The 135449-nt window shown below is 33.2% G+C and overlaps 12 protein-coding genes, 2 non-coding genes and 1 pseudogene across 18 annotated transcripts; 8 read left to right on the top strand and 7 right to left on the bottom strand.

Annotated features, from left to right (window-relative positions):
• Nucleotides 1-10103: 10103 nt before the first annotated feature.
• Nucleotides 10104-16270, top strand: LOC123897235 (leucine-rich repeat receptor protein kinase HPCA1). The gene is made up of 19 exons (XM_045947789.1): nt 10104-10360; nt 10659-10782; nt 10872-10943; nt 11093-11167; nt 11261-11332; nt 11712-11873; nt 11964-12038; nt 12447-12518; nt 12604-12675; nt 12798-12866; nt 12986-13060; nt 13149-13220; nt 13323-13466; nt 13562-14052; nt 14143-14310; nt 14505-14641; nt 14774-14993; nt 15097-15332; nt 15608-16270. The coding sequence occupies exons 1-19, from the start codon at nt 10276-10278 to the stop codon at nt 16052-16054; spliced, it is 2868 nt and encodes a 955-aa protein (XP_045803745.1). The 5' UTR covers nt 10104-10275; the 3' UTR covers nt 16055-16270.
• Nucleotides 14504-22425, bottom strand: LOC123897236 (cinnamoyl-CoA reductase 1). Its single transcript, XM_045947790.1, has 3 exons — nt 21957-22425; nt 20886-21319; nt 14504-19362 (listed from the first exon to the last, which is right to left on the bottom strand). Exons 1-3 carry the CDS (start codon nt 22359-22361, stop codon nt 19194-19196), a joined length of 1008 nt encoding a protein of 335 aa, XP_045803746.1. The 5' UTR covers nt 22362-22425; the 3' UTR covers nt 14504-19193.
• Nucleotides 16593-17969, bottom strand: LOC123896258 (probable methyltransferase At1g29790). Its single transcript, XM_045946669.1, has one exon. The coding sequence runs from the start codon at nt 17967-17969 to the stop codon at nt 16593-16595; it is 1377 nt and encodes a 458-aa protein (XP_045802625.1).
• An 8760-nt stretch (nt 22426-31185) lies between the features above and the next one.
• On the top strand, nt 31186-37081 carry LOC123899175. Its single transcript, XM_045950245.1, has 7 exons — nt 31186-31602; nt 33615-33684; nt 33881-33936; nt 34087-34162; nt 34324-34360; nt 35768-35882; nt 36018-37081. The coding sequence occupies exons 1-7, from the start codon at nt 31307-31309 to the stop codon at nt 36256-36258; spliced, it is 891 nt and encodes a 296-aa protein (XP_045806201.1). The 5' UTR covers nt 31186-31306; the 3' UTR covers nt 36259-37081.
• A 9107-nt stretch (nt 37082-46188) lies between these two features.
• Nucleotides 46189-48246, top strand: LOC123898464 (actin-depolymerizing factor 3-like). The gene is made up of 3 exons (XM_045949428.1): nt 46189-46350; nt 47505-47770; nt 47860-48246. Exons 1-3 carry the CDS (start codon nt 46348-46350, stop codon nt 48008-48010), a joined length of 420 nt encoding a protein of 139 aa, XP_045805384.1. The 5' UTR covers nt 46189-46347; the 3' UTR covers nt 48011-48246.
• A 1765-nt stretch (nt 48247-50011) lies between these two features.
• On the top strand, nt 50012-55028 carry LOC123898703 (protein FAR1-RELATED SEQUENCE 8-like). The gene is made up of 3 exons (XM_045949718.1): nt 50012-50328; nt 50933-51009; nt 52493-55028. The coding sequence occupies exons 2-3, from the start codon at nt 50938-50940 to the stop codon at nt 54557-54559; spliced, it is 2139 nt and encodes a 712-aa protein (XP_045805674.1). The 5' UTR covers nt 50012-50328; nt 50933-50937; the 3' UTR covers nt 54560-55028.
• An 884-nt stretch (nt 55029-55912) lies between these two features.
• Nucleotides 55913-64894, top strand: LOC123896257. The gene is made up of 4 exons (XM_045946668.1): nt 55913-56067; nt 57027-59029; nt 60851-60965; nt 61993-64894. The coding sequence occupies exons 1-4, from the start codon at nt 55990-55992 to the stop codon at nt 63958-63960; spliced, it is 4164 nt and encodes a 1387-aa protein (XP_045802624.1). The 5' UTR covers nt 55913-55989; the 3' UTR covers nt 63961-64894.
• Nucleotides 64895-69844: 4950 nt separating this feature from the next.
• Nucleotides 69845-72069, bottom strand: LOC123899968 (multifunctional methyltransferase subunit TRM112 homolog A-like). 2 transcript variants are annotated; one of them, XM_045951244.1, is made up of 3 exons: nt 71922-72064; nt 71286-71323; nt 69845-70483 (listed from the first exon to the last, which is right to left on the bottom strand). In XM_045951244.1, the coding sequence occupies exon 3, from the start codon at nt 70429-70431 to the stop codon at nt 70063-70065; it is 369 nt and encodes a 122-aa protein (XP_045807200.1). In that variant the 5' UTR covers nt 70432-70483; nt 71286-71323; nt 71922-72064; the 3' UTR covers nt 69845-70062. The 2 variants fall into 2 exon arrangements, with proteins under 2 accessions (XP_045807200.1, XP_045807199.1); XM_045951243.1 differs by lacking the exon at nt 71286-71323 and having other exon boundaries at nt 71922-72069.
• Nucleotides 72070-73821: 1752 nt separating this feature from the next.
• LOC123897716 (coatomer subunit zeta-1-like) lies at nt 73822-77067 on the top strand. Its single transcript, XM_045948459.1, has 6 exons — nt 73822-73949; nt 75318-75477; nt 75596-75743; nt 75867-75944; nt 76640-76724; nt 76813-77067. Exons 1-6 carry the CDS (start codon nt 73932-73934, stop codon nt 76870-76872), a joined length of 549 nt encoding a protein of 182 aa, XP_045804415.1. The 5' UTR covers nt 73822-73931; the 3' UTR covers nt 76873-77067.
• Nucleotides 77068-83330: 6263 nt separating this feature from the next.
• LOC123896251 lies at nt 83331-90267 on the bottom strand (annotated as a pseudogene).
• LOC123900231 lies at nt 86278-86473 on the bottom strand. The gene has a single exon (XR_006805883.1). It is a non-coding gene; the product is annotated as a U2 spliceosomal RNA (small nuclear RNA).
• A 2-nt stretch (nt 90268-90269) lies between the features above and the next one.
• Nucleotides 90270-95692, bottom strand: LOC123897956 (zinc transport protein ZntB-like). Of its 4 annotated transcripts, none has more exons than XM_045948792.1 (8): nt 95303-95692; nt 93611-94276; nt 92548-92736; nt 92361-92452; nt 92187-92246; nt 92030-92099; nt 90993-91196; nt 90270-90888 (listed from the first exon to the last, which is right to left on the bottom strand). In XM_045948792.1, the coding sequence occupies exons 2-8, from the start codon at nt 94271-94273 to the stop codon at nt 90505-90507; spliced, it is 1662 nt and encodes a 553-aa protein (XP_045804748.1). In that variant the 5' UTR covers nt 94274-94276; nt 95303-95692; the 3' UTR covers nt 90270-90504. The 4 variants fall into 4 exon arrangements, with proteins under 4 accessions (XP_045804748.1, XP_045804749.1, XP_045804747.1 ...); XM_045948793.1 differs by having other exon boundaries at nt 93611-94283; nt 95303-95391; XM_045948791.1 differs by having other exon boundaries at nt 93611-94281; nt 95237-95341.
• A 2928-nt stretch (nt 95693-98620) lies between these two features.
• LOC123898978 (vesicle-associated membrane protein 721-like) lies at nt 98621-103305 on the top strand. Its single transcript, XM_045950032.1, has 5 exons — nt 98621-98964; nt 100845-100986; nt 101075-101195; nt 101632-101694; nt 102992-103305. The coding sequence occupies exons 1-5, from the start codon at nt 98760-98762 to the stop codon at nt 103127-103129; spliced, it is 669 nt and encodes a 222-aa protein (XP_045805988.1). The 5' UTR covers nt 98621-98759; the 3' UTR covers nt 103130-103305.
• Nucleotides 103306-105485: 2180 nt separating this feature from the next.
• On the bottom strand, nt 105486-105568 carry TRNAL-UAA. The gene has a single exon. It is a non-coding gene; the product is annotated as a tRNA-Leu (tRNA).
• Nucleotides 105569-125387: 19819 nt separating this feature from the next.
• Nucleotides 125388-128102, top strand: LOC123898734 (BOI-related E3 ubiquitin-protein ligase 1-like). Its single transcript, XM_045949748.1, has 3 exons — nt 125388-125658; nt 126207-126585; nt 127252-128102. The coding sequence occupies exons 1-3, from the start codon at nt 125600-125602 to the stop codon at nt 127810-127812; spliced, it is 999 nt and encodes a 332-aa protein (XP_045805704.1). The 5' UTR covers nt 125388-125599; the 3' UTR covers nt 127813-128102.
• Nucleotides 128103-135449: the final 7347 nt, after the last annotated feature.

Here is a 135449-nt window from a genome sequence, read left to right as displayed (position 1 = left end):
ACTGGTTCCTCTCACAAAACGAGAGTAGTCCAGTCCCCTTGCACTTCCAAGGGATTTCACTATAATCACACAAGATTACACCTGCTCAAGCACACAAGCAAGAGACTTCTCAACAATGCTCAAGCACACAAGCTTAAGACTTCACACTTAAGCACACAAGCTTAAGTTTCCTCAAGTAATAGTAAAGTATATGAAAATATACAACTGCTCTTAGATGAACCTAAAGAGAGCAAATACAAAGAGTACAGAGTATTTGACTAAAGTGCAAAAACACTTGATAAGAGGTTCAAAGCTTGTATACACAGAATTCAGAGTTTGTTCAGCGCACGTTCAATCCTTAATAATTGTTGTATTGTAGTTAATGCAGCTGATCCTTCTAGTATATATACCACCAGAAAAGAGTCGTTGCAAAAAGAACCGTTGGAGTTGATAAACTTTTGTCTTCAAGCAGCCTGTCTTGATGCAGTTTGGTTGTATCCAAAACTAAGAAAGAGTTTCAGGTACTTTGACTACTGCAGAGAAGACTTTCCTTATTCAGCTAACAAGTCTGAAGACCCACGTTCTCAAAAGAGGACAGACAAAACAAGAGTAGCTGAACTGATCAGGCTTGAAAGGTCCTTTTCTTCATTGGTAGAAGAGTTGACTTGCAAAGGGAATCTTCACAGATATCCAAAAGATCTTCAGAGGTTGATGAAGCTTTAGTCACTCAAGAAGTTCTGAAGACTTCATCATCTGAAGGTTGTAACTTCTGAAGTCCAACATCTTCTGAGCGCTTGTGAACTTCTGAATTCACATCCTCTGAGCTTCACTCAGAGCTTATCTGATGCTTATATCTGCGCACTTAAAATAAATTTTTAGTCCTTCCAATTGTTTATTAATACTTTGTTATCATCAAAACCTTTATAGATTTAGGGGCAAACATTTTTTAAATCAATTTTGTTCCAACAATCTCCCCCTTTTTGATGATGACAAACATAAGTATTAATTGACAATTGTTGTTAAATTAACTTATCATGTTTCTCTTAGGTTTATGAGGTTTGCAAGCTCCCCCTAAGATTGATACTCCTTAAAGCCAAAACTCTAAGTTTTATCCATGATATTTTAATTTAGTATAAGATTAGGATAATTTGAAATAAAACAAATTTCATATCTTTCTTCAGAGTGAGAGGTTTGCAAGCTCTCCCCCTAAGTCTCATAAGGCTAAGTTAAAATTGCACTCTTAACTTATCCTTACTTATGAAATTTATTTCAGTTTCAACTAACTTAGTCTCCACCTTGAAATACGTAAAACAACTTAAAAGTAACAACTTTTAACTTAACGGATAAAAGCGAGATAAAGGGCGTGGTTTCAGTTTTGAAACTTATCACTTATCAATTAATGCGTAACTACTCCCCCTTTTGTCATTATCAAAAAGTAAAAAAAATTTATATAACCAAGACAGTCAAAGAAGAAGAGTGGTTGTTACAAAGGTGAATTTATTTCAAAGACATAAAACAACGCGCTTAAAAGATTATAAAAAGGTGAACGAGTTAACATGCCTTCTTCACGTAAGAACAAGAATAAACGAGTAAATCAAGAAAGATTAGGAAGAATGAGAAGGTTTAGTTCACGCATTGCAGAGTTTCGGAGAAAGAAAGAAGACGAAAAACGCGAAGAAGATGAGAAAGATAAAGAAGACAACAAGAAACCACAAGAGGCTGAGATTATAATCATCTCATCAGATTCTGAAGCTGAAGAGAATGAAGATGATGCTGACTATGTTGAGTTCTTGGCTAGCTATGTTCCAGAAGAAGAACAAGAAGAAGAAGAAGAAGAGCAGAACCCAGATCCCATAGAGATTTCATCAGAGGATGCTGAGGAGAAATCTGAGATTTCTTCTGAGTATTATCCATCTGATTAGGATTAGGTTGTCTTTTTCTTTTTCTTTTTACCAATGTACTCAACATTGTTAGATCATTAATAAAAAATTTTCGTTGAAAAGCATCTTGTGTTCTTATGTTCTTATTTATCAAAGAAAGTTAGCACAGACAAAAAAATAAAACAATTCACAGAACGAGGTGAAAATCCAAAATAAGAAATTTTGCAGACAAAGTAAAGAAAACATAAACAAAACATCTTGAAACATAAACCAGACAAATAAAATTGTTCAGAAAAAAGAAAAAAAACAGAAACAGCTTAAAACAAGTGCATAGAGTCCTAGGGTTTCTTAAGGAAAGCTAAGAGTTGGTCAAATTTGTCATTCAGCGATCCCACATTGGAAACTAGACCATCCACTTTGGATTCCAGGTTGAGGTGAGCTGTCCTTTGCCTTTCTAAACCTTCTTGTTGCTCCCTCAGAGCTTCTTGAAAGATCTGCAACTGATCAACAACCACAGGAGCTTGATCTTCAATCAAAGGTGCTTTGCCTTTATCAGATGATTCACCTTCCTCTGGATAATCGATCATCAGAACATCATCCTGATTCAGTACATCCAGTACATCCTCTTCTGGGGCATCCTCTTGATGTAGCTCATTTGCCAACTGGGCAACTCTAGCAGCAGCTTCTTCCAGACGTTCCTTCTCAACCCTCTGAGCTTCAAGACTCTGAAATAACTTGGAATCAACCCAGCAGACCTTGAAAGCAGACAAACGCTGTTCAGCAGCAACAAGGGCTTCAAGCTTAGCACGCTCAGATTCTTCATGATTGAAAGACGTTAACCTCTTCAACTCAGCCCTAGCCAAACTGTTCTTCATGAAGCTTATAACATCCAGATCTCTTCTTCCAACAACAGCCTTAATCTCTTCAGCAGCATCATCCAAAGCATTGCAAATCCTTGCCTTAATGCTTGACACTTCTAGGTCCACATCAGAAGGACATACTAAAAACCTGTCCTTTAACAGAGATAATCTAACCAAGTCATCATGAAATTGAGTGAATAGATTACTAAAAGGGTTAGATGATGAGGGTGAAGGATTGGGAATGGTAGAGAGGTTTGGTGTTTCAGTAGCAGGGTTGTCAATAATAACAGCTTCTGCCTCTGAAGGCTTGGGGGCACAAGTATGAATACGCTCAGGAGAAGTATATTCAACACTTGGTTGAGGTTGAGGTTCAGGAATTGGTTCAGAAGTTGGTTCAGGGTTTGATTGATCAGGAGATTTAAGTTGAGATGATGGTTCAGCAGGTTTAATTGGAAATGGTTGTTTTGTGGTTGAAGCTTGTTCAGGGTTAGGAATAAGTGATTCAGGTTCAGATGGTGAGATGATAGGTGATTCTTTTTGGGGTTGAGGTTGAGGTGATTTAGGTTTAGGGGGTGATGAAGGTTTCTGGGTGAAGGTTTGATTATTTAGAGGATCTGGACTAAGATGTTTCTCTAGTTCAGATAGAGGGTTATCAGAGGTTGGAATATCAGAGGTTGGAAGTACAGTTCTGAGTGGTTTGGAATATCTGAATATTGATCCTCTGATACCTGAAATCTAGACAAACCTTCCACAAGCTCTGACACTTGGTCAGGCTCTTTGTCATCAAATTTGACATGCATAGTTTCTTCCACAGTGTGTGTTTCAGAAATATACAGTCTGTATGCTTTTGAGCGTTCAGAATATCCTATAAAGATACCCTTATAACCTCTAGCATCAAATTTCTTTAGATGGACTTTGTTATTTAAGATGTAACACGTACATCCAAACTGATGAAAATAAGAAATATCAGGTTTTCTTCCTTTGAACAATTCATAAGCAGTTTTGTTCAACTTAGATCTGATATAGATTCTATTTTGAACATAACATGCTGTGTTTACAGCTTCTGCCCATAAAAACTTTGCTACATTTGTTTCATGCATCATGGTTCTGGCCATTTCTTGCAGAGTTCTATTCTTCCTTTCTACAACCCCATTTTGTTGAGGAGTTCTAGGAGAAGAGAATTCATGCAGAATGCCATATTTTTCACAAAAGTTTTCAAAAGGTTCATTTTCAAATTCTCCACCATGATCACTTCTAACTTTTAAAAAAGTGTAGCCTTTTTCATTTTGAATTTGTTTGCAGAAGATGCTAAACTCATCATAAGCTTCATCTTTTGTTCTTAGGAATTTTACCCAAGTCCATCTACTGTAGTCATCAACAATCACTAATCCATACTTCTTTCCATTGATAGAGGCAGTGTGAACTGACCCAAAAAGATCAATGTGAAGAAGTTCCAATGGTCTTGAGGTAGAGACAATGTTCTTAGGTTTAAAAGAAGATTTTGTAATCTTTCCTTTTTGACATGAACCACAAAGTGTGTTTGAGTGATATTTGATTTTAGGTAAACCTCTGACAAGGTCAAGCTTGCTAAGCTTAGAGATTAATCTCCAGTTAGCATGGCCTAACCTCTTATGCCAGATCCATTTTTCTTCACTCAAGGTCAAAAGACACAACACTTTTTGTTCATTCAAGTCAGAAAGATTAATTTTATAAACATTATTCTTTCTCAGACCTTTGAATACCATGGAGTTATCAGATTGTTTAGACACAGTACATGATTCCTTATTAAAGACAACTACATAACCATTGTCGCAAAATTGACTTATGCTCAATAGGTTATGTTTGAGTCCATCAACTAACCAAACATCATTAATGGATAGGGAAGAATTACCTACTGTACCTGTACCTATTATCTTTCCTTTTTGATTTCCTCCAAAGCCAACAGATCCTCCTTCTTTCATAGTCAGCTTAGAAAATAGTTGTTTGTCACCAGTCATATGCCTTGAACATCCACTATCCAGATACCATGAGTGTTTCATGATACTTCTTTGAGTGGCAGGCTGTATGAGAAACAACTTTAATCATTGCGATAGAACTCTTCATCAAGGTTAATGATAAAGTCATCCCAGTATTCTTCCTCTTCATTTATCAAGTTCTGATTGTTAACTTGAGAACTTGTCAGCCATTGATCTAGGACATAAGCCCTTCTTCCTTTGCATAAGACTTGTTTCCATACTCTAGGTAGGACATATCCTTTCCTAGTTGGTAAATCTGAATGATACATTATTTCAGCTTTTGGTACCCATCTTCTGGGTCCACGCTTGTTAGTCCATACATGCTTACTATGTTGTCTAGTGTTAGAGAAAAATCTTGGTTTGGAATAATGACCTTTTTGAAACCTTTTATTTTGAAATCTGTTATTATTCCAGGATTTGGATTGTTTATGATTCCAGGGTTTGTATCTATCACCAATCCCATGTTCTGATTGATTACATCTACTGACTCTAGAATCATAAATAATCTGAGTCCTGTACTCCATCTGAGATTTAGAATTTTTTCTTTTAAAAACTTCTGATCTTTTAGATTGACTAGCCTCAGGTACTGAAGTTCCTTTGGATCCAGAATTTGAAGTCTCAGATGTTGAAGCTTTCAGAACTTCTGAACTGATGTTCTCAGGTTCTGAACAACTTCTATCTTCTGAACTTCTTTCTCCAGATCCTGAGGAACTGGGTTCCTCTGAGCTGTCAGCTTCTAAATCACTCAGATCATCTTTGTCATTTTCAACACTACCAGGATTCTTTCCCTCTTCACTTTGTGGAACAACATAATAAACCCAAGATTTTCCAACCTTTTTGGCAGAGGTCTTTAGCTTTGAATATGTTCTACCATATTCATAGCCAAGTCCTTCTCCTCTATGTCTCAAAACATTATAAATTCTACTAGCAGCTTTGCTCTTCCCAAGGTTGAGATGCACAAACTGTTGAAGAGCTATTTCCTGCTCATCAATAGGTTTGTGACAAACAGCACAACCCTTTTCAAAGTCATTTACTCTATTCAGAGTTTCTTGATATAGACCTTGAAAATGTTCTGCTTGTTCAGTCAGAGTGTTAAGCTTTTCTTGTAAAACTTTTTGTTTACTTAACACTCTGAGATGTTTCTCAATGACCTTGTTAAGTGCAGTTATAAGTTGAGATTTAGAACAGTCAGAAAATACCTCATCAGTTACTTCAGAATCTGATTCTGATTCTGATTCATCCTCTGAATCTGCATCTGAGTCAGTTGAAGCCATCAGGGCTAGATTTGCCTCTTCTTCTTCCTCAACTTCTTCCTCAGATGATAGCTCTTCAAAAGTAGCCATCAGACTCTTTTTCAATTTGCTCTTGAATTGTTGCTTCTTTGAGCTGTATCTTTTGCTTTTGTCTTTAGCAGACATTTCTGGACAATCAGCAATAAAGTGTCCTGGCTTCTTACAGTTGAAGCAGTTCTTCTGATCATCCTTTTTGCTGACAAAATTTCTGGAGCTGTTACCTCTGAAATTTCTTTTGTTAAATCTGTTCCATTGCTGAAACTTAGTGAATAAAGCAAACTCATCTTCACCCATTTCCTCCTCTTGACCATCTGCAGAAGATTCCTCCTCAATGTCAAGAAGCTGAGTCTTAAGAGCTTTAGAAGGAGTCCTAGTTGACTGTAAAGCTACAGACTTGGACTTCTTCTTAGCTTCTGAGTCAGCGTTCAGAACCATCTCATGGCTTCTGAGATTGCTTATCAGAGCCTCAAGACTCAGAGTCTTGAGATTTTGAGCTTCCTCTATTGCAGTGACCTTAGGTCTCCAAGCAATAGGAAGACTTCTCAGAATCTTCTGAACATGGTCATAGGTGGAATAACTTCTCTTAAGAGCTTTAAGACCAGATACAAGGATTTGAAACCTTGTAAACATAGTCTCAATGTTTTCATCTTGTTGCATAGTGAATAGTTCATATTGCCTTATCAAGAGACTAGCCTTAGCCTCTTGAACCTTTTCATTACCATCATAGGTAGCACACATAGAGTCAAAGATAGATTTAGCAGTAGACTTGTTCTCTATTCTGACATAATCCTCACGTCTAATAGCACCAACAACAATATCCTTTACTCTATGATGCTTAGTGTAGGTTTTTAAGTTAGCTGGTGTGAGTAACTTTCTATGCTCAATGGACAATCTTCCATGTTCATTTAAGTTTTCTAAAGTTACTCCCAGCTCAACCAAATCCCACAACTCATGATCAATAGCAGTAATATTGCTATACAGTCTTTCCTTCCACCACTCAAATAATGATGCATCACCATTGAATATAGGGGCTTTTCTATTGCCACTATGTTCATGTGATTCATTACTTAAGTAGTCAAAACCAAAGGCATTTCTTGGACCACCACCAGCACCACTGGCCTCACCGGCTTCACCGGTAGTTCTAGTACTACTATCGTCTCCTCCAGACATAGTGTTCTCACAAGATCTTTACTGTCTCACTGTTAAGTGAAAGTAACAGACCAAAGCTCTAGATACCAATTGAAGGTGTGAAAAACACAAGAAGGGGGGGTTGAATTGTGTTTTAGCCAAGTTTAAAACTTTTCAAGTTCTTAACTTAACTACAACAGCAGCGGATAAATAACACAATAAAACAAGTAAGAGAGAGAGAGAGATCACACAAGCAATTTATACTTGTTCCTCTCACAAAACGAGAGTAGTCCAGTCCCCTTGCACTTCCAAGGGATTTCACTATAATCACACAAGATTACACCTGCTCAAGCACACAAGCAAGAGACTTCTCAACAATGCTCAAGCACACAAGCTTAAGACTTCACACTTAAGCACACAAGCTTAAGTTTCCTCAAGTAATAGTAAAGTATATGAAAATATACAACTGCTCTTAGATGAACCTAAAGAGAGCAAATACAAAGAGTACAGAGTATTTGACTAAAGTGCAAAAACACTTGATAAGAGGTTCAGAGCTTGTATACACAGAATTCAGAGTTTGTTCAGCGCACGTTCAATCCTTAATAATTGTTGTATTGTAGTTAATGCAGCTGATCCTTCTAGTATATATACCACCAGAAAAGAGTCGTTGCAAAAAGAACCGTTGGAGTTGATAAACTTTTGTCTTCAAGCAGCCTGTCTTGATGCAGTTTGGTTGTATCCAAAACTAAGAAAGAGTTTCAGGTACTTTGACTACTGCAGAGAAGACTTTCCTTATTCAGCTAACAAGTCTGAAGACCCACGTTCTCAAAAGAGGACAGACAAAATAAGAGTAGCTGAACTGATCAGGCTTGAAAGGTCCTTTTCTTCATTGGTAGAAGAGTTGACTTGCAAAGGGAATCTTCACAGATATCCAAAAGATCTTCAGAGGTTGATGAAGCTTTAGTCACTCAAGAAGTTCTGAAGACTTCATCATCTGAAGGTTGTAACTTCTGAAGTCCAACATCTTCTGAGCGCTTGTGAACTTCTGAATTCACATCCTCTGAGCTTCACTCAGAGCTTATCTGATGCTTATATCTGCGCACTTAAAATAAATTTTTAGTCCTTCCAATTGTTTATTAATACTTTGTTATCATCAAAACCTTTATAGATTTAGGGGCAAACATTTTTTAAATCAATTTTGTTCCAACATGGTTGTGAGAAGAAAATGAAAAGAGGGAAATATGTGAGAGAGAGAGAGTTTGAGAAGAGAGAAAGAGATGAGAAATAAAGTAGATTCGTTGTATTGATTGGTACAAGAGAAAGAAGAGAGAAATAGAAGAGAGAGAAGTATATTTAATTTTTGAAAAGACAAAACTATCCTCATGCCAAAAATTAATTGATATTATTTTTTTGAATGTAATTATGCCTATTATTTTAGTTATAATTTAACTAAATTAATTTAATTATTTTCTAGTAATAAATAAATAAATTAAATTAAATAGCTTGTACTAGTCACCATGTAATTATTGTTGTTTAATTAACGTTAACACGTGTCAAAGAGATAGGGAAGAGAGAAATAGTGAAGAGTGAAATAAGAGAGAAGAGAGATAGAAGAGAAATTAGATAGCAATTTTATATGGTTTGGATGAATAGAAAAGTAAGAAGAGAAAAATTAATAAAAATGAGAAAATGATAAATTTACCCTCTTTTTACAAGAAAATAAACTAGTTGAATGAGGGTATTGTTGTAAAATTGTTTATTTCACTTCTTGTCACACAAATCTCTCCTAATATAGAGAAATTTATTTTTGCAAGTTATTAACCATTATATTTCCCTCTTTCCTTATTTATCTCCTCATCCAAATTTTAGAAATAACTAATTTTTTTGCTATCTCTCTTTCTTATTTTTCTCTTTTGTAAATTTACTTAAACAAACACACTGTAAAACAGAAAAACAGAAAGAAAAAAAATGGTAGTTGAAAGAAATGACAAAAAGGTAAAAGAAGCCACAATCATATTCCCTCTCCCATCTCTTCTCAGATTTTGGGAGATAAAAAATGTGGTGGTCCCATGCCAATTTTAATCTGTCGCATCATTTTCTCTTGTGCTCCAATCAAGAGAAATGCAAACTTTCTCACATACTTCTCTCGCCTCTTTCTTTCTCTCAGCTATTTCTCCTATTCCAAACACAGCCTAAGAGCACCTTCAGCCTCGACACTCGAAGGTTGTGTACGGCACCGTAAGGTCAGTACACCAAAGGTGCAGGCAGTATGTCCTAGGATGGTCTGCCCAAAGAAGAAGCCTTGATCCCCACAAAGCGAGTCTACATTAGCCAACTAGCAAAAACTGTTAGGCCGGATGTCATGACTGAGTTCAAACTCCGACTTTCTCACTTGTGTGTAATAAGTTTATAATTACTTTACCATTTTGTGTATCTGCCAAAAACAAAACCATATCAATATTTTCGTTTCTTAAGAACTAAATATGTCTCGATGTTTTTTTATTGCGGGCCAATTTAGTATCATGCACCATATCACTATGATTTTGTAAATTTCAAAATGCACATATTCACCGTAAAACATAAGGAAAGGGCAAGTCAATTATAAAGCAAGTAGACATTCTCCTTCGTACTTATAATATGCCAAAAAAAATGACAAATAAGGTTGTTTGCAGGTGTAAGCTAGTTATTATGTCAACGCTGAAACATTCAAAAACCAACTTGCATGCATTGATGCACCATTAACTATTGCTTATTACCATGGCCAACTAATTTCAACACTTGTTAAAATTTGCATAGTATTTATATTAATGTGATTGTTGACTTTATAGATTCTTAATCCTATTGCTTCATTATTTTATAATTCTGTTCAAATGTACTATCAGCATCATCATTGCTTGCTAGTTGTAATTCTCAATTATCATGTAATTGTTTATTTATTTGATCTTATACTAGGTCAAATAATCACCAGATAAATTTAAAAACTTTTAATTGTGTTGACTTTGTATCCAATTGATGGAATGAAGTGCTTCAATGAATTTAAATGAGGATTGTAATCTTTTTATTCAGCATTCTAAAGTTTTATTATGAGTAGACAAGTTTTGTGTCATATTTTTGGTTGATCATGGGTGAAAGAATTCTAGTGTTCCTACTCATTCTTTTCAGTTATTTGTTGGTTGCTGTGGTAACAAAAACATCATCTGATGATTGTATGTTTTGTTTCTTCAATGATATGTTCTATGTTCAATGTTTTTTTAATCATTCATTTGGTAAACAAATTGTTCTACCAATAGTTTACAGAAATATTCGACTTGTTTGTTGCGAAAAATAAGCATCACGTTATGGAAAGAGGCCTACAAATGTATGTTTGGTATCACTGTCGTGATTCTGGCATATCCACCGTGATACCAAACATAGGCTAACTCCTGTTCATATGTAACAACTTTTGTGTTTAAGATTTAGTGATTAAAATTTGGCTTTGATTGTTGTTTTTAATATTTTATGCAGACAATGCACTTACGCTTATAAAGTATGATTGGAAGAATACGCCACCAAGTTGGGATAACTCAGATGATCCTTGTGGCGGAAATTGGGACGGCATTGTGTGCATCAATTCACGTGTTACCGCCATGTACTTTCTCTTAGAAAAATTCTACTCGAAGTCGACTTTTTCCCGAGTTGTCTTATGTGAGAATTAACAATTGATTGTTAGTGTTTCAGATCATTGGTAAGCATGGATTTGTTTGGCCAGCTTTCATCAGAGATTGGATCACTATCTGAATTGCAGATTTTGTATGTGTTCTACTTTTCTTATTATTCAAGTCAATGATAAATGCATATCCGCGTCAACTATATTAGTTGTTATAGAATCTTCTCCTTCGCCCGAGTTTTAACTCTTATTTGAGTATTTGAAACCATTTTTCATGATTTTTCCTTTGCAGGGATTTGTCCTACAATAAGAATTTAACAGGACCGCTTCCGGCTGAAATTGGAAACTTGAAAAAGCTGACAAACTTGTAAGAAAGTATTGAATGTTATTAATATTATAATATCTGATCGAACTTGATCAAACAATTCTAACAATACTCTTTCTTACTTTTATCTTCCAGACAGCTTATTGATTGTGGTTTCTTCGGTCCTATCCCAGATACAATAGGAAATCTACCGCGGCTTGTATTCCTGTAAGGATTGTTTGCTTTATTTTTAAAATGTATATATAGGCGCGTGCGCACACACGCACATGTCCTCTTTATTTGTATTAATTAGTACTCCGCTAAATGATGATTACGTTTGAAGCAGTTTTGTCAATCGCAGATCACAGAAAATAGCAGTTTGTTCAAATTCTGCTACGCAATAGTGCCATAGCACCGATATAGCAACTATTAGACAACATTTTGCAGTAAATAGTGAAATGTAGAACATTAGTGATTCCGATAGGTTCAAATTCGGCTAGGCTATAGCATTACAGCGCGGCTATTTAACAACACTGATTTGAAGTTCTTTGTATTCATATATTGATCTTTATATTGAGTACAATATTTTCATTTCTTGTTTTTGCAGATCATTGAATTCTAATAGATTTAGTGGACAAATTCCAGCTACTATTGGTAATCTCTCAAATCTTTATTGGTTAGACTTAGCAGAAAACCAGCTTGACGGTTCCATCCCAATATCTAATGGAACGACTCCAGGTCTCGATATGCTGCACAAAACGAAACACTTGTATGCGACTTTTTCTTTTTGTTACTAATATTTACAGTAATTTTCTTTATATCTGCCAAACTCCTTGTAACATATTTCAATTTTCTACAGTCATTTTGGGAAGAATAAGCTTTCGGGGAACATTCCAGCTCAACTTTTTAGCTCTAATATGTCTTTGGTACATGTGTAAGATTCTTCCTAATTTTTTTCATGAAAAGTTTGTTTACATTATTGAACAAATTTTAGTAGGGTTTTTGCTAATTAACTAGTTTCTGAAATGCATTTCCACATCGGTTATGGAATAAAAAGTAAAACTTGTTCGGCCAATTGCGCCTATTCAAGCTTAGTGTTCACAGACTATAACTTGTGTTTAAATACTACGGTCTAGTTTACAAGATTATCCCATAACCGTACCGCAGGGGACTTTGCCCCCTCGCCTCGGTCGAGTGACCTGCCCACTTATCAGTAAACTATGAGCCTTACGCAACAGAAACTGAAAAATATTTAATGAAAAGTGAACAAGAGAGGATAGGATGAAAGAGATAATGGAAATCATGAATTTACATTTACAGTGTCAATATCTTTTTTTGGCAGGCTTTTTGAAAGCAACAAATTTGATGGCAGAATTCCATCTACACTTGGACTTGTACAGAAACTGGAAGTGGTGTGAGTTTCCATATTTAAAATTTTCAAATTAGTAACCAAAAGTTTTGTCACTCTTTTTGTTTGAAATATATATTTGCGGCTGCAGGCGCTTGGATAACAATTCATTAACCGGATCTTTGCCTCAAAACATCAACAATCTTACAAAAGTTAGAGAATTGTAAGTACAAAAAACACATGTTTTGCATAAAGAATTTCATTACTCCTTCAAGTGTAATTCCGGTATCCATCGCGATGAATTTCAAATATGTTAATCGAGGTCTTTGAAATTATGTCTGTCAGGTTCCTGTCACACAATCGCCTATCCGGATCCCTGCCAAACCTTACTGGAATGAATGTCCTCAGCTACCTGTAACTATCTAATCATTTATCTAAGAGATTTTTACTTTTTCTGCATAACCTTTTGTCATTTCAAAGTGCATATTAATTCTTTAATGAATGCTGAGTCGGTTAATTTAATTATTTCGAAGGGATTTGAGTAACAACTCTTTCGATCAATCAGACTTTCCACCATGGTTATCTACTCTACAGTCTCTAACAACAATGTATGCTTTTTCTTTCTATACTCTTTCAGCTATCAGTTTTCATTCTCTCCTGTTTCCTAAATTCTCATCATGTTCTTTTGTGACGCAGAATGATGGAGAATATACAACTTCAAGGACCTATTCCTGTTTCTTTGTTCAGCCTAGTACAGTTACAGACAGTGTAAGTACCATAACATTGCTTTTGACAGTCCAAGTACTTGTTCCTATTTCATCTTTTTTATATCGATACATAAGCTAATTTTTTACATTACATGACTCGTAGGATTCTGAAGAACAACGGGCTGAATGGCACTTTAGAAATTGGCTCTACATTTAGTGACCAACTAGGACTCATTGATTTGCAGTTTAATAATATTGAAGATGTTGAGTTTGATCCACAAATTAATGTCTCTAATGTGGACATAATGTAAGTCCTAATTATAAAAATTAATTTCAATATTTCAATCTTTTCTTTGTTTCTGATCATAAAAAGTGTATTATCGAATACCATTTTATTTGCAGACTAGTGAATAATCCAGTTTGCACCGAAACAGGAGTTGTAGAGAATTACTGCTCGATTACAAAACCGAATGACACATATACAACGCCGCTAGATAACTGTATTCCGGTTGAATGCAACTTGAATCAGATATTAAGTCCGAAATGCAAATGTGCATACCCATATACAGGAACTTTAACTCTTAGAGCTCCTTCTTTCTCTGACTTGGGAAACAAGTCTGTGTTTGTAATGCTAGAGAAGACTCTGATGGAGTCTCTAATAAGTCATGATAAACCTGTGGACTCAGTTTCGATAAGCAATCCAAGGAAGAGTACAGATCAGTATCTTGATTTGAGTTTACAAATATTTCCATCAGACAAAGAATCTTTCAATAGAACCGGTATTTCTGGCATAGGCTTTATGCTTAGCAACCAAACATACAAGCCTCCTGGTGATATTTTCGGACCATTTTATTTCATCGCTGATAAATACGAACACTATCTAGAAGATTCAGGTAATTATATCTGATTCTACGTGTAGTAATGAAATTGGTTATATTATAGTGAGTTCTTCATTTTAACACTATATTTTTCTTGTCATTTAGTACTACAAAATGGTCCTGTGAAATCTAGTAAATCGTCTAATATCGGCATCATAGCTGGAGCCGCTATTGGTGGTTGTGTCCTGGTTGTGCTATTACTCCTTGCAGTTGTTTACGGTTTCCGCCAAAAGAACAAGGCAAGAAGAGCAACTAACAAAAGCAATCTTTTTGGTAAGGTCACTTTATACTTCGTCCCTTCCATTTTATTTATTTATTTATTTATTTTTGGTGATAAAGTCCGTTCCATTTTAATTATCGCTTTTCTAGAATAATTGCTTTTTTTTTTGTACAAACCAATGGAATATTTGAATGAAAGTGAGTTTGCACTACATAGTTTATTACATATTCAATTTCATAAAATGCAGAACAATGGGGTCCTGATGAGAGCAATAGTAGCATCCCACAGTTAAAAGGTGCGAGGCGCTTCACTTTCGAAGAGATTCAAAACTGCACCAAAAAATTCTCACAACTCAATTATATAGGATCTGGGGGTTATGGCAAGGTATCGAATGGTTCCTTGCATGTTCACTTAATTTCTCTTCTGTAGTTAAGAAATAGTCCTATAACACTACTTAGTATTTTAATATCCAAATTTGCAAGTGTCTTACTCTTAAAGGTGTAATAATAATGACAGGTTTATAGGGGAACTCTTCACAATGGACAACTAGTTGCCGTAAAACGAGCCCAAAATGAATCAATGCAAGGAGGATTGGAATTCAAAACTGAGATTGAACTTCTATCAAGGGTCCACCATAAAAATCTTGTTAGTCTTATTGGTTTCTGCTTTGAGCAAGGAGAACAAATATTGGTTTATGAGTATGTTGTGAATGGTACTTTGACAGATGCTCTTTCAGGTATAGTTTTCATCGCTACTTCGTCTTATTAGTTTGAGTGGTAATAGTGCTCTACAAAATTTATACTCACAGAATTTAAGGGAAACTTGTGTGGAGTATGCAGGGAAGTCAGGAATTAGATTGGACTGGATTAGAAGGCTAAAAATAGCTCTTGGTACTGCTAGGGGGTTGGATTATCTTCATGAACAAGCCAATCCTCCTATCATTCATAGAGACGTCAAATCGACAAACATTTTACTTGACGAACGCTTGAACGCTAAAGTATCTGATTTTGGTCTCTCCAAGCCTTTGAGTGATGGCGCAAAAGGTTATATGACCACTCAAGTCAAAGGGACAATGGTTCGTATATGTATTTATATTCTTCTATATCTTTTCACACATTTCAATAATACACACATTTAAAAAATACACAAAAATCTAAAGACATCCACCGTTTGATGTCAAAAAATCATTTCTCATATGAAAAGTACTATCTTCTGCATATTAATAGTACCATATGAAGACATAGTAAGTTGTGATTTAGCATTAGTAACATCTAATATGAAAAGCACTTAATAGATCTTATCGAAATTAAGTGATGATGGTAGATTTTTGTTTTTGATATACCTATATAGGGCTACTTGGATCCGGAGTATTACATGACTCAACAATTGACTGAGAAGAGTGATGTTTATAGCTTTGGAGTGCTAATGTTAGAGTTAATAACTGCAAGAAGGCCAATAGAAAGAGGGAAATATATTGTGAAAGTGGTTCGGAATTCTCTTGACAAGACAAAAGAATTATATGGTCTTAAGGAAATCCTCGATCCTATCATTGATTTCAAGGAATCATTGAACAGCTTTGAAAAATTTATCGATATTACAATGAAATGTGTTGAAGATTCAAGTTCAAATAGGCCTTCAATGAATTATGCATTTAAAGAAATTGAAAACATGTTGCTGTTGGCTGGCACAAACCCGAATGCTGCATCAGCATCATCTAGTTATAATGCAAGTGGAAGTTCTATGCATCCTTATGATAATGAGTACTTTGATTCAAGTATAGTACTTCCACGTGCGTAAATTGTACCTATGTAGGATTTTTTTTTCATGCTTGTTGAAGTGATATGTAAAGTGACGACGTCGTTAATCTTGTGTGTATTATATTGTTAGCTTAAGATTGAACATGATTGAAGGTGAAGTTTGGTGTTAGTTTCTTGTTTACTTTCAGGTTTTTTGTTACATGAATTTTGTAACATATATTACTTTTGAACATATTATTGAAATGGATTCTAGTCATGTTGGTTGGTTTGTGTTGGAATGAATTATTACAGTTAGGTTAGAGTTTGTTAGAACTTAGCTAGTTGGTAAGAAACAGCCGGAAGGGTTGACAGACGCGCCTCCACGCACGGGGGAGGCAACAACTGGAATTTCAAGTTTCCGGCAATTGAGAAGGTGTTTGAGGGCACATGAGTAAAGTACTATGTATCTTGATTGAAGAGTTTAGAAGAAAATTATAACATTTGAATTAGTCAAGAACTCGAGATTTTTCCATTTTCTATGAAAAAAAAACAGACTTAATTTTTTCATTCAATATAGCATACACATTTATATGTCTACCTCAAATCATTGGTTTCTCCATCAGAGCTGAAATGTACCACACATTCTTTCGTACACCGGGATCAAGTTTCATTTCAACATGCCATCGCAGTTTATTGAATCCAACTCGATCTAACATCGGCACATAAGTTTTGTTGAGCTGTGAACCAAAGCAGAAGAAATGGTCAAGCCAGAATAGACCTCCTGGCCTCAAAACTCTGTATATATCATAAAACACAAACTCGAGCATAGTATCTGGCATCCAATTGCCAATGACATCCATAGAGTGTACAATATCCAATGTGTTTTCGAAGAACGGAAACCTTTGAGAGATGCTAATATACATTGGTATTAAACCCCTTGATGCAACCATGTTGTTGAATGGACCATCCAAATTCAGCGTGCTTGTAATGATTGTCACATTTCGTTCCTTCATTCTTGCAGCAAATGTTCCAGTTCCACCACCAATGTCAAGTCCAATCCGAATCGTTCCGGCCGCTTTTGTTGCAAGAACTTGGTCTATTCCAAAATCAAGTCCACCATCATCAAAGATCCACTTGATCTTCTCTTCTTTCTCTAAGTCAAAGCAACCTTTGCAGTCATATGAATTACCTGGCTCATTCTTTCTATCAACAAGACAATGGTAACTTTTACAAGCATAGCTGTCCCAGATAATGCTTGTGTCTGGTGGAGTTGTCCAAAGACTATCCGGAAGAGGTGTTGGCTCAACGTAATTTATCGGAGACTTTGGGTGGCATCTTCGACGAGGTAACGGTTCACAGCCTTTGAGCATGAGTCCTTGTGCAAGTACATCATCCACAGGACATTCCCCACCAATCTCATATGTCATATATTGTTTTAACTCCTCATGAAACTTCAAGCAGGCTTCACCAACAGGCATGTGAATCTCACCTGCCCCGATCTTCGGTGAGTGCCCGAAAGGAAGCTTATGAGGGCCAAGTGAAATACTGAGCTCATCAGATATTGTAGAAGCAGCTGTAGTTGAATCATCGTTTCCAAGCTTTATAATCACAGGGTTCTCATCTACACGGTTAGATTGTTTTTCTTGTTCGCGAGTAAGATCAATAAGCAAAGCTTGGACAAGTAAGTTAGTCGAGTTGAGTCGTTGATGAAGCTCTGATAAGATTGTGTGGCTTGCAGCAAGTTGAGCTTTGGTGGAATTGAGTTCCTGCAAAATGGAGCTTGAGTCACTTGTACTCATAGAGGAGTACTTATACACGAAACTAAATGGACCTGTGAAGATGTAAATGGTAACAAGGTTGGTAAATATGATCAGCATTAAAGATTTCAGCTTGTGCTTCTGTGTTTGAGTGTGAATCTGTTGATTATAAGATGGAAGCTTTTTTGAGTATTGCTGGTCATGAGTTTCACTTCCCATGTTTCTCTTTCTCGATGATTTAAGAGGAAAGACTAGCATGTACAAGTGAACACAAAAGAGGACATGTTAATGTAATTTAAGGTTGCTATGGTAAGGGAATTTTTCTGATATATGTATAGATCCAAGAAAGTTAAAATAATACCATGTTCTATCTGTCATAATATAAGCATGCACATTGGTCATTGTGAAGCGCCGGTGTGGGCGTTTAAGGAATGTAATGCCTTATAATTTGGCTATATTATATTGTAGCACTTGCATGTTGCAAATTCCATTCATTCATGGCTTCTTGGTACTTGAGCACTATCTTCGGATCTTGCACACTAGTTAGTAAATTAGTCAACAATTATTCTTGGAATTTCATGTCAAGTTCACATTGTTTGACATTTATTATCAATAATACTTGATTCCATCTGAGATTTGATCAGTAATTCAGTTTTCTAGTGTTTTTTTTCCTTGAGTTCATTAAATATGAGCAAATTGCTTAAATTAAATAATGGTTGAAAAATTCTCCATCATACTTATGGTCATAATCAAATTAATGCTACAAAAACCTCAAGTAAGCATATTGGTTAAATTCAATTTCAACATGCTGGTAGATTTTTTAGCAGTTACAAGAATGAGGGTGATTTTCCACATCCATAAAATTAAATTAATGAAATCAATGCTGCACCGTGAAAACTTTAACAAGTGTGATACTGATACAGCAGAAAATGAAAGTTACTTTGAAATAAAAAATTAAGTGAGAGGATAAAGTGAGAGCATTGATTGTGTTTGCTTCAAAAAAAAAAAGTGAGAGGATAAAGAAATTTATTTACTAGATGAACAGTATAATATATAATTACATTCATTATTGCTTATACCTTATATCAAAGAAAAGAAATGAAGCAAGGACTATTTTGCTTCAAGGGAAGAAGCGTGTGTTTGGTTCTGCGCGGAGAGAATTGATTTTGGCAGAATTGATTCTGTAAAATTGATTCTGGCCAAAATTGATTTTAAGCTGAAGTGGTTTATGTTTGGATATATTCATGAAAAAGTGAGTTGAACAAAAAATTTGAGTGTAAAAATCAATTCTAGAATCAGAAGCTACGATTTCTAGCTTCAAGTAGAATCAATTCTGGAGGCAGAATCAATTCTACTTTTGAGAAACCAAACAAGTCAGAATCAATTCTACACGTCCAGAATCAATTCTGGATGCTCCAGAATTGAAACCAAACATACACTTAGTCATAAGGCTCTCTGTGAGGGGGTTCTCTGCAGGAAGCCTTTAGCCATAAGGCTCTCTGCTGCTTCTCTAATAGCATCTTGGATTGGTGTGAAGACTAATCCCAAGTCTATTAGCCTCCTTGCTGCATCTTTACATGGTGTCAAACCAGGTTGAGTTTCATCTGGGAACCTGCATGCATGCAATTCTTGTTCAGAGAAAAACTATAGCATACTATGTAGGAGACACTTGCAGAACAATAAAAATCTAAATATAATATAAGTTGCAATTTGCTAAATTAGAAAATCTATCTAGACTATTATAAATTCTTGGCAACCAGGTTTTCCTGTTTCCCTATATAACATACATAGCCAACTGTTCTTAATTGCCTAAATGGCAGAAACAAATAAGGTTTATAATTAAACATGGCATGGCATCACTTTTCTCTAAATTCCTTGCCCATATGTTAAATAACGAAGAGATATGGGGGAGGGGGGAAATAATTTGAACACAGAAGTTTACAAAAAAATAGTGGTAACAAGATGTATAATAAATTAATAATTTCAGCCAACGGGAAACAATATAATGCGGATCATTTTTCTGATCCAACTCATGTGTTTGAACCCAAATATGTTGAACAATTTGCAACAGCTTTAGGCAAAAAAAATAGACTTCAAAGTACACCCCATAAGTATCTGTAGAATAGTGTCTAGCATACAGATACTGGTTGGTAAAAATGATTAGCATTTTAGGCTGGTAGAACACGGTGAAAAGTTTAAGAGACGTCTAGCATACAGCATGTGCTCCAAAAAGCAATAGCAACCGGTATATGTGCTCAGTGCTAATCACGCTGCTCAGTGCTCATATAGATTATTGAGAAAGAAATATAAATGTCTGTTTATACTTGGGCCCTCACTACTCCATTCTATTGTTAGAGAACACATTTGGAGCTGGTAAACATGAGTTTGTGGTTCCAAACCTAGGTTTGAGAAATTGATGTTATTTGGTACATTCTTCATAACCATTATTCTCTTTCTAACTTGGGGCTCAAGTATAGCAAGAGTGTCTTAGTATGTTATTCTTAACTCTGTATTTGTTCTCAATTTACCCAAATGTCTCTTTTAAGTTCTTATTTACATAAGGCTGGTTGACACTATAACAAAGATGACTGCAATATTCCCCCCTTGTCAGAAGAATTTCAACAAAGAAAAAGTTTAAATACAAACTATGTCACATAAATGTATATGCTTCAAAGCCGTCTGCAGATAAACACACAATACAGAATTTGAATAAAGAAATGGTCCCAATTTTTTATGCTAACCCACTGGAACTAGGACCTCTAACCCCCACTAGGCGCACTAGGTTATCCCCCACACCTACAGGAAACGTTTGGTTTTTTCCACATGTTGGAAAGCATCCCAATTGAACAACTATAGGAATATGACAAGAACGGTATAGTTTCAGCACATTCGTTTGATTTAACTACTTTTTAAATCTTCCGAGTAAATTTTGCCACAATTAGTGTCATCATAGCTAATCTAAAAGTGATTTTAATCAAAACTAATCAAATACCACTCTTCTAAAATCAAACTAAATCTGAAATCCGAACCCAACAAAACAAATTTTGTTTCCATGATGAATGGTTTCAAACAAGAAGAAAACATAACATAACATGGTATGGCATTGGAATGAAACAAAGTAAGTAACAAACTAACCTGTGAATAGGAAAATCAGGATACAATTCAGAGACAACTTTAGCAAAACTAGAAAACTGATATATCCCATTAACACAGAGATATCTACCAGCAGCAGTTGGAGTTTCATAAACCAAAACATGAGCTTTAGCAACATCTTTAACATGAACAGCCCCCAACCAATAACACTCTTGAGTATCCTCACTCCCTTTCATCAACCTCTGCAACACCGCCGAACTTGCATTCATCTCCTTCTGTATCAACTCTCCCAAACAAGTCCCTGGATGAACTGCCACCACATCAATACCATCATTTTTCTCTCGAAATTCCCACGCCGCCTTCTCCGCCTCGGTCTTCGACACCGGATACCACTTCCCCCTCAATTTACAGTACTCAACATCCGTCCACGACGTCTCATCGATCGCCTTTTTCTCCGGCCAATTAGGGTTTGGTACCTGTAAAAGTTGTAGATCTGTGTGAATGAGCACACATTGTTTATATTTATAATAGAAATAGAATCAAGGTTTAAATATGATATTTGTCCCTACAACTATAACATTTTTGGTTTTAGACCTGCAAGTTTTTTGTTGGGATTCAGTCCCTTCAAATTCAAAAACTTGTTTTTAGTCCCTAAAGTCACCTTATTGGGACACATATAGGCTCTGTTTGGCAACACCACATTTTGAGGTTATGCCTTATAGTTTATAAGCTCATATGATAAAAAAGACCCGTTTGGTAAAGTTTTTTATCATGAGTTTTTAGCTTATTTTGATAAGCTAATTCAATTAGCTTATAGCTTATCATTTTTTCTTCCAATTTTACCCATGTCATGTTATTTGAGCTTTTTGTCATTTCATACTTATGCGTCGGTTCAACCATTAATTTTACTGAACAATATAAATTCAATCAGCTGGCTTATTCTGTTATTCGTTATACAGCTATCTACTATTTGTTAGAGGCATAATGTCATTGACTAAAGGCAACATTTTTTAACCTAGAATCAATTACAATTCATTCTAATCAAACACAATTATGCGACAACGATCAAATCATAACATTTGATTTCTAATTTCTAATTAATTTTAACAGTACCATTGCCGAAATCGAGGAAGTGAGAACGACACGCTTAACACCGGCGCGCTTGGATGCTTCTAGAACATTTAGGGTTCCTTGTACAGCAGGTTCTAGAAGCTCCTTTTGTGGATCGGTTGGATCTTCGAGGGTACATGGGGATGCGACATGAAAGACGCCGGAGCAGTTTTTGATGGCGGAGGAGACAGCGGTGGAGTCGAGAATGTTGACAGGGAAAATTGTGATGCGAGATTGGGCTTCCGGATGGAGTGTGAAGAGATGAGATGGATCGGAATTAGGGAAGATTGTGGCGTTGATTTTGTAGCGTGGGGTTTGTTTTTCTAGTAGGGTTTTTACTAGCCATGTTCCGATGAAACCGTTTGCTCCGGTTACGCAAACTACTTCTTCTCTGTTTTGGTTTGCCATTTTTCTTTCTCTGGTTCTAACTTAATCACAATCTTTGCATTGGAATGGAGTGAGAGTACTTGTCGTAGGTAGAGGTGGGAACAGGCCAGGCCGGCCTACATGGCCTTAAGGCCTAGCCTACATAGGCTCAGGCCAGGCCAACCTATTTCTTTGAATAGAGCAGGCCAATGCTTTTTTATAAGCCTATTTAGCTAAAAATGTCAGGCCGCAGACCATTAAAAAAGCCTTTGAGGCCTACTAGGCCGGCCTATTTAAGTTAACATGGATAATATTTTTATTACGATTATTATTTATATATTAAAATTTATACTTTGATTAAATTATAAATCTATTAACTTTTTAAGTAATTTAAGTTTATTAATCTACATTAGTTTTTAACATATATAAATGTATTATTATAAACTAGAATTGAAATATGATGACATATATAGTCAAATTCTCTAAAATATCAAATGGAACATTATTTTATTAGTTCATAAGTATATTTCAAAATAAATATAATTATTTATTTAAATATGTTCATATGAAATAGGTTTTTAAACAGGCTAACAGGCCACATCAGACTTTCAAAAGGCCAGGCTCAGGCCTAGAATTTAAGCCTATGATAGGCCACAGGCCAGGCTCAGACCTTCGATTTTTTGACAGGCCAGGCTCAGGCTTGGCAAAGCCTAGCTCGGCCTAGCCTATTCCCACCTCTAGTCGTAGGTTTGTTTCCTGTCGTTGTCCAAATATAAAGTACACTTTGATTTTTTTACTTAAAAAAAATAAAAGATATTCATTCCATTCAATAAGGACAAATTCAACATTGTTAAAAATAAAAAAGATGAATTTGCGAACAAAGAATGAATCTGCTAACAAACTCAGAACATCCAAGTTAATAGTCCCTCCGGTCCTATATATAAGGAACATTTTGGAAAAAAAAATTGGTCCTTTTTATAAGAAACAATCATTAAAGGCTTAATTAGTAAATTGGTCCCTTAAAAACATTTTTGGTTTCAAATTGGTCCTATAAAGAAAAAAAGTTTCGGTTTGATCCCTTAAAGATGCATTGTTTGCCACAATGGTCTCTCCCGTCCATTTTGTCCAAAAAATCGTTAACTATTGTCAGGACTGTGTAAGGTGAACCACTATAGATAGTGGTACATCGTAGACCTTAATAATATTTTAAATTTCAACCCTTCGATTTTTTTTGACAAAAACAAGACTCATTAGATCTTTGTTGGCCTATTATATTTAATAGTGAACCACCAACATATGATAATTTTTTCCTTCTATTCATATTCTTCCCCCATTCTTCATTTCTTCTTTATCCCCATGGATCTTCAATCAACCTTTATCAAACCTAGAAAAAAAATTATCAAAATTACAAAATCATAACAAAATTGAAACAAAACCAAAAAGGAACAAACAAAGTAAAATCCAGCATGTGTGTAATTGAAAGCGAAGTATCTTAACTGGGATAAAGCAAGAGTTGCTTTTTCTTTGTAATTTGAAGGTTTGGATCGAAAAGCAACGGTAGCAACCATGAAAACAAGGTTGATTACTTGATTTGATTGTTGGGTTGAAGAGAGAGATTAGAACATTGATTCGTGGATAAGTGGATCTAAGATTATGATGTTTGTGTTGTGCGTGGATAGATGGAATCCAAATTGTGTCTTTGAGGAAGAAGTGAATCTAAGATTATTTTGCAATTTTGAAATATTTTATTTGGATTTGTTTTGAATTCTGGAGGTTCTAATGGTGAAGTTATGAAGAATATGATGAAGGAATCGAGGGAGAAGATGAAGGAATGGAGGAAGAATTTGTTGGTGATGATGCGCTCTAAGGTTTAGTGGACATGTAAAATCTAATAGTTGTTTTGTTTTCAAAACAATTCAATGGTTAAGATTAAAAAATATATTGTGGTATATGGTGGACCACCTTCAATGTTGGTCCACCTAATACATTTGTGGTTGATAAATTAACGGAAGGGACCAATGTGACTAACGGAGATGTCTTTAAGGGACCAATCCAGACCTTTTTTTCTTTAAGAGACCATTATGAAACCTAAAAAGTCTTTAAGGGACCAATTAACTAATTAAGCCATCTTTAAATTTATTCTTTATTAAATAGATAATTTCTTGTATACCCTTATTAAATTGTATAAAATGCAACGTATTTCAATGTTATGCATTAATTACACAAACACATTACCAAGGTTAGTTTTGGAATAACACATAACATTTTAGAATTTTTAATAAAAAAATAAGCATCCTTGGTATGTGTGTTTTTCTCAATGTGTTCCTTATATATAAGACCGGAGGAGTAGTATATAACGGCAAAATGCCTACAAATAATATGATAAAATTAAAGTTACCAGAATGTCCATGCTTCCAGACCTACGACGTTGATGCACAAATCATTGATTGAATCTGCAATTGATTGAAGATAATCTTTCGATATGAACTAAACGAACACTGCAACAAAGACGGAAATCAAACAACACCGTACCAAAACGACCACCATAGGGTAATTTTAGGCCAAAATGACCTAAAATCACCCCCTTACCGATAGAGGAAGAAGAGAACTCAAAAGTAAAAAAATTTAGGGTCGACTGCTTGTTAAAGTACACTTTGATGTTCACTTATAATTTTATTTATTTTATTTTTGTGTTAAGTGTTAACATAAATAAATTCTGATAAAAAAAATTATTTCACATGAGAATTGAACTGAGTTTATTCCGAATGAATGAAATGATACGTTTTTTGGTGAAGTTGGTTAATCCATCACCAAAAAACAATTGGAGTCTGTTTGGCAAGTCAAAAAACCTAGCTTTTAGCTTTTGTCTTATGGCTTATAAGCTAAAAGACCTGTTTGGTAACAGTCTTTTCAGAAAGAGCTTTTACCTTATTTTACTGACTTATAGCTTCTTTTTCAGAAGCTATGTCAAGTAGCTTCTGAGCTTATAGCTTCTAGCTTTTCATTTTTTCTTCCTCTTTTACCCTTATTATTTTAACTAAAATTCATATTTACCCTTTATAATTTATTATCATTAGAATTTAAAATAAAATAAGTAAATGCATGTTTTAACGTTGCTTCTTTTAAAATCACATGTATATAGTATGTTTTAATGTTGCCTTAATATCTATTTTCAAATATGAAGGCTAAAGCATATATTTTTTTTATCAATACATAGGTACGTACCTTACTATAATTTTTTTTTTTGTTGAAAAAACGTACCTTACTATAATTAACCATTATACTATATTATGAATATATTTTGTTGTTATTTTTTCACAAAGTATATCAACTGAAAGGAAAATATTTTTTTTTTAAAAAAAAATCAGCATATAAAAATTAGTTTAATAATAATATTTGAAAGATATATTTATTGAATTAATAAACTTAAAATATCGTACAAAAAAAACTTAAAATATTAAATTTTAAGTATTTTTTTTGACGTAAATTAAATTCTAAGTATCTTAAATAGTATTAATTTGATAAAAAAAATTATTGAATTAAAGACGTCTTTTTATGTCATTTTATATTTATCAGTCAGTTGAACCGCTAATTTTACCAAACACTTCAATCAACTTATCAGCTAGAAGCTATCAGCTATCAGCCATAAGCTATCAGCTAGCTCATCGGCCATAAGCTATTTTTGCCAAAAAGAGCCTTGACCTCTCCAATTCATCATTTCTTAAAAAAGTATTAAACAGATTCTACCAATAACTCTATATTATTGAAAACAGGTCTCACAAAAATATATAGGTGCAAATGCTTATTGTATAAATGGTACCTATTAAATGCTCAATTTTATTTTTCTCAAACGAGGATATAATCTGTACCAATGCTTAAAAAATATAAGATTTCCCAATTTTGTTTTTCTCAAACGAGGATATTTTTTTATTTTTAATAGTTACTAGGATTAATCGTTTTGGACCTATGTGAACAACTCTTAGCTGAACTTTATTTATTTCGCGGCAAAACTCTGAATTATAATGCTTCCACCGATAACCAAATGATTAGCACAAAAAAAAAAATTTATAGTTAGATAAAAATAAAACTAGAAAATAGAAATATTCGGTTCATATCTTTGTAGCTCAACTGACAACCAGTAAAGAATATCACATTTTCCATTAAAGTTTAAATCCGGAATCTATTAAAGGTGGAATTCTACCGGTTAGAGTTACTTGATAAAAAAAATGTAATATTCTAAACCAAAAAATGAAATATTTTGTTCAAAGTCTTTTATTCAATTATTTAAAAATTAACAAAACATTAAAATAATATAAGATTAAAATATATGCATTTTCATTTTCATGGACAACATTTAACAAATAATTATGTAAGCGTCTTTTAAACTGATCTATTGTTGTTTAAGGTTGAAATTAATTTGCTTTGCTTAAAGTCCTTTTGTTTACATTATTAATTTTTTAAAAAGGGGATTGAAATCTATATTAGGATGTGATGGTAAGAGGTCATAGAGAATGGAAGAATTTTTTCTTTTTTTGGATTGTTAGTTTGTAAAACAAAGCCTTTTGGTTTGTAAGATTAAATTGCAAAAGCTTTTATCATGAAACTAAACACCTTTTGAGAACAACTTTGTGAGTTTAAAAGGCCTATTTAGAAACAATGCATTTGTTCTGTTAATATGGTTCTATTTTGAATTTTTAATTGCCAATTTCTCTTATGCTCATGTCTTGAAATGGCACTGTCACGAGTTTAATTCAAAAGTTGTTTGATAATGACAATGTGTGAGTGATTAGTTGAAACAAAGTTATGGTTCAAATTTTTTAATTTTGAATACCATATGCTTACACTTTGAAACAGTTTAGGTTTTTGATAATTAATGACACTGTCACGAGTTTAGGTTATTGATTAATTTTCAATTACATAATAAAAATTCAATTGTAGTAAATGCATCATCTAAGATTGAATTTGAGATATATTTGAATGTTAGCACGAAAATAAACATTTTATTTTTTAATTAAACTAAAAACATATAACTCATCAAAAGCGGTAATGAAGTACAAACACTCCTTAGATAAGTGTGTCTTTTGTCAGATGCGTCAATGACCTAGCGGTAATGAAGCACGATACTAATATTTATAATTATATTGAATTGTGTCATTTTCTCAATTTTTTATCGGTATCAACGTGTCAGTGTTTGTACCATGTATAGTGTTCGTGTCTGTGTTCGTGCTTCATAACCTACCAGCGAGTAGTGTGAACATCCATGTTTTACATATATTGAGCGTTCACAATTGCATATGATTGTTGATTTTGCATGATTCTTGCAATTACTTGATGTGTATGAAGCCATGAAAATGATCAAGGTAGTGTTTCTTCTTTCAGTGATAACTACCCAGATATAATTTATCTTGTGAGATCCTTTGTTAAACCATTTGTTTTAATATCAAATCACACGAGTCCGTGTGGATACGATAATTCAAAAAAAAAAAAAAATTGCAAAACATACTTATCACCAAAGGAGGGTGACATTTAGCATCAAAAGCCTTGAGAATTTGAAACTCATGTACCTGAATGCATGTTCTATTTAGAATGATTATTATATGATATAGATATAGATACATCACCTCTTATGATGTTAATCACTTGTTGCATGAGATTAACTTTCAAATATAATAAGATTCGTATACTTTCAAATTATCTAAAAAATGTTGGTGATAAAAGAAATTATAAGATATTTGATTTGTTTGCTCCAATTATGATTATCAATACTAAGAAGCTACATACAAAACATCAAGAGCAGTGCTATATGATTATCTTTGATTTGTTTGCTCCAATTATGCAAAACATTAACTAGTAAACTAATTTCTTAAAGTACCTACAAAGTAAAGGTCTGTCGTGTTGAAAAAATCTAAAACGCCATTTAGCCAACAAACTAAGGTTCACCTCTCTTGTATCGTGTTGAAGATTATCAAATTAATTTTTTTTTTCGTATGGTGAGTATCTAGAATGATAAAATGATTTTTTTTTTTTTTGGTTTAAGCTAGAGCAAGAATATGGTCTCTTTTTGAATTTGAAGTATTTTGAAGAAAAAATTGTTGCTGGAGAATGGGAGGAGTGTGAAAAGTACTACAATGACAATATCAAAATCAACGAAAATCAATACTCCATGAAGATGTTCTTTAAGATTTCCTCATCTCAAATAACATCTTCATGTAGTATCGATTTTCACTTATTTTGGTATCGCCATTGAGGTACTTTTCGCATTCCTCCCAATCTCCAACAAGGATTTTCTCTTCAAAACCCACTTGGGTTGGTCCGGTAGTATTGGCTTGGGACCTGAGAGTGTGCTCCTCATTGAGGTCTCAGGTTTGATTCTCTCTGGTGCCAATTTGAGTGAGCTAATTTAGCTTTTTCAAAAAAAAAAAGGATTTCCGCTTCAAAATACTTCAAATTGAAGAAGAGGCCATATTCTTGCTCCTGGCTAAAAAAAAAATACAAGAGTTGTCACAAGCACAAATGAAATCATTTAAATTGAAGAGAAAATCATTGCTGGAGAATGGGAGAAGTGTGAGAAGTACCTCATTGGTTTTACCAAAATCAACGAAAATCGATAGTCCATGAAGATGTTCTTTGAGATTTCCTCATCTCAAAAAACATCTTCATGTAGTATCGATTTTCACTTATTTTGGTAAAGCCATTGAGGTACTCTTCACATTCCTCCCAATCTCCAGCAAGGATTTTCTCCTCAAATTACTTCAAATTGAAGGAGACACCATATTCTTACTACAGGCTAAAAAAAAAAAAAAAAAAGTTGTCACTTTCTCATCTCTAAACACAAATGAGATCATTTAAATTGAACTGGAGAATGGGAGGAGTGCGAGAAGTACCTCATTGGTTTTACCAAAATCAATGAAAATCGATATTCCATGAAGATGTTCTATGAGATTTCCTCATCTCAAAGAACATCTTCATGTAGTATCGATTTTCACTTATTTTTGTAAAGCTATTGAGGTACTTTTCGCATTCCTCCTAATCTCCAACAAGGATTTTCTCTTCAAAATACTTCAAATTGAAGAAGAGACCATATTCTTGCTCCAAGCTAAAAAAAAAAAAAATCAAGAGTTGTCACTTTCTCGTCTTTAATTAAGCACAAATGAGATCGTTTAAATTGAAGAGAAAATCATTACTGGAGAATGAGAGGAGTGCCAAAAGTACCTCATTTGCTTTACCAAAATCAACGAAAATCGATACTCCATGAAGATGTTATTTGAAATTTCCTCATCTCAAAGAACATCTTCATGCAGTATCGATTTTTACTTATTTTGGAGGAGTGCCATTGAGATACTTTTCGCATTCCTCCCAATCTCCAACAAATATTTTCTCTTCAAAATACTTCAACTTGAAAAGAGAAAAAAATTGGTCACTTTCTCATCCCTGAGCACAAATGAGATCATTTGAACATTATTAAAACAAACAATCATGAATATCTAATACATTTACACAAATACTTAAATAAAATCAAGATATACCTATTGTTTAAGATACTAAAAGTAATTAAAAAAATAATTGTAACAAAAAAATTGTAATAATGATGATTATGATTAGGGTTTTAAATAGAGTTTTGCATTAGAGATCTGGGTCGTGAAATAATGGATTTTTATGTTGCAGAAACCACGTGACATCTATTGAAACTACATTTAATTGCGATTCTCCACGATATTTCAAAGATCCAGCAGGGGTACAAATCGAGTTTTGCACCTGCGATCTAGGCCACAAAACAACATTTTTTATGTTGTCAAAACCGCTATGAATCATCGATTAATATATACCACAATTGAATGTGATTCTCCAAAATATTACAAGGATCATAACTCGATTGAATTGTTAATATCACTGCTATTTAAAATTATGATGAGAATAATATTATGATCAAGATCAATACCTGTCCAAGACTTCGTAGTACTTTGTCTTAGGAGTGGACAAGCCCTCACGAACCGCCTGGATGGACAAAACCGGGTCTAATGGGTAAACATGTCAAAAGTATGGTCTCATACGGTTAATAACAGGCGGGTTCAGTTCTCCAATAAACCATCTTCAGTGATCAAATCACCCGAAGTTATAGAAGAATCACCCTAAAATTGTTACACATTGGTGAGTTGTTGCAGATCCAACGCCGTGAATTTAAGCGGAAGGGAAATGAAATTAGTCAAATGACTAGTCAAAGTTGAGAATACAATTTTTCTTTTGTAATAAATGTTGGTCGTTTGATTTAATTTGGTGAAGATTGATGACATGGATGACCAAGATAATAAGTTTTTTTTTTCTTTTTTTTGGTAAACCTGTAAACTAGATTTTTACTTTATTTTCCTAAAGTCCTCACATCCAAAAAAAAAAAAAAACTTGTGATCTTACAACCTTGGTTGTTCGATTAATGGTATATTTAAATTTTCAAAACTGAACCCGACCATGTTTAACTAATTTTACCCATTATTTGTCACTCATAGACCAAAAAATCAAAACTGTATAAACTCGCCGGATACATCAAATTTAATCTCGGTTAGTATGAATTTGGTCGGTTTGAATATTTTTATAAGTTAATAGGTGTTTTGCCCTTTGTAATTTGAGCGAGTTTTGTTTTTCCTCCTTTAACATTTATTTTTTTTGCATTTTCACCCGTGCAATGTAAAGATTATTTGTTTTTAGCGCCTCATCACACATGTTGGTATATGACTATATTATATTTTGTGATGGTGTGGCATGCTGACCTGTCAAATTAATTTATTTTTTATTTATTTTTAATTCCACCTAGATTAACACATATACACTTAATTTTTAACATGTATTTTTTTATAAAAAATCAAAATAAAGTAAAAAGAAAATTGGGATTACTCTCGCGTCTCTCTCTTCTTCAACCACCGTATCGGAAGATATTTCTCCACCGCCAGTTTCGATCTCTTTTCATTTCTCTTATATATCAATCGCTTTTCTCCATGGAAGAAATTGACAAGGTTGTAGAAGAAGTGGAAAAAGTGAAAAAAGAATGGAACGAAGCTTATAGTAAAACACAAGATCACATTAAGGCAATTGGAGAATACGGTAAATCAGGAAGATCTAAAGAAGATGAGAAAAATTCACTTGCTAGATTGAATGGTATTGCTCAAGATGGTTTATCGTTTCTTTCTTCTTTGGATTTCAATCTCGATCTTCTCGCTCCACAATTACCTACTCAACAAGAAGTTGATTCTGCTCGAAAATTGCTTCAATCATGGAAAACCCTAACTCAAAGGTTCTCTCTCTCTCTCTCTCTCTGGATTTTACTGTTTGATGATTTGTTTTAATTGAATTGAAATGAAGTGAATTGAATTGAATTCATCCACATTGTAGGGATTAAGCAATTTGAATTTTGTTTTTGATATTTATGAATTGGCAAATTAATCTTTGAAATTGAAGATTCTCGATTAAATTAAAGCATGTTTGAATTGGTTTATTTGAGTTTATCTAGTGACATAAATTTTGTGAGACTGTTTGGGACAACCTATGTAAATAACTTAATTTTCATTAGTTTTTTTTAGCTTATTTTCTTTAGTTTTTCAATATAGTTTATAAAAATAGCTTGTAGTATATATAAAAACTATTTATCTTTATTTTATCTTTTGTTATAAAAGTAGCTTGTGTAAGCTTATAAATAAATGCTTGTGCTATAAGTTGTTTATCCAAACAGGCTCTTAGTCTATCTGTAACACGATTAGAAATGCTGAATTGACATTGCATGTTCCGTTTGTGCATGTTTGTAGAAATTTGTTTAGAGCTTATTTGATATATTTTGATAAATAAGTTCAACGAAGTTGTTGTTTGAATTGATTGTTAGAGGGGGAGGGACTAAATTGATTGGTAGTCTTTAATTTGGAGGACTAATTTACCATTATGTATTTTCGAAGGAGGAAATTCTCATACACTTAGACTTTTGAGGATTAAAATGTTGATTCACTCGGTTCTAAAGAAAATAGATTTGAAATGAGTGAGTAAGTGATTTAGTCTTTGAATGTAGTATGCCGTCAATTTAGTCTCTGGAATTTTTAATATTTCAAAATAGTTCCTCCAATTGGAAATATCCATTTATATTTGAAATAGTGACTGTGATGGAGTTATAGCTACTGCAATTGACAGTAATGAACTATAGACTTGTAGTTACAATTCCACTTTTTGTGTGCAGAATATCGGTAGTTTTTTGGTACAGGCCAGTCATTGATTGTTCTGCTGACACCTAATATGTAACAATTTCAGCTACTAATTAATAGTTTAAATAACTTTCAGATAAAAAAATGTTGGAATTTGAAACCTCCAATAGCGAGAGTTTCACATTCATAAATACAAGTGGGCTGTGGGAACTTCATGTGCTGATAGTGTTCATGGCTTATACATTTTGCCTTCATTTGTTCTGTTTGACAATTTGCCATAGATAAAAAACAATTTAAAGAAATTCATTTATAGTTTTCTCACACACTCCCTATGTTGATTTGCACAAATATTTGGGATCACATCTTTAAGCGGTTAAACACAAAATCAATCAAGAGAAGGGAAGGGAAGGGAAGAAAAGTTTAGAACATAAAAACTCCATCACAACTGCAAATAAGTGAATAAAAGTCTTAGAAATTGTAGGGATTGAGCAACTTGGTCTTCCATATTTGCAAATTGGCAAATTGGCAAATTAGTCTCTGAAATTGAAGATTGCGATCAATTTAGATTCTTTGTCATCTAATAGGACCAGAAATGCTGAGTTGACACATTGCTTAAGCTATGCTCAACTCAGTTTGAGCATGTTTCTGGAAATTTGTTTAAAGCTTCTTTGATCTCTATTTTGATATCCACATACAACAAAATTGTTTGAATTGATTAACAGATGACTTAATTGATTGGCGGTCTTTAATTTTGAGGAATAACTTACCAACTTGTAATTTTGATTTTGAAAAAGGAAATTGTCCTACACTTACTTTTGAGGACCAAAATGGTGATTCACTCGATTCTAAAGAAAATAGATTTGACATGAGTAATACAGTAAGTGATTTAGTCTTTGAAAGTAGCATGCTGTCAATTTAGTTTTTGAAAATGTCTGACAGAGACTAATGTGATTGAAAATATTCAAATTGAGTGATTATTTTGAAATTTAGTTAATTTCAGTGAGCAGGTTGACATTGTTCTTCAATTCCATGACTAAATTGGTGATTCACCTGACTCAAAATATTTCTGTTTTAATCTTTTGCAATTTTTGCTGATAGTATATGCGTTTGTTTTGAACAGTTTGCGGCAAAGTTTGAGGAATGCTAATCTACAAGCGAAAGCTAACTTAAGGAAAGCTGCTCAGGAGGAGGCAATATGCTTACTTGAATACCTTTAACATTATCATTGCTTTGTTCATTTTGCTTAAATAATTTTGCATCATTAATGGGAACATATTGTACCCATTGACTGTGAACGTATTAGTTATATTGTGGCTGTGTTGTGGTTATGTGTGTTTTGTGTTTGTTTATATTGATGGATTGGTATTCTCTTTTTATATGATGCAGAGAGAACTACTTCTAGGAGGTGGAGAAGAGTCCACAGTCCGCAGACGCAATTTGCAGTATGTCATTTGTGCAATTTTCAGCTTGTGTTGACTTGGTTTGCTAGTATTATTTACAGTTTAGTGCTATTTCATTGGAAAATTCATTTGGCACTTTGCATGATTCTGGGATGAAGTATTTTAATTCTCAAATCTGTCATCTTTGTCCAGGACAAAAGCTGGAATGACATCTGCGGCAGAGAGCATCACAGAAAGCCTCCGACGTACTCGTCAATTGATGGTTCAGGTTAGTGGTTAGGTTAGATATCTTTATTTTTAAACTTCAGTTTGATCGTACTCCTGTGTTGTAATATTTTGCTCCACCGTTATTGCTTTTTCCTTTTTAAAACATGGCCTATTTGTGATGGATTAATTAACATACTCATTGGGGATCTGTGTGTTAATCAGGAGGTTGAAAGAAACACAAGCACACTTATGACTCTTGGTAGGTATATTTTTCTCCCTCTTCTGTCTGTATTAATGATGATGGTTGTTTCATTTTTCTACATCTAGTTTTTAATTTATACTGGTATACACTATGTTTTATTTTTCGTGTATGTGAAATTTATATATCAAGACAGACAAATTCATAAAATAATTTAAGCTAGCTATATAAGTTGGATTGGAAATATGAAGCTATGTAGGGAATGAGTTCGAGTAGCAGTTGTTACATTTATAGCTTCAGTTCAGGGTGCTCTCTGTCAAAATTTATAAAGAGGAATAGAGAAAAAGAAATAGAGAGATATAGAGATGTATACATATGTAGGGAATGAGTTCGAGTTAGCTAGCAGTTGTTACATTTATAGCTTCAGTTCAGAGTGCTCTCTGTCAAAATTTATAAAGAGGAATAGAGAAAAAGAAACAGAGAGATATAGAGATATATACATATGTAGGGAATGAGTTCGAGTTAGCTAGCAGTTGTTACATTTATAGCTTCAGTTCAGGGTGCTCTCTGTCAAAATTTATAAAGAGGAATAGAGAAAAAGAAATAGAGAGATATAGAGATATATACAGAACACTAGGAACCAGAAGGAAAGAAGAGACTTTGAAAATTTGGAAACACTGCAGAAAAGGAGAAATAAAAATTGAGGTTTAAGCTAGCTAGGCTACCAATTTTAAACACTGCAGTTGAGGTCAAGTTGCCAGTGAAAAGATATATTTGTGAAAACCGAGTTTGAATTAAAACCATGATGGTCAAGTTGAGGTTTAAGCTAGCTAGGCTACCAATTTTAAACATCAACATACAAACAGATCGAAATAAAAATTACCTTCTTTTGGCTTTGAACCTAGCAAAGAATTTTTTGTAGTTTAACTTTTGCAAATGATTACATTTTCAAACATATGACAATCACTTTTAATCCAAATGCCACAAGTACTGACTGAATTCTATTCCCATAAATCATAATCATGAAGTTGAGAGCAATTAAGTGAATGAAAGCAACTTTATAGTTGACAAAGGGATATAATCAAAAGGGGAGAGAGCCAGAGAGATGGCATTGGAATCTAATCTTGGTTGTGTGTGGTCCATCCTCTCAAATACTCACGAACTATTCTCCATCTGGTATCTTCTATCCTGTCCTAGTTCCGATACCCAATGTTATCAAAATTGCAATTAAACATGTAGGATCACACGATACACATTTAATGCAGTTAACCAATCCCATGACACCTATAATCTCCTTTGTGTGCAATGTAAAAATGTTTGTTGGTTACTGTTTCTGCTGGTTGAAATTTTAGTTGAATTATATTGCACTATTGACTTGATGAATGGAGGTATTTATATTGTTTTCATCAAAATGGTTATGAAGGGTATGAAATAATATTTTTCTCCGTAAATTTCTTGGATATATAGATGAATCAACAGGAGTGTTAAAAAAGGCTGAAAGTGAATATAAAGGACACCGCTCATTGTTGATGAGAACTAGAAATCTTCTCTCCACAATGCAACGTCAAGATATCATAGACAGGTATGGAAAAAAATTGATTCTTCCCTGAATCCCACCATAATTGGAGTTTGATAGTAGTACCGGGTTGTCTTTTTTTATCGTCCACTCACTTTGTTTGGTCTTTTTAAATTCTAACATCAACTCGTATATGAACAGGGTGATACTTGGGGTTGGCTTTTTGTTGTTCTCCCTTGCCGTTCTTTATGTTGTTTCCAAGCGGATTGGAATACTTACGTTGCAGAGAAAGGTTACCGGGGCTATAAAGGCTGGCATGGTAGGGCAGGCAGTGCAAAGACCACAAGCTGTTGCAGATGACATGAATCTTCATCAAGTCAGAGTTGATCATGTTCATAATATAGAGGCTCCTTTACAACAACAAATACATGATGAACTTTGATACATTACCAAGAATCTGTGTTTTGTTGTCACCATTTATTTATATTAAGAGAGATTATACACCTTCACACACAACTTTAGCATCTTCCTAATTGCTTAAAATGTAAAAGTATTTGTCATCTTGTGAGTCGAAAAGCCATACTTTTTTTACTTAGATGGTAATTAGCAGGCTTTATTAAGCTTGATTTATGAGGTCTATTTTGAACCCTTTTTTCTGTTAGTTATTTTAGTTTAGGCTATAGGTCTCAGAAGAGATATCATACTTGTTGGCATAGTGAAAATGTTTATACAAGAAGTGAAAGACACTTTTGAAAAGAACGTGTTGTTTCTGCTTGATGTTTCATCGAGTCTTTTTCATGCTCTAACGTGGGTGCATGAAGCCATGAATTGCAATTAGAAGGAGTGGATTTCATCTTTGATGCGGAAAAAAGTGGTGGATGATTTTCAAAGAGGGAGGGACGATATCACTGAGCATGGGGCTGTTATAGACAGATGTAAATGTATTTTTTGTTTGTATTTCACAAACTCTCATGTTCATTTGATGAATGAAATGCTATAAGCATCACTTTGTCAAAAACAAAAAAAACGAATGAAGATTTAGGGTTTTTCATGACAGGATTGTTTCCTCTCCGACATCTTCTCCATTTGTTAAGACTTCTCCCTGCTCTATAATGTCACTCTTAGATACATCATACATCAGATTATATGTTTAAAATTACCTTCTTATAACTAACATCAAACTTATCAAGAAAATCGTTTGATTCCTAGGTGAAACGATTTCTTAGGAACATGAGGGTTAACACTAGAAAAAAAAAAAAAACAAATTATTGAAATAAAATATATATTATTTAGGTATAATGAAATGAATTAACTTGATTTGAGTTAAATTTTCTTATTTTTACAACTACCAAATATTACTGTAAAAAAAAACCAAATATCTGATGCAATATTTTTTATGCTTATATATATTGAGACTAGAAGGAGTAATTTCCATTTCCCTTTTATTTGCTTAATAATAGTTAAAACATTTCTTCTAGAGTTCTTAAGTGTTATACTGATCACAGAAACTTTCAATCCACATTGGGATACTGATCAGGTATGTCATCTTTTCCTTCACATTCCTTGTTTCATATTCTTCTTTTTCTCTTCTGGTTTTCAAATATTGGCATGCAAGAAATACAATCTTGAGTATGGAAATATTCAAGAACTTCTTATTATGAAATGAAAATTACCACCCTATCTGTGAACAATATTAAAAGATAGTTTGCATAATTTTATTTCAAAGCCATAGTGCATGCAACTTGATTTACCAAGTTTTTCCTCATTGTGCTACTTGATTCCACTACTGCAGTAGAACTACTTGGAAAACTTATGATAGAATTAAGATCCATGGTTGAAACTCATCTGAACAGACCTATAAGAAATGTAGTGTTCACAGTTCCAGTTTCATTCAGTCGATTGCAGCTAAACTGGATACGTTGTGCTTGTGCGATGGCCGATCTTAAAGTTATCAGACTGATGCCTCAACCAACAGCAGTGGCTTTGTGGTATGTGGTTCATCAACTGAATTCTTCTGCTTCTTCTCATGAGGATATGGACAATGAAAGCATGAAAATTGCTCTCATTTTCAATATGGATGCAGGTTATTGTGATGTTTCTGTTATTGAAGCAGAAAAAGGAAAATTCAGAATAAAAGCCTTGACAGGAAGTTCTATTGGTGGAGAAGATTTTCTTGCAAATATGATGTGTCATCTTTTACCTGTTTTTGAAAAGATATTCAAGAGATAAGTTCACTGGAACTCGAAAATTATATCAATGGTTTTTCTTCGAAGTAGAATCCATGACGTGATTACTAAGCTTTCGTCTCAGACAAGTGTTGAGGTTGATTTAGATTTGGGATATAGTTTGAAGATATGCAAGGTTGTAACGCAGAAGGAGTTTGAGGAAGTTAACAAAAAGGTGTTTGAGAAGTGCGAAAAGTTAATCATCCAATGACTGCAAGATGCAAAGATAGAAGGGGTAAAATGTGAGGGAGCTGAGTAAGCGTAGAGAAAGTATGGTTCAGGAATCTAGACCGTAGTATTATATATACGGCATGTAACATTGTAAACCCCAATTCATTTAAGTAATAATATGGAACTACAACTACTTTGTAGTCACAGACTTATGCACGCTTTGCCGAACTGCATAATCAAACAATTGTGCACCATTGTTTGTGATTTGCGTTTCTTTATTCTTCTGTTACAAAGTCCATCACCTGAATGCACTGAATCCACAAACCTTTTAACAAGTGTTGGTGCAAAAAATCAAAGCTCTCTCAACATACATGCGGCAACATAATTGCGCCTACTAGAAACTCATCAAGACTCAACAGAACCAAAATGAGATAGACATTGGTTCCATAATTGAGAACAAAAACACACATTCACAATGAAGTCAATAACCAAATGAACAAAAGTATTAGACAAATCTCTGAACCGATGGGTCATTTACCACATTATCTGCATATTTGGCTTCTAAAACTCATAGCTGATTGTTCCTGCACTGTCTAATGCTGGTCGTATCTGTGGTGTAATGGTTGCTACAAGTGGATATAGCCCTTTGCAACCAACTCTGCAAGAGATAGAACAGAAACACATCTCCCAGCTGCATAAGCGATATAATCTGTTCTAAGATACGTATAAGGACGAACAAACCTAACAATGACAGGGTGGTCGCGCTGATCCACCACAGAGAGCTTCTTCCGCACAATCCCTTCAAGCTGTTTCTTTGAATCTAATAAATGCTCCCTCTGGATATGGACCTAATTGGAGCCGGAATCCTTGAACTGTGCGTCGATTTGTAGGAAAGTCTGGAAATACTTGACAGCGGACTCGTAGTCTTCTATGTCAAGTGTAGTGTGGACAGCATCGAGACAGTTGCACACTCAATGCGCGTGATAGCGCACAGACTAAAGAGAAGGGTAAACCCGTCATTTGGAGGGTTTATCAAAGATGAAACAAAAAAATTACAATAAATAAATAAATAATATAATATTAGTGTGTTAGTTTGAATTTTAAAAAGTTAGTTATTGGTTGTGGATTGTATTTAAGTTTGATGTTTGTTATTTTTTATTTTATGTTGGAAGTTATTAGGAAGTTATTTAGCCAGAAGAAGTTATCTTCTGAGAGAGCAAAACTGCTCTGATACATTTGCAGATTGTATTTTCCTTTGTAAATTAATGAAAATCGCAAGTTTACTTGCAAAAGCCTTTTCTCTATAATTCTGGTTGTTATCAATTTGGTCCGACCTGCCGGATGCCATCGAAAAAGATGGAGGCCAAAGTGGCTGCACTTGAAGAGAAAATCACTACTTTGGAGGTTTCTTTACATGAAATGCATAATCAAAATAAGGAGAACCAGGAGAAGATCATCTCTTTATTGAATTCGAATAAGGAGAAGAATGGGGAAGAATCATCGCACAATTATGAGTCAGTTGGTACCAAAAAGAAAAATCCTGAATTACACGATGAAGCCTGGGATGAATTTCGCCTATCTGTTAAAAAGGTTGAATTACCGATGTTTAATGGTGATGATCACGCTGGTTGGATTGCAAGGGCGGAAGTTTATTTCAATGTGCAGAATACTAGACCAGAAATCAAAGTGAATTTAGCACAATTATGTATGGACGGTCCTACAATTCATTTTTTTAAAGGACTGTTGGAGGAGAATGAAACATTGACATGGGAAAATTTGAAAGATGCACTTCTTGAAAGATATGGTGGTGTTAGTGATGGGAATGTATTCGAACAACTTTCCGCGCTTCAACAGGAAGGAACGATCGAAGAATACATTGAAGATTTTGAGAGGTTAGTAGCACAACTGCCCAAACTACCCAATGATCAATATTTGGGTTATTTCGTTCATGGTTTGAAGGACAAAATCCGAGGAAAGGTTCGCAACATGATCGCTATGGGGCCCATGTCAAGAGCGAAGTTAATGAACGTGGCAAGAGCAGTAGAACGTGAATTGGAGGAGGGACGAAGAGATTGGACATCGCGAAGGTCACATGGTTCACTGTCCAGACACGTTTTTGGTAACAAGGTTGTCACACAGAATGAAGGTAGACATGGTGATTGGGGTATGGCTCGTAATAACAAAGATAATCGCGATCTTCCTGGAGGAAACGTTGGAGGAAAATCCTTAGGTGGTCCGCGTGGAATGTTTAGTGTTGGACAAAATAAAACACACACTACCAACACTGGAAATTGGCGTGACAGAAATGTGAGGAATATGTCCTCACAGGAAATTGCCGATCGTCGTCAAAAAGGACTCTGTTTCAAATGCGGAGGTCCGTATCATCCTCGCCATCAATGTCCGGATAAAAATCTGCGTGTTATGGTACTTGAGAATGATTCCGAAGATGAAAATGAAGTAAGAGTGTTGAATGATGAGGATGTGGAAACAGGGGCAGAAGAATTGCAATTGAATGTGCTGACTTTTGAACATGTGTTGACTTTTGATAAACAAACTGAATATTATCAAGATATGCTTCAGTGCATCAGGTTGCAAGGGACAGTGGGGACAATACCGGTGCTGATGTTGGTTGACAGTGGAGCAAACAAAAATTTCATGTCAAGGCATCTAGCTTTGGCTTTGGGTTTGCGAATTACCGAAACTCCTGCGAGGGATATCAGATTGGGTGACGGACATGTGGCTCCGACTTTAGGAGAGTGCCACGGTGTTATTATTTTTGTTTAAGGGGTTAAGTGGGAGATAGATGTTGTGCTTTTTGATTTGGGCGGTTATGATCTAGTACTGGGGATGGCATGGCTGACACAAATTGGATGCACGTACATCGATTGGACCGAGAAAAAAATGCGTTTCGACTACCATGGTGAATGGATTGAGATCAGAGGGATTCGTACTAGGGAGTGCACTCCATTACAGAACTATGTTGATGAAAATCACTTTGATCAGTTGCATTGTGATGTTCAACAGGGTATGGTGACACCAAATCAACAGTCTGAAATGAAGTCAGTACTGGACAATTTTGATAATATTTTTAAAGAACCACATGGATTGCCTCCTGGTCGACAGCAAGAGCATGCTATACACTTGTTGAACGGTCAGGGACCAGTTAATGTTCGACCATATCGTTACCCTCATCACCACAAAACAGAAATCGAAAAACAAGTGAAAGAAATGTTGCTGTCCGGTGTGATCAGACCTAGCCAGAGTGCGTTTTCAAGTCCGGTTATTCTTGTCAAGAAGAAGGATGACTCTTGGCGGATGTGTGTAGATTACCGTGCTTTGAATAAGGTAACTATTCCAGATAAATTCCCTATTCCAGTCATTGATGAGTTATTGGATGAGTTACATGGTGCGCAATATTTTTCCAAAATTGATCTAAAGTCTGGTTACCATCAAGTACGAATGCGAGAAGAAGATATTCATAAAACAGCTTTTCGTACTCACGAGGGACATTATGAATTTTTGGTGATGCCTTTTGGTTTAACGAATGCTCCATCCACCTTTCAAGCATTAATGAATAAAGTCTTCAAACCAATGTTGCGGAGGTATGTTTTAGTATTTTTTGACGACATTTTGGTGTATAGTATGACTTGGCAAGACCATATTCTACATTTGAATTCAGTTTTAAGTGTGTTGGCTGAGCAACAGTTGGTGGCTAATAAAAAGAAATGTTCATTTGGCAAATTGTCGGTTGAGTATTTGGGTCACGTGATCTCTCATGAAGGGGTCTCAATGGATCCATCTAAAATCAGCAGTGTGTTAGAATGGCCTGTGCCAAAGAATGTCAAGGGTGTCCACGGATTTTTGGGTTTGACTGGGTATTACAGAAAGTTCATTCGTGACTATGGTAAGATTGCAAGACCGTTGACCGATTTGACTAAGAAAGAAGGTTTTAAGTGGGGAGTCAAGGAACAAGCAGCTTTCGAGGACCTTAAGCACAAGGTCACTTCAGCCCCTGTATTAGCATTGCCTGACTTCACCAAAGAATTTTTCATTGAGAGTGATGCATCTGGTAATGGGCTGGGTGCGATCTTAATACAAGATAAGAAGCCTATTGCGTTTTTCAGCAAGGGACTCAGTGATCGTAATTTGAACAAATCAGCATATGAAAAAGAATTGATGGTTGTGGTTCTTGCAATCCAACATTGGCGTCCATATCTAATAGGAAACAAATTCACGGTGTGCACCGATCAAAAGAGTTTGAAGCAATTAATGCAGCAACGTGTAACCACAATGGATCAACAAAATTGGGTGGCTAAGCTTTTGGGATATCAATTTGATGTAGTCTATAAACCTGGTCTTGAGAACAAGGGTGCAGATGCATTGTCGCGTCAGTTTGATGTTTCCCCGAACAATTCCATGGTTGTCCTTATGGATTCAGATGACAAGTTAGCACTTAATTCTATGATTTTCCGCCCCGAATGGCTAGATTTTAAGACTGTACATGCAGAAGTGCAGCAGGATCCAACATTACAGGGAATCATTTCAGCCTTAAAAAAGGGGGAAATAACAAAATCTGGGTTTATACTTCAAAATGAGGTTCTTTTGTATCAAGACAGATTAGTTATGTCCGCTTCATCTATTTTCATTCCTACCATTCCCAAGGAATTTCACAGTACTCCTCAAGGTGGGCATTCCGGGTTTTATCGCACTTATCGTCGTTTGGCTGCTAATTTGTATTGGAAGGGTATGAAAAAGGATATCCAAACCTTTGTGCAAAATTGTACTGTCTGTCAATGCAACAAGTATGCAACTTCAAGACCCGGTGGTCTGCTCCAGCCACTTCCAATACCAAATCAGGTATGGGCAGATATTTCCATGGATTTCATTACTGGCCTTCCAAAATCCAAAGGGTTCGAAGCTATTTTCGTAGTGGTAGACAGACTGTCAAAATATGCCCATTTTATCCTTCTTAAGCGTCCCTATTCTGCAAGATCTTTGGCTGAAACTTTCACCAAAGAAGTTGTTCGACTTCATGGAATTCCGGAATCTATTGTGAGTGACAGAGATCCCATCTTTGTTAGTAATTTATGGCAGGAACTCTTTAAACAGCAAGGTACATTCTTGAAGTTCAGCACTGCATACCATCCTCAGACTGATGGTCAGACAGAAGTAGTTAACCGTTGCTTAGAGACTTTTCTTCGTTGTTTTATTGTTGATCAGCCTAAGACTTGGGCCATGTGGCTTCCTTGGGCGGAATATTGGTACAATACTACTTTTCATGCTTCTACAGGTACAACTCCGTTTGAAGTGGTGTATGGTCGTTCCCCTCCGGTTATCACTAATTATTTACCGGGCGAAGTTAAAGTGGATGCTGTTCAACGTGACTTGGCTGATCGTGATGAATGCTTGCGACAACTGAAGCATCATCTATCCCGTGCTAGTGACCGAATGAAGACACAGGCAGATAGACATCGTAAAGAACGTTCTTTTGAAGTGGGTGATTTGGTTTTCTTGAAGTTGAGACCTCATGTACAACAATCTGTTGCGGCTAGAATTTGTCCCAAGCTGTCTCCGAGGTATTTTGGCCCGTTTAAGGTGATTGAACGTGTTGGGGCTGTTGCTTACAAGTTGGAGTTACCTCCTACATCTCGAATCCATCCTGTTTTCCATGTGTCCTTGCTTAAGAAAGCTGTTGGTGATGCTGTAGTTCCTTCAACTCTTCCTGCTAGTTTGGAGGCTAGTGAAGATTCTATATGGGAACCAGAGACAGCTTTAGAACAACGGACAGTGATCCGACATGGCATATCTATTTCTCAAGTTCTTATCCATTGGAAGAACAAGCCTATTGAGGAAGCTACCTGGGAAGATAAAGACTTCATCATTGGTCAATTTCCTTCCTTCAGCCTTGAGGACAAGGCTGTTTCTCTTGGCGGTGGCAATGATAGCGCACAGACTAAAGAGAAGGGTAAACCCGTCATTTGGAGGGTTTATCAAAGGAGAAACAAAAAAATTACAATAAATAAATAAATAATATAATATTAGTGTGTTAGTTTGAATTTTAAAAAGTTAGTTATTGGTTGTGGATTGTATTTAAGTTTGATGTTTGTTATTTTTTATTTTATGTTGGAAGTTATTAGGAAGTTATTTGGCCAGAAGAAGTTATCTTCTGAGAGAGCAAAACTTCTCTGATACATTTGCAGATTGTATTTTCCTTTGTAAATTAATGAAAATCGCAAGTTTACTTGCAAAAGCCTTTTCTCTATAATTCTGGTTGTTATCAGCGCGCCTCCTCAAATTCGTAATAATCAATATATAACTTGTCCAACTGATTCCTCAAATTCAGTTATGCCCGTCATTCTCCCCGGCCTTAATACCTTAATTTTAAGTTTTAACGTTATCTAACACTATTGACATAAATATAGAAGATGGTAACATTGTCTAACTAACTAGGCAACAATATATAACAAACTAGTTATGTTGGAGTATTATTCTCCTAGTTTTTATGATCAATCCAATATAACTAACTCAGGCAACAATATAATTATTCAATCAATTTATATAACTATGACATGATCAACAGAAGGAGAGAAAAACCAATAAAAAGATGAATTTTTTTAGGAGTTGTAAACAAACTAGGGAGTATAAAGAACACAAGGGCACATGAAACTTTGGTTTGTAATAATTTAAAGATTTAAAATAAAATTATCTTTTGAGTTTAAATTCAAACATAATTAAAAACTCAATGATTGTGGTTGTGGTAATGGTTACAGTCATTGGGGTAGCTACAACGCGCAAGCGGCTGTTGCAACGTGAAATCATTTGAAAATTTCCCAAACTATATAAAATGACACCACTATGACCCAAATTTCATTAGTTGAGAGATTGTTAAAAGTAAAAAATTTCATTAGATTTTACACAAATTAAAATTTGACACAGATTAAGATTTGATGTTGATAAATTTTACTTTTTGGTGAGAAAATTTCAACAACAAATCTTCTAATTCTGGTGTGATTACAATGCGGCCGGACACAAATGTGAGTTGGTCTGCACAAGAATTTATAAATAAGAGGCAATTTTCACCTTACAAAACAGTTTTGTAGAGTTGAATTACACACAACTCTCAATTCTAAAATGATAGTATCAACAAATTATGATGTAAAAGACAATAACATTTTGATTGTTGACCTACACTACTATTAGCCATCTAATCACTTAACCACTAAAAAGAGAATAATAAAAAAAGTATAGGCAATAAACAATAAAAATTAAAAACTAAGTATTTTATAGAATTGAAATGTTATATTAATTAACATATATATAAATGATTTTTTACATATGTTTAGTAAAATATTTTACATATTTATTCATGATATTTGAATTTACCGATATAATTACTTGTGAGACTTTTTGTCCATGAACTATTTTTATCTTATTTTCACAAGTAATAAAAACTATATAAAAAAAAAATACAGTTTGCTATTGCTAAGTAATCTTATAAAATCTAATAACTTTATCCCCACCTTTTCTTCACTCCTATAAAAATATTTTTACAAAATTCACCCATTAAAGTGCAAATTCAATTTGCAACGTAAGTAATAAACTCTGCTTTTCCGGATTTCATATCCTTCAACACTCAACTCAGAGGGCGCATGAGAAGCTCAAGAAATGCGAGAAAAAAAAACTCAAACATCTTTATTTGAATTCAAATCTAATATAAAATTTTAGGTGTGTGATTATTGTTTGTTGGTTTGAGGTGGAGGATATTTGTAACCTCACGAAAGGTACATCTGGTCGGATTACACTGTCAGTGTAGGACCCTTGAAGAGACAAAAATTGAATAAATTCCCACCGAAAGCAAACAACAAAAAAGAGAAATACAACTAATTTGGGCCACAAGCCCAAAAGAATTTGGACCACCAAAACCATCATTGGGCCATTTCGAACACACGCGCCGCGGATATTAATAAGACACTGTCACGCTCCACCACACACTTTTTTCCTTTCACATTTCTCATTTTCATTCTCTCTCTGAAACCCAACCCTCGATCGAAGAAATCAAATCAAACACCTTCTCCTATATCTTCTCCACCACCATCGCTCCCAATCATCAATTCTCCAACAACCACAACTAACTCATGGTTCGTTTTCTCTAATTTTTCTTCTTCTTTACTTATTTTCCGCTAACTAAGTTTTCTCAGCAATTTCCGCGAATTTCGATTTTTTTTTTAATTTTTTTTTTGTATGATTGAATTTAGTCTACTCGATTTCGTCTCCGATTTAAGCTCTTGTTGCTGAGTTCAGTATAATTCGAGCTGGATTTTTCTTTGATCCGATTGTTTCATTTCAGCTACGTCATTTTCAGATCTGATTCATATTAATCTCATCATTTCTACTTTAATTCAATTGTTTTCAGATTGATTCATATAATAAGATGATTTTAGTGGATTATTATGAATTTGATGTGTTTTTGTGATCTGACTTGTGTGATTTTTTTAATATTTTTTGTGGCGAAAATGTTGAATCGGTTTATTTTTTGTGTTAATTATTGTATTTGGAACAATTTTTAATTAGAGAATATTCCTTTTATTAGATTTATTTTGGTAAAGTTTCTTTTATTAGATTTATTATTAGCTTGAAGAAGACGCGTATTGAAACATATTGCGGCTTTTTGTTGTTGTTGTTTATGTATTTTGGCACTAATCACTATTTGTTTATATCCATTGATTTTGATTTGGACTATACCTTTAATTGCAAAAATACCTTCACCTTGTATCCAAAGATTTGTATATTTTCGATGTGATACAAAAAATATAGAAACTTGTTTTTTGATTAGTAGGAATCAAATTCGGTACTTGTTTACAACACTCACACACTTTGATTAGTAGGAATCGAATTCGGTACTTGTAACACACACACAATGTGCACCAACTACTCGCGATAGATCCTGTGATTTTTAGAAACTTAAGAAATAGGATGTAATGGGAAGTAAGGTGGTATTTTTGTAATTAATTAGAAGTAAGAAATGAAAATGATTTTTTTTTCGACACAAGAAATGAAAATGATAAACAACTAAAAACCTCTCATGGTTTAGTCTTTTAGTAGTATTTCTTTTAAATCATTTTATTCTTTGACAAATGCCAACATATGGGACGAAAAGTGCTTTTCCTTTGTTATCTTTTATTGAGTAATCTTAAACTGCAAAATTTACTTATTTGTGTACACACGGGATTGTTGATTTGCTGGTGTGTGAAAGATTGATGATTGTGATGTGTTTGTAACTGCAATTCTACAGGCAAATGCAGCATCAGGTATGGCAGTCCATGATGACTGCAAGTTAAGGTTTATGGAGCTCAAGGCAAAAAGGACACACCGCTTTATAGTTTATAAGATCGAGGAGGCTCAGAAGCAAGTTGTTGTGGAGACGCTTGGTGATCCAGCTAAAGGCTATGAAGATTTCACCAAGTGCCTTCCAGCTGATGAGTGCCGTTATGCTGTTTATGATTTTGAGTATCTGACAGAAGGGAATGTCCCCAAAAGCAGAATTTTTTTCATTGGGTGGTAATGTTTGCTTTTAGATATGCATGTACCTATATCTTTCCATACATAATTTTTTCTATCTGCATTAATTTTGTTGGTTTTATGTCTAGGTCGCCTGATACTGCAAGGGTGAGAAGCAAGATGATTTATGCAAGCTCCAAAGACAGGTTCAAGAGGGAGCTTGACGGAATTCAGATAGAGTTGCAGGCAACTGATCCTTCTGAAATGGATCTTGATGTGTTCAAAAGCCGTGCAAACTAAATAACGATTATGAATAGTAGAGGCTTTCTGGTGGGGGGAGCTCTCCGTAAGCCGTAGTTACTCATATTGAGATATATCCATAGTTTGTTGATCGGTGAACTTAACTAGGTTATTGTCTCAAACTCTCAATTTTCCAAGTTGTGGCATAAAGTGTATTGCACCTTTGACAGACTTCTCCCGTTCCTGTGTATTTTGTTATGATTTGTGATTTATACAATCTTTGCGATTGAGTGGCATTTTAGTTCCTGTATCCTTTACAGGTGGAATTTGTAACTGTTTTGTGTGATGATCAGACAACAAATGGGGTTCAATTTTTAAATATTGACACTCATAATTCTCTAACGGCTTATATGAATACAGTCGGCTCAAATTTGTGTTATTTTCGCGTTTGGAATCTTTGGATATTCAAAGGCCTCATGTAGTCCTTCTGTTCATATAAACTGTTTATTGGTTAGAGTCTACTCTATTTGTTGGGTGTTTTTGATAGAAACCAGAGTACCTCTTTATGGCATATAAGAGCCAAGGTTTGGTTTGGGTAAAGATTAGTTATTGGTAGTTTGCTGTGAATGATTGGTAAAAATGAATTAGGAAATGTGTGCTTGAACTGTGAGGATCGTATGACCCTGTAATTGAGGGCTGGTGTCAAGTTGCGATAAGATGATGGTCGGATTTTGTATTTGAACTGTGAAGAACTGAGGATCCATACTCTGGTGAGAGAATAACTATTGTCATACCATACTCTGCAAATCTTTTTTTTTTTTATATGAAAAAACATAATTTTAATTGCGACTCAAATTATGATTTTTTGTTGAAGTGGTCCCTTTGCATTGGAATATTAAAAAGGAAGATATTTGATTGTCAAAAAGTTGGATCGTGAGGTTCACAAGATTTCATTGTAATTTCATCACAAGATTTCATTGCATGAATAGTATATCGCAGCTTTTTGTTGTTGTTTATTTATTTTGGCACTTATCACTATTTGTTTATATCCATTGATTTTGATTTGGACTATACTATGCTTGTATTAGTGTTATTAATTTTGTTGGTTGGCTACATATTTCTATAACATTTTATGATTCACCATGTTGTGATTTGTTAGGATTTGTTTTGTTTGAGAAATTGTTTGTCTTTACCTTTCATTGCAAAAGTACCATCACCTACGAAGATTTGTATATTTTCAATGTGATACAAAACTTTTAGAATCCTGTTTTTTTATTAGTAGGAATCGAATTTGATACTTCTGGTTTACAACATTCACACACAATGTGCACCAACTACTTGCGATAGACCCTGTGATCTTTAGAAACTTTAAAAATAGGATGTAATGTGGAAATAAGGTGGTATTTTTGTAATTAATTAAAAGTAAGAAATGAAAATTATAAACAGCTTAAAACTTCTCACATGATTTAGTCTTTTAAATCAAAAAATGGGGTTCACTTTTTTAATATTGACACTCACTCGTCATTCTCTAATGCCTTATATGAATATATAGTCAGCACATTTTCGTCTTATTTTCGGGTATGGATATTCAAAAGCTCATGTTGTCCTCCTGTTTATGCAAACTCGGTTAGATCCTTTTCTGTTGTGTGTTTTTAATAGAAACCAGAGTACCTTTTTATGGCATATAAGAGCCAATATTTGGTTGTTGGTTAAAGATTAGGGTCTTGTTAACATGTGCATATAGGGCACATGATAAAGTATCTTAATATAGAAATTTAACATTTAATGATACAAGACATTTAATGCTTGAAAAGTTAAAATGCACAAATTCTAAGACATAATTTCTATTTTTACTACCTTAATATGTGCCATATATGCACATGTTAACATTCTCCTAAAGATTACTTACTGGTAGCTTGCTGTGAATGATTGGTAAAAATGAATTAGGGAATGTGTGCTTGAACTGTGGGGATCGTATCACAACAAACTTTTTTTTTTAATTCTCTTGGTTTATTCAAAAGATTTCTTTTTTATTTTATTTTTGGGTCAAGAGGTTTTTATGAACAAAGGTAGTAAATAAAGTAATTTTACTAATTTTTAATTTTGGATTATAGGAGTACCATTTTAAAAATAAAATAAAATTATAGTTTAAAAATAAACATTGACTTGTCAAAAATAATAAAAACACAATGATAGGGATGTGTTTGGTTGGGCCTTGGGCGTGTAGAAAGCAACATCGCTCCCTTCAACTTTCTTCTTCTTCTTCACAGCTCAGCTCAACTCAACTCAACTCAACTCGTTCTTTCTTTTCTTTGCAACAATCACACGATTCCGCCTTAAAACTCAAAATTTTCAACAATAAAGTTATTGTTCCTTCAGTGAGTTCCCTTTCACCCTCAATTTTCCGTTTATTTTTTTTCAATTTTAGTTTCTTGCATTTAAAATCCTAATTCTACTTTCTTCGGTATATATGCTTATTGTATTGTATGTATGTCAATTCAATAACATTGTGTAATGGATTTTTCAGTGCATTTTATTAACCTAATAATAATGGAAGAAAATAGAATAAGCACTGACAATGTAATAATAATAATAATAGTAATAATAATTTTACAGTCTAGTAAAATCGTGTCCCGTGAGCTTAACTCAATTGGCAGAGACATTGCATTGTATGTGCAGGGGGCGGAGTTCGAACCCCGGTCATCCCACTTATCCAACAAAAGAAAAACCGTGTATTCTGCCAAATCACCCTGCTACATTCCACTTTAATTGTATGACATGGAGAAATGTTTGTTTTCTATTGGATGTCAGTGTAAAATTAATCATTCCAGTTTCCGTTGTGTTTTGTATATATGAAAATTCATATGTGCTGAACAATTGTTCATTGTGGTGTATTATGTTATGATGTATTTGAGTTGAAATGTGATTACTTGAATTGTGAGATTATGGAAGGGAAGGTTAATGTCTTATTCTTTTTAACAGGGCTCATGTCAAGCGGTGATACCATGTGTTCTCTAAATGATAAGGACTTGTGTCTGAACCCTAATCTTGATATCACGGTAATTATTCATCTCAACGTTGGAATTATTATATTGTATAAAAGTGTTGTGAAATAGCGGCTAAAAATGGGTAATAGCAGTATAGCATAACGAAATTTGAATAAATCGATGTTTACTACTATCCACGATTGACATCACAGTTTTGCAAGTCATGTTGGAGTGGTCTGGAGTTTATTTGTCAGTTTGCCTATTGCCCAACTTCTTTCGTTATAATTGAACGACTCTTTGGTTGGGAAAAGAAAAAAAGATGCCAAACTTTGAATATTTCATCTTTTTTATTACATTGGACGCCATTTAGTTCGGCTAAATTTGATGACTTTCCAATTGTTGTGTCATGGCATTTCTTGAAGAACTTGACACTTGACTCTACTTGTATTGAGACTCTTTTATATTGACGAGTTTTCCATGTCCAAAGGGATTCTCCATGTTTTGAGAAAAAAATGGTGCAATGTTATTGGATTGATGAGTTTTTTGTTGGCGCTGAGTATTTTTCGTGAGGTCAACGTGAGAAGTACACTGGTTGTCTTGTTGTCACTGTTAAAATAAAAGAGAATGATGCTTTGATTTTAATTATGTTGACTATCACTTCAACTTTCTGTCACATTTTCAAAGGTGTAGGATATCATAGGTGCTTAATGACAATGATTAACTTCATAATTATTTTAGACTCTTTTATTGAGAAACTAACATACAATAATAGATGAATTATAAATCATTTTTCTGAGATGGGTGCCAATGCATTATGGATATAACTGGTATATTGTGTCAACTGTCAAGTGTTGTCAAATAGCCGCTGGGATTTGGGCAAAACGCTATGAAATTCGATACGCTACAACTGTTTTGCTACCACGCCAATAGCGGCTGCTGTTCCTGTAGCGTTGATAGCTTAAATAGCAAAGATAGCGGAGGAAACAATTTTTTATTTTTGTAATGATAACACTAAAAAAAAGCATGTGACCATTTTAATTTTTCTTTAAAAAGAATAACTGAAGAGTAAGTGAGGATTGACTTCGGTAATTACTTCCTTTCCATTCTCTTCCCCTATTTAGTTTATTTCTTCTGTTACTCTATAATTATTTCAGCCCTGTGTTTTTTGGATTCTTTCAGCCCTTTGAGTTTATATTAGTCACTTTTTTTAATGTTTATGCCGATTTTTAATTTGTATGTCGCATCACTTTATTTATATATGACTGATCTAATTTCAACCACTATGCGGCTTTCGCTATTTTCCCCGCAACACTGTCCACTATATGTCGTAGCAGATTTTTGGTTTTTCCCTATTTTTAACAAGCCGCTGTTGATAACACAGTCAAAAAATGAATGAAACTTACCACCGGTGAGTAATATAAAATGTCAATTTGGAATCTGGTGGTAATCTTTGAGCTCAGTTGTCAAGATGTTTCAGGTTCTGATGTCAAATTCAATGCATACTCGAATTTCGTAGATCTTGTTTTGACTTTGAATTTTTTTCCGCTAATTCCAGATAGATGAAGGATCTCCAAACACTGAACAACTACTTGAGGTTGTGGACGAGGGCAACGAGCTTGAGAATGGTTGTAGTCAATTGTTTGGGCTTGATGGAAGCGAACATGAAAATGGACGAGATGAAACAACTGTAGTTGACAGTCACAATGGAGAATCTCAAGGAAAAAAAGACTACACCCAACCTGTTGTGGGAATGGAGTTTGAAACTTACGATGATGCCTATAACTATTATAATAGCTATGCTAGGGAGATTGGATTTGCTATTCGGGTCAAATCTTCGTGGGCCAAACGTAACAGTAAAGAGAAGCGTGGTGCTGTCTTGTGCTGTAACTGTGAGGGTTTCAAAACAATTAAAGAAGCTAATAGTCATAGGAAAGAAACAAGAACAGGCTGTCTAGCAATGATTAGATTGAGATTAGTGGAATCTAACATGTGGAGGGTCGATGAAGTTAAGCTTGAGCATAACCATTCATTTGATCCTGAGAGAGCTCAAAACTCTAAATCGCATAAGAGGACGGACAGTGGAACCAAAAGAAAAGTTGAGCCAACTCTTGATGTTGAAGTACGGACAATCAAGTTATATCGCCCACCAACTGTAGATGCTTCCGGTTATGGGAGCTCAAATTCTAATGAAGGAGGAACTAGCAACAATGTTAAATTTTCCAGGAGTTTGAAACTTAAAAAAGGCGATGCAAAACTGATTTCAAATTACTTCTGCCACTGTCAACTCACGAGTCCTAACTTTTTCTATGTGATGGATCTAAATGATGATGGACAACTAAGGAACATATTTTGGATTGATTCTAGATCTAGGTCTGCATTTAATTATTTTGGTGATGTGGTTGCATTCGACTCAACATATTTGTCGAACAATTATGAGATTCCCCTTGTTGCATTTGTTGGTGTTAATCACCACGGTCAATCTGTTTTGCTAGGATGTGGTATGCTTGCAGATGAGACATTTGAAACATATATTTGGTTATTTAGGGCATGGCTTACTTCTATGTCTGGTCGCCCTCCACAAACTATTGTTACAAACCAATCTAAGACCGTGCGAAGTGCAATAGCAGAGGTTTTTCCGAGGGCTCACCATAGAATTTGCCTACTACAAGTAATGCAGAGTATCTGTGGATTTATGGTGCAGTTTCAAGAATATGAGGCGCTTCAGATGGCGCTAACAAAAGTCATATATGACCCTAAAACAATAGATGAATTTGAAAGGGATTGGGATGCCCTGATCCAGCATTTTGGAATAAGAAATCACGAAAAGCTCCAAACCTTGCATGAGGAACGAGAACACTGGGCTCCAGTTTACTCCAAGGACACATTTTTTGCTGGAATTTATGATTATGAAAAGGGTGAATCTGTGGTTCCGTATTTCAAGGGTCATGTGCATCAACAAACTTCTTTGAAAGATTTTTTTGAGATTTATGAATTAGTTCAACAACAGAAGCAAAAAACTGAAGCTCTTGATGATTTGGAGTCGCAAAATTCAAACCGGTTACTAAAAACAAGTTGCTACTATGAGCTGCAACTCTCTAAATTGTACACAAATGCAATATTCAGGAAGTTGCAAGATGAGGTGGTAATGATGTCTTCCTGTTTCTGCGTCTCACAAGTTCAAACAAACGAGTCTATAGTAACATACATGGTAAAAGAAGATCAAGGAAAAGATCAAGGAGAAGAACCAGTAAGAGATGATAGGCATTTTGAAGTGCTGTATGATAAAGCGGTAGCCGAAGTACGCTGCATTTGTAGTTGCTTTAACTTCAAAGGATACCCATGCAGGCATGCCTTGTATATCCTTAATTGCAATGGCGTGGAGGAAATTCCACGTCAATATATTTTGTCTAGATGGAGGAAAGATTTTAAGCGATTGTATGTACCACATCTCAACTCAGATGATGTTGATATTACCAACCCAGTTCAGTGTTTTGATCATTTGTACAAACGTGCTATGCAAGTAGTTGAAGAAGGCATGATTTCCGAAAATCATTATATAGTTTCTTGGCAGACATTTAAAGAGTCTTTGAATAAGATTCGCCGGACAAGTTTGAATATATAAATCAAGAATAATGCTAATATGCTGTGCATAATGTAACTATTCAGCTTTTTCATTTGCCTAGCTTTGGCACATAAATTGTTCTTCTATAGTTATGAAGTTTGCAAAATCATGTAAAAAGCATAGAATGTGAATTCACAGTTGTATAAACAACTATAGTGGTTGGTCATGGCGTCATGCAGCTGTTAAGGTCATCAAACCCTTACTGGAAATACATGTCTGTATGTTTGGTGAGCCTACATACATATTCTGATGAACATAGGAAGTAGTTTGGTTCTGAGACATGATATGCCAAGCTTTTATTGGCTCTTTCAATTGTTGTAACTTTCCATCTAAGTGAAGAACTATGTTCACAACTGTAAATTGTTTTCATGGTTTTCTAGATACTTAGTGTGGGATTTTCTATGCTAAACTACTCTCTCCGGTCTCTCATATATATATATATATATATATATATATATATATATATATATATATATATATATATATATATATATATATATATATATATATATATATATATATATATATATATATATATATACATATATATATATATTGAATTTTAAAAAGTTAATTTTTACTTATATATAAGATCGGAAAGAGTATTTGGCAAAAAAATTGTGAATAAGATAATTTAGATGAAGTTTTCTGGTTGAAAGTGAGGGTGAAAACTGAAGGTGTGAGAAATCAAATGGTAAAAGGGATAAATTTTAAATATTTGGTGGTTTGTATGGATTGGAGTATAATTATTTTATTGAGGTGTAAGGTAAAATTTTCCAATTATTCATGCATATGCTGGTGATTAAATTGTCTCATTTTAATTAATATCAAATACTACCAACTTATCTCTTTTAATTGTTGCTATACCTGCTTCGTAACCAAAAAAAATACTTGCTTCAAAAAAATTATTGTTATACATAATTATTAATTTCTTTTATTAAAAATAAATAAATAAAATATATCCATTTTTTTACTATGGTTGACCAAGTTATTCCTTTTACAGTTTTACTTTTTTTTTTTTACCAGAATGAATTGAGTCCCACAGTTTTATGATGTAGACTAAAATGGGTTTATACTCGAGAAAAAAGGGTTTATACTCATTTTATAATAAAATAAGAGTTTAATTGGTGTGCACCGTCGGTGTAAAGAATTTTTACACATACATCCAATAATATGTTGTCATATCATTTAATGAATGTGACGTATGTGTTTTTAAATATGATACATGATGTGTCGTTATATTATTAGACGCATGTGTAAAATAAATTTATATTGACGGTGCATATAAATTAAATTCATAAAATAAACAAGTAAAAATATTTTTGTCTTCTATGTAATAATGTAACTCACTTTCAATTAAATTTCTAACTCCTTCTATTGGAAAGTATCATTCATTGTGAAAATTGATACAAAGTTACAGTGATTTGATTATGTCGGAGTTCCACACCCAAAATCTTGTTACCGTCGATTCTCAACCTCCACCAGAACATGAACAACAACACTTTAAGGTAATTCATTCATTTTTCATATCTATGCTCCTTCCTTCTATCTCTTAATCTCAATTTAATTCTTAATTATGAAGATCTCAATGTAATTATTTGTTTCAGTTACTTCTCACACTCCAAAAATGAAAAATACAATCCAATAATCTCAATTACTAATATTTAGTTGTTGTGTTAAATGTTTATATTAGTTAGTCAACTATACTTAATCCATGAAGCATTTATACTGATATGGACACACTGATAATAATTTGAGAAAATCAGATACTTAAATGTAATCATGTGTCGGTGTAGAACACTGATGCGTGTCTGACACCGGGACACGCCTAATTCTAGGAATGTTTGTGCTTCATAGCAGTATATAATTTCATGCGACGATCTAAATGTCATTTCGGTGAATAATATATTGTGTGTGTAGCTTTTATGGAAATAGGTATGTACACTATCTTGTTGATATAAATATATAAGTATAATTGCTGACTCATGTGAATCGCGTTTTGCTATTAAGATTATGTTTTGTGGCTGAGGTTTACCATGTTTTGAATTCTTAATCGTATACAAACAATTGTAAGTGATTCTCGATCCTGCTACTTAGTTTTTCATTTTATATTTTGAAAGTCATTAGTATGATTTTGGCTTCGATTTCTCTTCTCCTTGCACGTGTTCAAACCGCCATTCTATAGTGTGCTAATTTGCCGTTAGCTCGTATCCTGTGATTTGTCGTTAGCTCATATGCTGTAAATGTCATATGAACAGTCTTTTAGGGTTCAATGATGCTTCAGTATACAGTTGCATATTAGTCCATTAAGAATCATGTTACCATTGGTGTCACACAAGTAAAATTGAAAAATCAATTACTTATTGTATTTAATTTACGTTTTCTGTCTTTATATATAAAAAAATCTAATGTTCATATATTATATGATTAAAGGTAGCTTATTGATATTTGTTTGACGATATGCTAGATGGACGATATTTCTCTGTGCTGTGATCAAATACCAGATGGAGAAGGCATTGATATTCTAAAAGATGAAGATGATGTAGTAATTGAATTAGATTGTCAAAATGATCTTTCTGAAGGAAGAAAAGAATTTCTCGCACCTGCTGTCGGAATGGAATTTGAGTCATATGATGATGCTTACAATTATTATATTTGTTATGCCAAGGAGGTGGGATTTTGTGTGAGGGTGAAGAATTCATGGTTCAAGAGAAATAGTAGAGAAAAATACGGTGCAGTGCTTTGCTGTAGCAGTCAAGGTTTCAAAAGAATAAAAGATGCTAGCAATTTGAGAAAAGAGACAAGAACTGGTTGTCCTGCGATGATAAGGATGAGATTAGTGGAGTCTCAGAGATGGAGGATACGTGAAGTTACCCTCGAACATAACCACATCTTAGGTGCTACGATACATAAATCAATTAAAAATATGGGAAGTGGAACTAAAAAGAAGCTGTTGCCAAGTTGTTTTAATGCTGAGGGGCAAACAGTTAAGTTATATCGTGCACTTGTGATAGATGCAGGAGGTAATGGTAATTCAAATTTCAATGCAAGAGACGATAAAACTTTCTCTGAATATTCTAATGAGATGAACCTAAAAAAAGGTGATGCACAAGCCATTTATAATTTCCTTTGCCGTATGCAACTGACTAATCCAAACTTCTTTTATTTAATGGATTTCAACGATGAAGGGCGTTTGAGGAATGTCTTATGGGTTGATGCCAGGTCCAGGGCTGCATGTGGTTATTTTAGTGATGTCGTTTATTTTGACAACACTTATTTGTCAAACAAATATGAAATTCCTCTTGTAGCTTTTGTTGGACTAAATCACCATGGTCAAACAGTGTTATTAGGTTGTGGGCTGCTTGCAGGTGAAATGCCCGAATCATATACATGGTTGTTTAGAACATGGGTTACATGTATGTCAGGATGTTCTCCTCAAACTATTATTACAGATAGGTGCAAGGCTTTACAGAGTGTAATTGCAGAAATTTTTCCGAAATCTCATCATTGTTTTGGCTTGTCATTAATTATGAAAAAAGTACCAGAAAAATTGGGAGGGTTGCACAATTATGATGGAATCAGGAAAGCATTGATTAAAGCAGTTTATGAGACATTGAAAGTGATTGAATTTGAGGCCGCATGGGGATTTATGATTCAACGTTTTGGAGTTAGTGATCACGAGTGGCTTCGTTCCTTATATGAAGACCGAGTTCATTGGGCACCAGTATATTTAAAGGACAAGTTTTTTGGTGGAATGTCTGCGGCACGCCCCGGTGAGAGTATTAGTCCATTTTTCGATAAATATGTGCACAAACAGACTCCTCTGAAGGAGTTTCTTGACAAGTATGAATTAGCTCTTCATAAGAAGTACAAGGAAGAATCTTTAGCAGATATTGAATCAAGAAGCTCAAGCCCCCTGCTTAAAACCAAATGTTCATTTGAACTGCAGCTCTCTAGAATGTACACAAAAGAAATATTCACCAAGTTCCAATTTGAAGTGGGAGAAATGTTCTCTTGTTTTGGTACGACTCAATTACACGTGGATGGTGCCATCGTAATCTTCTTAGTCAAAGAGCGTGTTTTGATCGAGGGAAACAGGCGAGAGATCAAGGATTTTGAAGTTTTGTACAGTAGATCAGCAGGTGAAGTTCGTTGTATTTGTTGTTGCTTTAATTTTTATGGATATCTATGTCGACATGCACTGTGCGTACTCAATTTTAATGGGGTGGAAGAGATTCCTCCTAAGTATATTCTTTCACGGTGGAAGAAAGATTACAAACGCCTTTATATTCCGGATCACACTTTTGGTAGTTCTGATGATACTGATCGTATTCACCGGTCTAACCAGTTATTTAGAGGTGCCTTACAAGTTGTAGAGGAGGGAGTACTTTCTGTAGACCATTACAATATAGCGTTGCAGGCTTTAGAAGAATCCCTTATTAAGGTCTGTGATGTAGAACAGGGACATGAGTAACAATCATTGTACTTTAGAAAATTAGTGTTTGTTTGTATGTTATATGCTATGTACATATTTCTACAACTTGTATATCTAAATAGTTCTATAATCATATGACTTCCCGTGTCATTTTTGAAATAACTAATCAATCTTTCTAAATCATTTACATGACAGTGCTACTGCTTTTTTTTTTTTTAGGCACAGTGCTACTGCTTGGAAAGTTGAACAATTGACATATTTAATAGTAGAATCAAAATAAAACTTTGTGATATTGTGATCTTTGAAGATATTCATTTGTCTTTCCTAATGCTTGTTATCCCTGTCACCATTACATCTGCCGAGATACATTTTTATACGTTTAAATTATTAGTAATATCTTATTTGCAATCTGCTGTTGTACTTTGAAACAAAAAAATGCACAGGAAACAATTCTAGTGATATGATCATGAAGGCACCGTTCATTTAATTTGTCCAGGGCACCAAAATCTCCTCTGGCCTTGATTTACATGGTAGTGTTACACTGTTATTGCTTCAAAAGTTGAACAATTGACATGTTTCCTGAGTAAGTATTTTCTTCCCTTTCTGTTGTTGAAATATCTTGAACACATCTATTAGAACATTATCTTTGTCAAGAGCAAAGATAAAACATCAAGGATATCAATTGAATTATCATACTTTTGATTAGAAATTGTCAACAAAGGGCCTTACTTTTTATGACTGCAATGACATCTGTTCCGATAAATAGACTAGTAAGATGTGTTATTTCTTTTTTGTATGATTTTGGTGTTCATTGCATTAATTACCTAGTTGAGATTTTCAAGGTTCTTGAAATTTTTCACTTGTACTTCTAGTATACCTATTATAGTGGTATTATAAATCCATGTTACACATGAAAATGAATTTTAATGCATTTTTCGTTTCGTAGTGTGACCCATAAACTGAAAAATAGCATAACTCCTTTAGCAAATAACAGTGTTAAAAGTGGATTGAAATCATGGCACAATAGCACTTAAGCAAAGCGAAATCTAAACAAACTATTGCTTTGTGTGATCTACGATTGACAACACTGTTTTGCAGTGATGTTGGACTGAAGTTTAGTTGTCAGTTTGGTTGTTGCCCAAATTCTTTCATTATAATTGACCGACTTATTGATTGGGAAGAGAAAATAAGAATAAGATCGGTGCCTAGCTCTGAATGTTCATTTTTTAAAGGCATTGGTGTGTTCAGTTCGGCTAAGTTCAGTGACTGATTTTCATTTCAAACCAGTATTGTGGCAACTCTTTGAAGAACCTGAGGTTAGATTCTACATGTATTGAGACTCTTGTATTTTCTATTATCAATTAGTTCATATTAAATTATTCACTTTATAATAAAATAAATAAAAATATTTTTGCCTAAACTACATTTGTCTTGTCCATGTAAATCACTTTCAATAGATCTCCGACTCTTTTAATATATCAAATTAGTTCATATTAAATTAGTCATTGTCTTTACTAATTTTTATCAAATAATTACTATTACATTTCACTTATTCATCTTAAAAGGTGGAATGCTAACTACTAGATTATTTGACCAAAAAACATATATGAAATTAACCGTTGATTACTTGGCGGTTAAATCGTATGTGACATTTAATACTCCACATAATCAGTAAATTTACTGCACTCCACATCGGTACATTTAACGGTGTTAGAAAATGGATACTACATCGGTACATTTAAGTATTTAACACTCCATGTAATCAGTAAATTTAATGCACTCAACATGGGTACATTTTAGCAGGAGGGACTAGATGTAAGATTGTATAAACTGAAATAGAGTGAGCGCGTGTGAAGTGGCGAAGGATTTGATTTGATGATGTTGGAGTTCCAGACCCAAAATCTTGTTACCATCGACGCCGCCGTCGATTCTCAACCTCCACGAGAAGAAGAACAAGAACAACACTTAAAGGTAATTCATTTTTCATATCTATGCTCCGTCTAACTTCTAACTCTTAATCTCAATTTAATTCTTGTTTCAGTTAGTTCTCACACTCCAAAAATGAAAAAGACAATCCAATAATCTCAATTACTAATATTTAGTTGTTGTGTTAAATGTTGATATTATTTAGTCAAGTATACACAATCTATCAAGCAAGTATACTGACATGGACACTGATAATAATTTGAGAAAATGAGATAATTAAATGCAATCATAAATGTCCGTGCTTCATAGCATATAATTTCTTGGAACATGGCTTTATGCGAGGATCGAAATGTCCTCTAGGTGAAAATAATAGTGTGTGTGTAACTTTTTTGGAATAGATAGGTAGACTATCTTTTGTTGATATAAGTATAATTGCTGACTCACGTGAATCGCGTTTTGGTATTTTTTTTCATTTTATATTCTGAAAGCCATTAGTATGATTTTGGCTTCGATTTCTCTTCTTGCACGTGTTCAAACCGCTGTTCTATTGTGTGCTAATTTGTTGTTAGCTCATATTCGGTAATTTGTGGTTACCTCATATGCTGTAAATGTCATATGAGCTGTCTTTTAGGGTTCAATGATGCTTCAATTTACAGTTGCATATTAGTCAATTAAGAATCATGTTACCACTGGTGTCACACAAGTAAAACTGAAAAATCAATTAATTGTTGTATTTAATTTACGTTTTCTTTTGCTAAGTGGAAGATTGAACCTCTCAAATCATTGTTAGTTTCATTACCCCTAGCATAGAGACAAGGGCTACAACCAATTGAGCCACATGCTCCAGCTAGAGGGAGATGTCATTTGAAGATGCTTAGAAAGATTCCTGCTTGAGCTACTATCCCCGAAGTCTATTTGCGTTACACTTAATAATTACTATAGAGAAATTTAAGAGGACAAACGTTAATATGCGATTGAAAATTATTTTGGTGGCTTTATATATCAAAAAATTGAATGTTCAAACATTATTTGATTAAAGGTAGCTTATTGATTTTGTTTGACGATCTGCTAGATGGACGATACTTCTCTGTACTGCGATCAAATACCAGATGCAGATGATGTACTAATTGAATTAGACTGTCAAAATGATCCTTCTGAAGGAAGAAAGGAATTTCTCGCACCTGCTAGTAGAATGGAATTTGAATCATACGATGATGCTTACAATTATTATATTTGTTATGCCAAGGAGGTGGGATTTTGTGTGAGGGTGAAGAATTCATGGTTCAAGAGAAATAGTAGAGAAAAATACGGTGCAGTGCTTTGCTGTAGCAGTCAAGGTTTCAAAAGAATAAAAGATGTTAACAGTTTCAGAAAAGAGACAAGAACTGGTTGTCCTGCGATGATAAAGATGGGGTTAGTGGAGTCTCAGAGATGGAGGATACACGAGGTTACCCTCGAACATAACCACATCTTAGGTGCTACGATACATAAATCAATTAAAAATGTGGGAATTGGGACTAAAAAGAAGTTGTTGCCTAGTTGTTCAAATGCTGAGGTTCAAACAGTTAAGTTATATCGTGCACTTGTGATAGATGCGGGAGGTAATGGTAATTCAAATTCCAATGCAAGAGACAATAAAACTTTCTCTGAATATTCTAATGAGTTGAATCTAAAAAAAGGTGACGTGCAAACCATTTATAATTTCCTTTGCCGTATGCAACTGACTAATCCAAACTTCTTTTATTCAATGGATTTCAACGATGAAGGGCATTTGAGGAATGTATTATGGGTTGATGCCAGGTCCAAGACTGCATGCGGTTATTTTGGTGATGTTATTTATTTTGACAACACTTATTTGTCAAACAAATATGAAATTCCTCTTGTGGCTTTTGTTGGAATAAATCAACATGGTCAAACAGTGTTATTAGGTTGTGGGCTGCTTGCAGGTGAAACGATCGAATCATATACATGGTTGTTTAGAACATGGGTTATGTGTATGTCAGGATGTTCTCCTCAAACTATTATTACAGATAGGTGCAGGGCTTTGCAGATTGCAATTGCAGAAATTTTTCCGAAATCTCATCATTGTTTTGGCTTGTCATTAATTATGAAAAAAGTACCTGAAAAATTGGGAGGGTTGCACAATTACGATGCAATCAGGAAAGCATTGATTAAAGCAGTTTATGAGACATTGAAAGTGATTGAATTCGAGGCAGCATGGGGGGTTATGATTCATTGTTTTGGAGTTAGCGATCACGAGTGGCTTCGTTCCTTATATGAAGACCGAGTTCATTGGGCACCAGTATATTTAAAGGACAAGTTTTTTGGTGGAATGACTGCGGCACGTCCCGGTGAGAGTGTGTGTCCATTTTTCGATAAATATGTGCACAAACAGACTCCTTTGAAGGAGTTTCTTGACAAGTATGAATTAGCTCTTCATCAGAAGTACAAGGAAGAATCTTTAGCAGATATTGAATCAAGAAGCTCAAGCCCCTTGTTAATAACCAAATGTTCTTTTGAACTGCAGCTTTCTAGAATGTACACAAAAGAAATATTCACGAAGTTCCAATTCGAAGTGGGAGAAATGTTCTCATGTTTTGGTACGACTCAACTACACGTGGATGGTCCCATCATAATCTTCTTGGTCAAAGAGCGTGTTTTGACCGATGGAAACAGACGGGAGATTAAGGATTTCGAAGTTTTGTACAATAGATCAGCAGGTGAAGTTCGTTGTATTTGTTGTTGCTTTAACTTTTATGGATATCTATGTCGACATGCACTGTGTGTACTCAATTTTAATGGGGTGGAAGAGATTCCGCCTAAGTACATTCTTTCACGGTGGAAGAAAGATTACAAACGTCTTTATATTCCTGATCACAATTTTGGCAGTTCTGATGATACTGATCGTATTCACCGATCTAATCAGTTATTTAGAAGTGCCTTACAAGTTGTAGAGGAGGGAATACTTTCTGTAGACCATTACAATGTAGCGTTGCAGGCTTTTGAAGAATCGTTTATTAAGGCCCGTGATGTAGAGTAAAGAAATGAGTAACAATCATTGTACTTTAGAAAGTTGAATAATTGGCATGTTTCCTGAGTAAGTATTTTCTTCCCCTTCTGTTGTTGAAATATCTTGAACACATCCATTAGAACATTATCTTTTTGCAGAGGAAAGATAAAATTTCTAGGATATCAATTGAATGAATTATCATACTTTTGGTTAGAAATTGTCAACATAGGGCCTTACTTTTTATGACTGCAGTGACATTTGCTCCGATAAATAGATTAGCAAGATGTGGTAGTTCTTTTTTGTATGATTTTGGTGTTCATTGTATCATTTACCTAGTTGAGATTTTCAAGGTTCTTGAAATTTTTTACTTGTAATTCTAGTATATCTATTATAGTTGTATTATAAATTCATGTTACACATGAAAATGAATTTTAATGCTTTTCTCGTTCCATAGTTTGACCCATGAACTGAAAAATAGCACAACTCCTTTTATGTAATAGCAAATAGCAATGTTAAAAGTGGATTGAAATTGTGGCGCAATAGCACCATAGCAAAGCGAAATCTGAACAAACTGTTGCTTTGTGTGATCCGCGATTGACAACACAGTTTTGCAGTGATGTTGGACTGGAGTTTAGCTGTCAGTTTGGTTGTTGCCCAAATTCTTTCTTTATAATTGACCGACTCATTGGTTGGGAAGAGAAAAGAAGGATAAGATGCCAAGTTTTTAAAAACATCGGTGTTCTGTTTAGTTCGGTTAAGTTTGGTGACTGATTTTCATTTCAAACTAGTATTATTGTGGCAACTCTTGAAGAACCTGAGGTTATATTCTACTTGTATTGAGACTCTTGTATTGGGTTCTCCATGTTTTGAGAAAAAAATGGTGTAATGTCATTGAACTTGTAAGTTTTTTGTTAGTGCCCCCATTGTCCTGTGACTTTTGTGGTTTCTTGACAGGCATTTGGAGAGTTTTTGAATAAGATTTGCTTGTAGCGGTCAAAATTGAATAAATAAATCAAGAATAATGGTAATATGTTCTGCATAATGTACTATTCATCTCTTCATTTGTCTAGCTTTGACACACATACATGGTTCTTCTTCTTTTTTGTTGATGAAAATACATGGTTCTTCTTTAGTTGTGTTATAATTTGCAAAATTATAGAATATGAATGTCTTTTTGGCTAGTTAGCCAAATCAATTTGATCAATGCGTAGATAATCATAATCATTGGTCATGCGGTTGTTAAGAAACTCTACTCGAAATACAGGTCTATTGTTGTTACTCCTATTACTTTCACCTGGTGGCCGCAAATTTTCCTCCAGTTTGTTCATTGCAAATTGCAATGCATCATGAGTTTGAAGGTGTATTATAGAGTGTCAAGGAGATATTAATGTTAGGATTGAAGCAAAGTGGATCAAATGAATGAATGTTTCGGGTGTAATGTGACATAGTTTTGGAATTCAACTTGCATCTCTTCTGAGTCTTGTGTTGCATACAGCATAGTGTGTGTTTGTATTCAACGCCAATCTTTCAGATCTCATCTTTTGTTACATGGTGAAATCTTTGATGAGACTGTGTAGGGAGTATTAATTTTAATTGTTTTGCTTCTCATATTAGGGTGCATTTGTTTAAGCTTTAAAAAAATGATTTTGTTTTGAAAAAATCTAAAGTTATTTTCCGAAAAAATTCTAGAAAAGCTATTAGGATTAGCTATTTGGGTTGTTTGGTTTCTAACGTGTTGGACTCATCCTCGATCTGAGTTCCTGCACGTCCGTTCTTGGTTGCCGTTCGGTTTGGTGTTCTTGTGCCTTTTGTTTCTCTGTTGTTCCAGGTCTGTTGAGATCTGTAGGTCTCATATTAGGGTGCATTTGTTTAAGCTTTAAAAAAATGATTTTGTTTTGAAAAAATCTAAAGTTATTTTCCGAAAAAATTCTAGAAAAGCTATTAGGATTAGCTATTTGGGTTGTTTGGTTTCTAACGTGTTGGACTCATCCTCGATCTGAGTTCCTGCACGTCCGTTCTTGGTTGCCGTTCGGTTTGGTGTTCTTGTGCCTTTTGTTTCTCTGTTGTTCCAGGTCTGTTGAGATCTGTAGGTCTCAAGGTGTCAGGTTTGCCGATTTGAACGAGCTAAATGTGAAGTTTATGGCTACATGGAGAACAGCTACAATAACAACACACTTAGCATTACCAATGAGCAACCATGGCTGCCCCTACAGGATTAGTAGCATACTTGATCTGATCAAGGGGATAAAAGAAACATCCTCATTGAAGTCAGTGGTTCATGGAAGTGGAATGTGCAAATACCGGTTGAAGATTCGTGAGGTTGAAGACCATGTAAGATCAATTGGGAGTAAATGTCAAACATCATACGTACAAAGTATTAATGAGGATTACTGGGTGTGTAGATTGTGAGAGAAACTGCTTATCATTTGTACGGAACGTGTAAAATTTGAGAGAATGTTCACCGGAGAGAATGTTCAACCAAATCAAGCTATATGATTCAAAATAAGACTCAAAATAAGGGGAATTTTGCTTTTTAGGCCCCCCTATGTTACTCTAAGGCCTCCTGTAGTGACCAAATTACCCCTAAAAGTGTTTTGGATCATAGGATCCGAAATTGCTTAATGTCGGAACTTAAAATCCGAAGTGAATTGGTTCCAAACATGCATAGTTTCAGATCGTAAATTCCGAAATGTTTTTATTTTTTTCACTTTGGAAATTAGGTTCCGAATGACACTTTTTTTAAAAAAAAAACAAACAACAACAATAACATGCTTACTCTTATCTTTATCAACAACCCAACAATTTATTTGTCATCGCTTAGGACCCTCGGCACAACTTATTATATTTCGGAAGGTACGATCCTCCGAATTCGCTTAGTTTGGGAAGGTATGATCCAAATTCACTTAGTTTCGGAAGTTACTATCCGAAATGCTTTCGTACATGTTTTGAGTGTGAAAGTTGAACTTGATCAGTTAAAATCCGAATTCTTTTAAGGAAGAATGTTGGATATGCCTTGAAATCTCGGTAACAAGAAGTCAGAAGTTTTTATCAAGAGGACCGTCGATTCTGTTAGTTGCGCATGAGGCGCAGGAAGCAGCGCATGATGCGCAGAACACAAGGCATTGTTGTGAATTTGAACCGAAAACCACACCAATAACCAATAGTAGAACCAACTATCTTTAGTGTGTGGGACAAATGAATTGAAGCAACCAAATCAAAAAGAATGAGCAATTTAAACACAAGCTAAAACTACCGAAAGCGATAAAGAACACGAAGAAATTGTTTATCCAGTTCGGTTAAACCAACCTACTCTGGGAGAGAGAGACTCTCTGATCCACTATCAATGAGTATCTTGATTACAAAGATTCATAGAGTTACAAGAAATAGATTTTCCCTATTTCTACCCTTTTCCCGAATCTCTCCCCGTGACCAATAGATTCAATCAATAAGTGTTTACAAGATGAAAGAATGAGTTCTCAACCCTAGAGATTATCCAAGAGAAACCCTCATTTATTCATGTTAATGTTCATGTCTTCCTTCAAGTTGTTCATGTTCGGTCAAAGGAGGGTGACGGTGTTATATATCAACACACGTTATATTCACTCATTTCGGATCTTAACTAAATTTAAGTGATTTTGGAATGTAGGTTCCAAACATTAATTCATAGGTATTTTGGGTTTTTGGGGGTCTAAAAGCAACATGGGGCCTAAAGAGCAATTTTCAAATAAGGGGCCAACAAAATAATGCAACCGGGGTTCAAATTTAGTGGACTTAGTAGGGGCCAAAATTTGGAAATTTTTTCTCTTCCCACCTCTCTTGTTTCTTTTCTACCTCCTGTTTTTTCATTTTTGTCTTGTTAAAAACTTTGGAATGCGTTTTTCGAAGTTTTCAAGTTCAAATTCAGGAAAAATTTGATTTCCTAGCACCAGATGCTGTGAATATTTTGAAAAGAGAACCCACTTGGGGTTGGTCGAGTGGTGTTGGCTTGGGGCCTTGGAGTATGCTCCTCTCAAGGTCTCAGGTTCGATTCCCACTAGTGCCAATTTTGGTGGGCTAAGTCCATATAGAGTAAAAAAACTCTGGCTTTAAATGGGACCCCCGCAAGTGGGCGGTGGGATTGGTCCCCTTGGATTAGTCGGTCCTAAGGCCGGATACCAAGTTTTCAAAAAAAAAATATTTTGAAAAGAGTCCAAAGAGTCATGCATAGTAATGTGGTGTCTCCTAGGTCTCTAGATATAGTATTTAAGAGGATTGGTTTTGCCATTCAAAAAGGGTTAGCGGCGTAGCTTGTTACTCGTTTACCTTCCATTTAAGTGTAATTATCTTACGTATATATAATATATAAATTCAGGAAAAATTCATAAAATATATTCCGAAGTTTTTTTCAAGGCAAAAATAAAAATTGGAAAACGCGTTCCGAAATATTTATCCAAGGACAAAAATGAAAACGCATGAGGTAGAAAAGAAACACGAGGGGTGGGAACTGGATTTTTCAAAATTTGGAACTTCATCAAATAGGGCCAAAATTTGGGGCTTATCTTATTTTATAAGTCTCACCAATAACACATCTCTTCAATAACTCTACATTATAAATAGGTCCCACAAAAATTATATAAGTACCACTTTCTTATTGTAGAACTAGTATGTATTTAGGTTTTGCTCCAATGGTAGTACCTATTAGGTACTGATACTTAAAAAATAAATATCCACCATTGAAGACGGTTTTATATTCAAAATATAATTTTTTTGTTTCAAGGTTAGGAATAATATTCCTGGGAATATATGGGTTTGAATAAATATACCCATGTTTGTTACAAGGTTGACATGAAATTATTCCTGGATATGAAATTTCCTTGGAATAAAATAACTTCCAATAACTTCTCTTATTCCCATGATTTTATTCCCAAGGAAATGAGTGGGAAAGAAAAGTTCCCATGAAAATGGGAATACATTTTAAATAACTTCCAATAACTTCTCTTTTACCCACTTTTATCAGTAATTCCTAGGAATGTAGTTAATATGAACCAAACATGTTTTTTTTAAAATACCTGGGAATAAAGTTCCCATTATTATTTCCTGAGAATATGATTCCTGGGAGTAAAATTAACAACCTTGAAACAAACGCCCCCTAAGGTCAATGCTAAATAGTGCCCTTGAAAAAATGGTTAAGAAAATCAAAAGAGATAAATTTTGTATTGAAATTATTTTTTTCTATATTTTGAAAAAATAGATTACACAAATTTCAAGATTATTTTGCTATATTATGTTCCTTAACTGGTGTCATCAACGTGGTCTAGTAAAAACAAACTACAACAAAAAGTGTTAAAATCAATAAAAAAGGTAAAGATCCAACAAGCAATCATACATGCATCACAATCCAAGAAACTGCCTATGGACGCGAAACCAAATTGCAAAAATGTAGGATGTTTTCTCTTCCCCCCTCCCATGAATCTTTTATACCCCCAATATTCTAATTTTGCCCTTGTAGAAAAATTCGGTTCGCATAAACCGAATTTTTTCTAGTGCAAATTTAGAGTAAATTTCGGTTTTTAAAAACCGAAATTTGTTTTCAAGGCAAAAAAAAACTTCGGTTTCTACGAACCGAAGTTTTTTCAAGGGCAAAATTGGAAACTCAGGGGGATAAAAGATTCACGGGGGTCGAGGAGAGAAAACATCAAAATGTAGCTTATGAATGAGCACGAGCATAAACCAGAGACAAGCCCAGACGAACCCAATGTTAGAATGCTCCAATATTGTTTTTTTTTTTTGACACATTGCCAATATTGTTAATATCTTATGTTTGTCGCGGTAATTTTCATGTTTACCCCTGAATGTATGCTGAATTTTTTCGATAGAAGGGGGTCCTCGATGATAACCACAAATGGCAAAAAAAAAATCAAAAGGAATAACAAACTCATCAAAATCAAAACACTATGATGCTCCAGTTACAGTTCTATATAACATGCAGTTGGGAATAGTGAAATTATCAAACAATAGTCCAAAAATGCAGCCATACAACATCTGTCAACATATACGAGGTAAACTCGATTAAAACAACAAATCCTAACTGCAGTTGATTTCTTTCCATTACCGGCAACCAGAGGAGGGTGTTAATCAGCTAATTACAAAATTTCAGACTTCATCCTCGTGAAGAAGCATATTTGGAATGCCCTTTTTGACGGGGAAGCGTCGTCCGGTCTCTGGGCAAACAAGAGCACCTTCTTCAAGATGGAGTTCCAAGAGGGCATGGTGAAACCGGCTCAGAAATTCATCTGAATCCAGCATGGAAGTGTCAGCCTCCTCAGGTAGTTCGGTGTACCCCATTCCCCGTGATGCTTCCACAAAAGCCTTCCACTCAATCTTCTCAAACATCTTTTTCAAAAAGTCACCATTCATTTCCACATTCTTTTCCACCACTTTCTCGGCTTCTATTCGTAATGGAAATCCATTCACCACACCCTTAATGTTTGAAGATAGCATATTGTGTGTTAACAGCCTCATCTTGCTCGACAAGTCAAATCTTCAGCCTTACAATTTCAGAACTCCTATGTCCCTACAAGACATACATAGTATTACATTTTTAATTCCAATGAAACCAAATCCATGTTTATTTTCAGTTTATCTTTATCTTGATGATGATTGAACAAATAACAGTTATATGCAGTATAATGAATGTATAAGAACACAGCAGCACAACAGATGCATATGTTTACCAATGATAAAACAGAGATAAACCAAGTTGAGTACTTTTGTTCTTATTTAGAAGTTACAAAAGTTAAAACATAAAGCCCTATAGTTTATCTTACATTTGGATATACAAGACATGGGGCATTTGGTAGTATTGGATCGTGTAACTAACTAAGGGAAAAATATGCCTTTAGATTCCTTGACTCCTCCTATATCCTACAGTTTGCCTAAAAAAATTAGTAGAATGACTTAAATGTTCCTAAAGAAAAGAGAATGGTCCAATGCAATAAAACCACCATCATGGTGAGGTTCAGTAAAGTGTTGCATTATCCATTATGGATCTTTATATACAACTTTATCCACCCAAACAATCTTCTTTTCAAATTGATTTTTTATTTCTTAAACAACTTAATGATGTTCATCACTTTAATATAAATGTGGAAAAGCAAGAATGAAATAAAAGATGGCTAAGTGACAGTGTCCCTCGAGCTAAGTCATCTTTTCTACAATGTGACTTAGCCATTAGTTCTTTCATTCTTGCTTTTCTACATTTATTTTAAAGTGATAAACATCATTAAGAGTATGTTTGGTACTACAGTCAGAAAATCATTCGGAAGAACCTGAGTTTGATTCCTGCTAGGAACAATTCTTTGCCAAACTTTACTTACCTCACGGCCGAATTCTAGATCACCGGGGTCCCTTTCCCCTAGGAACCAGAGGGTTAACACCCAAAAAGAAAAAAGTTGAATAATTAATTTGAGGCTAAAAATCAACTATGGAGGAAAAAACATCAAATTCTAGCTTCAAGTTAGAATCCATTATGCAGGAAAAAGCACCAAATTCTAGCTTCTAGCTTCAAGTTAGAATCAACTATGTATGCAGATTCAATTATATTAGAACACATTCAATTGTATGTTTGGTTCTGCGGTGAGAAAAATTGATTTTGTGTGAATTGATTCTGACTAGAATTGAGTTGAAGGTAAAGTGATAAGTTGTTTAAGAAATTAAAGATCAATTTGTGAAGATGGTAATGAAGTTGATCAATTCAATGCAAATATACTCAAAACCCTAAACCATAAACAGCTTTATCATCAAAATATCAATTAATTAATACAGAGAGCAATTAAAATCAAACTTTTATGCTTTGGCATGAATTGAAGAACAAAAAGAATAACCAGAAGAAACACTTGTTAGCTCATAACTATTCCTATGCTACAATTTAGGGTTTTGTTCTCAAATTTAAAGAGAGAGTTTGAGAATCAAAATAGAAATCATAGGAAAACGAGATGATGAATATGACTCACCGGAATGGCGTGACGGTAGGTGGCGATTGGATGGTGACCGGTGGGTGGCGAAGTGATGTCAAGTCTCCGTATGGAAGGTCTTTTGCTAGCTAATACCACAACCGAGCTCAGTACATGTGTGCATCACAATTTTATTTCAAAATTGCAACAACAAAAATAAATAATAAATAAATTACACTTGGTTAACTTAATTTCTCTCTTTTTGTTTTTTTTTTTTGTCAAGAACTTAATTTCTCTTTTAACCCACTAGATTTAGTTTAATAGTGAGAGAATTGGGAATAGTGAGAGAATTGGATGTCGAACCTAAGATATTGACGGTAGATTATAATGTTCTCCTTTTTACTTGTCGTTTTAGAAAGAAAAACATAATAATAAAAAAAGTATATTATTTTATTATACTCTTATTTTAATTCACCAATAATTTCTTACCAAAAAAATTCACCAATAATTTTTTTTTAAAACGACAAGTAATAAGGAACGGAGAAAGTAGTTCTTTTTTTCAAGTATTTTAATGGCTAGAAATTTGATTCGTGGATAAGTGAAACTATCGGGATTCGAATCCTATCTAATACAATTTTCTGTCAGCTGAATTAAGTTCACGGGACAGATTAAGTAAATAGTTAAATTATTAAACTAATATTATTTTGAAGTTTTGTCAATAATATGTTATTAAAAAAGTGCATTTGTAACATGCCGCGTGAACTTTTATAGTTCGGAAGAACCAATGATAGTTTAAAGTTTTGAATCAAGACATTAGGTGCAAGTGATTAATGAGTTTCCCCTAGGGACGCACAATAACCCAATTTCGATTACTGTTAGGAACTATTGTTGGACAAACTTTACTTTTCTCGCAGTCGAACTCTGTATTATCGAAGCCATATACCAAAGGGTCAAAACAAAAATAAAATATCATCTCGAACTTTCTCACACAACTAGGAGGTTACATATTCCATTTTTGAGTAAATGTTCAAGATAAATGATTTGTTCTTGTAAAAGTTATTTATATAGACATCTAATCAGAATTTATCTAAACCCGGGTCTAAGAAGTTTAGTGATATGTGAACAATGAACGAATACAACAACCCTAATGCATAGTGTATATATGCTTAGGTAGATGGGGAGCGGTTATCAGTCACTTTCACAGTTCCACGTGCTACTAGTCAGTCAGTTACGTGATACTCGTTCAGTCAGCCACTTACTATTAGTCATTCTATTGCATTATACTCGTCTGATGCTACTAGCCCAGTCAGCCACATGCTGCTAGCAGGTGGTACTCGTCAAATGCTACTAGCCCAGTCAGTCACGTGGTGCTAGCCCGTGATACTCACCCAATGCTACCAATATAGTCAACCTCTTGCTACTAGCCCGTGATACTCACCCAGTGTTACTACCCCTTATAGTTACCGGCCACTTCCACATGGTACTAGCCCCGTGCTAAGAGGCATTCTTCTATAGACACAATCACAAATCAAATTTATTTAGGCACACACACATGATTCTAATAAATTAAGAGAAAAGTATAATAGTCAAATGAATCAATAACAATTTAATTATTTCTCTTTAATTTTTTACGTGAGTGTGCCTAACATTGAGGTATTGGGTTTGTGTTTAGGTTAGACTTTCTCCCGTGCTAAATGTATTTTTAACTGTGCCAGAAAAAAAATCTAAAACTAAACAAATATTATAAGATTAATTTAGAAAAAAGATAAATTTTACGAGGACAATTGTTTCTTATCACAATTAAAAAAATAAATATGTTGACTTAATAAAAAAACAAAATTAAATACAAAATAAAAATACCCTGACTTCAAAAAATAAACAAAATTAAATACACTTCAAAAAATAAAAATTAAATATATTTTTTTGGAGTAGAAAAAAATTGAATATTAGTACAAAATAAACAAAATGAGAAGAATAGTTGACATTGGTTGAAATAAATATTCTGTTTCAGTAGAGAAGCTGTGGGAAAGAAGAATTCTGTTACATTTCTTCTCCGACGCTTTCTCCGTCATGTCTCCTTCCAAACTCGTAATCTCTCTCTCTCTCTCTCTCTCTCTCTCTCTCTCTTGACTTCAATTTCAATCTTTTCTGTTTTCAATTCTGTTAACTCTGATCTCGCTGATCTCGCCTTCAACATTTGCATGATCACGATTTTCGTTTTTTTTTTGTTGCGTTTTTTGTATGCAACAGATCTGGTTTTGATGATTCAATTTTAGTGTAATACCGGTGCTAACATTGATTGCTATTGAATTTTTATTGCAACAATTGAATAATTTGTATATCAATTTTTGTGATTTTGGTAGAAAATTGAAGCAGAATTTAGCTTGGGTTTAACTTAAACCTTTTTTTCACTGATTGATCTTATTACACTATAAGATTCATGTTGTTTTTGGTCGATCACAATTTTTATATACAATGTGGTATTTGGTTTGAGATTCATGGGAACTCAAATTGAATAATAGTTTTGTGTTCATTTGACAAAATGTTGAATAATCTAAGATTTTTTTTGAAAAAATGTTGAATAATCTATGAAACACGGTTACAGACACCGACACGACATGGATACTGACACGTTGATGACGGATAATAATTTTAGAAAATGACATAATTCAATTTCATCATAAGTGTTGATGTCAGACATCTATGTGTGTCTGACACTGGGACACGCCTAATCCGAGGATTCATAGTGAATAGTGGTTAGCCATAGTTGTAAATTGCATTCCGAAATTGTGGCCACAATATAACGGTTTTAGAGGTCTCTGCAACAGTATTGTAAATGCAATTGTTGCCACATTTGCCTGCATTTTACTGTAATATAAAGGTTTGCATTGTAAACGGCTGAAATTAAGAGCCATTAGTTGTGTGGAAGATGGTGTATTTGTATCTTTTTCTTGATCATTGATTGCTTTTGTGCTAAAAATTGATTGAAGTTGGTTGAATTGAATTACTGTATAGTGGAACTGGAAGAGGAGATTTTGTGAGGTGTTTTTTAGGAAAGTTGTGATCTTGTATTGTGTGTTATTGTTAGGATTTTATCCCACAGCCAATAGAGCATCAAGGTGCTATAACTATGGATATGATGTGCATTTTATCCCACAGCCACAAGAAACCAAGAGGAAATAAAATTGAGTAGTAACATAATTCACTCTATCTAAAATTTAGGTCGCGTCTTCTAAGGTTAAGTCATGGTCTCTTAAATAAAAGGCATGGCTTAGACCACCATTTTTCAAATTTTCAAAGAAACACACTTGTAAAACTTGTGCTTCATCCAATACTATTGTTTTGATTTAAACAACAGCTTTTCATTTAATAACTATGGCATATAATGAAATTATTGAAAAAAAGATTTTTCATCCAATACTATTGTTTTGATCTTGTATTGTGTGTTATTGTTAGGATTTGTGCCCTTCTGTAAAGAACATGCTGCTTCTGGATTCTGATGGAAGACGCGTGGCAGTGAAGTATTTCTCAGATGAATGGGCAACCAATAGTGCAATGGAAGCTTTTGAGAACCTTGTATTCAGCAAGACTCAGAGGACAAATGCTCGCAATGAAGGTGAGTGTTTCGTTCTCTAGAGGTATTTTTATCATGTGATTAGAATTTGAAATAGATTGATTGGTAATCTTGACTATGTGTGTGACCTCATTTGATGGGTTGTTTTTACGTTTGACAGCGGAGATAATATTGCTTGAGAATCACGTTGTTGTCTACAAGTTTGTCCAAGATCTTCACTTCTTTGTCACTGGAGGTGACGAAGAAAACGAGCTTATACTGTCCTCAGTTCTGCAGGCATTTTTTGAATCTGTTAACCTCCTGCTCAGGTTGTTTTCTGATACTTCACTAGTTCACTGTTTGTCTATGTCTGATGTTCAAAGGTGTTTCTGTCAATATGAACTTGGCTGTCCTTGATGTTTTTGCTGGCTTCTCCCCCTTTTTTCCTCCAGAGGCAATGTCGACAAGAAGGAAGCACTCGAGAACCTGGATCTCATTCTATTGTGCATTGATGAAATTATTGACGGCGGGTATGTCATAGGTTATTCATATAAATTTATCTTCTTCCATTATTTGTTCGTTAGGTTCTTTAGATATTCTCTTGTTCTTCCCTTTCTTCCAAAATGCAAATCTTAGGAGCTATTTGATATATCAGAGAGAAAAAATCTTTTATGCAATAATTTCATCATGTCATAGTTATTAAATGAAAAGCTGTTGTTTAGATCAAACCAATATATAGTATTGGATGAAGCACAAGTTTTACATGTGTGTTGCTTTGAAAGTTTGAATAATGGTACTCTAAGCCATGCCTTTTATTTACGAGACCATGGCTTAACCTTAGAAGGCGTGACCTAAACTTTGGATAGAGTTAATTATGTTACTACTCAATTTTATTTCCTCTTGGTTTCTTGTGGTTGTGGCCTTGTGGGATAAAATGCACATCGTATCCATAGTTATAGGTTATAGCACTTTATTGCTCCATTGTGATTTTAATTATTTTAAGTCCCACTCTATTTGAGTTTCAGCATAATCATATTTCTAACTTCTTAGCATTTCCCTCTGATCTTCTCCTTCGCCCTTGAATGCCCTTCAACTATCCCCGTTTCCCTAACATTGTTCTCCTAATTTTGATACCTATATCTCTCTTCTTATTCTTGCCTCTTCTCGATTTACTTTGGCTCTTTCCCTGTCTCACTCAAATTACATGTCTCCATATTTTGTGCAGCATTGTTCTTGAAACTGATCCAAATGTTATAGCTGGGAAAGTTGCAAGCAATAGTGTCGATTCTGGAGCTCCTTTGTCGGAACAGGTATGTTACATCCTTCACTTCGATATCAAAACAAATATTGAAATGAAACTCACTTATTTGGATATAACTGTATTTCTTTCTGTTGCAGACACTGAGTCAAGCATTGGCCACAGCTAGGGAACATCTTGCAAGATCCCTTCTTAAATGAAACACATGAAATTTGGCAATGAAGAACAGTTATACTTTAGCTTTTCCTAGATCTGATTTTAAAAATCTTACTTCATACTGCATTCTCAAACTTGAATACCGATGTTACTTGTGCTGTGATTGTGAAAATTAGTTTTGACATGCAAATAGATTCTCGAACTTGAATACCCGATGCGAATAGAGTTTTTAGCACTTATTTTCTTGTGACATTTTTGTCCATCATTAAATTTCATGATATTGCATTTCTTATATTTCTATTTTTCTTTTTTGGTCCCCCTTATATTATATTTGAAATCAATACACGAAATCCCTACTGTCAATTATGGATGCATGCGTGGTTAATTAAATTTATTCTTTTTCATATAAAATTTGTGAATTTTGGATTAATACTAGTTGTAATTTTTTGGTTATCACCTCTATATATTTAAATCTTACTTTTGGTCCCTCTCTCCAATGGGTCCTTGTTTTTTTTTTTTTTCCTTCTCATTATTATTCTTTCTTACCTTAACTATAACTTTCTTACCCTCCCTCACCCTTTTCCACTCTCCTTGTTGGTAGTCTCACAAGTATGGTTTGATTTTTTTTTTTGAAGAAGCCAAAATGATATATATTAACACAAACAACCTCCTCAGCACAAGACGTACTAAGGTAGACTATAATAAATACAATAGAGTCAGAGAAATACAATCAAAGTAAAATCATACAAGGCCCAAATACAACAGTGGACTAGACCACCAGCTATGGTAGTTTAAAGCTAACGTGATGTTCGTCGTCTTCAACCACCTGAAAGAGAAAAACTTGATCTTGTCCAATAAAATATGAGGTGTGCCCGTTGAGCCTTTGAACAACCGATGATTTCTCTCTGTCCATATCACCCAAACACAAGCAAGCCACACAAGCTGCAAAAAGGACCGCCTCGCTCGAGATCCGCCTAATGAGGCCGTAAACTGAACAAAATGATCACGCAGAGAAGTGGAGTCCACCAATGTAATGCCAACCCATGCGCGAACTAAATCCCAAAGCGATCCAGCAATACCACATGAGAGAAATAAATGATGAGCCGACTCAGCCGTTCCACATCCAAAAACACAAGTGGCAACCGTAGTAGACAAAACGCCACGAGTAACCAGGTTTGCTCTCGTGGGCAACCTGTCCCGCAATAAATGCCACGCGAAGACGGTAACCTTCAAAGGAACCTGAGAATGCCAAATAAGGTTATCCGCATCATCCAAAGTAACTGAATCCTGAGGGAGCGACGATTCCGCTACTTAAGTATGGTTTGATTTTTCTCTCGTCCCGTGCTTAATATTTTCATGTGACAAAGATGCACTTTTGTCACCTATAGATTTTGAGGTTTACTTTTGTCACCCTATCAATTACTCGCGCGCCTTACGCGTTTCTCATTTTAATTTTGAGAAATTTCGCCCTTGCCGTCCGCTACTTAAGTAGCGGAATCGTCGGTGGTCAAATCCTCCTATATCAGTCAAAGCTGAACTTGGCGTTGAACTTGGTAGGAAGGATCACAGTTGGAAACAACACAAAACAGCAACTTTTGCTGTGTGTGTCCCCTTCCCCCTCTTTTTTTTTTTTTTTCATGTTTCTTTTTATTATTATTATTATTATTATTATTATAGATCATAGATTGTTATTATTAATAGTTATAATTAATTATCAATCGTTAGTTGATTAAGTGGTGATTGCCGCTGAATTTGGTAAGAACGATCATGATTCGATCATCCGCAACTGTAATCAGAAGGAAGATGCAAAAACTGACCTCGAACTAGATTCAACTTGCGGTGAAAAAATAGTTATAATTAATTAACAAAACAAAAAGCAAAAAGAAGCATAATACTGTAGCAACAGCACCGTGCACAGCGTCCCTCCCTGTTTTCAGCTTTCTCTATTTTCAACTTTTTCCAAAACGAGCTTTAGTTTTCACCAGATCAACACTCTATCAAAAAGGTGAGTCTCTCCTTTCCAATTTCATCCCTGCAAATCTGTTTTTTCAGCCAAAGTACACAACAATCCAATGAACCAATTATCCAATGAACACAAACATTTATCACTTTGGTTTATAAATTGAGAGCAAAATCAGAAGAGGGAGGGGGAGAACACAGAGGCAATAGAAAAGAAAAAACAAAATCAAACAACAACTCAGTAGCAGCAGTGCTGCGCCTAAACCCAATCCCACTTCCATCTTCCATAACAACAACACAATACCATTTTCAACCCAAACCCAATGCTATCATTGTAGGCAGAACTCCGCGAAAACTAAGCTGGTTACCATAAGAGATCCATATATTCATTGAAAATTAAATTTCGCATGATCATTACATTGGGGGCCATGAGAATTTTGTATGAGCCGGTACTCTACATCTGCGGAGTAGATTTAGATTATTGGTAATACAAACTTCGTATGACCACCAATAGGGCGATCATGATTCATGGCTATGCGAGCAATGAATATATGGACCCCATACGGTAACCGGATTATTTCCGGTGGAGCTGTGGCTACAATGATAGCAGTCCAACAATCGCTCGACTTGGTCCTGGGTTTGTCATTTATAGATTTGGTCATACCCCACCGAAAATAAGCCGGTTACCATACGAGATCATATATTCATTGTAAATTTCGCATAGCCATTCACATCAGGGGCCATGGGAATTGCGTATGATCTAGTGCTCTGCATCTATTCCGCAAGATTTCAGTGCGGAGTAGATGTAGATTATTGGTCATACAAAATTCGCATGGCCACCAATGGGGTGATCATGGTATGCGAGCAATGAATATATGGACCCATACGATAATCGGCTTATTTTCGGTGGACCTCTCTCCCTCGCCGCCATACAATGCTATTATTGTAGACACAACTCCGCCGGAAATAAGCATCATATATCCATGATCATCATATTGGGGGCCATGCGAGTTTTGGATGATCCAGTACTCTACATCTATTTCGCAGGATGTCAGTGCTGAGTAGATGTAGATTATTGGTCATACAAAATTCGCATGGCCACCGATGGGGCGATCATGGTATGCGAGCAATGAATATATGACCATACGGTAACCGGCTTATTTTCGGTGGACCTCTCTCCCTTGCCACCGTACAATGCTATCATTGTAGGCACAACTCTGCCGGAAATAAGCCGGTTACCATACGAGATCATATATCCATGAATCACATCGGGGACCGTGTGAATTTTGTATGAGTCAATACTCTACATCTATTCCATAGGATTTCAGTGCCGAATAGATGTAGATTATTGGTCATACAAAATTCACACGACCACCAATGGGGCGATCATGGTATGCGAGCAATGAATATATGGACCCATACGATAACCGGCTTATTTCTGGTGGAGCTGTGGCTACAATGATAGCGGTCCCACAACCCCAAGCTCGACTTGGTCCAACTCCTGGTTGTCATTTATAGATTTGGAAACAAGCTGCTGTACTTCCTGAACAAGCAAAAAATAAAAATAATTAGGGGTTGTGGTACCAACTCTGTATATGCATTAGCATAGTGATAGGAACTGATTTTGCATGTACCAAAAAAAAACAAAAACTGATTTAGTTAACAAGACAAATTTAAGGCAGTAAATTAGGGGCAATCTCATTTAATGGAAACAGTGAATATATGAGCAGCGAATAATTTACCCTTTGTTCCTTGTAAATATTAAAGATATGTTAGAATCAATCACACCCTTCCCTATTATTTTTTTGTCATCAGATTAGCACAATTCAGTTTGAGAACATGCAGCCAGTAGGTGCCAGTCTTCTTGGCACTATTGTGGATCGGTTTCTTTTCTGCTTAATTTAATGTTGTGTAAATTGCACGGTGTATCTAATCATCTCCCTACTAGTCAACTTTTGTTGATTCATTCTATCATGTATGTGTATTTGGATTTACAGTTTGAAAAAGCAGCTGTGATTCAGGGTGCATACTTTTATCTCGGAGATGAACCTGGATCATTATGATAACGTTGGTGGAATCTGTTTCTTGATGGGCTGCAATCGCCTGTTGTTTCCTCAAAGTTACGCCCATGCTTAGATGAATCTTGGCAAGTAATTTTACAAGCACTTGCATTGCACTTGACTCCGTTCCGGTGAATTCGGAAGGAAATGATTGCACCAAATCCTCAGCTAAAAACACTGATAAACATAGTGCCTCTACATGTCAGTATAGCACGGTCCAATTGAAGTTTGAAGATTTTAAAGCCTCTATTGACCAAATGGTCGATAGCTCAATCCTTTGCGTTGTCTATGCTTAAGTGTCATTACGTGAGGGAATGTGTAAAACCAATAATGACCCCTGCACCTTGATACAAGTAGTAAATTGCAGAGAATTGAAAGAAACTGATTTCATTGATTAGTTTCAACAATGGAGCGCAACGATAGTTATGGAACCCGTAAACCTGGTGCTTGTTCTAAGCACTGCATTTATTTTGTACCATTGAGCTGCGAATGTGCTTCCCATGTGATCCAAAACATGGCCATCATAACCCTCCTCTTTGGGGGTTTGGCCTTTCCACTGCTCACCCTTTACCATCAACTAAAGTATTACTTGTACAAGTGAATACTTACTGCAATCATGACACTTTCGTGGAATATCAATGGAGATATGAAGTCGTAGGCACACAAGAAAGGAATCCAGTCGCAACCTATTACATAAGAAAATTACAATGATTGTTGTTAAGGCATTTAAGTATATATCATAAACTTTAAGGCTGACAAAGGGTTGTAAGGAAAAACCTTGGGATACAATTCATTATAGCGTTCACCAGACTTCTCAGGAGTAGTTAGATCTGATTCATTTTTCTTATTGAAGGCTAAAAAGAACTTATTCTCACATGTCCACACACACTGCTTCAAGAGAAGAGAGATTTATTAATCTTTTCTTTAATAAGTCCTAAGCCAACTAGGTGTGAGGAATAAGCTCTTCTACAACTACTACAAGCGAGGAGCAAAAACTATTGTCGCACACATCTAAGTAACTATCAACAACAAACAACCGGGCCTTATTGTATTGGAGCTCAAGCTTCCTAGCTTCTACATGTTCGTCTTCAATGGGCTTTCTCGGTTCAATGCAAAGCAGGAAAACTACAATCAGCACTGCTCCTAAAAATATGAGGATAACTGTGAAAACACCGAATACATATGGCGTATTTTTTTACCCAAGGCATTCCATCAACGTTGATACCGAGTAAACCAATAATCATGCTGAGAACAAGGCCAACACCACTAAATACGGCTAAATAATGAGTCACCCTGAGGCTTTTGTCCTAAACATTTAGCAGATTCAAGACAAATATCATGTTAATATAAGATAATTACCGATATAACATTGCAATGAACTTATGAGGTATTGATACCTGTAACCAAGCTCGAAGAGTGCTCTACATAACATCTTGAATGGTCTTTTTCAAGTCTACTTATAAGTCTTCTTGCTCTTCGATCATTTCGCTTATAAGTCTACTTTCATCTCTCAAAGCTAAACTAACAGCAGGATGTAGACTGAGCATTGCTGAGCCAAGTCTCAACAGCAAGGTGGCCTGCAGAAACATGGCACCACCATATAGGCCCAGCCGGACGCTCCCAATAGGGAGCTACCAAATCTGCAACAGTAAAATCATCTTCAGAATCTGCAAATTCAAATTGATGAGAAGACCAGACAGCATCAACCGGAGCTTCTTGGACTAGTTTTGAAATTCTGGTCCATCCAATTGGTGCCCAATGATCACCCTTGTGTTTTTCCGGGGCATTGGATTGGTCGGCTTGAAGGACCTGGCCTTTTTTGTCATCGTTGGAAGCATAATATGAACTGTCCCTTGAGACATTTACGGATGTGAGAGTTTCTTTTCATCTGGTCCTGTGGAAGAAGCCTTGACCAAGCCATTTGAAAAAACATGCATCGTTGAATATATTGGCTGTCAAAATGTAGTCTGTTTGTGACCTTTGATGAGTACCTCGATTTAACTGGTGTTTTTCGTCCTCGAACAAATTCGAAAGCACAGATATGTCCATCTGTCCATAGGAATCTGAGGAGCGAGATTGATCTTCTGCAGCACTCATTTTCTGGCCTTTGTGTATCTAAAACAGCTCTATGTGAGATTTTAACACAAAATATATATGTCGAAAATTATACTTACGTGATGAGTGATGGAGTTTTTATTGTGTTCTTCCCCCTCAATTATTCTCTGTTTCATTTTTATTGATTGTTTTTCTGAAAATGGATTGGAAGATGGGATAGAGACGTTTCAGATTTGGAATTAATAAAACCATAGTTATAGAGAAACTTAGAGTCTGATACCAAGCATGTGGTGCCAATATAGAAAATTAGGACAACGTAAAAAATCATATATTTTTTTCAAATATATCAATACTAAATAATTTAGGTTAAATTGTACTTTTGTCCCTCTAATTTTATTCCGATTCTTGCTCACAAGAATGTTGTTGAAATTAAAGCATACTGACAAGTGACAACAAATATTGTATCTGTTGTATGATAAGATAGTTTGCATCGCGGAAAGCATCACCGGCAGTAGGAGGTAAGTTATTCCTTCAAACATTTTTTCTGACTCGGGCATGAGTCTCTGCATCGTGCTGAAACATCTTCACCATTTCTTGCAGCTCAAGCCTCCTAACTTCTACCTGTTCCTCAGCAGGGTTTTTCAGCCCAAGGTAAATCTGACAAACTACAATCAGCACTACTCCTACAAAGATGAGGATGGCTGTGAAGACACCAAATGCATATGGTGCATTTTTTACCCCAGGTATTCCATCAACGTTGATACCGAATAAACCAGTAACCATGCTAAGGACAAGGCCAACACCTCCAAATATAGGTTCATTTTAAGATTATCATCGTCTCCGTCTTCATACCTGAATATCCAAATCAATTGTTTTTTTTTTTAATGCGATATAAAAGCTGAATTGAATTACTTCAATTTCTCATCTCTGATTGTAGGGCAAGCAAAACAAACATTTTCACTCTAATTTTAAGAAAAATAGGCGACATTGAAGTATGATTTACACTTATCAATTATAGCAAGTGATACATAATCTTCACACAGTCAAAATTGGTTTGAATAACATGGATACAAAGGTCCCCGTAAACATAGCTAAGTTGGTAGAGACATTGCATGTAATATGCAGGGACCGAAGTTCAAACCCTGATACTCTCACTTATTCACCTCTAAAGGTGAAATTTTAGCCACTAGGCTACCTTGATCAACAAAAAAAAATGGATAAAAAGGTTAATCACAAATAAAATAAAATAAAAAAAAAAGATCATTGTACATTGGAAGAGATAATTACTTCACACAAATTAGTGTGTGTTTGGTTTAGCGGTGAAGAGAATTGAGTTTGATAGAATTGAGTTTAAGAGAATTGATTTTGGTTAAAAGTAAATTGAACAAAATTGGTTTATCTTTGGATACATTTTGTAAAAGTGATTTTCTCCAATTTATATTGTTTGGATAGTTTAGATCAAAATTGCTTTTGGGGTGGTTAATTACCAAAATGGGTTTGTTAAGAAATACTCCCTCCGTCCAATAGTATAAGAAAAAAAGACTAGTTTAGATCATAATTTTTATTGGTTATTGATTATAAAAAAAAAGAAAAGATAGAGTAAATTAAATGCAACTAATTTTATGAAAATAAGTAAAAGTAAATTTTTTTTTTTTTTGACAAAGTAAAAATTGATTTTTTTCTTATAATTTAAAACATGAGAAAATATTATTTTATTTTTTTTTATAATACGGGACGGAAGAAATATCTAACAAATATTTTTATTTTTTCTCATTAAATTAATGGGCTTGTTAAGAAAAGAAAATAAATGGACTACAAAAGACCATGGTGGGTGAACGATTCCCAATTACTCCTTCTCTAACCTAGATATTGCAATTCTGCAACCTGAACGCAACATATTGGCCGCTTTGAAGAAAAATTCAGGGATCATGCATGGGTGAACATTGGAGATCTTAATAGCATGATATTTTTCGCCTCCATCTTCACTTGAGCACAAAATCATATGATACTTTAAGAGGGTAATAAAGGAAGAAAAAGACCCATCCAACTGCCAAGCAACAAGCAACAGTAGATGATGAATTGATTCTGGAGTTCAACGCAGAAGCTAGGATTTGTGGCTTCTCCTAGAATTGCTTTTGGAAGACAGAATCAATTTTAGAAGAGACACCCAAACACACTTTAAAATACAAAAATCACGTTGAAAGATAGAAAAAGCACGTTTATGGGTTTCTAACGTGAAACCAAACACTCGCTTAATGGGTTAATTAAATTTAGAGTGACTACTGCTAACATTCAATCTAATATCATTTCTCAGTTCTCACCCATTGATGAAATAATATTGGGTGATTATCTTTCAATGGGCTATAACATACTTGTAGAAAAAGTTTTAGAGTAACTATTGCTAATATTTATTATGGCAACATTGTTTACCTTAAAAGAGCTTCTTCAAAATAATCCAAACACACCGGTGCTAATGTGTTTGACACATTCTCGGTTGCTGGTAACCTAACCCTTCCTAATGTGATCCTTAATGGCACTAATCTTATAATCTTCACTTTGGCAAAAAATTACATTAAAGTATTGTATCAAAATTAAAATGGTTTTTACGATTATCTTAATTCTTATTTTCGAGCCTACCAGTTTTTACATCTTTAAATATTTTCCTTATTTTTATTCATTTTATAATACTTGTATTGGGCTGTACGTACATGTTAAAGCCCAGAAACAATCAGAGCAGTCAATAACAGATGCTTCAACCGAGGTTGTCAAAATCGAGTTTTTACCTTAAATCGTTTTGCTTAGCTAAACTCGACACGTGAACTCGTACGGGTTTACCTAAAATTAAAATAATATTAAAATTATTATGTATATAACATATATATACTAATATAATACTATAAAAATGTCAATATTTCAAAATATTAAGTTAATTATAAAGCCAAAATATACCAAATTACCATATAAACATAGCATCATGTCCATAAACTTACATCAAAATACATAAACTTGCATCAAACTTGCTTTGAAGGATTGAGCTTTATTGCTAGCTTGAAGTTTCACAGTTTTGATGAAAATGAAAGTAAAAAAAATCATAGTGAAGAAGATGAATAGTTATTTGAGAAGAAAAGATAGCGAAACTTTCACTGTTTCAGCTTCCAAACAATAACATAGTGGTTTTTTTTTTCCAAAAATTGCAGGGAAAGTTTGTCTAATGGGCCAAAAAAAATGAAATTGGGTCATAAAGGGAAAAAAAGTTTGAAAAGGTAAAATCGGAGAGAAGTAAACTCACCCGAGTTTACTTGATTTTAGCATTTTCACACCAAGTTATTGGATTTTAACAAAAGTGGCTTCAACAAAAAGTTAGAACTAGAATTGGTGGGGTGCGCCTAGCCAATGCAATAGTGCAACGCATTGGCGACACACGAGAAGTCCAATAGCAAGCTACTGTGGTGGCTCCTCCCCCTCAAAAAAGTAATTTAATATCGTGTGACCCAATGGGCCACATATCAGATATTAAACTGATAAGAACAGATACTACACTTGATCTTAGCCAAAAGGCCGAGAAAGGTATGAGTTGTATTGTGTACTCGCTTCTGCTTTTATATCTCACATCTACTCACTTGCTTTCTTATGTCCTCGATGTGGGACTATTGTGCAACAGGTTGAGACTTACTTGGTAGAGTGAGTATTCGTTCTTTCTACTCATGCCTCCTTCTTCTTTATCTTGATTTCATTTCTTCTAATGTTGTGAATTCTTTTTACAATTCTGTATGTTGCTCAGTTTCACATGAATTATTAATATGACAGATTTTTTATCCCTCTACAAATTCCTTTCAAGGACTCTGCTAACATCACAACTGGAATCATACAAGTCTGAGGCCAGATACAAATTTTGCCACAAGCTATGCTGCTTCATGGTACATGATGTTCATCTTTGTTATGAATGCATTAGACTTATTTACTGGACATGGTATATATGTTATTAAACGGAAAGTTTAATCAACGATTAAAGGATATAATTAGAAAAATATATGCTACATGGCTACTAACATTACCAATACTATCACTACAGGTTCACACTTCAACTGTCTTCTATTTGTGGATTTGAATTTCAGTGAGGTCAGTCATACATGATTATAACACTTCAATACTATTACTACAGTGTACTGACAACAAATAATGTTTCTATTGTATGATAAGATAATCCGCATCTTCGCGGAAAGCATCACCAGCAGGAGGAGGTAAGTTATTCCTTCGAACATTTTTTCGGACTCGGGCATGAGTCTCTGCATCGTACTGAAACATTTTCACCATTTCTTGCAGCTCTAGCCTCCTAACTTCTACCTGTTCCTCAGCAACGGGGTTTTTCAGCCCAAATTAAATCTGACAAACTACAATCAGCACTACTCCTACAAAGACGAGGATGGCCCTGAAGACACCAAATGCATATGGTGCATTTTTTCCCCAGGTATTCCATCAACGTTGATACCGAATAAACCAGTAACCATGCTGAGGACAAGGCCAGGACCTCCAAATATAGCTAAGTTATGAGTCACCTTGAGGCTTTTGTCCTATACATTTAGCAGATTCAAGACACAATATCATGTTAATATCGAGCAATGAACAATTTAACATTGCAAATTTGCAATGAAACCAAATGTATGATCTTATGAGGCATTGATACCTGTTACCAAGCTCGAACAGTACTCTGCATAACATCTTGAATGGTAAACAAGCGTCCGCGAACTGCTTCTTGCTCTTCAATCATTTTCCTTGTGCTCCTTTTTATTCCCTCCAACAAGTTTCTCGCTCCATTCCTTTTCACATGTTGGAGAAGCTCAATGACGATCTCATCTCTTGCATGGAGTGACCACTTCACTCTGATAACCTATAATGAAACACAAAAGTTGAAAGGAGCTTCTTAAACCTTAAGGCTTTGTTTGTGAGTTTGGAGGGAGAGTGAGTTTTGGGAAAAAGGAGCAAGAAAGAGCATACCTGTGTTGATAACTTTCTGATTTGTTGATTTAAAATTATATTAAAAAAATTCAAATCTTCATGGGTTCTCCTAATCAAAGGGAAAACAATCAATCAAGTGAGAGACGATTTATAAAATTGGAATGACTTGAATTCACATACATTTCACATAAGAACCTGTTCATAAACTTCAATTCAATCTCATCCGCTGTCCCAAATATAGATTTCCGGAATAACCTGAAAATCTAAATGAAAATGTTAAACCAGATAGACTTGAAATTTGCATGAAAATCAGTTTAAGAAAAAAGTTCTCCGGAAAACAACACTTGTATGGTGCGGTGTGTTTTCCATCTCTGTGTGCAAGTCAACTAAGGGACACGAGAAAGTTACATAAATGTGTTTATAGAAAAAACTTATTTAGCAAGCTTAACAGAAGAACATAAACACAGAATGGAACATGTTCCATTCTGTGTTTATGTTCTTCTGAACATATGTATTGTTTGTTTCATATATGAGCAAACTAATCATTAACCCCCATCAAATATGAAGGAAAATTTTACTATTACCTATCATCCCACCGTGAGAGACGGAAAGCAAGCCGTGCTATAACTTCGTGCACGGTTCTTGGCACATTATATCCACCGGTAGAAAGAAGCTCCTGACAAAACAGCATACTGAATTAATCTCTATCTAAAAGAATATTAATTCATGACAAGAGGCCAGTGAAGATAAGCGGAAAGCAAGAACAACATGAACTTCTGCTATACCGAGAACGTTTATCCTTGACACATAACCTTTTATATGCATCACAGTTACTAGGAAATTTTTTGCTTGCCAAGACCTAAGTACAATCGGAATATCGTCTTCTTCAACAAGAGGATCACACACTGATCGCCCAAGAGCTCAAATAACAGCCCTCCTGCAACTCTGACTGGAACCTATAGATAATATAAGTCTACTTTCATCTCTCAGAGCTAAACTAACAGCGGGGTGTAGCCATTGAGCATTGCTTAGCCAAGCCTCAACAGAAGGGTGACCAGCATAAACATGGCACCACCATATAGGCCCTGCCGGACACTCCCAATAGGGAGCTGCCAGATCAGCTACAGTAAAATCATCTTCAGAATCCTCAAATTCAAATTGATGAGAAGACCAGACGGCATCGACATGAACTGCTTGGACAAGTTCTGAAATTCTGGACCATCCAATTGGTACCCAATGATCACCCTTGTTCTGAAAGTCAACTATGAAAAAAGGTAAAATTTAGACTGACCAAGTCACATTACCTCTAATAAACTAACTTATTTGATTGACTAATAAATACAACTAAGGTTGCTAAGGGTCAAGGTAAGAATAAAGCTGAGGAGATTATTAACTATTCTCTTTTCTTTTTACTATTTTCAATTTTATTTTTTGGAGTGGAGTTATGGTCATGGAGATAGGCGATGGAGTTTTGATTGCGTTCTTCCCCCTCAATTATTCACTGTTTCATTTTTATTGATTGTTTTTCTGAAAATGGATTGGAAGATGGGTTTGGTTGCTTGAAGGTTGTGGTGGAAAGTTCTTTATGGAGGCTGGAAACTACGGAGGTAGGAGGGAAACAGAGAAAGATTCTGTGTGGAAGACAAGAGCTACCAGGACTCCATAGATGTTTGAATCTCAAAAATATAAATTTAGGAGGGCTAGAGGAAATCTATTTTCAACGCACTCTCTAATACTCACTTTCTAATTAGATCAAATTTGAGTATGGGACCTATCTCCAAAGTTGAGTCTCAACACTTTAGGGTTGAAAAGAGTCTTGCTAGCATTCCTAAGAGTGTGTTTGATCTGCTAAACATTAGGTTTGATCTACTAAACATTAGGGAACTGAACTAGACAACTTTTGTCGTACCTATTTGATCTAGAAACTGGTCATGGAACTGAAAAACAAGAATTTATCTCTCTATCTTTCTCTGGTACTATTCTATCTTGTCATCTACTATCTTATCATGTATTGTTCTGTATCCAATATTTACTTTTTTTCGAATCAAACTCACCCTAACATGTATAATATCGTGTCTTGGTTTGGAAGAATAAATAGAGAGGATTCAGATTTTGAATTAATAAAACCATAGTTATAGAGAAACTTACGGAGAGTCTGATATCAAGCATGTGGTGCCAATATAGAAAGTTAGGACAATGTAGAAATCAACTTCTTTTTTTCAAATATATCAATACTAAAATAATTTATTCATTTTTTTTTATACACATCCAAAATGAACCGTATCTTACATTTTTCATTTAACGATGCATCAACGTATGAAGTTGCTTAGGTTTTCAATTCATCACCCAATAATCCAAGGTTTGAATCACACACATATTGGAGTAGAACACAGGGTCAATAAAGACCATGATAACGAGTTTAAGGAGTAAATTTAATAGGAGTTGAAAGTGCAAAACATAAACATGTCATGAGACTTCAAAAGATAATAAAAAAGCTACCAATAAGATATGAAAGATGCAGATAACATAGCTCTATAAGTTATAATGTGTACTGTTTCCTAAATTCATGTTATGACTTCAAGATATTCCAATTCTCGCTCACAAGAATGTTGTTGATATAATGCATAATGACAACAAAAAATGTCTCTATTGTATGACAAGATAGTTTGCATCGCGGAAAGCATCACCGGCAGTAGGAGGTAAGTTATTCCTTGAAACATTTTTTCTGACTTGAGCATGAGTCTCTGCGTCGTGCTGAAACATCTTCACCAATTCTTGCAGCTCAAGCTTCCTAACTTCTACCTGTTCCTCAGCAATGGGGTTTTTCAGCCCAAGGTAAACCAGACAAACTACAATCAGCACTGCTCCTAAAAAGATGAGGATGGCTGTGAAGAGACCAAATGCATATGGTGTATTTGCTGCCCCGGGTATTCCATCAACGTTGATACCGAATAAACCAGTAATGATGGTGAGGACAACACCGACACCACCAAATACAGCTAAATTATGAGTCACCCTGAGGCTTCTGTCCTGAATATTTAGCAGATTCATAACAAATATCATGTTAATATAGGGTAATCAGCAATATAAAATTGCAATGAAACCAAATGAATGGTCTTAAGAGGCATCGATACCTGCAACCAAGCTCGAACAGTGCTCTGCATAACATCTTGAATGGTAAACAATCGTCCACGAACTGCTTCTTGCTCTTCAATCATTTCCCTTGTGCTCTTTTTTATTCCCTCCAACAAGTTTCTTGCTCCATTCCCTTTTAGATGTTGGAGAAGCTCAAAGACGATTTCATCTCTTGCATGGAGAGACCACTTCACTCTGATAACCTGTAATGAAACACAAGTTCAAAGGAGCTTCTCTGTGCAGTGGACTTATTAGCACGAATTGTTCTTAAACCTTAAAATAAAATCAGCCTAAGGCAGAGAATATGGCTTCCTTCGCCACTGTTTGTGCTTTTTCAAAAGCCAGTGATAAAAATTATGATAACTATAAGGTATTAGTAAAGGGATATGTAAGTGAATACCTATAGAAACACCATAGAGTACATCAAATGTAGGACAACTCAATAGGAATACTGGGAAAAACAATTAGTCAAACAATTAAGAGAGCTTTAGAGGTGAATGGTAGATGTTTGAGCCTAATACATATCAGGAATTTATGACATCACTGACCCCACCCAGTGATATTGTTGTGTGTGTTTTGAGAGCAAAGTCATGAACCAAAATAGCCTAGCAGTACTTGGTTCAAGTTCAGCTGAACTGGTTGATCTAATTAACGAGCCAAACCCTAAAGCTAGTTTGGTTCATCGCCAGCCCTCAAGCTTGATAAGTTCAGAACAGCTGCACATGACCAATCATAGTAATTAATACTCACGAGTCACGACTAGTATAACTATTCCCTCGTGTGGTTTAGTTTAGACTTACAGTTAAAGTTTGCTCTTTAATACCAACTATCGAGTGTGATTTTTAAAGTATGCTCTCTAATATCAACAGAAAGATCTATGTGTGAACTACAACAATCCAATCACTTGAAAATCTAAACCCCATTTTATTATCCTTTCACAGAGTGAAAATAGTCACATAAAATTAAATTTTTATTCAGGTCACAAAATTAGCAAAATCGACAAAAGATGACTTCTAAGTAGCAAGAAAGAGCATACCTGTGCTGATAACTTTCTGATTTCTTGATTTAAAATTATGTTAAAAAAATTCAAATCTTCGTGGGTTCTCCTAATCAAAGCGAAAACAGTCAATCAAGTGTGAGATGATTTATAAAATTGGAATGACTTGAATTCACAAACATTTCACATAAAGAACCTGTTCATAAACTTCAATTCAATCTCATCCGCTGTCCCAAATATAGATTTCCGGAATAACCTGAAAATCTAAATGAAAATGTTAAACCAAATAGACCCCATATATGTATTGTTTGTTTCATATTTGATCAAACTAGTTATTAACCCCATAAAATCTGAAGGAAAATGTTATTACCTATCGTCCCACCGTGAGAGACGGCAAGCAAGCTGTGCTATAACTTCATGCACTGTTCTTGTGACATTATATCCTCCAGTAGAAAGAAGCTCCTGACAAAGCAGCGCACTAAATTAATGACATATTTCTAAGAGAATATTAATTTGTGACTAGAGACCAATGAAGATAAGTGGAAAGCAAGAACAACCTGAACTTCTGTTATACCGAGAACATTTATCCTTGACACAGAACCTTTTATATGCATTACAGTTACTAGGAAATTTTGTGCTTGCCAAGACCTAAGTACAATCGGAATGTCATCTTCTTCAACAAGAGGATCACCCACTGATTGTCCCAAGAGCTCAAATAACAGCCCTCCTGCAACTCTGACTGGAACCTATAGATAAGAATGTAAAGTCAGATCAGTATTTGAATTAGACCTGTGCCAAGGAAAAATTATGTGTAACATTGCCTTGTTGCAAACGTTATTTAGGATCAGCAGATCCATTGTGTTAATCTATTATCTTATTGCTTAAACAGACACTAACAATCCTCTATTTCCTTATATCCCCCTACCCTGATAAATATTCTTAGAATTTGGGTTGGGCCTAACTCAACCCTTACAAATATGGCTTATTAGGCGAGGACTTCCCCCACTTATAAACTTATGTTCAGAACATATCTCATCCAATATGAGACTCTTAAACTCTCCTCATGCCCAGGGCTAGATATTTAGAGTGTGACCCACGTGACTCGATGGTGGTGACCTAATAGCAGGTGGCCGTCTCTGAACCATCTTACAATTTGGGTTGGGTCAAACTCAACCCTTATAAAATCAACTAGTAAGGTGAGGACTGTGTCCACTTATAAACTTGTGTTCAGGCTTTATCTCATCCAATATAGGACTCTTAATATACGATAACCTTCGATCCACCTGTTTTCCGAACTTATTGACCCTAGAAAACCCAAATATGTTAATATCACCAAACTAAGGAAAATAAAACAAAATCCAACAGGTCTATAATTGTCTAAGTGAATACATGAAAAATAAACTACAAGCCGCAAACATTCAGACTATCAGCAAAAAAAAACATAATGCAATTGAAGAATATAACTTCAAACCTTATTTTATATACATAGTCTAATATGTCATCATATGCCTGATGTGGTGCATGTAATGTATATAGCAAACTTAGATATAATTATAAAAATGTAGATTTCAAGATGATTACATTAAGACTTGAAATACCAATGCTGAAAATACAACATACCTCGTAGAGAAGGTGTTGCATCCGCTCACTTATAAGTCTACTTTCATCTCTCAAAGCTAAACTAACAGCAGGATGTAGCCATTGAGCATTGCTTAGCCAAGCCTCAACAGAAGGGTGACCTGCAGAAACATGGCACCACCATATAGGCCCAGCTGGACGTTCCCAATAGGGAGCTGCCAGATCAGCTACAGTAAAATCATCTTCAGAATCCTCGAATTCAAATTGAGACCAGAGGGCATCGACCTGAACTGCTTGGACAAGTTCTGAAATTCTGGACCATCCAATCGGTACCCAATGGTCACCCTTGTCGTTTTCTGAGGCATTAGATTGGCCAACCTGAAAGACTGGGCCCTCTTTGTCATCATCGAATGAAGGATGTGAGAGCTTCTTTTCATCTGGTCTTGTGGAAGAAGCCTCCATTAAACCATTTGAAGGGACATGTGTCTTAGAATAATGGCTGTCAAAATGTAGTTGGTTTCCGAACTTTGACGAGGACCTAGACTTAACATGTCTCCTTTTTCCTCGAACAAATTCGAAAGCACAGATAAGTCCATCTGTCCAAAGGTCATTTCCAGGATTGGGATCTCTACCATGATAAGTTTTATAGCTTTCTGGTTTCAACTTTTTTCCTGAGGAATGTGATTGATCTTCTGCAGCACTCATTTTCTGCCCTTTATGCATCCAAAACAACTTTCGTTAGATTTTCACAGGAAAAACCACTCTTACATGATTATAGTTAATACAGATGTGATGTTTGAAAAACTTCATTTGATTTCAAGCATAGACATGACAATCACCATGAATCTTCCCTAACTTATCGAATAGTTCCAATGTTCATATCAAAGTAGGCGAGTTCATATCAAAGTAGGCAATTATATAAGAAAATAGAGTCTGTGTGAACTTAGTACGCGACAGTACATTATATCGCCGTTTAATCCATATAACCAAGTAACCAACTTCCCTAATAGAAAAAGTTTCATTGTACCACCAACAAGGGGTAGGTTGGATTGGATGATACACACACTCTAAACCCTATATAGAAAACCCGAGTTTGATTCCTTGGAGGTGTCCCAGTTGGAAGATTGCTAAATGAAACCAAATTATCATGCATCCACACAACAAAATTGATTCTAGAGGTTTAGAATTAATTTTGCCTCCATAATTGATTCTATTCAAAGCTAAAAATTGTACCTTCTAATTCTAGAATTAATTTTTACACTCAAATTTATTGTTCAACTCACTTTTACATGAATGTATCCAAACATAAATAACTTCACATTCCCGCAACTGTGATCGGGAGGGGCCGTAACCACTTGATGTCAGAACGGACCCCAAACCAGATTAAACTGGTGGTGAAAGCCAAAAAAATAAATAAAAATAACTTCACATTCAACTCAATTTTCATCATAATCAATCTTACAGAACCAATACACTTAAAATCAATTTTCATCATAATCAATCTTACAGAACCAATACACTTACTAATTTTGCTAAGATAGTTTAGTAAAGTAGAAGATTATGTAAGAAAATATTTGAGCAATTACCTAAGTAGTAAATGAATTAATATGAACATGCATTATACACAAGTATGTGATAATTGTAAAGATGCAGAATAGAGATTAGTACATAGTTTTGAAGTTTTCAGCATAAACAGAAGCAGCATAGTTCGTAAGGAAAGAGAAGGAGAATTACCAGCAGAGTAAAGTGAAGGAGAGAGAGTGAAGACAAAGATTTCTTTTATTCTTTGTGTTGTGATTTTACTTTGTTAACCACTTCACGAAGGTAACGAGGGAGATACTAATCGGATTGGATCAAAATATTGGATATTGAACAATTTTACAAATGATTTTGACGCTATATTTTTCCACCAAAAATTTTAAAATATTAGTCTTTTATTTATATAATATTTAATTTCAACTCTTTTGATTAATATAAAATTTAACTTCGGATCTCAAAACTATTTGTTTATGTACGAGGGATCTCAAAAGATTTGAATGGAGCAAGAAATTTTTTTGTTTAGTTGTTGTGATGATACAGGGAGGAGGGAAATTAGGAAAAGATACCTCTGTTTTTGTTTAGTTTATGGAAGGAATTTTAAATGGAAAAATTTCAAATTTAAATACTTTGATTTTAAATATAAATAAAAATTTATTGACTAATTTTTATTTGTATTTAAAATTACAGTACACGTAAATTTTTTTTTTTTTTTTTAATTTGTTGTTGATAATCCACACATATAAAGTGGAGGAATCGAGGTTCAAACCTCAATCATGACTCATGACATTTAACTTGACAATTTTAAAATTTTTACCAATTAGGTTATGATGCTAAAAATTGTGTGTGAAAATATCTTTGTAAAAAATAAAAATAAAAAACCTTTATAAAGGTGTAAGGTAGATGACTCCTCCAACCTTTATTGGTTTTATTCTATTCCATCTCTTATGGACACCGCCACTAGATGCAATGGTGCTTGGCCTTTTCTAAATTCTCCACCACCATTGATCATGACATCAACATCAATGTATTTTGTCAACACCATACCTCAATTTCGTTTTCAAAAGGTCAAATTAAGTAAATCCACATAATGTGTTCGTCTCATATTAATTAATATAAGAAAAAGAAGATTGTACCTAAAAAAATACACTAAGAAAAAGAAGAAGAAAAAAAAGTGTTACAGATTTGGGTTATGTGCGTTCACAATACTATGTGCATACATGCTTTACAGGCATATCAATAGTTAGATATTAATTAAGGGAACTTCTACGGTATATCTATTAAATTTTAATGTATCGGTATATTAGATTAAATAATTATTAAATTAACGATTATTTTATGTTTAACGATTATTTTATGTATCAAAATACTATTTGTCGATTATTGTATTTCATAAATGACGAGTTCATAAAAAAAAACATGATTTCATTGTTTTATAAGCATTATGCTAACATTTTTACATTTTTTCATAAAAAAATTCAATAATAGCTATTATGAGTGATAAAAAATTCAAAAAAATTTAAAATTTTATTTTTTTACAATTTTGATAAATAGTTTTTAATTATTATAATATTTTAAATAATAGAAAAATGATTTCTTTCGAAAAAATATTCATTTATCTAGTCATTTAGTGATCTATTGTATCGATACATTGAAATTTGATAGATGTACCATAGAATTTCTCATTAATTTTTTTTTTGGTTCATTAATTAAACGGTTTAAATTTTAATATTAGTATTTCAAATTTTAAAAGAATTAAAATTGATACACATAGTGTATGTTTGGTTTCAATTCTGGAGCATCCAGAATTGATTCTGGACGTGTAGAATTGATTCTGACTTGTTTGGTTTCTCAAAAGTAGAATTGATTCTGCCTCCAGAATTGATTCTACTTGAAGCTAGAAATCGTAGCTTCTGATTCTAAAATTGATTTTTACACTCAAGTTTTTTGTTCAACTCACTTTTTCATGAATATATCCAAACATAAACCACTTCAGCTTAAAATCAATTTTGGCCAGAATCAATTTTACAGAATCAATTCTCCCAAAATCAATTCTCTCCGCGCAGAACCAAACACATAGTTGTGTGGAGTCTCATTGCACCTAATCTAAATTTTAAAACAACACAGTTCGAGGTTGGAATAGTCACATAAGTCAAGTGAAAAATTGATTTTTATTTTGAAAACATTGTCCTTTGATATTATATTTTTGTTTGAAAAAATGTATTCCAAATTTCCAATAACACTTCTCATAAAATATTGTACAATTTATCACGGTACAATTTGATCAATTATATTAATTTTTTTAAAAAACACTCAAACCTTTCAACAACGGGTCAAATAGATCAATGTCCCATCAACCATTTTATGTGTTTGACCACGTTTAGAAGCCACCTTATTAATTTGCTTTTAAAACAATAAAAAATTATTGTTATATATCTTTTGAAGAGATAAAAAAGAATTATTAATAACTAGCACGTCAGGTAGCGCGTTCCGCACATGCTTGTGTTTAACTTATGTCTAAAAAAAAGATATGATTTATGTTATTGTGTTTATTAATAAAATATTTTTGTAGCTACGAAAAAAAATCAAGGGTATTGTTGATATTATGAAAAATCCACACTAAAACTCATGTATTCTCTTTATAGTATTTTTTTTTTGTCAAATAGCTCAGCTCTGAATAAATGGAGTGTCTGAGATTCAAACCCCAGGTCTGACATATAAGTGAGATGTCTCTGTCAAGTGAGCTAAGCTCATGAGAGAATAACTTCTTTTTACTAATTAACAAAATTATTAGGACATGTATAAATATTTTAACCTCTCCTTTTTTTTTTTTATAAATATTTTAGTAACTTCTTGTTCCTTTTTTATTTTTAATTAAAAAACGAGTCAATAAAATAATTTATTATATATTATATCCAAAAATCATTTTTAGAAGAAAGGAGACGTTCAAAATTATTATAAACTAATTTTCAATTAAGGTCAAATGAGAGTTTTATATTTTGCAATTATTTTTAAAATATAATTACAAAATAATTTGTGTTTAAGCTTTGTAGGTAAGAATTGTTAAACGTAAAATTTAAAATTTCAAACTCACACGTAAGGCTAATAAGTTAGTTGGTAGAGATATCACATTTTATATAAGAGTTGAAACCTGAATTTCGCATACTCTATTTATTTATCTTAAAAAGGTAAAATTCTTATCACTAAACTACTTGACAAAAAAACAAAGTTAGTAAAACTTTCGAAACCATCAACCATAAACTTGAAGTAATTCGAAGGCATAAAATCATTATAAACTCACACAAACAAATGAGAGAGTCGAAGTTCGAACTCTAATCAAGACGTCCGACCTAACAATTTTAACATTTTGTCCGTTCAACTAAGACTTATATGGACATAATACAATTTTTTTAACCCTTACATGAATCTCAATTACATCGAGGAAATTTCTCCGCAGTTGCACGCGGATGATATTTTTATCATTTAATTAAACTATGCATTTTGCATTACAGCAAGATATGACGGTGAAAACCTCATTTTCAAATTTCAAATCGCCCCTTCTCTCTCCCATAATCTCACCTTCCTTTCTTCCTCTCTCTCTCTACAAATTCCTAGAGAGAGAAACAATCATCAACAACAACATTTCCAGATCTCTATGGCGAACAACGACCAAAATCAAAAGCCTCTGATCTACTCTTTCGTTTCTAGAGGAACAGTTATCCTCGCTGAATTCACTGAATTCAGTGGTAACTTCAACTCCATCGCTTTTCAATGTCTTCAGAAACTTCCTTCTACTAACAACAAGTTCACATATGAATGTGATGATCACACTTTCAACTATCTTATTGATAATGGTTACAGTAAGCACTTTTTTCCCTTCTCAATTTCTTATATAAATCATTACATTATACACTGTGTTGTTTTTGTTTAAGTAATTTGTTAAACCCTAATTTTCCATAAAGTGTTTATATTCAAACCCTAGATCACTCAATGTTTCAATCCTTATAGTATACAGTAAATTACTGTATGGTTATTGCATATTCCCAAGATTTACCGATATTAAGTGACACAGTTGATAGTTGATTGTTCCACGTACGCAAGTACATGATTTTATATGCTAATATTTGTTTTTATTTATTGATAACAAAAAATATGGTCAAAACAAGATGTGTGAATCCTGAATAGTGTACCTGGTCAAACTGAGTCACTTAAGTTATGCTCCAAGTGTAACTAAAAATAAGCTAGTACATGTTCGGTTCCTCAGTTTGTAATTGCCTTAAGTACGCTACTACATCAAAGTAATGTTGGTTAAGTTGAGTTATGTGATGATCTTCATAATGCTAGAGGAGGTTGTAGATCATTTTATTCATTTGCCAAAGTATTATTTTGCTTTCTCTTATAGTGTAATCAACGACTCTTTATTTTTCTGCTTTGAGATTGGAAGAGAGGGTTGGTTAGTTTTTTTTTTTTTTGAACAGCAAAGAATTTTAAAAGAGGTAACAGTACAAGAGGTACTTAACCCACGCCTGGAGATAAGTACATATAGTACTACACCCAATCAATACAAAAAAACTAATAATCTCTATCCCCACCAAAATGGCATTACCTAACTATACAGTCGAAAGGGTAAACACACCATTTGTAAAATAAGCATGGTGACATAGCCTTTTTCGACAAAAGCCATTTCCAAGAAACTAATTGTATCTTTTCAAAAATGTCCTCCGGCAACCTTTGCCTAAAAAATCCTTTCATTTCGCACACGACAAAGAACCCAAATAACTGAATGCCAAACCAACAAAATGCCTTGAAAGACTTGCTTACCTTTCCTATATATTGAAAGGAGGAAGCCTTCCAATATGGACGGAATGGAATCTGGCAACACCGTAGACAAACCATTTATGGACCAATACCTACACCTTCCATGCTAATGGCCATGAGACCAACAAATGATTCTCCGACTCTCTCGCCTCTGAGCACGCCAAGCACAAAGCCGCCACCCCATCTTGAATTATTCCTCTAGTTATTAAATTTGCTCTTGTCGGTAGCTGACCAACTATCGCTTGCCAAGAAAAAACAATAACTTCTAACGGAGCCCAACTTCTCCAAATATTGGCCAATGGTCTCACAAAAGGCAACAACAAATAAGACAATGGAGAATATTTGTTTAACAAGAATGAATAATTAGCACTTACGGTATACACATCACCAAAAGCATATTTCCACAAGTAAATGATTATATAATTCTTGTTCCCAACTACTGTAAAGAAATTTCTCCTCCACAAGGGATGCCAATGCCAAATTTCACCTTCCCATTCTCCCATCTCCTTAATTGTAAGGCTTGATTGAAGAGAAACTTGGAATAATCGTGGAAATTCTTCACAAAGAGGGGCCATCCCCAGCCACTTATCAAGCCAAAATTTGGTCGACCCACCACAACCCAATTTTTTAATGAAGATTTCTTAAGTCCAATCTCCCGCCACCCCTCTCTCCACCTCCAAACCCACAAGACGGTTGGGTTATATTCCAACATATACATCTTAGAGTGAAAAGTGAAACAAGGGAATAACTTCAATGTATGCTAACTTCCTGCTTATCCAAACTTACGATAATCTTCTGGCATTTCTGTTTTTAGAGGCTTCCTTTTAAATTATAATTTCAACAACTGATACTGCTTTTATTGACCCTGCTGCATTTGTTCATTGGTGTTATTTTGAAGAAATATCTAACTTGTGATTTGCAGCATACTGCGTTGTTGCACATGAATCAACTGGAAGACAGGTTCCCATGGCCTTTCTAGAGCGTGTCAAGGAAGATTTTGTATCAAAATATGGTGGTGAAAAGGCTTCTACAGCTCCTCCTAACAGTCTTAACAAGGAATTCGGGTATTAACTTTATGTTCTACACTTTTGAAGTTTAAGCTGGTGAGTTTGTATTGTTATTTTGGCTCATGTGTTTAGCCTCTCTGCACAGGCCAAAATTGAAGGAACATATGCAATACGTTGTTGATCATCCTGATGAGATTAACAAGCTTGCAAAGGTGAAAGCTCAGGTTTCTGAAGTTAAAGGTGTGATGATGGAGAATATTGAAAAGGTAGAAATAAACTTCATATCATTTTGGACAATTCATCATGTTCATGTATCTGTGCTTATTCTGAAGTATTGATATTGATATTTGCACATGTTTAGCGTGTGAATTTCTGGTGTTAATCTTTGCATAACTACATGTAAATATTATTTTTCGTTACATTTTATAACACTGGTGTAGTTACATATGTGATGTGTAAAAGGTTTATAATGAACTTAAATTCTTCAACCAAAACTAAAAAAAAAATTGTTATACTTAATTTAGTTGATTCAAACTCCTAAATTGTGAAAAAATATAATCAAATATTTGTTAAGTTTAAATCCATGCGATGTGTAAAAGGTTTACAATGGCTTGATAAGTCTTCTCAAATTGCGGGGTTTGAGTCACAAATCTCGTGCCTTTAATAACAGTCAATTAATCACATGTTTATAATTTAATGTAGGTTCTAGACAGAGGAGAAAAGATAGAGGTTCTGGTGGACAAGACCGATAACCTTCATCACCAGGTTAGTATGGAGTTTACGTGCACTTGCCTGTTCGCTACAGTATGACGTAGTCTATGAAAAAAAATTATGTATTGAAACAAGATTTCTCATTTGGCGTCTTGGTTATTTAATTATTTTGAAGTGGATGATGCTAAATCGTGGATTGCTACTATAGAAAGGATATTCTTCTGTTTTTTTAGATAATTTTATTCTCTCTGACAGCCAGACCCATTTTTCCCACTATGTTTTTAAAGAATATATATGTGCGCGCGTGTGTAACTTCCAGTTGTTGTACACATATATCGACAAAAAAATTTCCAATTTTTCCCCGTTTCAAAACAATTAAACTGATGGGTATTAAATACCAATATAACTTTGTAATCTTTATTTTCCATTTTTCTTGTTCCTTTCTTGCCACCACTATGGCAAGTCTTTCTTTTACAGCTTTCAAGCCTGTCTACAAAAGTCCTGAATGTTGCCACAAAGTATTAAGCATGTTCTTCAAAATGGAAGTATTTACTATTTAGTGTCTACTATCCCTAATATATATTGATATCATCAATTGACACGAGGTATAGGTTTATTGATGTTTTTTATAGGAAAATCTTAGTTGTTAGGATGTTACATTATTTCAGTAGTCAAGGTATCATGTGGTGCATGCGAATGAGGGAAATAAATCTTAGCCATATAATCCGTTCTTGAATGGTCAAGATTAAAATGATTATAAAGTCATTTGACTTTTTGAAGTGGTCTGACGATCATTAAAAACTTCCTATCTTGACCTTAAAATCATACATGGATGGTCAAGATTGGAAGTTTTAATTTAACGATCACATGACCACTCAAAAAAATTGTATGACTTTTTTATTTAAATCTCACCATTCATTGTTAGATGCAACAACGGAGGTTTAGTTTTGTCACATAAAAAATGTCGTATCACTTGATATATGTCCTACTCCTATCATTGATATATAGTAACAATGCAAGTAATTTAGCTGTATGATATAATGGCTGTATGTTATTCGTCGCGGATTCATGCAGTTAATTTAACATTCAGCATTCTCTGTCTCATATAATCTTATGTTGAATTTGCTTTAGAGTTATTGAATCTCATGTACAGTTTACAGTCTATATAGTATGCATTATTAGAATTTGATGGCATACTGAGTGTCATAAGATCTTCCCGTCCCCATATGCTCTTCTCTCTCCACTTGACAGCAAAACATAAAGTCTTTTGAAATCACATGTTCACTTTTCTGTTTGCACTATAGCTTTGATTATGGATTATGGTAGCGTAATTTTGTACTTTCGCTTTCAGGCACAAGATTTCAGGAGTTCTGGAACATCAATCCGTCGAAAAATGTGGCTGCAAAACATGAAGGTAAAGCTGATTGTATTGGGAATTTTGGTAGCACTGATCCTCATAATAGTCCTTTCTGTGACTCGGCGGGGATAATAAGCACCATTCTCTGTGGCCTTTATTGTTATTCTGACGTTGTGATAATCCGAGGTAATATGTCAAAATGTATGGCATGTGTTTGTATGTAATATAGATTACAAATTCCGTTAAGTTATCACTTTGTTCTGCTTTAGAACATAGCTTTTGAATATAAATTGGTTTGCTTGTTTGAAGTTCGATTTCCATTCACATCATTCATATTATTGACGTGGTCACCAACCATGTAAATTGTTTGCTTCGTGATCTTATTCTTTAATGTTTCCGAATCTAGCATTTTGCTGTTAAGTTTTGAATGTTGATTGTATCTGTTAGGCATGACAATAAAACTCATTCGCGGGTACCCACCCAAACCATACCCGTTTTGACGGAAAAACCCAAGTTGACTGGGTTTGGGTTCGGGTTTGGATTTTCCGCGATTTCAAAAGTTGGGTTGGGTTGGGGCGGGTAATGGATACATTGATACCCACCCCGAACCCACCCAGTTTATACTAAAAATTAGATTTCACCTATTTTAAATTAGAAAACACTTAAACAATCTCTTAAATTATATTCATATGTTTGTTTTTTATTTTTAATTTGAGTATTAAACAAATCATTTTCTCTATTTCTTTCTTTATTTAAAAAAATATTATTGAGAGAAAATAATTTTGGGCATGAGTTTGGGGTTATACTTTTTATCCCCGCTCAAATTTGGGATGAGTTTGGGGAAACCCGAACTTTATGGGTTTGGGGAGGGCCGAACCTGTCCCCGCCCCATTGCCATGCCTAGTATCTGTGGCTTTTTGTACACTACGTAAGGTTGGAGAAGCTCTCTTATACTCAGTTTCCTTGCTGTTAGTTTCCGATAGAATTGTTCCAGCTGAGATTAAACTCGGATGCTCCCGATCAATTTGATTTATATCTCATGTTTTACTGCATTAGTAATTAGTGACGACACAAATTCGGCACATAACATTGGTAATTTTACCGTGGCTATTATTTCGAAGCGCGGTCTTAAACTTGATATCTAGATGAGATCAGTGATTATTGGGAATGTTACATATATGAGTATAAAGGAGCAACTACTCAACCTAACTATTATTGCCTTCCAATGCAAGTTTCATCCAATGAAATTTCATATAAACTACATAGATGTTAACTACAAAATGGAGGCATTCTTAAAGAGTGAAGCAAGCCATTTAGAACTAGCATGAACGATTAATTTGAAAGAACTTTGTTTCGCGCCCCTTGGCCTTTTCTCACGCTCCTCTGAAAATTTTAAAAATACTCCCTCGCTACTAAGTAGCGAGTGCTAAAGGGGGCATAAAATCTTAAAAAAAAGAAATAGTTTGCTACTTAATTAGCGAAAATAGAGCTTATAAAATCTAATATTTTTGTCCTCTTTACTCTTCCTTTACCCCCTATGAAAATATGTTTTTTAAGTAGCGAACTGTGCCTTATCAGATTTTGCACCTTTAATACTCGCTAGTTATCATTTTTTTTGCATGAATTTTTTTTGGTCTATTAGAACAACTTATTGGGCTTTTGCAAAAAGAATAAATCAGTGGGCTTTTTCAGAAAGTTCAAATATTATTGAGAATTACTTTTCCCACTCTACCGGTTACTCGCGCGCCCTACAAATTTCCCATTTTACCCTTTCGCTAGTTAAGTCACGGACGTTATAAAAAACTTGATAGGGTGTTTTTCCTCAAAATTTTTCATTTTTATAACATTCGCTACTTAAGTAGCGGATGTTATAAATTTGGGGTGTCCCATATATCCTTCTTATTGACTCTTGGAACTTATTGTGATAATAATTAGCAGCTATAATTAGTAACAATTAACAGCTCCTAGAATATCTCTTGTATTTCATTAGCATATCACTTACATATTTTTCTCATCAATATCTCCTAATATTTAGGCATGTAATTTGGAAAACTTGTATATATAGATTTCTCTGTCAGTGAATGAGAATAGCAGACAAATTACCTCTTATTTTTTCTCTAGAACTCCTCATCTGTGACTACCTTTCTCCTCCTATTTATTCAATTCAATCAATATTCATTCCTAATAATATAATAATAACCTTAATCTCTTCTAATAATATTGCTCACAACCTTTATACACCCCTCAACTCAAGTATGTACGCGTAGCAGGAAGGTAAGCTCAACATATATTTTCTTTTTCACACATCCATCCCCTACTTAAGCAACGTACATTATAAAAATGAGATTTTTTGAAATAAAACACCCTCTTACATCTTAAGTAGCACGACTGGGGCATATTGGTAGGGGCATGAAAGACAAACTAATAATAAGTTAAGCTGCTAACCCTTTTTAAATGACCAAATTAATCCTCTTAAAAAAAAATTGGTTGCAGGCTGTGGGGTTTGAACCCACGCGCACTCAGTGCAGTAGGTCTTAAGTCTACCCCCTTAGACCACTCGGGCAAGCCTGCTTGAGATGCTAATTAGAAAACAGTTTGTTATTTAAACTAAAACTAACAAAGCGTGTGCTTTATCTTTTGAAATTCAAATATCTTTTTATATAGTTATTAGCATAAAAGATTGATGTTCTTAATAACGTGAGCGAAATAATACTATAATATTTTTTTAAAAAAACCAACCCTATAATTTTGGTAGATATATATATAGCTCACTTCTTTTTTCTTAAACTAAGGTATCCCGAGTGCTGTTATAAAGACTAATTCCTCGAAATGATTAAGATTTATTTAAGAATTTGAACTCTGCGAACATGTCCATTTGACTCGTTGGTTAATCAACACCCTAACTAATCTTTTATACAAGGACCTACATTTTATTGACCATAATGACCAACATTGTTGACAAACATATCCTTTTAAAAGAACATTGTTCCATTTTCTTATTCTTAATATTAGAAATAATCGGTGCCGAGTTCGATCACATGACCTCACAATTGCGAGCGCGAGTTTTAGTGGTATTTATCATTTCGTCTAATGACAAAAAAAATATTAAAAACAATCATAATTCAAACAAAAATGTGTGACAAAACAACATTATTTTATTTAGGAAAAGGTTCATAAAACACATCACACATTAATTACCAACATTAGACGTGTTACATTTGCAAGGGTCAACTAACCAAACTTTCAAAGTCATGCATGGTAAGCGGAAAACTTTTCTTTCACTAAAATCCAACAAAACTTACATGAAGCTATTACGTTGAAATTGAATACTCCTATCTCATCAATTAATTCAAAGTGTTTTAATAATAAGCAAAAGTGGTTCCAATAAAACACCAAAAGATATATTCTACTTGAAATTTCAATTGTTGAAAATGGAAAGAAAGACATTTAATAATTCACCCCCTAAGAAGTCAAAAGTATAGGTTAGCCAAATGTTTGTGATTCAATGACGTAAGGTACCCCTTCAATCAAGGACAATTCTACATATGCAATTATGATTCTCCATTTGTTTGTGTCCAACAACACATCAAAAGAAGAAGAAAACAAGGGCAACAAGACGTCCGTAAATTTGTCATTGTGACTTGTGAGAAATGACTTATTATATAGTACTTGGAATTCAATACATACTGAATTCAATTCATACTTTTGCGACAATTATAAAGTAAAAGTTCACTTTCAAGATTCACCGAATAATCGATGTATGTGACATATATTATAGATCAAATACATAACTTATTCAATAAATCTAAAAATAAACTTTTGGTTATAATTGTGGACGGAGGGAGTACATATATATATATAAAAAAATCTTGTAATGGTTAACTTTCGTTTTAAACTACAATTTTTATATCTTAACATAAAAAAATAGTTCATTACTAAAAAAAATAAAATTAGTAAGAAAAAAATTGTCCATAATTTCTTAATCATAAAATTTAATGCAAAATATTATACAAAGATTTCACGTTTTCCCTCTCTAAATTTCCTCTCTTTAATTTAACAATTTTTAGTAGTGATTTTTTTAATGGCTATAGGACAAAATTGGTCATAAATTATTTTAAGGAGAACACTTTGCTACTTATGAAAAAAAGGTTGGGCATCCATACCCATAAGGCAGAATTAACAAAAGTTAATTATATTAACTTCAAAATTAATTAAACATAAAAATGACATGTTATCAAATAATTGAGTGTTGGGTATTGCACTCTACAAAACTCTAGGAGACACACATAAGTTGTCACCTTAGAGTATATTTTAAAAATTTAAGAAGAAAACTTGATTAAGTCTATTTGCATGGTTGGTTGTTTATGTCATAGATGAAAAAAATCTAAATGCCTTTAAGAAAGTTAAAATATTATTTTGCACACGTAGGCTGCCTCACGGGTTGAATATGGTGAAGAAGAAAACCTAAAATTAGTTGACATTTAATAAACATTAGCACAAAATAATGGACTATAATATATTCATATGACATGTTTTAATAAAAAAAAATTAACATACTACTCAAAAACGCTTAAATGAAATGACATGGGTCTTTTCTAACTTAACTCAAAAAAAAAGTCCTAAGTCCGATCTCTGATTTGGATGCAATAGTGTTAAAACTCAGAAGAGTTTGCCGCTCATTTGAATCCCACAAAACTCGATGAATTGATCTATGCAATTACGTGTAAAAAATACTTATATGATATGAGCATGGGAAAAATCTAATTAATTCAAGAGGCGGCATTTTCTAAGTGTAATTGGATCATATGGTACATATTGATTTTTAATAATTGTCACTATCCTTCTATTCAAAATTTCACCTAACAATGTTTTATTTTTTCTTCATCCAAATGCATTAACATGATTCCTTGCTTATGATTTAGATTGATTATGTTAATAGATGAGAACCACAATAAAATATATATTATTAAACACAACTTGTCATAAGGGTCAATCACATGAAATAGTCTAATTCATCTTTAAATAAATGGTTGCAGTTAATGAAAATGACACCAAAACATATCATATATTACATGTCTTCAACTAAACCGTTTTATCTTTTTTTCATTGTTTTCATGAAAATGACATATCCATTTATGATATGTTATTTTCTTACATATATTTAATAATTTAGTTGATTATTTTATATGAATTTTTAAGGGTACACAAAGTCACAAACAAGCCAAAATTTTAAAAAAGTGGTTGTTGGGTAAAAAGTACACGTCCTATATTTAGGGGCTAAAGTTGCTTTGTGGGGTGGGGTCCAAATCTAATTTGTCATAAATTAAATGGATTAAAATGATCAAATGTGTCTTTTTCTATTATTAATTTTTTTGGTTTGATTTGAACGTGATTTGTCATAAAAACTGTCCTTTTCTTTTAATAAGTATGTTACCCAACATTATCTTAAGTGGCTTAATATAAAATCAATTAAGGAAACGGATAATTTAATTTTTCCTACTAGAGGACAAGCATATGACACCATAAGAGCCTGCTAATTATTTGGCCTCACAACAATAAGATAAAAGAATTTACCATTTACACTTTATTAGATTTGTCGACCTTGTATAAGGTGGTAATTAAAAACGATGGATTAATATTTGTTTAGAGAAGTCAATCTCTTAAATGGATCTTAAGTTAATCTCTACAGTTGCGTGCGGATGATGCCTTTGATTTTAAAAAAAAAATGATGGATTATGTTACAAAAAAAAACGATGGATTAATTCAAATGTAAGAAATTTGTCTCTTAACAATAAGAGATTTGGTGCCCAACATATTTTTGAAAAATATTAGTTACGGTTAAACGACGTGAAAATTTCATATTTATAATATATTAGAAAAAATATAAAAAGGAATTTTTTTTAAAGAACTTGGTTTAAATATTTGTATATTGACAAAATAAAACTTCGTATATGTGTTATCTTAATAGTAAAAGCATGATCTTGTAACTTTACCAAAGACAGTTTAAGTTCCAAAGGAAACAATTGTAAAATGATAATTAGTATAGTAATTATCTTTTTTAATTTTTTTTTAATAAAAAAACACATTATTAAAATACATCGTACCTTATTCTAATCAACTTTTTCATTTTTTGAATGAACTTATGACGTTCTCATGAACATAGCTCAATTAGTAGAAACTGCATCCTATTATATATATATTTGAAGGTCAAAATTTAAATTCAAAATTCTCCAATTATTCATTTCAAATGATGAATTTAATAATTAAATTAACTTACGCAAGACAATTGAAACTCAAATATATGACATTTTCACTCACCTATATGTAGTAGGAAGAAAGTGGACCTCAATAGCATATGATATGATAACTACATCCAACTTTATTTATTTATTTATGAAACCCATTGTTATAAAATTTACTACTATAATGCATGCGTATGTGCCATGTGGGTGCCCTTTACACGCTAAGAATAGCTGATTACATAATCAATTAGCTAAGCCATAAATAAATTAATTGAACCATATTGTGAATCTTTCTTTTTCTTTCACAAAATGAAAAAAAAAAATAGATATTCACAAAAAAAAAAATCTTTATTTTATTTTAAATTAAGCTCAATTAGCCATTGTGCTAGGTCTATGAAAAAGACCTATAATAATACTTATTTCAAATTGAGAGACTAATTTTAATATTTAGGGTGGTGCATTTTTCATGCATCTCCACTTGTTATGCTTAAAAACAAATACATAGATTGAATCTCACATCAACTTCATAAGAAAAGCCAAACAAGTACTCTACCATGAGTTAAGAAATTGATTTGAAACTTAGAAAGGAAACAAAAAATACAATCATCCAAATTTATGTCCTACACAAGAGATTGATGCTAAGAATGGTCCACACCCTATCCTCTCGTGGGGTCATAATATAGAATATTATAGGGTGTGTTTAATCGGCTAAAAAATTAGGATTTGAACATAACAACTTCGGTTATATTGGACAAATTGACGACCAAGGACCAAGATAAAATTGAAATTATTGTCTTTCACTAAATTACATGACAACTTTTTTTCCTATATACAAGTTGTCTAAAATACCAAAATAACCTTTTGTCCACCAGTTATCGTACGACATAAAATTTGTTCAATGCCTTAAACGTTTGTACTATATATGATATTCTGTCTTATATTATCGTGTACTATTCTATCGAGCACTAATATTTTGCAGATCAAATAGACCATTTTTAGTTATTATTATTATTATTATTATTATTAAAGTACGTGACTCAATGAGAAGACTAAGAAGTAAGAATAATTGTTACTATTAAAGGTGTTTATAATACGCACAAATTCTTCCTTATCGTGCTCATCCAGCAGCCTCCAAAAGAGAAATTCTACGAAAGTGACACACACCTATCTCTATCAATTTGGCTCTCATTAATTTGTTGTTAACTTTTGTAATCTTGTTTGTTTTGGCCAACTTAATTGTGGGATTAATTTAATTGATTTTGTCTTTTGTTAATGGACACATCTAAGGATATATTACTAATTTTGCCAACAATCAGTTTGAGTTTAATATTGTTATATATGATTGATAAATACAATTTATTTCGTATAAGTTTTCGTTTAATTAGTATTTTGAATTATTATGCATGTCACAAAATGTTTATTCAAATCAATGCCGGCCCAAAATTAAATTCTTAGAGAATGAAGGTAAATACTAGTTAATTTTTAACAGACAAACGCAACCATTTTGTCAAACTTTGAAGGATGAGAGGCAATTGCGAACTCAGCAAGAGACAAACGCGACCACATTATCGATGATGGAGCAGACATTTCGGCTGTCGTCGTTGCTAAAGGAGCAGATTAGGAGAGTAAGATTTCCTTGACGTTTCTCATTGTAAATGTGTACATGAGAATTATTTAAGGGCTTTGCAACTTATTTTAAGTTTGGGGACTTTGAGTTGTTTGTGGGTTTTTTTATAAGAAAAAATGGATTTTTTAAAAAGTTTAGACTCGTAAACTCACGTAGACACACGAGTCTATACAAGTTTGAAGTTTGTACGAATCTACATGAGCTTATCCAAGTCTATTAAAACACGATTCTATGCACAATTCTACTCATTTTTTCTTTCTAGACTCGTAAACTCGTAGAAGTCTACCCATGAGTTTGCATCCATGCAAATAATTGTTTGTTAAGCTGGTATATTTTTCTTGATCAAGTTTTTCTTTCTTTCAAGAAAGTTGATACATTGTTATTCTTTTGCATGTAACATATATTCCTAAATTAAATAGGTCTTTTAAATTTCATGTATCTAACATTGTTTTAAGTTAAACGTAACAAATATGTATTTTAAGTTTTTAACTTGATGCAATGTTATCTTTCGTTACAAAAACATGTTGTATTGTTATTCTTTTAGTTAATCTTCTCCAACATATGTGTCATTTTCATCAAAATACCCTCTATGGTGGAAGTCAACATTAAAGGCCAAAGTACAACAAGGTAACTGAAGTTAACATGAAGGATAAAAGAGCAATGAGTTAGAAACGCAAAATTTGTCACCTAAAAACTTAATTAAAGGAGTTGACTGTTCTATAAAAAAACTTAATAAAGAAATCTTACAAATACGAAACTTAAAAGATACATTTGGCTCGTAATTAAATACTTTTCTTTTATTTCTATTTTATTTAAATAAATAATTTTCACATACTTTTAAATTTTGTTTGCATCTCTTCTTTATAATTTTTTAATCTGGTGTTATTTTACTTCCGTCCTACTAAGCACCTCTTTTTTGCTATAGAAAAACACCGTGTATATATATATATATATATCTTGGAAAATACTCACAAAAGATGTGTGCAACTTGCTATACGCGTCAAGGACCAAAAAATTGATTGATCATCACAGTGAAAAGAATGTGTCCAAAACTATATAATGTGATTGTTGTCAATACTATTATTTTTCTTCTTTCAAATGTCTAATCATTCTTGTTCATGTAGTGCTACTAAGTTGGTATTGATTTTTATTCCACAGTCAAATCTGCAAGAAACTTCTGGGAAAAAAGAGACATTTCATCATTGCATGTCTAGACTAATCTTCAAACAAATTAAAATATCTTTTAACTATAGTTATATGACAATCATGGATCATTACACCATGATATCAAATAATTGAGTATATGTATATAAGCAAAAGAAAAATAATCATATAGTAAAATGCTAACATGCAAAAGAAAAAGAAAAAAAAAACCTCTTTTTTAAAAATTCCTCTAGTAAATATTTTGGAATCTAGTCGTAACCAAACTCATTGATATGGGGAAACAAAGGGCTGCTCCCTCCCTCATAGAAGGTTATTGTTGAACTGAAAGTAAACAAATATCGTTTTTTTCTTCTTCTTCTTTATCGTTTTTATGGCGTGTTATTATTATTGTCATCCGCTTGATTTTTGTTGTCGTTTTTTTGCTCAACACATTAAGTATTTTATTTGTGTGATTTTTTAATATGAATTCACAACATTCTTCAAATTCGCTCGCATTCTCCAAGTTCGTTCTCAAAATTATCTTGCGCGGTCAAACTCTGTATTGTCGGAACCCAAATTTTTTTAGAAATCAGAGAGTTAATACCAAAAAAATTCGCTCACTTGCTAAATCAAATTCCTAAAATGAATGAAATAATTTGGTCACTAAACAACATATTTTGGGTATCTTATAATTGTAATTGAAACTCTTGATCCCTACAACATGGTTGTTAGCTCTTATTGTACGGGAAAGTGCTAGCTGCCACATTATTGAATTAAATTTTAAGGAGAAAGGAGAAAACTTGTCACATGGGGTGGGGGATTTGTGTACAAATCTTCAAGTTAACATTAAAGCAATTTATGACTATATCGAAAGAAAGTATACATGTTACTATAAGCATTTTGTTTTCTTCCTTTTCTTTAATTTTTGGACTTTATAGCTTGATGCATGCTACAGCATTAATTATGATCATGGTGTGTCCATAGACCAATTCTTAATAATTAAAAAAGTAAGAAGATTCACTTGTCGACTCTATTTGTTTAGGTACAAATTGTACTCTCTTATTAAATAAATGCTCCTATTTTTGGGGAATAATCTATATATTTCCTTTGTTGTTTAATACTCATGCTTGGTGTATAAGTTTGTTTTTATTTTTTTTGTTCCCGTCTAGGGTTGAATTTACATTTTTGAACCAAATTTATATGATTACTATTTCAAATTAATTTTCTAAAAACTCTAATGGTCAGAAATTATTTTTACTACAAAAGCATGGAAGCTTATCGACCAATATATATATATATATATAGGAAAATGCTAAACAGTGCCCCGGGGCACTATTTAAGGAACCAAATATAGTAATATCATATTGAAGTTTGTGCAGTCAACGCCTCGAAAGTCTAAAAAGTGTTATTTTCAATTTTAAAATTTCCTTTTTTGGTTTCCTTAACCAGTGCCCCGGGGGCACCGGTTAGCATGACCCATATATATATATATGATGATAACCAATATATATTTTTATTAATAGAGTTAATTACGCAAATATAACCAAAAGTTTATGGCACAAAGACATTGATAAAAAGTGCTAGATACAAAAGTGTAAATATGACAAAAATCATTATTATTTTAAGAAAATTTGTTCTAGCTAGTTAAATCCCATGGCCATATGAACTTCCCACCCTTCTAGGCAAAAACGTCCTAAATTTGTCCTCGCGAGCATGAATTGCATCGACGACAACTTTAAAATTATTCTAAAAATTGTCGTTGTGGAGTCTCATCCGCTCTATTTATTTTATTGCTTCCAACATAACTAGTGCACCTCACCTTCAATAATAGAGAGAGCTTCCGTTGAATCTAAGTTTATACATGCTTTCACGTATAGTAATTTTCATAGATTAATCAACCACTTCGAATTGAATTAACGTATTAATTCAATTCAAGTGTGTTACAAAAAAAAAATCAATTTATACATGCACTAGGTCAATTGATAAATACACTTATACTTGAACTCAATTCACTTACACTCACTTGAATTGAGTTCATGTAATTAACAACATTTTAACATTCTGTATTTATATGTGGTACTTAAATTAAATTCGCATACATCTACTTAACTTTATTTCACAAACATATATACATGTTGCACTTCGATTGAGTTTTGCATATGTGAACGGATAGTTAATAATACTCTCTTAATTTATAGTACTATCAACAACAACAAAAAAAGTCACTTTATAGTTTAAAGTGAATTGTTCATTTCAGAAGTGTTGGATCACAAATTTTCTTTTAAAATTATTTTTTTCATCAATTCATCTTCAAGATTCATATACATTGAACAAAGTCAGGCTGATTTTGTTTTTATGTGTGTTATTGGATCAGATGTCCTTTTTCATAACACCTTGTAAAAGATTATGCATAAATTGAGAAGGAAACAATTAACTAATTAATTAATTAATTAATGGGATACATTCTTTATTACAAAGCAAGACAACAAAACAATATACTACCTAACAAATCATCGATTGCATCATTTGAATCTAAACATAATGCTTATTTTTTCTTAAATGGGTTTCTTAACTTTTTTATATTCAGCCTTGTTTTATGATTCCTACACCAAAAAATAAGGATATCAGATTCAATTTGAACAATTTCATTGATTGTGCAAACTTATAAAGTTAACTTGCTAGAGGTTTTATATATCGACTAGTCAAAATTATAAAATCAACGACAAAATTTTACAACGGTTATAAACATAATGCAAAAGAAAAGACAATGGCAATGGCAATTTTTTTAATAAGTTAATAATCTTCATTTGTTACGGAAGAAACCAATGTAATAAACAGAAATAAAATTTAAAATGATACTTTATGTTATTTTTACGTCATTTTCCTTTATTAATCGATGTTAAAACTAGGTAAAAATGTAGCACTTTTATATTTTATATTAGTTTTGAGGCTCTCATTTTCAACTCAAAACTTCTCTTTCGAAATATTTTTACTCAAAATCGTAATTTCTTTTGTCTCTATTTCTTGCCACCATCATTCTTGTCGCCTTCTAATTTAATTTACAGACAATTAATTAATTGATATGTGTTCAATATGAGTGAATGTTATGATGATGACCCATAATTTCGAAATAATGGGACCCTAACTAATTAATTGGTCATAACCCTATACATAGGCTATGACCCATAATATACCGGATACAACACATATCGCATTTTCTAACATCTAAAGAGTTTTTAGAGCATAAGAAGTCTCAGTTGAGGAAGAACCACAAGCCAACAATTGCTCGTCATTCGTTTCTCTCTTTGCATTTCAAGATTACTACTGAGATACTACAATCATTGATTTGTTCATACCTAATGATTAATCTATCCAAATATTCATTTCATCCTTGATAAATCTTGATGTCGTAGATCATGTTTATATATACATGCTCATATATTTATTTGACTTCCACATTATAATACGATTATAGATTTAATCTTTATTGTTGAGCATGTCTTATGATTAATATTAAATTAATTCCAACAAAATTTACATTAAAAGAATTATTTTTACAAATGTAAAATGATGTTTTTCATCCATTATGAGCTAAACTATAGCGTAAAAATTGACCTCTCTACATTAAATTACTTTGATCTTCCGTTAATTTTTACATTGGGTGTCTGTGTAATCGATGTAAAAACTATTTCTTACATTGGTTCAATATCCGATGTAAAAGATATCCTCACATATACAACATCAACAAATTCTAAATTGCTAGTATATTGTAATCAGTTGATGTAAAAAACGTTTTTACATGATATAAAACTTTCTTGGACCTTGTACAAAAACAAGAAACTTTCTTGGACCAATAATCACACGAAAGCACTTAAGTGTTAAGATTTATCTAGCTTCAACAACAAAGATCAACTTTAGATTAAAGTAAACAACTAAATATGTTGGTTGAGGCAACATCAGTAAACAAGAATTAAGATACAATGGGGTCAAATCAAATAATTCACTTAATCTAGATCAAAGTATTTCAACTAAAATAATCAAGATCTATTTTCCTTTTCTATTAGGTCCATTGCCACCTCCAATTAATCAAAAGTCCAAATCTTTAAGGTTTTTTGGGACCCTCTACACCCTTTATTTTATGCTAAAAAAGCAAAGGTACTTTATCAATTACTTCGGTCCATTTAATTATGATTTAGCTAGTAGCTACCCACTTCAAATCCACTCAAATTTGCACTAAATAAAGTGGTCCTCTTTCACTTCATGCTACCTCACAAGATCCAATGTAGATAGATAGATTCATGCTCTTTTTTTCCCCCAAGAAATAGTAGATGTTGTTTTATTATGCCTTTATATGTTAAGGCACGGGTGGTTTTTACTTTTCTATGTGAATTTTTTCAACTTAAATAGTAGGGACTCACATTTTAAACAATATGCCTTTATTTATATATAGGAGACCCAAATCTTACAAGATCACATGGTTACTAGTTATTTTAATAGGGGTTAATTATGAAAGAAAATCAAATACACCTTTTTTTAATCTTGACCGTCTTATTTCGGAGGAATGAATTATGTAGAATTTATCTTGCCTCTAGAATTGATTCAACATCAACGGAAAAATTTGAAGTTTTGTCGTTATAGGTATTTTTTCTCACGGCAAAACCAAATGCATATATGTTTGGTTAAGCGGTGGATAATCACCATTCTGAATTTAAAGCGATCTTTAAACGATAATATTTTAGGGTTTAGGTAACAGTTAAAAAATTGTGGCTAAAAAGTGTTAAAACCGTGGTCTAAACTTTATGCAACATTTTAGTCATGTTTTTTCTAGTGCTGTTTATGCGCCCGTCACCTATTCTATTAAGACACACATGCAATTTTTTATTTTTGACGATGAAATTCATAAAATTGTTGTTTAAAATGTAAGAAGTCGCGGTTATAAAAACTAGTTTTAGAACCATAACGTGTAACTAATAATTCACCGTAATTTTTTACCGTGATTTTGTGGTACTATTTTTCCAAACACACATGAAATATGGGGCCAAAAATTCACTAATTTCTTGTAGGTGGTTCACAACTTTGACTACTTTATGAATCACACCAAAACATCTTCCAAAATGGTTGCCAAATGAATGCAACCTTAATTTGAAAAAAAATGAAAGGCAAAAAAGTTAAAAATAAATGAAACAACAACAATTGTTGATCATCAGTCACAATTGATGTTTCTCCAAACTTTAAAGCCAAATTTACATTATTTCTATAAAATAGTACTATTATGGAAACTATGAAGAAATTTCCAATATTTTATAACCAATTGAAAAAAATATATAAAAATATTATTAGTGTTCTTTCCACGTTAATGATGAAATGAACATTGAAAATAAAGTAGTACATTAATAATTTAGACACACTTTGACATTTAGTGCCATGTCTATATATATGTTTTCAAACCCACATGTAACAAGCAACTACAACCAAACTTTGTGACTGCAATTAGGTTTTGTAGCTGTCATTATAAACGACAAGATTGCTTTAGCTACCAAAGACATCTCACACACCCATATTCACATTTCAAGCCCACACTTTGATACTTTTTAAGAAATTTTCTATTGTGGAATTTAATATTTGTAGTACTTATCTTTAGATTTCAATTTCAATGGGGACAATGCAGGCTTGCCTTGGAGTAATCAACACAATAACTTATGTAACATCATCCATTATCAAAATTATAAATCTAGTACTTTTTTTATGACATGGGTCATTATATATAGTACATGCACTTATAAATTTTGATATGTACTATCTTTAAATAAATGAACTTTTTTATGCTTATTTTTTCTATTAATTTAAAAATATTAGGTTTTCTTCTATGGTAGGTAAAAATTAAATTATCCTCGTTCGTGTGATATTAGTTCAGTTGGTAGGAACATCACATTTTATATGCAGAAATTAAAGTTCAAATTTCAAATACTCTATTTATTCAATATAATGTAAGAGTAAAATTATAACCACTAGACAACTACTTGACAAAAAACCCTAATTGCACCAAAACAAAATTTAGTGACAAATTTTTGAAGAGAAATTTCTAAGTTTCTTTTCTTAGTAGTACTAGCTACTTGAGATATCTCAATGCAACATAGAATCGAACACATCATTCATCAGACAGTAGATCGATGCGCGCAAACACATCAATGAAACTTAATTTAAGAAATTGACATCTCTCGAAAAATATTTTTTATGATAAACATATATAAATTTGTGGGTAAACTATGACAAAAATTAAGATTTAATTTTCTATTAATGGTGTGATTGCCATAGCATGTTGTGATGGATCAATGAAAGTACTAGTACTATAGTAGTAGTAGTATATTGTTTGTGATGATGGAAGAAAGCAATAAAAGAGGACATGGAAAGGAGAGAAGGATGATGGGAATCCATCATGTCTACATTTATGTTATTTCTTTCTTGTTGGCCACTCCTTTTCATTTAATTGCTTTTCATTCATTCATTCATAGTGCGTGCTTGTGAGGGAATTTAAGAATTGGAAATGTTAGATGGCTACGGACAAAGTGGGCTAGTGTTCCTTTTTATTCAACTTATACACTCGTCAACAAATAGTAATAGTACTAGTACTTGATGTATGTATATATATTTAATTTAAAATGAAATTTATTTATTATTAATATTGTAACATCACAATAAAAGCAATCAATATTTGCAGGCAGAACATGATATGTAGGTTCCATGCATGTTAGTTGAAACTTGAAAGTTTGATGATGTCAATCAATTTCATAGGACCAGAGGAAGAGGTGTTCCTTGTTTGTTTCCGTGAAAATGACAATTGAATAGATGCCATTCATTATCAAATAGTAGTAGTATCTTTTACTACAAAAAAATAAATATATAAAATCTTTATTCTAACATTAATTAAATCTCTTATTAGAATTATATTTTTTATAAATTATAGCTCAACTGATATATATCGAAAATATTAGACATAACATCTTTATTTGAGTTCTAACTCAAAGTCTCGTAGTTATGTGATCGGCTAGCTGGTTTCATTTGAATTCCAACTCATAATTTTGTATGTAAAATTTTATTGATATTTCATTTCGTTTACGTATTAAAAAAATAATTATATTTTTAGTAAAAAAATGAAAAAATAAAAATAGCATATTTAATCTTTTGTTAATTTATATTGAGTAGTACTTCCTTTTTATGTTATTTTCTCTTTTTATTTATCATTTTTTTTTTATTTTAAAAAAAAATAGTAAAAATGGAGATAATTGAATTTCTAAGGAAAAATGTGGACTATTTTTTTTATACTCATCGCTTTGAGAAGTGGGAACCTTAAAAGCCAAGTATTCAAATACTTGCATATTTAGTTTCAGTTTTGTTAATTGAAAAATTATTTTTTGTACTATTTTTTAATGGTGAAACAAATTATTTTTTTTAAATGAACAAATATAGTGATAAACACGCAGCATAGTGGGGAATATTGCAGCAGTTGCTTGGATATGGTGATAAGAAAGATGATATTTTATGGTCCAAGACTTTACTGTAACTATAAATTGTGTTTGAACATTAATTTTTTTGTCGTGACATTACAACAAAAAATAGTGTTTGTGGAGGAAATTTTTAGAATCTTTAGCAGCAGGTTTTTTAACCGCCGCAAACTTGTCGAAGATTAGCATCGTTAACATGTTTTGCGATGGTTGTTGAAAATACCGTCAATATAAATTGCAGCGGTTGTTAAATACAATGTAAACTAATTTTGGAGAATCTTCACTTCAAAGGATGCTAATATATTTCATGAACTAGAAAGCACTTAAAAAATTGCAACAATTGCCAAATTCACACATTGAAGCAATTTTAACTCTCCAAGCATGACTTTAGTCAATGCAAAGAAAAAAAAAGCTCTCCAAGCATTACTTTGGCTATTGAAAAGAACATATACATTGAAAGTTTTAACTGCTATTTAATAATGATTAATCTCCGACATGAAACCTGTGAAACACACAACGTCTATTTTCCTCTTTAATTAGTTCAAGTTTTCTCCACACACAAGAGTAAAAAATTGAACCTTTGATCACTTGCTCAATATATGAGTTCAAATTTCGTATCACTTTGGCTATTAAAAGGGACAGATAAAACTTTATGCATCCTAAAATAAAAAACAGAACATGAAACATACACCTAGCTTAAAGTTCTATTTTTTACTTGAAGTTTAACTCTTTGATTCTTGGAGAATTACTCTAGTAATTAATTTAGAGTTTGATTTCTTTTTTATGCAATTTAGAGTTCTGCTGAAAAATAATTAAAAAAATTTAAAAATAATTAGGGATTGAACTATTATTCTCTCAATCAATTTGATATATTAATAAAAGTTTATTAATCATACGAGTCTATTTGAAGTTTATTAATCGCACAAGTTGAATGAAAAGTATGGATTAAAAACATTGGCGGAAAAAACTTAAGAACTAAAAAGTGTGAAAAAAATCTTCAGGGACTAAAGTGAAAATTTTGGGAAACTATAGGGACCAAAAACATATTTAACCCTGATGACAGTCAATTATATGATGTTTTTAGCACTATTTTAGAGTAGTTTTAGTAGCAATTGAAGACCAAAAGCAAGCAAATACTTACAGTTACGAAAAGTTACTTGACCAAGAATCAAGAAAAGTGAAAAAAGCATAAAAAAGGACAAAAAATGAAGAAGTTGAAGAATACATCGCACCACGATGGATGACCATCGTAGCACGATGAGAAGACGGTTAAAAGATTATAACAAATCAATCCATCGTAGCACGATGGATCATATCGTAGCCATGATGGGGAAGAAGCAAACAGGCTTGATGCCCAAGCAAAAATAGACCCATCGTACCAACGTTGGGATTACATCGCAGCATGATGAAACGTGGCCGCCAAGAAAGAAACAGACCTATCGTACCAACGTTGGGATTGCATCGTGCCACGATGAGAGGCAACTTGGCCGCCAAGGAAGAAACAAACCATCGTTCCAACATTGGGATTATAATGGTATGATGGTACCAACGTTGGGACGATTGTGGCTACGATGAGCTACGATAGATACGATGGAAAAGCCCAAAAACACCAAAAAAAGCCAAAAAAATATAAATAGAGCTCTCCTCCTTCACAATTATTCATTCGAAAGTTCAGAGAACTATAAGCTCTCTAAGAAGCAAAGGAGGAGGAGCATGGAGGGCCAAAGAGCTCTCAAGAGAGGGAGACTCTCCCCCACCATCGGGAGACGAACTTCCTCCCCAAGGAATCGAGGTTATTTTTATGCATGTTTTCTTTATTGTTCAATATGCTTAATAGTAGCTAAGTCCCTTTAGGTTAGGTCAAGTAGATGAACTCCTCTAGGACTGCTTGAGACATGTAATTTGGTTATTTTCCAAGACTATTTACAATTGCTATTATCTGTTACTATCTCTATTTATTTGTTTATACACTAGCATATATGAACGCGCATATATTTTGATATTTTGTTAGTAACTAGGGTTGAAGTGGATACCGTGACACATCTAAGACTACTGAATCAAAGAGATACTATAACCTACTTACATGAGACCATTAAATTCAATATATGCGGTTAGGTTTGAGATTACGAATCACACATAGTTAAATTCTGCACTGATATTAGAAAATCGAGCGGACATAGAGAACTTGTTAAATCCTGAACTTCTAAAGGTCAGGACGCCCTATAGAGGTTGAACCCGTTAAAGGTAATGATATGAAATAACGAAGGCTAAACCTAATTAGGCTTAATTGGTTCGACCTAAACAGATTACAATAAAAGTAAGTATAGTAAAACTAGGCTTATTTTAATAGAAATTAATCTCCAGATAATGCTTCAATAGTGAGCAGATATAGCGTCAGTTACCAAGCAGAAATAGGGGAGACATTCGAAAGCACTTAACCTACTTTTATCATCTTGAAATCTTTATTTTATCTTTAGTCTTATACTATCTAACTCTGTCTCAAAACCTTTTTCAAACAAACAAAGCAAAAGCAAAACTATCCTAATTCCTAACCAAAACTGGTAGCTTTGGCATAATCCCTGTGGAGACGATAACTTACTACTTTATTACTTGATAGCGATTCTGTACACTTGTAGAGCCATCATCAAACCCTAATATTATAGAATATAAATCCTTACATATTTTAATAATTGTTTGTAATTTGTAAATTTTAACAATCATATACCATCGAATCAAACATTTTATATAGAATATAAATCATATTTATAAAAAAATTAAAAGGAAAACCAATGGTTAATTAATATCTTATCTATTATTAATATATTAAAATCGATTACCACCAAAGTGAATAATTTATCCTTATTACTTTTAACCATGTTGCAAGTTTTATATATATCCTTCATTGTAATTCCACTAAAAAAATTAAAATATATATATATATATATATATATATATATATATATATATATATATATATATATAGAAAGAATATAAGATAAATACCAACAAAAAAAAATATATAGAAAGAATATAAGATAAGTACAATAAAAAGATGATATGCTTAAAAATAATAGGAATAAAACATATTATAGATAGGAACAAAATATAACAATATATTTATGCTTAAAAATAGGAATAAACAAAGTTATAGAAAAAATAAAATGAATATGCATAAAAATAGGAATATAGAAATTGAAAAATAAACAATAATTTTGCAAAAAAGAAACGTAAACAATACTCCTATTTGTCATAAAAAAAAATATTAAAATATATACATGGGATTACTATTTGTCATTGATAATTTATTCATTTAATAAGTTTTATAAGAAATAACACAACACAATAGTTTCACTTATATTTTAACAATATTATATAATAAATTTTTACCTTAATATAATGTCAATTTTAAATATCGCACGGGTCTTTTAACTAGTTGTTTTAAAAAAATAAAAATTAATATCCTATCACACGGTTAATTTTTTTTCTTAGAATATATAATATTATACTATTAAGAATATAACCAAATATTGACCAATAAAAAAAGAATATAACCAAATATGTATATTTCTATAATTTTTCTATAATATCTATTAAAACAAATACTCCTCCATCCCATACAATATAGATCTATTTGCCAATTTTACGCAGATTAGAAAAAACGTACAAATTCTATCAAAAAAAGAAAAAGAAAAAACTTACAAATGAAAAAGATAAAACAATATTTTTACTATATTACTTTGTATCAAATATATGAATATGCACGTGTTTACCATTCTATAAAATATATAAAATGAAATATATTAAATTGAGAGTGATATATAGAGTATTAATTAGAGGGTATAAATAGAAAATATACTTTTCTATAAGTCTTAGTTCAATCGGTAAATAAAGTTGAAATTATTAGGCTGGACGTTACGATCGGGGTTTAAACCCCATGATAGAAACAAAGGTACATAATGTGTGTATATATATATATATATATATATATATATATATATATATATATATATATATATATATATATATATATATATATATATATATATATATATATATATATATATATATATAACTTTCGTCGTAATTTTTTTAAAGAATGTTGAAATTTTTAAAAAATTATTCATATTGATTATTGATTGTTAGTTATTATCATAAATATATATATCAATTTTGGTTTTTTTTTACAAGAAAGATATACATAGCAAAATATTATGACTTGAAAATTGGGTAAACAAGAATAATAATTCATGGTATTTCTCAAAAAAAAAAAAAAATCATGGTAAAATTGAGAAATAATAATTAATTTCACATAAAAAACAAAAAGTATGATTATAATGAAACTTTTTAAGTTAGTTATTGGGTACACATCTTATTTAAATACGTACTTATTCCTGCCTCAATATGAGATATTGATATTTAGTTAATTAGATGTATTTCTAGGTCTAAGTGTTAAAGTAGATAAGTATGTAGAAAGTGATCATCTAGAGATAGGGGAGGTGTATATATAGACCTAGGGGTAACGGCCCTAAGGCGAGATCCTCTCGCCGAGGCGTGGAGATAATCGTTCTGCCTTTCTCGGAGCGTGTATCCCACATAGGCTATAATCTCTACCTGTTGCGCATATGGATTTGATTGTGGTCGTTCCTATCCCATGTATTATGTCCGATCCAATACTGATGCATTTTTTTAGGTGAACAATTCTAATAGTTTTACCGTTTACAAATAATGTTTATTAATTTTTATTTATTAAAATATCGAAATTATCCACCTCAACCATGGTGTACCAAAGTATTCATCAACTTTTTTTTTGGTAAACTAAAGGTATCCTTCGTGCGCAACTACAAAGATTAATCATCTCGACAAATGTTTTTGCATATGCACCGTCAGGGATCGAACACATGACCAAATGGTTAAGGAGTTCAAGTATCTACCACTCGTGTCACACTATGTTAGTTAGTTTTCATCAAACTTTTATACATACAAAAGCGGCATTTATTTATTTTAAAAAGTTGAGAGTTATTAATATCACAAAAGTGGTAATTTTTTCATTTATTGTTGGTTGAAATTAATAGGTAATTCTTTCTCTCTATTTTAGTCAAGAATTAATAGCTATTAGTTCTTTGTCTCAAAATATAAAATTTAAAAAAAGTAGTCAACAAAATTTAATATATTTAATGATTAAATACATCAATATTTTTGACCAACTTTTCTTAATATTTTGAGACGAATTTTTTTTTTTATAAGCAAAAATTTATTAATAACCTAATCTCAATATTACATAAAAAGTAATTCTCTATTACTAACCTAATCTCAATATTACATAATAATATGAGGAAGGTTTGCAAATATATCATGTCCTACAACCATCTTTGGGTTGGAAAGCATGAATAAAGCTATACACTTTGTTTGAATGATAAAACTTTGTGCTTTCAAAAATTGCTTCTAAACCAAACAGCCAAAAATACACGTTATTGGCATGATGAAGCTGTCAAGGAAATACTATATATGGCAATTAAAAAAAACGGAAATTATCTTTGTTAGGAAATAAAATATAATAAATATATAATGCTACTATAATTAATTAATTATTTGTTACATTTAATATAATATATTCTGCTTAGTAAAAAGTGTAAAAAAGGAAAAGTTGAAAACCCAAATTCCCAAAATCAAGTGAAAGTAGAAAAAAAATGTGAAAGAGAATCCTCCAGACCAAATTCTGACAACACTTTTATTATATTTTTGGAAACAAAAAAGGGATGATTGAATTTAATAATAAATTTCAATTTTTTTTTTCTTAAAGATTTTCTCTGTCTTAGAAAAGATGCGTTTGACTTTCTAACTCTTTAAAAATACCCACATATAAATAAAACCATAGGCTAAATACTTAGCCTTTAACATGAATCATTCATTCATTCATTCATTCAGCATCCCTTATACATAGCCACATCTATTGCATGCTCTTCCTCATCTCCTTCTTATTCTCTCCTTTTATTTACCTCTAAATCTCACAAACAATAAACCAAACTCTTTCATATACTCATACATAACAACAACCTTAACCTTATCAAAAACATCATCTTTTGTTGTTATGGCTGTTGATGCTAGTTACATGAATCTCTTGCCTTCCACCCATTTGCTCACAAATAGGTACTATTACAATTTCCCAACCTTAAATTTATACTATTGTCTCTTTTAAGGTTTTAGTGTCTAGTTCGATTGACGCTGAGTTTGACAGAAAGAGCGCCACCGTGATTGTGTATGTTTAATATCATTGTGTGTTTGCCGGAATCACAATGGCTCACTGCAATTCTGGCAAATTTACCGTGATATGAGACATAAACTTTATAAGTTTAACAAAATTATGGTGGCGTCATGACGAGCACCACCGTTTTTCTAAGTATGTTCATATTACGGCAAATTTGTGAGATTCATGATGACCACCTGGGTCACTGTGATTCTGTCAAATTTACCATGATATCAGACGTAAACTTTATGAGTTTAACAAAATTACGGTGATGTTATCATTAATTTTGTCAAACTGACCGGCGATACAAAGTACAAACACAAACTTAAATGTTGAAATCCACTTTTGAACAATTTATTACTAACATTTATTTACAAAGAAAAAAAACTTTATTTTTATTTGAAATTTTGCTAATATATATGTTGATCTTTTTTTTTTTATATTTATACAGGGAAGTAATCAAATCAAATCAACATCATTATCAACAACAACAACTACAACAACAAAATCAACAACAACAACAAATGTTGAACTCTGAATTATACAATGTTCAAATGGATTCAACTCTTCCTCTTCAAACAACAATGCATGAATCTATGTTACCATTTTATCAATCAAATGTTTGTGATCCAAACAGAGCTGATAGTGGTCTCACTTACAACAATCCACTTCAAAGAAAACGTTCTAGAGATTTTTCAACTGAATTGGTTTCTCTTCAACCTCATCAGAAAAACAGAGTTATTTCTTCTGAATCTTCATCATTTCTTGATCAAGTTCTTTACCAGTTTCAGAATCAACAATCTGATATTGATCGCATCCTTGCTCAACATGTAAGATTTTTCATCCTTCACTTTATTACATTTTTTATTTATTTATTTTTATTTTATTTTTTTTGAAAATATTTTATTTAAAAAAATGGTTGTGCTTGAAAAAAGAAGAAAATAACAGTTGTTCAAATTTTAATGTTTCTATTAAATATCTAACTGAAAAAGGGTGTGAGAAATTTTCAAACTTTGAATGAAAATAATTATGGGGTGTTTTATATTTTTTTAAGTAATTAATCTGTTTTTTTTTTTTTTTTTGTGGTTATGTTTTTCAAAATTATGTTTTTTTGACAAAATTAAGGGATGGGATGTTTAATGATTTTTTGTAATAAATATGATTTATGTTTTTTTTTTTAGGAAAAAGAAAACTTAATGGGTAATCTCTTCCGTTTTGGTTATCATAAAAATAAATAAATTATATTTTAGTAGTTGAATATATAAACTAATTTTCTATTTTCTATATAAGGATAGTTTCAAAAAATACAATGATTTTTTTACTTATGCATCAAGAAAATTAAATACATTTACTACTACTTAACTTTTTTAATGAAAGCGTGTTTAGATATATTTGCTCTTTTCTTTTATGGAAAGATTTTATTTTTTTAATGGACAATTCATGAATGTGTGCATTTATGTGTTATTAATATTTTTTGATATTTTGTGTTTGAACAGAATGAAAAAGTGAGAATGGAGTTAGAGGAACAAAAAATGAGGCAATCAAGGATGTTGGCATGCGTAATTCAAGAAACAATAGGGAAGAAACTTAAAGAAAAAGATGAAGAAATTCAAAAAATAGGAAAACTAAATTGGATGCTTCAAGAAAAAGTCAAAAGTTTAAGTGCTGAAAATCAGGTTTGGAGAGAGTTAGCACAAACAAACGAAACCACGGCTAATTATCTACGCAACAATTTGGAACAAGTTATGGCACATGTTAAAGAGGGTCGTCATCATGCCGCAATAGCCGAGGATGACGCCGAATCGAGTTGTGGAAGTAATAATAATATTAATGCGGCCGATGATGGGAATGATACTGCGGCAACTATCGGCGGTGGTGGTCAGAGTGGTGGTTGTGGTTTAGTTAGGATGTGTAAGAATTGTGGGGTGAAGGAATCAACCGTGCTGTTATTGCCATGTAGACATTTGTGTCTTTGTAATATGTGTGGGTCCACTGTTCGTAAATGTCCAGTGTGTGACTCTGGCATGGATGCTAGTGTTCATGTTAATCTCTCTTAGGAGAAATTTTTTTACATTAGGGTTTAGATTATTACAAATTAGACAAAAAAATAGTTTTGGTTTTTTAGTTTTTTTTTTAATCTATATGTTATTATAGTTTATGGAAAAAAGAAAAAAAAAAGAAATAGAAATTAGGAATCTTTTATTTTTTTATGAATAGAAAAATCTTTTATTTATTTATACATATTTATGTTTTTTTGTCTTGTTGATATATAAATTATTCGATTTGCTTAATAGTTATATTTTCAGCATGCTAACATACTTACTAAGATTCCCTACGGTAAAAAAAATCGACAAAAAATACTAAGATTCCCACCCTACGGTAAAAAAAAAGTCCATAGTTTTGAAGTAAAAATTTCGACAGTTTTATGCAGTAATAAATTTCAACCATCAATTCAAGATCGATCAGTTCTTATGCTGAGATTAATTACAGCGGCATGCTTGCAATCCAATTAGGCATGCTAATGTTAATTTATGTTATCAATATTTTATGCGGTAATAAATGTCAACCATCAATTCAAGATCGGTCAAGTTCATATTATGAGATTAATTACAGCGGCATGCTTGCAATCCAATTATGCATGCTAATGTTAATTTATGTTATCAATATTTACTCCAATCAAGATTTTTGGTTTGAATGAGCAATAGAAAATTAGTGGAAAATATTATAATGTTAATGAGAAATAAAAAAACTGTCCATGACTTCTATATGGGATAAGATAACGGAAAATGAGGATAATATCTAGAAATTTTAATATTATAATCTGGTCAAAACAAATTAATATGGAGTAATATTTGTTGTGAGTATTAAAATATATTTTGAATTCAAAGGAGGTAATATACTAATATCCATTTTTTTTTTATGACAAAGATTTATATCAATATTATGCGTTATGCCCCGGGTAATATTCTTACCTTCAAATTCAAAATATTTTTTCAAAAGTAAAGTTAAGTTTTTCGATACATTCAATTTAATGGACGGATAAAAGAATAAAGAAAGATTTCACACATGCCATCACATATATTCATATTTTCTTAAAGAAAAAGGTAAAGTGTCAAACTTGTCCATTTTTTTTTGGCCATGAAACTTGTCCGCATGTAATGAGTAGTATAAATAACTTTTTTTAAGCCGGATATACATCCTTCCTGTATAACCGAAGATATTAATTTCTCGATTTTCATATGACCTAATGACTGATAAACTGTTACTCACTAAGGATTTTAATGTTAGTGTATGTACAAACTAAAGTCAGAAGAGACATACATTGTCTCATATAAAAGCTCTTGGATAATAAATAAATAAATAAAACTTTCTTTTTTATTTTCACTACCAGTATTTGGTATTGAACCGTTTAATCTGGTTTGAAAGTCAGTTATAAAATCCAGTTGTTCTAACCACCTCCCGATCGTATTTGCGGAGGATCGAACCATGATCCTTCTACCAAGTCCAGCGTCAATCACCACTGAATCAACTAACGATTGATATAAAATAAAAAAAAAACTTTAATTAGAGTGAATCTATTGTTAACGTTGGAAGGGTAATAAAGGAGAAAAATATATAGGAGTGTTTTTGGACAATAGTGGATAGTGGTGGGTGTGAATAGAATAAAAAAATGGTAAAAGGACAGTGATGATATGGTCGTAAGTGGGTATCAAATATTTATGGAAACGGGTAAGAAGAGTGGTTTGATATTTGTTTGGTTTGATTCATTATTTTGGCTTGGAAAGGGAGCAAAAGTCATAAAAGTTGAGACACACCTAAAATCCTTATAAAGTGAAAGCAAACAAAGTAAGTTCTTACGAGTGGAAATGAGTATATTTTTCAATATTTCATAGCTAGCATAGCATGGGCAAAGTATAAAGTTTTCATTGTCATATCAACATCATTGTTTCTTGTACCACACTACCTTGGCTTGCACCATTATGTTTGTTTGAGAGGAATAGGATGCTTCCCCTCTCGCTCTCTCTCTTCCCTTGTATACCTTTTTTTTCCTTGTCAAAAACTTTGAATAATTCTTGGCCCTGGTAGATTGCATATAATTCAGCAAGCGTAATGTCTGAAGGCCCAAGCCAGAATAGCCTCATAAATAGTAGCCTGAGTTATTCCCGATAAGACCCTCAAAGCTGCTCGAACAAGAGAACCAAGACAAATTCCATCAACATTAATTAAGGATGATGCCACAGTAGTAGTTGTTGTTATTTCATTTGACGAATCTGTCAATTGGTGCATCAACAGAAGTAGAAGTGAAAGCACGACATGAAATCTTCTACCATGTTTCTAACGAAGATATTCTGGTCGCTTTAATTTTATCATATTATTTGTAGTAGACATTTTGCCGCTACATGCTATTAAGTTGAATTGTCTTAAAATAAACAATGTTTTATCATTAAAAAATGTTATAAAGAATTATTACTAACTTGCTGATAAAATATTGAAGACATTATGAATAAAATTGGTCTAAAAATCACAAACATATACAGTTAAAAATAAATTTTAAAAGGGATACATGAATTCTATATTGTTATACCTAACTTATTTTATTAAATAAATTGACTACTTATGTAAAAAGAAAAAGGGAAAAAGTATGGGTTTTTTCTCTTTTGGATTGGGTCTAAGCCCAACTTGACTTCAAGCTCGGCCCATTTAGGCCCAAAGCCACATGTTCTTGCTCAACTACAGAAGCAAACAATTCTGTAACGGCCGACATCGAAATAATTGACATTTCTTGTCAAACATGATTTTTCAGCCATTATTCTGACATTCATTAATGTTGAGAACGACATATTAATCCTCACATTTATGACTTTGGCTCTGTGCTTAGGTCTTTGTCATGCAGAAGGACCGGGTACAATTCATTTCTACTCTAAAACTTTTACTTCACACAAATTCTATTTGAGTGTTGGAATGTCTGCATGTATAACCCCTCTTCACCACAACCGTGCTGCAGAGGATAACCACCGTCCACGTCAATTTTGATCATGTAAGATCAAGTTTAAAGACGCTTGACCTAAACAAGCAATATTATCATTTTTTTTTAATCACTAATATTTTCTATTCTTGTAATATCATAAAAAATGGAAATGATGGAGAAATATAATGGTAAGATTATGAGCAAAACACCAACGGTTGCACTATACCATATTCTCAATTATTGATATGATAGTATTCGATTAGTTGCTGCATATTTTTTATTCTCAGTAGCAGCCTAGTAGTAGGAGTATATAATTATACTCTAAGGAGAAAAATACCTGTTTCTTTTTTACAAGAAAAATATCTTATTGTTAAATTTGGATATAAAATATTTGTAATGTTATGGACACTAAGAACACTAAAAATAATATTATTATTGTTAATTTTTTTTAACTTGAGTTTTTAAGACACTCCTTAACATTTTATTTAATTCTATTAAAGAGAGAACAGTGGAACCAACAATGAATTGGTTCAAGTGATAAGAGTTTTGGTCCCCCAAAGCATGTGGTCAGGAGTTCAATTCCGATGGAGAAAAATATTGTCAGTTCTACCGTTGACTATTATTATAAATGGTCCTTCATAGACTAATACTTAAAAAAATTAGAAATTATGAAATTAATTATTTTCTTTTTAAAATGTTTGAAAACTTTTTGTTAGATTCAAAGTAGTGTTCTTTTATACTATTAGAAAATACTGTATCACACAATTAATTTTTTTAATACTATCAAATAAAATGTGATGATAGAATATAGGTATATATAATGTATTTGCAAACATTTTAACAAAATAAAATAATTAAAAATTAATTAGACTATGTACCAAAAAAAATTTATTAGACTCTCAACCTAATTACTAAGTGAGTGTATTCTAATCTAACAAATCTAGCTTCTACCAGCTACATTGTCCTTTAAATCTGTCAAAACTTTTATGATTGCTATTATTATTAAAGTCCAAATCCTTAATAGTAGTAATAATAATGGGTTAGTGACCCACATGTATATTAATAAACCAAAGATTTTCAGGTAGCTAGAGCCATCCTTTTCAATCTTCTCTCCAACTTTATCTTTTTTCAATACACAAACTCTTGTCTTGTGACTTGTCTATCACTAAATGAATAGGAAAGTATAATTTTTTGTTGTACTTCTCTTCTTAATTTGGGATATAATGATTAAAATGTTCAAACATCCTCCTCATTCTATCCTTTTTCTTCTTTCCTATTCAATTGCCTTTTGATTCTTTTTTCTCTTTTTTACTTTTTATTATTTTTTGTAAGTCCACCACTATCTTTATGTTTTTTAGAATAAAATCCATATTCTCATGGAAAAGAGTAAAAGACACTCTTAAATCACTTTAAATTGGGTTGTGGAGTGAATCACTTGTATTTTCCTCCATCACTTTAATTTTTGTTAACTTTTTTTCCTACTACTTTATCTCAATTAGGGTAGAAACAAACACATGCATGCAATGCCTCTTTTCCTCATATGTTCCCCCTATTTTAAATTTCTTATTTTTTGTTCATAAAATGACAATGTAGTGTTTGTATATACTCCCTCCGGTCCTATATATAAGGAAAACTTTACATTTTAGATTCATAAAATTATTGATGTATCTAGTCCATTTTTTCAATATTCTCAACCTTCCCGTTTAAAAGTATGTCGATATGCTCCAACCAAATACATCATATCGTACCTAACCAAATTATGTGAGACGCATTCATTTCTTTTCTTTAATAAACTATTTGAAAAGTAAGAAGTTATCATCCGATGATCATCTCTCTATCCCATTTGTTTTTCTAATTTTTTAGTTTCAATATTTTGTCGTTAATTTATCTTTTTTTAACGTAATCTAAAATTAATTACGTACCAAATTTTATTTATCTTTCTTTTGAACTTTAAATTAATCGGTTAATTTTGCTTATTGCTTAAAAACCCCATAGTAAAATATTAAAAAATGTAAAAAAATTATAATAATTATAATCCACACAAATATCTAAGTTCTTTTTTTTAATCTCATTTGCTTTATATAGTAAGTAACTTTGGTCATAAAAATTGAAGAAGTAGTAGGATGGTTCCAATAAGATGTTAGGAAAGTGGGTGGAGTACTAGTGTCCAATGGAATAGTAGAAGAGAACAAGGTGGGGTAAATAAAAGGTATTATTTATGACTAAGGTGTTGTTGGGGCATTTAACGTCAGCATGTGGGAAGTATAGAGTGCATAAGACATGAGAATCAGACCCATCTCATCTCACACAATTGGATGGAATGGATCACTATAGATGGATTTGGCAATTCAGAGTTTTACTGCGAAGTAAGTAGAGTTTGACCTATAAGTTGAGGGTTGTCTTACTGATTAATTATGAGATTAGCAAGTGGATCTCGATTAGGTGGTGTTTGTTTTGATGTTTATTTTTAGTGTTCCGTATATATACGACACTTCTGTTATGTAGTTTCTTTTTTGCTGGTTTTTGTTCGTCTTCTACAGAGATCTGGTTAATTAATAATATATTTGTCATTAAAAAAAAGTTTGACCTATAGTATAGTTGTTTCCATAAGAATTCAAACTAAATTATTTCAAACAATTCGTTATAAAAAAAACTCGTTAATCACTTGAACCTCAAGATTATTCCGCGCTCTCAGAATTGAGTATTGAGTTTAACTCAACCCGACAAAATTAAATCGATTTGTAAAGTGAGGATTGCCCTCACATTATAAACACACATTCAAACTATCTCACAACCTGATATGAGACTTCTTAATACGCGCAACATATTGATGAATAATGAATGCCAGTAAATAAATAATTTTAAGTAGGGTACGTAGCTTATAGTTTTGCTTTTGCCTTGGCTTAAGAACCACGTTCGGTCAAAAACATCACACCCCAAATCTACGACATATGAATATCATTATCACTAGTCAGATTCATATTCATTGATGATGATCAGAAACAACAAACGATATTGCAAAAAAGTGGAGTAAATAATGAGAGAGAGACAGATTCATTCATATCATATTCAGAAAGAAACAAAGGAAATACTAATAGGTCACTATCTCTTTCTGATTGCCTTGCCTTACAATTTTACTCACTTCGAAATAATTTAGTACTTTCCTTTTCTTTTCAAAAAATATTAATAAATGCCTTAAAACATTGTTTAAGAGTTAAAAAGGATGGTTAAATATATTTTTGGTATTTATAAATGTTAGATTTTTGTATTGGAAGATTTACTACAAATAACTTGACAAATGACAAGAAGAAGATGAAGACAATATTGAAGATCATACATAAATTATAAAGTGTACGTTGACATATTAAGCTTCAAGTTCAATTTAACCTCACTGATTATGTAAATTTGATGCAAATGGATAAAACAATGAATATCCTTCAAGATACTTTGAAATATTTGGCATGAATTGAACAATCATATCAAACATATTGATCAATGACAAAAAAGAAAGAAAAAAAATTTAGTGTATTATTATAAAGAAACTTGTAACATTTTACTAAGTGAAACAACTTTATGAGTTTCACACAATAAGAAACGGTTAATTTTATATAACATTCGACTTATTACTCAAGTGTTGCATTGACTAAATTGGTGAAATTTTGTGAAAGTTATCACGTGATACTTGAGTTTAATTCATTAGAGTTATGATGAAAAATATTTTGAGTAAAAAAAAATAGTACTAAAAATTAAAATTAGAATATTTATAGAAATGAAAAATTTATTTAAGCTTTAAAATAAGAATATCATTTTACAATAAATTTTACTTTGAAAATAATATTTCCTTTTAAGAATTCCTTAAACAATATCCTTAGATATTTGTTAGCACGCCTCAATGAGAAACTTTTCCAGAGTCATAATAATATATATGAAAAATATATATATTTATTAAATTTCAAAGTACCTTTAATAATTAAAAGCACCAATTAGCAAGACTCATAACATCTACACTGACACATAAAAAAAAAACCAAGGTTGTAGGAGAAAAGCAAAACACAAAAGAGCCAAAGTTCACTCATACCATGAATTCAGGATGCCTAATACTGACTTGACACTATTTTGCAATCAACTGTACCAAAAAAGTAAAAAAAAATCAGTCACTTTAATTAAAATTACAGAAATTTTTTAGAAAATATTTAAAATAAATAATTTATTTTTCAGACATATCAGTGGCTTTTTGTTGGTTAGGGATAACTAGTTTCAATCTTAGACAGGTCACACATATCATACGACGCCTTTGTTTTTGTATTTCCTCTTTTACCATTTTTTGCTCGTCTTTTGCAAAGATTTGTTTATTAACAATATTATATTTGCTGTTAAAATAAAAAGTTTCAATCTTAGACTTTGGAATATTGGGTGAATTTGCAAGAATTTAACACCACCTTAACCAATTTATTTTTTTGTTTTATTGGTTCTTTAATGTAACCATACCCTTGTTCAGTTGTTTTACACAGATTTGGATTGCATGTAGTAATGTACTCAGGAGAGATTTGGTAGTTCGTTTAAGATTGGACTATCCAAATTTAAAGCAGTTTTTTTTGGTACAAACTTAAAAGCAGTTTTAATAACTACTTTAAATTTGGACCGTCTGATCTTAATCGGACAGTCAAATCTGAATGCATGCAATCTAAATTTGTTTTAATCAAAAGACGAACGGTCATTTTAATC

Source organism: Trifolium pratense, linkage group LG7, assembly GCF_020283565.1.
Source record: "Trifolium pratense cultivar HEN17-A07 linkage group LG7, ARS_RC_1.1, whole genome shotgun sequence".
Taxonomy (NCBI): Eukaryota; Viridiplantae; Streptophyta; class Magnoliopsida; order Fabales; family Fabaceae; genus Trifolium; species Trifolium pratense.
The sequence above is the reverse complement of the archived record's forward strand: the minus strand, read 5'-3'. Positions and strand labels throughout refer to the sequence as shown.

Coding starts and splice junctions, on each gene's coding strand:
- LOC123897235 (XM_045947789.1), top strand. CDS start 10,276: ATGGGTGAAAGAATTCTAGTGTTCCTACTCATTCTTTTCAGTTATTTG. Junction 10,783..10,871: donor AATTCACGTGTTACCGCCAT/GTACTTTCTCTT, acceptor TTAGTGTTTCAG/ATCATTGGTAAGCATGGATT. Junction 12,867..12,985: donor ATGAATGTCCTCAGCTACCT/GTAACTATCTAA, acceptor ATTATTTCGAAG/GGATTTGAGTAACAACTCTT.
- LOC123896258 (XM_045946669.1), bottom strand. CDS start 17,969: ATGGGAAGTGAAACTCATGACCAGCAATACTCAAAAAAGCTTCCATCT.
- LOC123897236 (XM_045947790.1), bottom strand. CDS start 22,361: ATGGCAAACCAAAACAGAGAAGAAGTAGTTTGCGTAACCGGAGCAAAC. Junction 21,320..21,956: donor CTTCCTCGATTTCGGCAATG/GTACTGTTAAAA, acceptor CAACTTTTACAG/GTACCAAACCCTAATTGGCC. Junction 19,363..20,885: donor CCTGATTTTCCTATTCACAG/GTTAGTTTGTTA, acceptor GCATGCATGCAG/GTTCCCAGATGAAACTCAAC.
- LOC123899175 (XM_045950245.1), top strand. CDS start 31,307: ATGGAAGAAATTGACAAGGTTGTAGAAGAAGTGGAAAAAGTGAAAAAA. Junction 31,603..33,614: donor TGGAAAACCCTAACTCAAAG/GTTCTCTCTCTC, acceptor TGTTTTGAACAG/TTTGCGGCAAAGTTTGAGGA. Junction 35,883..36,017: donor CGTCAAGATATCATAGACAG/GTATGGAAAAAA, acceptor GTATATGAACAG/GGTGATACTTGGGGTTGGCT.
- LOC123898464 (XM_045949428.1), top strand. Junction 47,771..47,859: donor AGAATTTTTTTCATTGGGTG/GTAATGTTTGCT, acceptor TTTTATGTCTAG/GTCGCCTGATACTGCAAGGG.
- LOC123898703 (XM_045949718.1), top strand. CDS start 50,938: ATGTCAAGCGGTGATACCATGTGTTCTCTAAATGATAAGGACTTGTGT. Junction 51,010..52,492: donor ACCCTAATCTTGATATCACG/GTAATTATTCAT, acceptor CGCTAATTCCAG/ATAGATGAAGGATCTCCAAA.
- LOC123896257 (XM_045946668.1), top strand. CDS start 55,990: ATGTCGGAGTTCCACACCCAAAATCTTGTTACCGTCGATTCTCAACCT. Junction 56,068..57,026: donor ATGAACAACAACACTTTAAG/GTAATTCATTCA, acceptor ACGATATGCTAG/ATGGACGATATTTCTCTGTG. Junction 59,030..60,850: donor GATGTAGAACAGGGACATGA/GTAACAATCATT, acceptor GCGCGTGTGAAG/TGGCGAAGGATTTGATTTGA.
- LOC123899968 (XM_045951243.1), bottom strand. CDS start 70,431: ATGAGGCTGTTAACACACAATATGCTATCTTCAAACATTAAGGGTGTG.
- LOC123897716 (XM_045948459.1), top strand. Junction 75,945..76,639: donor GATGAAATTATTGACGGCGG/GTATGTCATAGG, acceptor TATTTTGTGCAG/CATTGTTCTTGAAACTGATC. Junction 76,725..76,812: donor GAGCTCCTTTGTCGGAACAG/GTATGTTACATC, acceptor TTTCTGTTGCAG/ACACTGAGTCAAGCATTGGC.
- LOC123897956 (XM_045948791.1), bottom strand. CDS start 95,273: ATGCTGCTTCTGTTTATGCTGAAAACTTCAAAACTAT. Junction 91,197..92,029: donor TCAGAAAGTTATCAGCACAG/GTATGCTCTTTC, acceptor GTTTCATTACAG/GTTATCAGAGTGAAGTGGTC. Junction 90,889..90,992: donor CTGTTCGAGCTTGGTTGCAG/GTATCGATGCCT, acceptor CTAAATATTCAG/GACAGAAGCCTCAGGGTGAC.
- LOC123898978 (XM_045950032.1), top strand. CDS start 98,760: ATGGCGAACAACGACCAAAATCAAAAGCCTCTGATCTACTCTTTCGTT. Junction 98,965..100,844: donor TCTTATTGATAATGGTTACA/GTAAGCACTTTT, acceptor TGTGATTTGCAG/CATACTGCGTTGTTGCACAT. Junction 100,987..101,074: donor AGTCTTAACAAGGAATTCGG/GTATTAACTTTA, acceptor CTCTCTGCACAG/GCCAAAATTGAAGGAACATA.
- LOC123898734 (XM_045949748.1), top strand. CDS start 125,600: ATGGCTGTTGATGCTAGTTACATGAATCTCTTGCCTTCCACCCATTTG. Junction 125,659..126,206: donor ACCCATTTGCTCACAAATAG/GTACTATTACAA, acceptor ATATTTATACAG/GGAAGTAATCAAATCAAATC. Junction 126,586..127,251: donor ATCGCATCCTTGCTCAACAT/GTAAGATTTTTC, acceptor GTGTTTGAACAG/AATGAAAAAGTGAGAATGGA.